The sequence below is a fragment of the Nothoprocta perdicaria genome, unplaced genomic scaffold, assembly GCF_003342845.1.
Source record: "Nothoprocta perdicaria isolate Ctin4 unplaced genomic scaffold, notPer1 scaffold_0, whole genome shotgun sequence".
Lineage (NCBI taxonomy): Eukaryota > Metazoa > Chordata > Aves > Tinamiformes > Tinamidae > Nothoprocta > Nothoprocta perdicaria.
The window spans coordinates 18,781,918-18,925,563 of NW_020454092.1; the positions used below are offsets into that span (position 1 = coordinate 18,781,918).

General features: G+C 44.4%; 5 protein-coding genes across 5 annotated transcripts in view; 2 read left to right on the top strand and 3 right to left on the bottom strand.

The window, feature by feature from the left end:
• Positions 1–12,403: 12,403 nt before the first annotated feature.
• PRKAA2 (protein kinase AMP-activated catalytic subunit alpha 2) lies at positions 12,404–24,057 on the top strand. The gene is made up of 9 exons (XM_026034643.1): positions 12,404–12,512; positions 16,666–16,807; positions 18,429–18,522; positions 19,026–19,170; positions 19,862–19,949; positions 21,344–21,568; positions 21,978–22,482; positions 23,589–23,715; positions 23,828–24,057. Exons 1-9 carry the CDS (start codon positions 12,419–12,421, stop codon positions 24,055–24,057), a joined length of 1,650 nt encoding a protein of 549 aa, XP_025890428.1. The 5' UTR covers positions 12,404–12,418.
• A 6,806-nt stretch (positions 24,058–30,863) lies between these two features.
• On the bottom strand, positions 30,864–46,630 carry FYB2 (FYN binding protein 2). The gene is made up of 20 exons (XM_026054571.1): positions 46,625–46,630; positions 45,484–46,294; positions 44,534–44,731; positions 43,387–43,420; positions 41,039–41,157; positions 40,677–40,708; positions 38,752–38,954; positions 38,478–38,559; positions 38,005–38,161; positions 36,556–36,682; positions 36,430–36,473; positions 36,054–36,120; positions 34,508–34,591; positions 33,596–33,624; positions 33,422–33,479; positions 32,758–32,850; positions 32,078–32,162; positions 31,563–31,719; positions 31,353–31,411; positions 30,864–30,988 (listed from the first exon to the last, which is right to left on the bottom strand). The coding sequence occupies exons 1-19, from the start codon at positions 46,628–46,630 to the stop codon at positions 31,374–31,376; spliced, it is 2,424 nt and encodes an 807-aa protein (XP_025910356.1). The 3' UTR covers positions 30,864–30,988; positions 31,353–31,373.
• A 5,117-nt stretch (positions 46,631–51,747) lies between these two features.
• On the top strand, positions 51,748–67,455 carry C8A (complement C8 alpha chain). The gene is made up of 11 exons (XM_026034655.1): positions 51,748–51,950; positions 53,743–53,839; positions 54,697–54,841; positions 54,982–55,132; positions 56,633–56,822; positions 57,750–57,944; positions 59,298–59,538; positions 63,126–63,254; positions 63,796–63,953; positions 65,372–65,601; positions 67,099–67,455. Exons 1-11 carry the CDS (start codon positions 51,838–51,840, stop codon positions 67,235–67,237), a joined length of 1,788 nt encoding a protein of 595 aa, XP_025890440.1. The 5' UTR covers positions 51,748–51,837; the 3' UTR covers positions 67,238–67,455.
• A 4,286-nt stretch (positions 67,456–71,741) lies between these two features.
• On the bottom strand, positions 71,742–90,654 carry C8B (complement C8 beta chain). The gene is made up of 12 exons (XM_026034667.1): positions 90,523–90,654; positions 88,835–88,988; positions 87,589–87,730; positions 86,686–86,827; positions 85,092–85,224; positions 84,007–84,201; positions 81,523–81,763; positions 80,308–80,436; positions 79,049–79,212; positions 76,639–76,792; positions 75,666–75,734; positions 71,742–74,044 (listed from the first exon to the last, which is right to left on the bottom strand). Exons 1-12 carry the CDS (start codon positions 90,612–90,614, stop codon positions 73,893–73,895), a joined length of 1,767 nt encoding a protein of 588 aa, XP_025890452.1. The 5' UTR covers positions 90,615–90,654; the 3' UTR covers positions 71,742–73,892.
• Positions 90,655–108,053: 17,399 nt separating this feature from the next.
• The window catches only part of DAB1 (DAB1, reelin adaptor protein), a 224,081-nt gene continuing 188,488 nt past the window's right edge, over positions 108,054–143,646 (bottom strand). The window contains exons 6-16 of the mRNA XM_026034677.1: positions 134,218–134,349; positions 133,483–133,602; positions 132,876–132,914; positions 131,479–131,544; positions 127,387–127,446; positions 115,830–115,886; positions 113,261–113,323; positions 112,283–112,391; positions 109,936–110,484; positions 109,101–109,228; positions 108,054–108,152 (exon numbers count right to left, since the gene is read on the bottom strand). Coding sequence (XP_025890462.1) covers positions 108,069–108,152; positions 109,101–109,228; positions 109,936–110,484; positions 112,283–112,391; positions 113,261–113,323; positions 115,830–115,886; positions 127,387–127,446; positions 131,479–131,544; positions 132,876–132,914; positions 133,483–133,602; positions 134,218–134,349 — 1,407 coding nt within the window. The 3' untranslated portion in view covers positions 108,054–108,068. The remainder of the gene's footprint in view (positions 108,153–109,100; positions 109,229–109,935; positions 110,485–112,282; positions 112,392–113,260; positions 113,324–115,829; positions 115,887–127,386; positions 127,447–131,478; positions 131,545–132,875; positions 132,915–133,482; positions 133,603–134,217; positions 134,350–143,646) is intronic.

Genomic DNA, 143,646 nt, shown 5'->3' on the forward strand with positions numbered 1-143,646 from the left:
ATGAGCCACGAGGGTCGGGCTGTGTATTTGTATACAATAGTGATGTCCCTGGGCTTATCTGCACCATGGTTTCTATGTCGATCATTCATTGTCAGCAAGTTTGGGGGATTTAACGTGTTTGCAAGGGGCTAACCTGCACCCTGTCTCAATAGCTGCGCCTCAAGCCGGCCTTGGTGCCGTCCCCCCGGTGCTGCATCCAGCAYCAAGTCCTATAGAGGCGTCGCATGCAAAAAACTCACAGATAATCTTCAAAGCCTGCACTTCTCKGCCATTTATCTTATCTTGCATGCTGCTCAAGTATGGATTTGCATAATACAGACCTAATAGAGTTGTGTTCCTATTCACTGACAGCATCTTGRCACGGCTTTCTTTGAAAGCATGGCCAGAAACTATCAGGCTTCTTACAAAAGAAGAAGATGGTTTTATASATCTGGAAATCTCCACCCTTGATTCGCCTCCTGAATACTGTCATACAGGCTGCTTGATGCTGTCATCAGAGCTGGGCCTGGAAACTGAGGAGCAGAGGGAGCTGCATTTGGGGCTGGTAGCACATTAGTCAGCTAGAGCACATGGATCCATCAGGTCTGGTTATGATGCATTTTGTCTATGTACAACATTTTCCCAAATATCTTGCATTAGAGCCCTTTTTGCAGCTGGCAAGYGCTCCTGTTGGTCACCTGCATTTGCAGGCACAGTTAAATGCTTTTTATTCCAAGTGCACCGTGTCTCTTGCAACTCTAGACGTTGCTTGGGACATTGGGCTCTGCAAGGCTGAAGGCATGTCTATGGCTTTGCTTGGAAAACCTAAAGGAATGCTTGCTTGAGCAGAGGTCTTCTTGTAGCCATAGGCGTGCAAGGCAAAACGAGAAGCAAATTATCCATTTTATTTGAAATAAGGGATAATGATCACATCTTAGGATGCACTGTTGGGTTCATGGTTGATCTTCCCACCTTCACAGGGGGCCTGGATGCTATTCTGGAGGAAGTGCTGAAGCCAAGTGCCAGGTACCGGGTTGGTGAAGGGGAAGAGGAATGACTGTGGAGCTAGTGGCCTCTTTTGCTTGTCCCAATCTGCAAATTCTCTCTGATCCAGGGGTTACGAAATAACTACCAGCAAATCTCTTTAAAATTGCCAGTAAAAGTCAGGAAATACACTTTAAACACACARAGACATGGATTCTTTGACAGCTGTTGCACAACAGATTGCAAACCCTTCCTGTGCCCTGTCACGGGCCACTTTAAGTCCTTTGTGCAGACCTGCCAATGCCAAATTCAGACCCCTTCCTTTCTTGCAAAATCACAGGGCTGTTTTGCAATGCTTGAGATGCCAAAAGGAAAGAAAAAGTCCCTCCATAAGTAATGCCTTTGGAATTCTCTTTAATCACTCCTCCGATGCCCAGCTTCTCCAATATTTTCCTGTTTCTGCATCCTGGGAAAGTTTTCTCCACTCGGAGAACCTGGCTAGTGCAGCAGCAGCCAAAGGACTATTATTACTGTGCCTTCTTGTGCAGATATGATCTAAAGAAAAACACACATCTAGGCCTAATAATAATAAATAATCCAGCTATTCATGCAGCTCACTGCTTACATAGCGGCAATTTCCCCATAATTGCAGGTAAAAACAGTGGACACACAAGCAGCAGTCTGTAGTGACTGCACATTACCCAATGCTGGTGTTGAAGCTGGTTCTTATAGGTAACTTATATTCTTGGTACGAAAACTATTTCTAGCTCTAGCAGGGCCTTGATAAAGCTCTCCTGAGTCACCGCCTGCAAATGTGTTTGCGCCAGTGGAAAGGGGGGAAAAAAATAAAGTGTTTGAGCACAAAGGCGTTTCGGAAGGAAAATGATGTTCAGGAGGGTCCACGAGAAGGCTTAAGCCATTGAACTTCCCGGGATGTCCCTGGCGTAGTGCAGGGTGCACGGTTAACGACAGCATGACTACAGGGGCTGCCAAAATCGCCCTCCTTGTCCCTCTTTTCCCAGCGCTTGCCACCCTGGATGGCATTCCCAAGTGGCAGCTCTGGGCTGGGGTGCCATCTAGTGCTCAGTGCTCACATTGGAGGAGCCTTCGCTAGCAGCAGGAGCTGCTCAGGATCACCCCAGGCTTCGTTTTTCCAAGACCTCGCTGGAATTTATAAGTGCATTGGGTTGATAGAGTCACTTCTTACTGTTCTCGTCCCTTCATTTTTGGTGCTTAATACTGCGTAACTTGAAAACTAGGTGCCACCAGGAGGCAAGGGCTGAAGAAGGATCCAAAAACTAGAGTTCCAGGCACTTTGCAACATCTTCCAGACGAGGTCTCTGTATTGCTCTCTCCAGCAGCTCCTTCTACATGGAAATTCTCTTTTCTCGCTGTTTGTCCTCAAACATACGGAACTTGGAGCATCAGCACAAACTGTGTTCCCAGCAGCTTTGCTCAAGAGCATCCGCAGGACAGTGTTGGGGTCCCCGGAGCCCCGTCTCTGTGGCAGCTGGAGAAGGCACCCATTCAACTGGTCCTACTCAGATCGGGCACATCCCATCTTTCCATATTTAAGAAATCCCTGCATCCATTACACATTTGGTCTGGGAAAAGACCTCAAAGGTTGTAAAAAGGTCAAGGTTGAGGTTGAAAACCCCCAGGTACCACTCGCTCCGCTGCAAACGCAGTTGGATATCACCTCCCAGAGCTGGATTCCAGTTTTCCTGCCTTTATACATGAGCCTTCCTAGTGGTGCTGCAGTTTTAAAACCTGCTCAGACCATCAGTTTTGTGAGTTTGCCAGGCCCTGCCTCTGCTGCATGGCAGTTCATGAATCACTGGGAATCAGGAGCAAAACAGCATCTGAAAGGAAGTGAAGCTTTTTCTCATAGACTTCCTCCATCAATCCTCATATCCACAAAAAGGGGCTCTTGATTTTCCTTCTTTCATGTCATCCAGCAAGCAGAAGCACTCGGAGGACAGAGTCTCTCGTCCTATTAGAAACCATAAGCACTTCTACTGTGCTCAGTCATTTGATTTTTGTGTTTCTAATGAAAAAAAAAATGCAGGCTCACTTTAACAAATCAATAGTTCCTTGCTCTGGGGAGCAAGGAACCTCTTCACGTTGGATGTCTCCTCATCTAATCTTTCRAACGCCAACAATTCTCCATTTAAAACGTTGATAATTAAAAATGCAGATTTTTAATTGCATCCAGGGGATGCACACAAGAGAAGATTARACCATCTCAGCAAAATAATTGTGGTAGCAACAGCATTACATTACAGGGAAACATGTGTCTGCACTTCCTACAACCTACCTGCATTGCAGTAGTGCTTAGGGATGCCAAGCAGCAGGTCACGACTCGGCTGTGTTAGACTATGTAGAAACACGGCCCATTCAAATGTCTTACCAGCTCCCCACAGGATGGAGAAGACAACACAGCAGATATCTTCATTTCCATCTTGAATTCAAAAGGTGAATGATATACAGCTAGGAAAAAATGAAAAAAATAAAAAAAAAAGAGAGAATTTTGCAGCTCTATTTTTGAAATTGTTCTGTATTTTATAAAGAGTGCCTCAGAAGATGATACATCACTTAAAAATAACTATGAATTATCAGGCAAACCTAAGATTTGGATGTCTTAAATACTGGAATACCTTCCCAGGGGCTGAGTCCAGTGCTTGCCACTGGAAATGACACTCGTCAGTGATGTGTTCTGCTTTGTAAAAGTTCACTGTGGAAAGCTGTCTTCATAGATGTTGCTCTGTCTTTATCTTAGAGAAGACAGGACAAAGATCTGTGTTTTGCGGTTGGAGCAGACTGTGATTTGAGGTTTTTGCTGGAAGTTGGTTCTTGTGTTTTTTCTTGTTTTGTTTCTGTTTGTTTATTTGTTTGATTGTTTTTTTTTTTTTTCCTTCCTAAAAAAGCCCCATAGCAAAGCTGCAACCACCATCCTTATTCTTGAAGAAAATAGGAAAATGAGAACTGGAGTCCACACAGAAAACAAGCACCCATGGCCTGGGACTCCTTTTGGCCAGGGACACCTCGCTAGGACTTAAGAAGCACCAAAACTGCCTCCAGAGTAAAAATTACTTGTAGTTTACCAAGAGAACTAACAACATCCTGCACCATGGTCCTGTGAAAAGTGTTGGTTCCTGTGGACCAACAGAGAGAAGGAATTTGAAGCACTAGCTGGATATCACAGCAACGCTACGAGAGCAGGGAAATGGGCAATATGCGTGTGGTTCAGTATAAAAATCTGGCCATCTGGTGTTATTGCATTGCACAGTTAAGCATGAGATGAATCTGAATTTTATTTCTTCCTTCTCGGCAAGAGCCCTGCAAAGTCAGCTCACTTAAACCACTGGAGGTGAATCGCTTCACAACAGCTGTGAGGGGTCTTAAAATTCCTAAAACAGCCCTTAGCCGGTAACACCCTGATCCTATATGCTCTTTTTCACCCATATTCTCAGATCCCTTTACATCCCTTTCCTCCTTAGTGGCGGAAAGCAGCTGTACCCACCAGGAGCACTCATGGAGAGGGCAGAGGTGGAACAAATACAGGCATCAGCCTCAAGAAGAGGATTCTGAGATGCAAACTGCTTTCCCAGCCAACCAAAAAATCACAGTAGTGTAGTTTCAAATCTAAAAAGAGCCCTAACTCAACAATGAACATATATGCTTCCCATGCAGGAATAAGATGAGGAAGAGTGTGCTTGTCCAGCACCCTAGAAGCTTTCACCAAGACTCAAATGMATTTTTCCTTGTTCTGTTCTACCCTGTCCCCAACACAGCTTTGAGGCACATGTGGTCACAGTATCCACCGTCATCCTCTCCAAAAGAGGTTCAGCAGCAGCAGGGAAGAACATCTCAACTGAATGAAGCCAACTGGCATTCTGGAAAGTCCAATTGACCCTCTAGAAAGAAGATGGAGAATAAAAAGTCGTTGTTAGGAGAGTTAGACAAAGGAGAATAGACCTGGAAGTCAGAGGACCAGAGTGGAACAAAAAGTGAGGAATTTAACAAATAAAATAAAGAAACCCTCAGCATTAGTGTTCTCTGGAGCCAAGTGTTTTCAAGACACGGAAGGTCTTGAAGCCTSGTGTGCTTCTGCTGCCATGAGCCAACTCACTGGGTGCAAAGCCACCAACTGTGTCCYCGTTGCTAGAAGTGCCTCGGTCCCATGGACAGGCAACCCCAGGGGACCAGCCAGACCTCCTGCTGCTGCTGCTGGAGCCCTGGGGCCTCTGAGTTCTGCGGCTCAGCACTGGGACCTGCTGGGAAAGTTCAAGAGATGTCACCTCCTGCCGCCCATTCCTGTCTTTTTCCTCCTGACACAGCAAAATCTGCAAAAACATTTGGGTTTCTGTTGAAGCAGATGGCAAAAAACTCACGCTCTCATCTCAGTGCATGGTTTCCAAAGCCTTCTGAAGAGGATATTAGTGCTGCTCTGATGGCCTCAAGCAGGCACCCTGGGAGCAGAAGGGCTCCACAGGCTGCAGTAGAGTGGTTTAAAACACTATGCCTGGGTCACCAAAATGATAAAAACAGATTAAGAGAGCTAATCTCTCGGGAAAAGAAAAAAAAATGGATGGGAAGATCAGCTGGGAAGATCGTTTTCATCTACACAGTGCACAAGAATGAGCCAAAAATGCTGCTGCAGGACAAAGTTCTTCATTACACGAGTTAGTATATTTTAATAATCCTCTGTCTTGAATCCCTCAATAAACTCCTGATACAACACACTGGAGTCAATGGGAAAAAGCTCTTGCTTTCTTGCAAAACACACTTTGGAACCAACAGTAAAATTACATGAACAGACAAACTTGCAATAAGTAAAATGATATYCCTGCTTATATAATAGTCACATGAAGCAGACTGCAAAATTACGCGGATGCACTGAAATGCAACAGAGCCCAAAGCAAAAATTATATCCCTAGGCGTACAGGAACATTGCTGCATACTTTTAGTGGTCACAATTAGGGTGTTAGAAGGCAGTTGCTTAGGCACACAAAATACAGCCAAACGATAGCTATTTCTCATGAGAGGGGTTTCCRTTTGTTTGTTTTAAGCATGGATGCTCCAATTTAGGCTTCCTGACACAATATGCCACCAAGTTATTAAAGAAAGCATTGTCAAGAGGCTAACTCCGAAGCCTGGGAATGGGGAAAACACCCTTTATTTAGTGTGAACTGTGGTTCACCTTCCGACCAGCAAAATATGAGCAGCGTCCCTTTGATGAGACCGAACTGCCTCAGTTTCCCAATTCACTCAGATTTTTACACAGCATTAAGGCACACAGGCTGGAGAGGGAAAAGCCTTWAAAGTCCCGTTAAGTTGGAGAGTTTGCATGTGCTCAACGTTCATTGGAGCTGCTGAGCACTGGGAACTTGCTGCACAAAGGCAACTTGTTCCCGTGCCGAGGCCGCCAGCAATTATTTCTCGGGAAGCTTGTTGATAATGAAGCCCTCTCTCCAAATGAGTGCGGTGATTCCCTCYAGCTTCCCATTCCTGGTTACAATCGGTGACCTAAAAACATGTGAGTGCCCTGCAATTATCCTGGACCCTTGGTTCTGTGGTAGCTTTGGTAGTGCTGAGGCTGGCAGCGAGTGGATCATCCTCCCAGCAAGTCCCACTGGCCACCTGCATCCCTTGCATGCAGCAAGAGAAGATGCTTGGGAGGGTCCCAGTGTACATGAGAGTCAGTTCTGGGTATCCTGCAGTTTCTGGCTGCTCTCCCACAAAGATTTTTGCAATTGTGGGGAAAAAAAATGCAAGAAGCAGAATTCAAGCTCTGTCAGACCTGATTGTCTGAAATTCCTGCAGTTTGGACCCTCATCTTGGTCCAGCGTATGTGAAGGAGCACTGGAGCCAGGCCAAGCCCCTGCCCTGTGCCTGCCTTGGGGACGAGCTGTGGAGGATCCCCCAATGCAAACTGCAGAAGCACCTTTTAACAACATTACCATGGTTTCCTGCTGCTCATTCCTCTATGTACCATTAGATGCTTTCCTAAAAAGCTATTAAAAAGTCCTCTGCATGTTCTGCAATCCGCATCGTATCTTGTTGCTGGTCATTGATTGAAAATGCATGATCCACGCTGTGCCTGTTTCTCAAAAACGCTCAGCGTTTCTTAAGAATGGGCTGTTTAGATGAAGATGTCAGCGATAGGATTTCACAGCAACGATCGCTAAGGAAACATCAAATCTGGGGACAAAATCATATCTACTCCCTGATGCTTGTGGTGCGGGAGATTATTTCAGGCATACATCTTTTGGAATTTCTTTCAATTTAATAATATTTGAAAGAAGCCACTCAGACCTCTCAGACCAAGATTTTTGAGGCAAGAACGCCATACCACAGACCCCAAAAATAGCAGAGTTATGAGCGCTAAAAGTGTCTAGCAAGGCTTTTATTTTAATTCATATTTGAGCAAGGTTTCTAGCAGCTGGAGAAAGTAAAAGCTGTATTCATAAAGCCCTTGGCTATCTGCCACACAAACGCTGCTTTTATGGAGCAGGCAGAGAAGGCGGAATGTGCCTATTCCGCATCGGGAATGTGTTTTGCCAATTCATAAATCCTCCCCTTCTCCCCCAGCTGACTGAAGAGAACCTTTTTCACTTCACCACGGAGCTGAGAGGGCAGGGACGATTCCTGGCCCCCAAAAGAGGCATTTCTCCGAAAACAGCAAGCTTATTAAAACCAGCACGCCAGCAGTGCTGCCCGTTGCAGCAGCACCAGGAGCACAGGGACCCTGGGGATGAGCTCTTGCAGATGCAGAAAACCTGCTAAAATGCAATGCCCGGCAATAAATGCATCAACCCAGAAGGGATCTGGATTTACTTTAAAATAGCTGATTGAAGGTAATGCATGAGAACATGCATCAGAGCTCTTGCTGTTCTCAAGCTCAGTGGCTCCTAGGGCCCTGGGTACCACACAAGGGACAAGGATGCTCTGCAGGACACATCCCACACGGTGGCTGGGAATCCCTCTGGCTTTGTCACTTGGCAGCTCAGCACTGCCAAAAATGGAGCTTTTGGGTTAAAAACAGAGATCTGACTTTTGGCAGATTCCCAGCTAGGGAGCTTGAAGTTAAAAAAAAANAAAAAAAAAAAAAAAAAAAAAAAAAAGCACCTAAACCTCAGGAGCTGGCAGCAGCAGAGGTGAAGGTTTGACTTTTTAGCCTGATTTTTAGCCTGCAGCAACTGAGCTCTTCTCTCCTGTTTTAGGCATGCTCATGGTGCAAGCTGCATGGTGCAGGGAAGCAGTGTGGCTACTCGGAGGGCCTCTTGGCCAGCAAGCTCTGATCCCATTAGGCAMAGCCAAGGGAAGGGCTGCCAGGGCTCGCAGATTATGCCCTACAAGAAAGGGCACTTGGCAAGCCGCTAAAAAATGCACTAAGCTGCTCACATAGTCAGTGCTTTCCCCTCACAGGGGTTATTTGTCGGGGCTCGCAGCCGTGCCGGGCTGCAGGAGCTGCAGAAAACGGAGCATCAGGCAGCATGGAAACAAGAGTCCTCCCTTGCAACTCTCCCCAGATCCATATCATGCTGCAGACTTGGGGCTATAGCCTGAAAGATCAATTCTGTGGCTGCAGAAAAGGGATTAGTAGATATATCTGCTCTTAAAAATGGCCARGAGAAAACAAGATAAATGCCCCTCCAAAAAACAGAAATTCATCACCGTTGACTTTTAATGGGTTGAAGTATCTAGTTACTCTTTCGTGCCCTTAAAAATCCAATTCAGAGGTTTCATTCCCCTGTCAAAGGAGTAAATCACTGAGAAAATTTGTCTCTCTGATTGCTTGTAGAGCGTGTCTGTATATAGTGCTTGCACATGCAAGCAGTATCCTTCCAGCAATCTCCTCATTAACTAAATGTTTAGCACATTGCATATACTTTGAGTGTTTTATTTTCAATGTAAGAAATAGAACTCTCATTATTTCTCCTTTCCCACCCTGGCTGAGGGAGGATTTTCTATACACATTCCCACCAGAGCATCATATTTTGCCATACAGTCCAAATTTGCACTTAATGCTGAAAAGAGAGCGTAATAGGCTCTGAGCCCRTATGCATGACATTTTTTGGAATTCATACTTCCACATTGGACGTTGCTATATTACATCACGSCCAGCTCATCACTAGCTTGTTTTGGAATAACTAACCCCAGAAAAGTTTATTTCCAAAGCTATAACATAGCGGTTCAGCATCTGCTCTTGGCCAGTACCTGGGGTTTGATAAATAACACCAGTTACATAATATAAATGGAAATTGCTTGGTTACAAATCTGATGTGCATAAGCCTCTGATGCATGTAGTTTCTGAAACATTCAGAAAACATTTCACATGCCTCAGTGCACCCACTGCTGCGTTATCTCATTAACTATCTCCTCCAAACAGACAGTGACATCAAATCCCTCTGAAAATCCACAGATTTAGGGCACTTAGAAAGGCTGGACTGCACGCTCCAGAACCTGCGCTTTTGTGCAAACAGATGCACGACATCCCTGGTCCTTTTTGGTTCCAACTGCTCCTACGCTGAGCTGGGAGTCTGCGTGAGAAATGCTAGCATCCAAGCGCATTGCTAAGAGAGCCCCTTGCCCGTGGTGTCTGGTGCTCAAGAGCAGGTTGAACAGACACCAAATGTGCTCCGGGATGGTGTTTTCCTCCGCTGGAGCTGCCAGGACGTCCCTGTTTCCATCTGTGGAAGGCAGAGAGCCCCTGCAAGTGCCTCGCATCCCAACAGTGCCGTCTAATCGCTCCCCACGGCTGCAGGTTCCTCTCTGGCCGCGCTGGGACTTACCCAGGAGCTCGGCCCGCCAGGACCCGTTGCACCCACACTCAGCGCCACGGAACAGGGGCAGAGAGCAAGAGCGRGAAAAAGTAGGCAGATTGCAGAGCGATTGCACCCCAGGCACGGTGTTCAGCCRGGATGCTCCTAGGAGACACGGTTACATTAGCATTTAATTAATAGCACCCAGCTTGCATCTGATTTCTATTTTAAACAAGCTGCAACACTCCCGGGCGCTGGCAGCTCCTGCGCCGAGACGGGCGCAAGCCGAGGCAAGAGATTTCCATCCCGCTCCCCAGGCGAATGCCATTTCGTGTGATCTACACCAAAAATAAAGGCGCCGCTTCGCCAGACACCGGAGTCGGCATCTCCTAGCAACACTTCTCCCTCCTCGCACGTCTTGCGTGAGCCCCTCGGGCTCGTGCTGGTCGCCGTGCTGCTGGCAACGCACCTCCCTTCCTTCCCACGGGACACTCGGTATCTCCACGGACACGTGCACAAATACAACCTAGCACCCACCAAGTGCACCCTGTGAATTACAAATATTGATTGCACTGCTTTAATTCTCCATTTCTATTAACTCCTGCATGCATAATGGCTTGGGGAGGAATGCAGTAAAGGAGTAGCTGGTGTGCGCCAAGAAAGCTCTTCTCCTCTGGGCTTTGAGGTGGTTGTACTAGGCTGGGCTTTAATAAAGCGCAATCCGAAGCAGTATAAGAAACACCAAGGAAGGTTTAAGGTGCACATGAGCGTGTTATACATGCAAACGACCCTGCAAAAGTGAGGACGGAGCTGTGTGAACTGCACGTCTGCGTTCATTTGCATGTGGCTTGCAGATGAACTCGTGCTGCTGCAGCCCGCAGGGCCATTTAGGTACTGGCCTTAGGAGGTCAAGAAATCCTGGGTGAGATCCCACCTATTTGTGGTGGGGCAAAGCCAGGCTTGCCGAAACTGGATGCAAACAGCTCCGACAAGCCCCTTGCAAAGGCACGGAGAGCCACAGAATGCACGATTGCACAGACCAGCACCCACTCCAGCGCCCTGGGAAGACACCGTTTTCATGGGCTCTGCAGGAGGCTGCAGCGAGGTTTAGACAAGGAGATATTGCTATTGGTAAGTACTGTTTCTCTTGTGTTTTGTCATATGTTGGTCGTTTTCAGAGTGGTTTCCTCGCCCTCCATGTGGTTTGGCATTACAGCAGCCGTCTCGTTCCTGCTCCGATGTGGTTACTCGTATTAATGGCTCTCCCAATATCTCCTGCAGGGCAGGCTGCCTTTGTGCCGGCCTTGTGCTCTTTGGTATTGGGGAAATCGGAATCAGCGCTATTAAAATACGGCAGAACGCTCCTCAAACACGTCCAAAAGAGCAGTGTTCAAAGAACCAGCTTATATTAACAGAGCTGGGGATCAACCTGTCAGAAAGCCCCTGTGACTGCTTGGCCACCCCTAAGCCCGATGTCTCGCCCTGGTGCAGCAGGTCCTGCTGTCATCTGTCTGCTCCAACATGGCATTTTGCTGGTCTGTCTGGTCCTGCCACCATCCTGTCCCCATCCCAAACCACCCCTGTGGAGGGGAACACGTTCCGGTCCAAAGGATGTCCCAGGGCACGTGCACCTTGAGGAGGGTGTCACTCCAAGGATGGTGTCACCTGAAGCAGGTGCACCCCAAGGAGGGTGTCACCCTCAGGGGGATCCCTCCAAGGACAGCGTCATCCTCAGGGTGGGCATCACTCCCAGCAGGTGCACCCCKAAGGAGGGTATCACCCTTAGGGAAGGCATCACTCCATGGAAGGGGGAGGACCCCCCGGCAGGTGTCACCCCTGGTAGGTACCACTCCCAGGAGGGTGTCACCTTCAGAGAAATGTCACCCCCGGGCTGGTGTCTCCAGAGCTGGCTCCCCCTACCCTTCCYGAGCTAGGGGCACCATAAGGAGGAGGACATCACCCCAGGCAGGTGTCACCCAGAGCTGCTGTCACCACAGGCGGGGAACCCCCAGAAGGTGTCACCAGGGCTGGTGTCACCTGGGGCAGGGAACCCCCCACATGGCAGGTGTCACCAGGGCTSGTGTCAYCTGGCGCTGGTGTCACCCCAGGAGAGACCTCACCCCACGAGGCAAGTGTCCCCCGGCCAGACCCTCCCACTCCCAGCAGGTGCCACCATGGCCGGTGTCACCCATGGCTAATGTCCCCCCCAGGCAGGTGCCACCATGACCAGTGTCACCCATGGCCACTGTCCCCCCCCGGCAGGTGCCACCATGGCTGGTGTCACCCATGGCCACTGTCCCCCCCCGGCAGTGCCACCATGGCCCGTGTCCCCCATGGCCAGTGTCCCCCCCCCAGGCAGGTGCCACCATGACCGGTGTCCCCCACGGCCCGTGTCCCCGCCCCAGGCAGGTGCCACCATGACCAGTGTCACCCATGGCCAGTGTGCCCCCCCGGCAGGTGCCACCATGGTTGGTGTCACCCATGGCCACTGTCCCCCCCCGGCAGGTGCCACCATGACCGGTGTCCCCCACGGCCCGTGTCCCCCACGGCCGCTGTGCCCCGGCCGGGCCCCCCCGCGGCCGGCCCCCCGCCCCCCCCCCCCCCCCCCCCGCCGCCGCCCGCCCCGCCGCCCGGCGCCGGGCGTCCCTTCCTCCCTGTGCATTGTGGTCCGGCGGCGGGGGGCGAACATGGCCGAGAAGCAGCGGCACGACGGGCGCGTCAAGATCGGCCACTACGTGCTGGGCGACACGCTGGGCGTCGGCACCTTCGGCAAAGTCAAGAGCTGAGTAGCGCGGCGGGAGGCGGCGGCTCCCGCGCGGGGCCGCCCCGGCCGCCGCCCGGGCCCGCGCGGCCTGCGGGACCCGCGACCCCCTTCCCGCCCCCGCGAGCCGAGCGCGGGGCCAGGGGGGACCCCCGAGCCCCCCGGGGGGCGGCGTGGGAAGGGGCCCTGGGAGCGCGGGATGGAGCGGTCGCGGGGGAGCCATGGATGGGGCTTCGCGCGCCGGGATAGGGAGGCAGCCGGGAGGCAGCACCTCGCTTCGCCCTGTGCAGCTTTCGCAGAGATTTACTCATCTTTCGCAGACATTTACTCGTTTTTTGCAGAGATTTACTCATATTTTGCAGAGATTTACTCATGTTTTGCAGAGATGTACTCATCTTTTTGCAGAAATTTACCTTTTTTTTTTTCCCCCTGCCTTTTTTCCTTTTTTTTTTTTCTTTCCCTTTGCTATTCCATGCAACGCTTCTCTTGGAGTCCGGCTGCGAAAACCAGGGAGACTTCACAAACCGGGTGCCCGAGCGCGAGGCAGAGCCGCGACCCGCGGTCTGGGGCACGGCCGCCCCGAGGGGCGATCACAAACCCGGCCCCAAACCCGGAGGGGCGATCACAAACCCGGCCCCAAACCCCCGAGGGGTGATCACAAACCCGGCCCCAAACCCACGGCCGGGCCGGGAGGGAAAATCCTCCCCAGCCTGGAGCCACATCCCCCTGCAGCACTCTCCAGGCCCCTAAAATATAACATATAGTGTCCTTTTCAACCCCAAATCATAGACCTAGAGAATTACCAGATCAAGGATTTCTGAGGGTAAGGAGCGCCCGAATCACCTGTATGTATCAGCAGAGCGSCAAAAGCTTTTTTAAGCCTTTTCTGTTAGTAGTAGCTAGCAGGAGCACCACACACATTGCATACAGCTGGTTTTTTTAATATAAAAAATGACAGATTCCAATGAGGTATTTAAAATAAAAGAGATTTCCTAACTCAKAATCAATTATGGCTAAGCTGTACCCTATATGCATATATATATATATACACACACATATATATAGGGATATATTTCCCCCAGTATGTTCACTGGAACATTGGTCTGCCTTTGACAGATGAAATTTGGACTGGGGATGGGAAACTTAGCTGAAGAAACCAGATCTGTTGTTTACACAGAGTTATAGCATCCAAATCAGAAGAGCATCCGGATAGCCTGAATTCACCATGGTTAGCAGGAAATGCAGAAAAACAACAACAACAAAAAAAGAGATTCTGTCTGATTGATTTTTTAGCTCTGAAGGGAAAGATGCCATCAGTTGCATTTCTTTATTGCTGCTGTTTTCAAACTCTAGCTTGCACGAGGCTGTGTCAGAAGCGATGTTTCCAGCCTCTCCAAAGTTAAGAAATCACCAATTTGATTACAGTCATTAAGGAAAAAGCTAATGGCCCTGAGAGGGTGGGCAGGGAAGGGTTTTGTGATGAGACGCTGCTTCCCACAGCTTGGATTTGTGGCTGAGGAGTCACTTGAAGCCACGAGAAACCAGAGCTGCTGCAGAAAAAGCCTCTTGCAGTGAGTGACCACGCGAGTGCTGGCGCCAGGAAGGAGAGGAGCTAAGAGACTGAGAGACGAGAGCAGGAGATTAGTTTGCAGAAAACAAAATTAAAATAGAAAACGTGATAAAACAATGATAAGAGCTGGAACATGCAGCACGTAGGCTTGCTGCTGCTCCCTAAAACTTTGACRTTCCTCCTGAGGCATTTGCAGAGGTCCTAAGTGCTTGCTCTGCCAGTGCAGGAGGTAGCGCTCATCGGGGTCTGCTGCTAAAGGTCCCAGGGCATCGTGCCTCCTGGTTTCTGTTAGAAATAATTAAATTAGAGGGTCTTCTTTGAGAAACTGATATTGTTAGACCTCCTCCTCCCCATAGCAGCCACTGGTGCCTAAGTTCTTGTGTATATGGGTGGTAGTACAGCTTGCCRGGATGCTCGTCCTGGAAAAACAAGGCAGATGCTCCAATCCCCTTCTTATTGCTATCGCTCAGCCCATCCTGCTCCCTGCAGGCCCTTAATCCAGGGGTTAGGGCGAAATAAGCCCCACTTCCCCAGGGCTTTTGGCAGCCGCAGCGGCAGAAGGATGCAGGATGAGAAGGACCTTTGGACCAGAGATCCCCTTGGAGACCTGCTCACCTGCCCAGGGGGTCRAAAATTGTCCTTGCTGCCACCTGCAAGGATCCCTGCACCCACCAGGTGCAACTCGAGCAGCCCGCAAGGCTCCCACCGTGGGGCACGTTGTGTTGCTGCTCTCTGGCTCCRGCTCTGGAGACACCCGAGCGGGTGTAACAAGCCCCTGGGGACTGCAACAACCGCCTCTCTCGAGCTAATGCTCACCGAAAGCAAAAGGTGGAGCACCAAATAGGATGTTCATTTTTAATTATTCATGTGCCTGAACTAGAAACACTTCATGGGAAGAAGATGAACTGTTCAGCAGCGGTATTAAAAACAGTAATTACTCATTCCAGGCATGGCTTTTTTTTTTTTCTTTTTTTTTTTTTCTTTTCTCCTTTGGCTTCCCAAGTTATATCAAAAACCTTTCCACGCTGCCGTAATAACCCGGACAAGTTACTTGCTTCCCTTTCACGCAGTGCTTTAATTGTGGCCGGGGATGGAAAGGGTCGCTTCAAGCGGCACTTTTAATTTCCAAAGGGTGGCAAAGTGTTTTATTTTTAGGATGCTCTTACCAAGGAAAGCATCCCGGGGCAGGTCTTATCTCTCCCAGCTAATTATAACCTCCTCCGTCACCCCGTCCCGKCTGCGCCTGCTCACACAGGTGGCTTCCAACCTCCATCTCCTCCAAAACTGCAGATTGCTGCTAAGGCACTAAGTTTGCTCTGTATTAACCCCTTCTGCTTTGTAGCATTSTTGAGGCTCACTGGGAATATTACATTTAAGATCAGTGAGTTTTCTCTCTATCTCACCATTTTTAATATGACATGAGAAAACCCTGATAAAACGTAACTCAAGAGAGATGTTTTACGGCTGAACACCCAGTTATCAGGTTTCTTCTGATGTTAGCTTCCATTTAAGGTTTGCCTTCCTACACCCAGAGCAATTTTTTTTGGCATGGGCTGCTAATTGATAGCAAATGAATCAAATTCTGAGTTTATTTGACCCTGCTCTTAACTCAGTGCAGCCCCACCAGCCACAGGGGAATTATCCCTAGTGTAAATCACTTGTGGTTGCTGGTTTTCCCAATATACATGGGTGGTGAGTGTTTTTACCATGTTTAAAATCAGATACTAAAGTTTGTATCCTTTCTAAAACTAGAATTCATTAGAGCTCTAGCAGTACAGTATGGTCTTCCTAAAGCTTGTGATCAAGCCAAGAAACATGCTTGAGGAAATATAAATAGAAATTCATTTTAGTAATGCAAATCTTGCAGGCCTATTTTGGGCAGGGAAAATCCCTTTTTTTTTTTTCCCTTTAAAGAAGCCTGATGGTCCAGATTTAAGGCTGGCTTATTGGGGATTTACTCCACTCGTGTGTTACGGTGGTGATTCTCCCCTGCCATTTGAATATATCTGTTTCTGACCGATGTAACCTTTATGTGCTATAAATCCTTGCAAATTAGCTTTGGGACTGACCTTCCCTAGGAACTCACTCTGCCATATTTACTCGAGTATTTTTTTGCAGATAAGTCCCCTCTGTCCAGTCTTTCCAAAGTCCACTAGGGAAATAATATACAGGAGAGCTATAAGCCAGCTTTAATACAGTTTGCTGTTCTTTATCTGAACGGTCATATTGGAGGGGTCCAGCAGGATTTGCCTCTTGCCAGTGTGTCTAATTTGGCTTGGAAATCATTGGCACATTGTGGTGCTGCATTGCACAGCTTTGGTTTTTGCACTGCAGAAAAAAAAGTGCATTTCCTTTGGCTTGTTTTAAATCGGTCTCTTTCCAGTGTGTTTAATTCTCCCTAGAATAGGGATGAAGAAATATGGAAAGAGTAGGTGAGGGAAAGGCAGTCTTAGTATCAAGGTCTTAGTGTCCAGACCGTGTCCAGAATATCCCAATTTGCTTCATTTTTTCCTTTCAACAGTTACTTTTCTGCTTAGAAACCCCTACCTGGCTGTGCCAATGCAGTGCTATAGTAACTTTGCAATGCTCTTTTCTCCTGGCAGTTGGAGAACACCAGCTGACGGGCCACAAAGTAGCTGTAAAAATCCTCAACCGGCAGAAAATACGGAGCCTGGACGTGGTTGGGAAAATCAAACGCGAAATTCAGAACCTGAAACTCTTCCGGCACCCCCATATTATCAAGCTGTGAGTACCCCTTGCTCGGATGCTCGCGCTCCTCTGGCCACCAAGTCTTTGCAGGAGAGAGGACTTGCAGCAGTACCTAATGCAAACCCTGCAGTCATGTTTTTGCACATTTTTTTGCACGTGCAAAAGCCAAATCTGGCTTTTCTAGAGTCTTCCCACTCACTTGCACGGGAACACGATCCACTCCTCCAGAAACGCTGGGAGACMTTTCTATTTTTCATTGGGAGTTTGGGGTGTATTATAAGCCACGCTGCAAATTTTGCCAGAGAAATTACAGCTTGGTTTGGCCCCTACACCGAAGCCTTGGCCTTAAGTCAGTAGGATTTCTGTTTTAATGGCCTGATTATCCAGAGCTTAAAGGAACAATTTTGTTTATTATTCAGACATGAGTTTTCAGAATTGCCACTCTGATGAACCTGAATTTCAGCCGTAAATCAGCACCTGCACGCCGGCTGCTGGGATTCCTTCTCAATCCCCAGTTTGTGCAGCTAGTCCACATTAATGAGGCACTCGATAATATCTTTGGCATTTCTATAAAAGAAAGCTSTTGAATGGTAACTGGACGGATAAGTTGACATTTAGGTCAGCCTTAAAGCTGGCATGAGATATAGCAAATACCTGGGCCTTAGAGGCATGGGAAAACAAATTCTTCCTACAGTTAAATAACTAACTATAGAGCCACTGTTGACTTTAGAGTAACTTCACAGCTCTGTGGATTTATTGGAGAACAGATTGGCATTATTTCATGAACACGCCAGTGAGAGGTCTCAGCTGGGCATCCAGCATCCCCCGAGCTAAGTCCTGTTCACACATTTGTCAAACAAACTATTAAAGCCAAAGAATTAAACCCAGTTTAAGAATGCCAGTATGGGCGCCCTAAATAGTACAGTCATGAAATAGTGTGTTAAAGGAAAGGGGTAAGGTGAGACCATATAGGACATATGGCTCTTATTTCAGTTGCTTGTGGCATCTCCCCCTGTGCATATGTTTGTATGTATATATATATATAAAATATATATTTATGTAGGCAGAGGAAAAAAACATTGAGGCAAAAGTGATACTCTTTCTTGCATACTCATTTCTAATTTTAGAATTTAAAGAATTTTAATATTTGATTAATATTTAAGTTTTGGGTCATGTGAGGTGCTTTTCTGTGTTGTCATAAAGCGTTTCTATACCTTTGCAAACGCAGCACCCTCTAGTGTTTAGAGCTTTTTTGTCTTTTCTCAATATGAGGGAAAATAAGTAGCCCTGCTCCCTTTTCCGTGGATGCCTTTCTTGCTAAAAAGACATTGTTACAGATCTTATCCAAAATGGCATTTTGAAAGTCAGGACAGTCCTAAACGCGGTASATTTTTCTGGCAGAGATTTCAGAGGATTATGTAAAAGCTCAAAGAAAAAAAAAAGTCCATAAAAGAGATCCTTTCAGTAGACAAGGGAAAGATTATTCTTATTCACCCTGTGAAATGAGAGAGGGCTCTTCAGAAATGGAAAGCAATTATAAATCCAAGATCTGAACAAATCCTTATTTTCAGGGTTGAAGTGAAGCTAATAATCTGTTTAAAAGCCCTTCCCTGTCCTTACTGACTAATCATTTCTAAACACGCTTGGGCTTTTCCAGGTACCAAGTCATCAGCACGCCCACCGACTTCTTCATGGTGATGGAGTACGTGTCTGGCGGGGAGTTATTTGACTACATCTGCAAGCACGGCCGGGTAAGTGGCGACACCRCATCCCCCGGAACAGCGGCGTGGGAAGAGCAGGAGGCCGAGACGGAAAACGACTTCTGGAGGGACCATGGTGAAGGTTAAGGCCAAAATTAGAGTTGCCTCCTCAGGTTGTTTAGAAACTGTCTAAGGATGCGGTTTATCAGGACATGCGTTTTCAAGGGCCACTATTCCCAAAGGAATATGAAGCTTGCATGGAAAATCATTAGCATCTGTCTCTACGGGCATCCCCATAGGTAGGGAGCTTTCGTGGGGCAAGGAGATATAAACAGGTTAAAACTAAGCTCTCCTTAGGAGTCAGTCTACACCCAGCTTTTTCCTTTCACCGTGGTACCCCCTGGCTRGGGGCTGCATCCCTTGGAAACAGCAGCTCGTTATAAAGTGCATGGGGGAGAGTTGCTGCATTTGGCGTGGTGGGTTGGTGTAGTTCATCTCCTTCGCAGCCAAACCTCCCTCCGAGCTGCTCCAACCCTTTCCCCTCATGCCCACAGGTCGAGGAGGCAGAGGCGAGGCGCCTCTTCCAGCAGATCCTCTCCGCCGTGGATTACTGCCACAGGCACATGGTGGTGCACAGAGACCTGAAGCCRGAGAACGTGCTGCTGGATGCGCACATGAATGCAAAGATAGCTGATTTCGGTAGGTGACCCTGGCAAGGGACCAGAAAATTCAGGGATTATTTCTTGCAGGCTTCCCCTGTGCTTGCATTAGTAGTGGAGGAACAAGGTAGTTTGCGAATGTTCGCTGTGTTGTCGTGCAGTTGTCTCATATAAGGATTTAGTTAATTTATTTTTAATTCAGACTCCATGCAGCTAATTCCAGGGTGACCTGSCTGTATATAGTTATTTTCATGCACGTTCTCCTTAAGTATGACTGTGTGCTCTTTGCCTTACTTCATTTTACAAATGAATGGTGGCAGGAGCCTTAAAGTGGCATCACTGGTTGAAATCCAACTGAAAAAAAATGGTTACCAGCTCAGTCCTGGCAAGTCCCTTATAGTCCCCTTTATAATGGTAAATCCTTTTGAAGATTTACACATTTCAGAAGACCAAACCATTCCTGCACGAAGTGTGTACTTGGAAGGGGATTGCTTCTGTTTTTCCCCTCTGTGCTCTGAGTTCTGCAACTCAGAAAAGCACAAGAGCCCGGAATGAATATTCCTCCTTCAGATGTGAAAAAATAATAAGAATTGTCATGCACGAAACAGCTCAAAGGCATCTACCTACGTTATACCAGCAGTTCTGTGCCTGGTTTACCAGCTCAGCTTGCCRTTCCTTTCCAGGGTCTTCTCTGACGCGAGAGATCTAATATCTAACCATGTCATTTTTAGGCTTGTCCAACATGATGTCAGATGGTGAATTTCTACGCACCAGTTGTGGCTCTCCAAATTATGCAGCCCCCGAAGTCATTTCTGGAAGGTAGGACGTATCACCCTTAATCCAAGTATGTTTGAGGCCATGGTCTTTCCATTTGCTCTTGTGATTGGAAACAGCTTTGCCCTTCTAGGAAAAGCAGCTGAATCCTTCCAGCCTATGTTCTCCATTTGAGTGACTCTGGTGCCAAAATCTTGAGGCTTTCTTGGTTGCCTCATTTCTTAATGCTAGTTGTAATAACCCCTAAAAATACTTACTATGGAGGAGTAATTAATAACAGGTGTTTACTRTTTGTGTAGCCAATTAAAGAGGGTGAAAAATAATTTTTGGGCACCACTACTGAGGCAAGGTGGATGTGTTTGCCCAGACGTTTGTGAGGCAGACCAGTGTGGGAGAGCTGGTGCAGGGCTTGTGCTGCCCGGGCTGGCTAGAGCATAAACGTATCAGAGAGWAAAGGCTCAGGTTTCAGGGCAAAAAAGCAGCTTATTTGGGCCTAAGAGTCAAATCAACTGCTCAAACAACATGGACAGCAGCAAAACAATTCGGGTTCGTATCTGGTGAGACTGGGCATCAGGCAGGGCTAGAGGGACATTGAGCTCATGGTCCCTGTTTGCAAATGTCCTTTCTTCACTGCTCCCACTGGCCTCTGCAGAGAATTTCTCACTCTCAGAAGGAAAGCTGGCTTTAGGTGTTTTGGTAGCGTTCMGCATGGCCTCGTTCTGCTTTCTCCACTTTTTGTAGGTTTTTTGTAGGTCATGTTTGAGGCTATGCTTTTCAGGAGCAGCAAGTGCAGGTTAATCTGGCTTCATGAGGAGACTTTTGTACTTCCATTCAACCTCCTCATTTTAATGCAGTTTTAGAGCCCCAAAAATCTTCTCCAAAAAAATCAGTTGTGAAAAAGATGCAAATGAACAAAACAAGCAAGCAAACAAGCAGAAGTCAAGCCCGTCTATAATGGGTGTGCAGACTTGGAGATGCCAGGCAGGACATTGCAGCTTGTGGGAAGCAGGAACGCTTGCATACCAGCACGCAAGCTTCAACTGAAAATAGCCCCTCGGAGATATAATATCTGCCTGCCATTTAATCTGCCCCAATGAATGAAGAGAAAGTGTTGGCTGAGTCCCACAGCCCCAGCCTGGCAGAGATCTTGATGGGCCTGAAAACTGGGCATCTCACCAGTCCTCACACTKTGGCTGGTCCTAAAGAGCATGATCAGCCAACACCAGCTAGGAGGGTTATTTACCCTAATTCTTAAGCATTTTATTTGACTTAATTGGGTTTGGTTGCATTCATATGAGGAGGTTAATGATGAAGAGGCAGCATGGGGGAGCTGGAGGAGGTAAAGAGTGGACATCTACCCTGCAGGACTTGTCATGGGGAGAAGCTGGGGAGCAGGAGGAAAAGCGAGGGGTGACGGCTCTTCCATTGCCTCGGTGCAGGTTGTACGCGGGGCCGGAGGTGGACATCTGGAGCTGCGGCGTTATCCTCTACGCGCTGCTCTGCGGCACGCTGCCCTTCGACGACGAGCACGTGCCCACCCTCTTCAAGAAGATCCGGGGCGGCGTCTTCTACATCCCCGAATACCTCAACCGCTCCGTCGCCACGCTGCTCATGCACATGCTGCAGGTGGACCCGCTCAAACGAGCTACCATCAAGGACATCAGGTAATGCCACCCGTGGTGGGGAGCTGTGCTTGGGGTGGCCGTGGTCCTCTTCTGGACCTCAGCCTACTGGGGGCAGAGGATGCTGCCCACCCTGGGCATCTCTCTTGGCATAGGGATCACTAACTTAGTAGTAAAATAACCCCTGTAGTTAAAATGTGTCTTAAGGTGAGCAAATGGTTCACCTTTAAAAGCAGTGTGGTTTTCCAGTCAAGTGAATGAATGTGATACCTGTGAACATTTCATGAAAATTACAGTAATCAGCACATCCACATGCTGCTCAAAGCACAGTCCTTAATGTTAAGGAGACTTGCAGGAGTCCCTTGCTTCTTAATGCATTTGCAAATGATGACTTTCTGGTACCCCTTCAGGTAAGGGGTACCCCTTTCCATCCATATGCCTTTCCCCCCAGGGAGCACGAGTGGTTTAAAGAAGAGCTGCCCAGTTACCTCTTCCCGGAGGACCCTTCCTACGACGCCACCGTCATCGACGACGACGCGGTCCGGGAGGTCTGCGAGAAGTTTGAGTGCACCGAGTCGGAGGTGATGAACAGCCTGTACAGCGGCGACCCGCAGGACCAGCTGGCCGTCGCCTACCACCTCATCATCGACAACCGGCGGATCATGAACCAGGCCAGCGAGTTCTACCTGGCCTCCAGCCCTCCCACGGGCTCCTTCATGGACGACAGCGCCCTGCACATCCCGCCGGGCGTGAAGCCGCATCCYGAGCGCATGCCGCCCCTCGTCGCGGACAGCCCCAAGGCCCGCTGCCCCTTGGATGCCCTCAATACTACCAAGCCAAAGCCGTTGACTGTCAAAAAGGCCAAGTGGCACCTGGGGATCCGCAGCCAGAGCAAACCCTACGACATTATGGCTGAAGTGTACCGCGCCATGAAGCAGCTGGATTTTGAGTGGAAGGTAGGAGAAACTCGTGCTTGGTGGCTGTTTTCATGGATTGTTTTCTGATGATCCCCTCTGAAGTGGTCACTGGTGTTTTTGCACAGCCTCACCCATTTCTAAGCAAATGTTCTTTTTCCAATACTCTAAAACCTCTGCCTGGGAAGATGATTTTTGCTTGTTTAGCTGCAGTGCTTGTTTAGCTGGTAGCATTTCTAATTTTAGTGGCTAATTCCTTGCTAGGTCAGCTTGGGTACTCCTAAGAAAAGTAGCTTTTCTTATTTCTGCTTGGGTCATAGCTTTCATGTGTCCTGCAATGGCCTGATATGTTTTTCCTTAATCCTTCTTAAATGACCTATAGATTAGGAGGCTGGGATATTCTGAGTGCAGAAGTGCTGTAACCGCAGCGTTGGTGTCATCAGCGTGGTGGATGTCCATGGAGGTGAACCCTATTTTGAGGCCGAGCTTCTGGGGGCTGAGTGTAAACCCAGCTGACATTTTCCCTGGTAGTACTTGCTTTAGATGTTTCTTCAGAGCTACATGGCTGTTGRCCCTTATCTTTTTCAAGCTGAGACCAGCAAATCCCTGCCATGGAGTTTGTCCTTAATGTTGCTGCTGGCCCTGTTTCCCYGAAACTGCCGTCGCTTATGTGCACCCGCCTAACTTTACACCACTTTGTGTCAGAATCAGTAAGAAGATGAGAATTTAGGCCCATATCTTTATCATCATGTAACAGGGTGGTAGATACCATCCTTGTTCCAGGTGGGAAGGGTTTTGCAGGGTGAATGCTGCTGTGCTGCTTTGGAAACACTGAGCGTTGCACATGGGGAAACACTGAGCGTTGCACATGGGCAGTGTCATTCCCGTGGGATCATCTTTGTCCTAATGGTCTGAACATCCCATTCATGGGAGATGCTGGCCCTGGCTTCCTGCCTGGATCCCAGCAGCCCAGAGAGGCCAAGCCAGGCTCAAAAGGTGCAGAAAACACCAATTTTCATGTTTCTCTAAAACACCTTTTAGGAGGAAATAGGATATGAAGCCATTTACTTAACGTAAAAGGACTTGTTCTTGAAATGTTCTTCCTGCTGCCTCGAATCCCGTTCCTCAAAGCCAGCTCCCTGTTGCAGGTGGTGAACTCCTACCACCTTCGGGTGCGCCGGAGGAACCCGGTGACGGGCAACTACGTGAAAATGAGCTTGCAGCTCTACCAGGTGGACAACCGCAGCTACCTTCTGGACTTCAAGAGCATYGACGGTAAGTCGCAGGAGCGCCGTTTGGGTTGGAAAGCCCCCGAAAAGGGGCCGTGTGCCCTTGGCGGGCAGGGGCGGCTCCGCGGGCGCCCCTGAGCCGCCGCCTCTCCTTGCAGACGACGTGTCGGAGCCGCGGTCGGGCTCGTCCACGCCGCAGCGCTCGTGCTCGGCCGCCGGCCTGCACCGCCCGCGGCTCAGCCTCGACGGCGAGGGCGCCGCGCTGCTCGCGGGCTCGCTGAGCGGCTCCGCGCTGGGCAGCCTGCCCGCCGCGCCGCCCCGCCACGGCAGCCACACCATGGACTTCTTCGAGATGTGCGCCAGCCTCATCATGGCCCTGGCTCGCTGACAYCCTGCTGCGTCGGCCTCCCGCTTCGCCCTCCTCCTCCTCGCCCTCTGCGACGCACACCCACGTCCTCCTTGAAAACACCCCCAAAAAGCGACTCAGAGGATGCAGTCCTCTCTAAAGGCATCAAAGAAATTAGGAACAGCTGCATTTCGCTCCTCATGGGTGAAATGTGTACAGCCCACTTTTTTCTCTTCTTTTTTGTGGCTGTGAAGTAGTAAAGTTTAAGTTTTTAAACTTCAGTTTTGGGCAAGCGCCGCTCCCCCAGTTGGCTGGGGTTTGCAAGGCCGAGTGCCGCTGCCCCTGCCTGGTGCTTGGCCAAGGCCACGGGGCTCCTCAAAGTGGGCAGGGGCCGGGGGTCACAAACCAGGTCTGTGGCTGCGACGCTTCTGCCGTAGTGGCAGATGCCAACGCTGCGACCCTCATCCCCAAAGACGGGCATGGGGACCCCAACCTCACGCCCGCACTAGGAAAGCACTGACCCGCTCCCCGCTTGTGCAGGCAAAGGGTGTTATTTGCCTTGGTTGTTTGTTTGCTTTTTTTTTTATAATCATTCTGTTTTTTAATTATGAGTTACCTCAGGCCAGCCACTGTCTCACATCGGCGGGGCTCACGCCGCCCGCCACAGGCGCTCCCTGTCCCCAAGGAGGTCCCAGTGCCACGTTGCCTCCTCGCCCCAGCTTTTCCGAAGGCCWCCGGCTGCGGCACCGCAGGAAAATCCCCATGGGAGAATCCGCAGGCCGAGGGACCCTCACGCACCCTGGACGCCTTGGGGACCGGGACCTTCCCGGCTCCACGGATAAGGCAGGGATCTCCACAGGGTTTTACTGTTTCTTGTACTACTGGCTATCTAAAGGATAGGATTTTATTTTTTAATACAGGTTACAGGGATTTTTAAGGTGAAATTCTTGTAGTCGAGGGTAAATGCTAGTGCACGTGTGACTTTTTTGTTTTTTTTCCCTTTTTTATTTTTTTTTGTTTAAAAGACCCATTACTGCTAATTGCTTACGCTTGTCGTGGTGGGTAGCACTGACGTAGGCTTGGCTTTGCTATGGTATTGAAATCCACTTACTTGATTGCAAAGGAACATAGTGGTCTCATCAAGGAGCAAACGCTTTAGGAAAACTTTGCCAAAAAAAATCCTGGGTGTTTCTATTTATTATTTATTTATTTCCCTTTGGTTTTGCTTGTTTGTTTGYTTTGTTTAAGAACCAAAGGAGAAAGGAGAGCTTTAGCAAGGCTGCTGAACCCAGGTATGCACTCGTCCAACCTTGGAAAATGTAACCCCTCTGTTTCATGTCAKCTTAGGACCCACAGAGGGTTTTTTTTTTTATGCTGGGAAATGTGTTGTTTTTTTTTTTTTCATATGGTTGCACTTTAATTTTAATTTATATTTTCTGCAAGTTTCTACAAGAAGCAAGGAAGAGGATGGCACACAATGCCTTTTGTACTAAGCATTTTAGGTACCGATAACAAATACAGGATATTTTTTGCCATCTACTGGCAATGAAGTGGACATTTTCAGCTAGAAGTCCCTTTTTTTAAAGAAACCCCAAACTGCCTTACTTTTGTTACAGATGATTCTCGCTTATGTGACTTTACAGCTCCTTTTTTTTCCAGAAGCCGCACAAAGTTTAAAAAAAACTTCCAAATGGAAAAAAAAAAGAAAAGAAAAAAAAGGAAAGTTTTTGCTCTTAAGCTCTCAAATGATAAATGCATCACGGCGCTGTTTGGATTACAAACCCCACAACAGAACGGTTTTGTTTTTAGAAGAAACACTGGAAATATTTGTAGTACTCGTAGGTTTTGTAACCAGCTTTTACGCTCTGGTTGCTATGAAATAAATACTCTGGGGTGGAGAAGGGCTTCGACGCGGTGCCTGGCGGGGAGCATCTCCATCTCCTTCACTCTGCCGTTGCTGGGTCACACTGGGCTTGAACGGAGACTCTGGCCTTGCTCTTTTAAAAAAGATGGGGCAAAATGTGGCTGGTTTCAGGCTTCTGGGTGTCGGTATCAGCGTGAACGGTGCAACTTTGCAGCACGCCCACCTGCACGATTCTCCACTGCCCTGCTCTAAAATACATCTGAGAAGTAAAAGGCTGTTAAAAATCATACAGCATACGGTTCCTATCGCATCCTTGGATCACACTGCAGCATCCTGCCAAGTCGCCYGTCCTGGAAACGCCTGTGCTTGGGCTAATTCCAGGTGCCAAAGAGCTCGTGCATCGGATACGATCTGCAGCTCGGGCACACTTAGCACTACGGACGTCTTGCCTTAAAATCGCCCTTGTCCTCTGGGCTTTCCTGCCTCCCAGAACAAACAGCACTAAATATCAGGAAATGCCTGTAGGAAGAAGCATTTGCTTCCTGGCGGCGGATGGGATTCCTCGATTGCAGGACAAGACGTGGTGGCACTTTGCATCTTCTAGGACGCGGTTTTTGCCTCTTCTCATTCCTCCAGCACTCTGCTCAATSCACGCCGGCTCATCTGGATCAGCAGGTAGATGTATTTGTGCCAAACAGACTTGAATTCCTCCAAGTGCAATTCCAGCAGCAAGGACGGCCGTGCAGATTTACCCAAACGCCTCGGTCATGGGGAGAAGGAGGCAGAATGTGCAGGGCAGAGCTCTGCTTGGTCCAGCCTTATCCGCCGGGCCCTGCACGAGCCAATTCCCGACTAATCTGCATTGCACTGGTTGGCATATAAACACTTATGCATGTATAGCTGTATGTACACATGCACATTAATATATGTGTGTGTATGTGCACACATATGGATGTATAAGCTCAGTTTGCCTCACTTGCACGTACCCAGCGGTAGGTCCATGCCACGGTGCCTACCGTAGAGCCACTCTGACCCCGGCCCTGAGCAAAGGCAGGATATTTTTATCCCTTTTCCCAGGTAAAGCCAGTCAGTAGCTTACCTGAGCAGCCAGCCCCGTGCCATGGGGCTGCAGAGGCCGTTCCGGAGGCGCAGGCCCGTGCGGAGCTGACATGGCTGGGCTGCAGGGATGCACATGCAGCTCACGCATTGGCACGAGCATTTCCCGAGGGGTGACAGGGCACGAGGACGTGGGCAGCGCTACAAGAAAGGAAGCTGCTGCTTTGCACAGTTTGCACCGGTTCTGCAGCACCGGTGCCGGTTCCGAGCTGCGCTCACCCAGSATGACCATCGTCTTCATCACGAGTGTTTGGTCCACGCTGGAGGAGACCACGCTCCGAGCAGAACCGTGCCTTCAAACACGCCATGGCAGGTGCCCACGCCAGCGAGAGCTGCGTGCAGGCTTTGAGATACTTGAAGCACCAGTCGCTGTGCAATTACTCGGCTTCCCCTTCCTCTTAGCCCAGAGGAGAAGAGGGAGAAGGGTCTCGCCTCCCTCCCACTGCAGATGAGCCAAAAACCCCACTCCTGTTTCTGTTTTTCCTGGCAAGTTTTAGGCTCCATTTTTGGTTCAAAGGTATGAGCTGGCTCCTGCAGCCCCCTTTCCAGAGGGCTCAGTTCTGGTGCAGGTTTTCAGCTGGCTTCCTTACACCTCCCTTTATACATTTATTTGCATCGTTCACTCCCTGTAGTTCTSAATTTCCAGCCGCCTTCTTGGACCTCGATGTAACACTGCTGTAAAAACAAGGAGAGACCCCGCTCTCCCACAGGCAGGCTTGGAAGCTCGGCCTATTTTTCCAGTTCCCGCATTGTCCATATTGACCAAACACTGGCTTTGGCCTTTAAAGGCATTTAATGCACATATCTTTGCCATTTTCAATGATGGGAATTAGGAGAACTGGTTGGTAAATCTAAGAACTAGGTGCAAAGCACGACACATCTCTGACCGATTTTAGTCTGTTTTTTAACAAAAGCCTTGAAATTCCTGCTGAAGCTGCCTTAATTCAAAAATCAAAGTTTATTTATAAGTCTCACCTCTGTTTTCTGAGTTTTGGAAGATTTTATTTATCCTCCTCTCACCGAGCTGTGAAGTAGGTGCTGTAGACATGGTAATATTTATTCTTGTTGCTGAAAGCATGTTGCTGTGTTCTGTATCACGTTATATTTATGTGGTTTGTACCTCAGTGCTTATTTTTTTGTTGTTTTTTTCCCCTCCTTTTAMAGTGCAAAGCAAAACTGAACCTCGGGATAAGCGCAGTGCCCATGAGCCCCTATCTTTGGGCAGGTAATCCTAAACTCTGAGAGACTACCAACCAGACTAGTCCATTGCAATTTCTTATTTTTTTCCTATAAAGAATAGCTGTTTATGATCTTTCTCATGTTAAAACACTGAACTTCAGAAAGCTCTGAGTATCTCTTCAAAAACGTCACTCATGTGAAGTTCAGAAAACAAATGTTGACGTCTGACCGTGCTTCCCGGCTCTTGGCATCTCCTGTCTTGCCACCTGCTGGGCCACCACGGCTTGTGGCACCAAATCAACGTCACCCGTGGTGGCGGGCGCAGCGTCTGGGTTCAGTTTTGTGCCCTGCACCTCGTGCTGTGGGGTGGAGAGCAGTGTGGGGCGCCCCGCGCCGCGTGCGGCCGCTCTCCCCGTGGCCGACGTTTGCACTTTAATAAACTCAGAGATGACAAATCCTTAAAATCTGGCTGTGCAAACGCGTGGCGGGGAGCGTTTTGTAGGTGTTTTGCAAGGATATTTTCTTGCAGGAGCTTTGCAAGGGTAWTTTCTTGCAGGAGCAGGACCTCGGGGGTCTGTCCGTGGAGGTCTGCAAAGGTGGTTAAAGCCTCTCCGCTGCGGCGAGCGCCCATAGGAGMTCCCATCCTGTCCCCATCCCCAGGCCCCTTTCTGCAGCACTTCTGGGGCTCAGAGACCCTGGTGCACCCTCTGCTTCAGCAGGTTGGAGCRGGTGGCTCCGGAGGGAATGTGGAGGATCAGGGGTAGAAATCCCCTCAGATGTAGTGCGAACTTTGAGGTGCTCAGGATGTACAATTGGGCAAGGCTATTGAAAAAATTAAAACTAAAATTATATTAAAAAAAAGGGATTAAAATTAGTTAATTTTCATTACTTCTGACCTGAACGTAGCTAACCCATAGTTCAACTGGGGAGCTTCATCCAAGTTGCAACACGTGAAGCGTTTCTGTCTACAATACTGCACTACTGAGTATTGCTTCAAAGACACCATTAATGTGAAATTCAGAAAAAATGCTGAGGTCTAGACATGCTGCAGGTCAGCCCGTCCCGTTCCAGGTGTTGTCCTTATGACCACATGTCGGATCCTGCCCATGACGATGAGTATTTTTAAGTGCACAACGAGGCTGCTGGGGCTGCAGGAGCCACACGAGGGTTTGGGCATCCCTGGGTTCAGCAGGGGCAGTTACCCGGGGCCAGGACCCGGGGCCACCTCCTTACCCTTATGACTTAGATTGCACTCACTCGGGGAGAGATAAACGCATTTAAATTGAAAGGATCTTTTTTTAGGACCTTTTTAAATATTTTTAATGACTTTTTGGCAGTCTCAGTGACCTTGCAATGGAAGGATTTTTCCTAGGACAACTTAACAAGATCCCAAACYAATTCATTAAATAACCCCTTTAAGACAGAAAATAAAAAGCATATGCAGCTAATAGAAGATGGACCTGCAGTGTTTACCAAGTACATCATTAACAGACCTCAGGACATTAGATGCAGAAGAAAAAGAGGATGGAGATGAGGAAGAAGGAGCATAAGTCCTGGTCACCAAACAAGCATTTTAGCTCCCCAAATAGCCCATCTCGCCTGCAGAAGCCTAAATATTTGGGCTGGCAAGCTTGCAAAGCTGTGCATGCTTAAGGGCTTTTTTTTTTTCCCCCTTTTCTCTCTTCTCACAAGCATGGATAGAGGCCAACGCACTTAATAGTAACCACATGGCAAAATAAATAAGAATGTCGGTATAGACTTTAAAGCAAATGTTCAATATTTGCCCTGTTTTTCTGATGTCTTCTCTGCCAGCTTTGAAACGGCCCCGTGGCAAACAGCGTTTTTGTTTTCTTAAGCCTGGAACATTTAATAATTTCTAATTAAACCCTCTACATTTTTTTTTTTCTTAGATTATTTATGAGCAAACCAATAGAGGCTCTTAAAAAAGCGCTGGGGAGGGGTAAGGACTACACAGCACGGTCACGCTTAAGTTTTTTCTTCCAAAGTCATGTCAAAACACTACCAAAAAAGAAAAAAAACCACTTCTTTCTTTTGAAAAAGGGGATTCATGGGATGCACCCAAGACAAACCCTTCACGACTTGTGTTTCCCTTCCCGCTTTGAGGAGCCTTTTCCTTAAAATAAGCAGCGTGGCGGGAGCAGCTCGGACACAGCAGCGCCTGCTGGGCTGCTCCGGGAAGCCCCCGCATAGCTGGGATGCCTGCGTCGATGTGCGAAAATAAAGTGCATTTTGAATGAATGCKCTATTTATTCGCTCTCTTCTCGCACTTTTGGAAAAGGAACAGTCAACCTTTCCACCCGCTCAAGGTATTTAAGGTACYGAGCGTGGTGTTAAATATTTGTTGTCCTCATACCCAGTGTCCCAATTTGCTGCCCCAAAATCAAATTTAGACCTTTGAATTTTCAAAGAGCCTCCAAATTATTTGGAGGGGGGATACGGCAATTCCAGCACTTGAGCAGAGAGCAGYGAGACAGGCACTGAGCAGCCCCACGGGTGAGTTTTGCCCAAATGAGGGTTTTTCCCCTGCAAATGCAGAAGTGTCATTGCTGTGTCACTGCAATGAGGCACCCGCCACCGTCCCACACACCTTCCCACCTTGCCAGAAAGGGAGAAACCCTCAAAAGAACTAATGGCAAGAAAAAAGGCAGCATCTCTTGCAYGTTTAATGGCATAAGTGCAAAAATAAACCTTTATTTGCATTCCCAGGMGCTTTCCTGTTGGCACACAGGCTCCAGGCTGCTCTCCAGGGATGCTCCACAGGAGGATACAGTCACTTAGGGCAATCAGCAGGGTCTGTTGCAAGGAGAGGGACCAATGACCATGCAAAAAAATAACATTGCAATAACAAATTACACYCCTCAACTCCTTAACAGGATGCACCCATCATGAACTACTCTTGCAGGAGATCTAAATAGGACAGACTTGAACGCAATCAAGCTTCTCCACTCTGTACAACTCATGGCTGGACAGAGTTGGCTTTTTTCTAGCCCATAATCAGAATTCTGCTATCACTGTAACACCCTACTAAACCCAGAAATACTTATTTAATATTTAATACTGGCTGTTTACATTAACTTCCCCCTAGCTTTGGATGTTTTAAGGARATTTCTGTAGCTCTCCAATATCCATATATAGAGCAAGCCAAATAAATACGCACCAAAATAAATAAAATCTGAGTTTACCTGAAGGTCAAGTGCTTCACTAGAACATACCCATCTAAGAGAAAGATTTAAAAAAAAAATAATCAGCAATCTCTCCAGCAAATAAAGTTGGAGCAGGCAGGCACAAAGAGCGCCCTGTTGCTTGCTCCGGACACAACCTGCTCCTSCAAAAGGGAGGGGAAAACAGGGAATTTCTGCCAACTCACATTTGCCCTCTGCATTGCGGCAAATCACGGTGCTGCCTCGCGTGGTATCGATCACGTCCAGCTGCTCCCCGGCTGTGACGGGCAGATCGAGTGGCCGCTCGCTCGGCACCGAGCGCTGCGCCACGGCGCTGCTGAGGACCCTGATCTCCTTGTCGTACTGCGGAAAAGCAGTTACTTTATATAATATATACTTTTTATAGTTTATCTTATTTATTATGTTTATGTATAGTCATTTATATTATTTATTTATATAATATATAAAAATATGTGTGTTTTTATTATACATATATTTTATATATATAAACCTAGAAAATATATAAATACATTTTTTTGCAAAGGCAAAAGGGGGCTCCTTAGTGCACCCCAGAAGATCCCAGACGAGGAGAGAGCCTGCCCTGCCCCCTGGACCTCTCTCCAGCTATAACCAATAACTTCCCTCAGGTATTTTGGGGTTTGATACAGAGCTGGTCTCTCCCCCTGCCACAGCAAACCCTGCTCTGCGGAGGGGCACGTACCATAAACGTTTCCCTGAACAGCTTTTCTTCTTTTGCCATCTTCTTGCTCTTTTCTGCACTGTGCTTGTTGACTTGGAAGATATTTCTGCATGGAGAGAACATGCACACGTCTCAGCTGTCCTGGAGAAACCTCATGCAGCCTTGTTTTAAACACAGGGTCCTGACGCAGAGCTACAGACATTTACATTGCACCATAAAATGAAAAGCAAGGTCTTAAAATGGACTTAAGCGGTGGCCTTTCATGCTGAGGTCTGGAGGTGCCGCTCTTGTGGCTGGTGCACGAGCTTGCAGCTGTGGCATTAGCTTGAAGGTTACGGCAGGAAATAAATAAATAAACAAATAAATAAAAAGACCCTGCAATACATTGTTCACTTTTGGCTAACTTTTATCCAGCCACAACTCGTCATAGCAGGAAAGGGACCAAGCACAAGGAAAGCAGCAATATCCTTGTGTCTCAGCTCAGCAGGAAGGTGCAATGCAACTTCAGGATGAGGCTTTCAACGTTATCTCCCATTTTTATGCCTGCCTCCCCAATGCAAGATTGTTTTATTTCCAGCCCAGGTGAAGCTGCAGAAAGGCCAGCTTAGCCGAGGCAACCCTGTGCAAATGGGAATTGCAGTCAGTAGTTTCACCCTGTACAAGGTTAGACGACGTGAAAAACACAGCATGGAAATAGAGACCTCTCCACCTCATCGCTGCTCTTCCTTCGCTCCTTATCCTCTTTTGACATCAGAAACCTGGGCTTCCAGTTTCTGTATCTGTCCTCCTTCTCTCTGCAAGGTGGGGGAGAAGAACCACATGAAAATGAGCRTTTTCCAGCACAATTTCCCCCTCCCCCAGGACCCCACAAACCCGGGATGAACAAAGTCATGTTTTTTCTCTCCATCTGCCCCCGCGACCACCACTGAAATGCAAACACGGGCTGCGATTGAGGCCAGCACACAGGGCTGCCGCAGTCATCTGGCAGCAGGACACCCARCCATGCTGTTCCCATTAGGTGTAATTTATCCGACGAGGAGCTTGCCAGAACCACGCTGAGCACCGGCGCTGAGAGCTGAAGTTTGGCTTCCTTGTGAAAAATGAATTTTCAGGCATTTCGGGGAGCAGCTCTCTCTGCATCTCATCCGGTACCAGCCAGGTAGGATCTAAGGAGCATCTTGGGATGCTGCTTGACAGATTAAACTCACATGCAGAGGCCTCTGGAGGAGCTAAGGGTCCAGGTCAGACCTCATCCCACGGGGCTCTGGAGCTGCCAGAGGTCTCCAGGTTATCCTGGAGGCCCACGAGCCCAAAACAGACCCATGTCACCGTCCCATGGCACTGCAAGCCAGGCTCCCTCCTCACCTCAGCCCTGTCTGCCCAGCCTCGACATCGTCGTACGTGTCCTCCTGCGAGACGGTGGCTGCCACCCCAACATCCAGCACRGCGATGGGTTTGAAAAGACAGTTCTGAGTGGTGCAGTCAGAGCAATTTATTGGGAAAGAAGATGGGATGGGTAGAGGCAYGTCTAGCGCTTACCTAAATTTGGTACCGAGCTGGAAAGCAATCTGAGGACAGAAAAGATGCTTTTAGAAACACAGTTATGCATTGATATCACCAAAGAAGAGYTGCAAAGATGCGACAAGGCAGCAGCACACAGCACAAGCTTGCTACACCACTGGTCAATGGGAGCAGCTAGCTTCTTTTAAAGCCAAATTCCAAACTTTGCAGGTTTTCTCCAAAGAAACACAGATAAGCAGCACTTGCCAGGCTCAAGGGTGAGGGTCACGCTGGTGAGGGTGAGCCTGCAGCTGGCTGCTACATGTGCAGAGGAAAAGGCAGCTAGAAAGGAGTTTTTCATAGCATGTGCTCTGTCAGCTTCTGGAGCCTAAACCAGCGTGTTGAATATGAAGCTGAGGACCCCAAAGGTGCTACGGGAGGTTAAATAATATTCCCTCTTTGGCTCGCTTCTCACTTGCTGGACCAAAGGCTTCAAATTCTAGCACATGCTGCTGCCAGCCTGCCTGTGAACGACACTTAGAATAAAAAATTCAGCCCTGCAGAGCCACATCAGCCTTTGCCTAATGCTGGCCTCCACGTGCATGGTCTCCAGGCCTCCATGTTCCCTGGTGCTCCTGCATCACACCGAGGTCTCAGAGAGGCACAAGGGACAGCAGAAACCCTCTGAGCACCAGCAGCTGCTGCTGCAGGCTTCAGGGAGCAGGCATTTTGGAGCTGCTGAAAGCCCAAAGCTGCCCAAAACAGGACACGGGCACACATGGACAGTGCCCAGGTCTGCCATAGCAGGTCCTAATGTGAGGAGAGAAGCAATTTTGGAGTGATTTTCCAAATAAAGCTGGGTTCTTTRCCCTTAGACATCCTGCTCTCAAACTGTTGCAAATACAGAAGCTCAGATTTGGAGGGGGAAGGGCTTATAGRACCTATTCTTACCTTAAGTTTTCCTTGAACCTGGTATTCTTCAGTTTAAATTTTTCAATCTTCAATATATTTCCAAACCTCTTCTGCTTTTCTGCCCTGTTCAAAATAAGAAAGGGGCTTTAATTTTAAGAGGAACTAGGCCCTGAAATTTGAGACCTGTGGAACCCCAGGGATCCTAAACAACCAGCAGACCTCAGAGCTTGGTTTGGAAAGAGGCTTCAAGCCCTAACAGCACCACGCAGATGAGTGATGGGTTCAACGTGATGGGCACAGGCAGAGGATAAATCCTTAGCTATAAAAGTTGAGCTCAAATCTTTTGCTTAGCTTTAAAATTTGCTCTGTTAACTAAAGCTGGAATTGCCTCCATCATAGCAGAATTCCCTTCTCTGCAACGCAAATACAGAATGATCCGGGTCTATTTGGACATATCCACGTTCCCGGGCAGCATTCAGTGCACACGAAAGCAGCAGCAGCTTCATGAGACTTCATTTCTGGGCCACCCTTCGTCACACGTTCCTGCCACGTGGGCCCTCGAGCAGGACGTTCCCTCCCTGTGTGTCCCTCGGAGGCTTCRGAAGGGGCTACAAGGTCTCAGGGATTGCACGTTAAAGGATCCGTAAGGAAGCACGATCCCCATATGGGAGACATTACACAGGCTCACGCACTATTAAAAATACTTGATGTGCACGAGCACAGCTAATCCTGCACATGGGCCTGATAGAAAGCTTATGTCAAGAGGGCCCGAGGGATTAAGATTCTCTATGGGGGACTTGGAGAATATGGTTCCAGCCCAGCTTTGCCATGAACCTCCCTCTCAGACGACACCACGAAAYCCTCTTCTTCTATTTTCCTGTGAATTAGCAATAAAGTTTAATTTCCGCCACTGCCCAAGGCAGTGTATTGCTGCAGAGGAGGCGCAGGATGGATAAAGAGTGTGGTCTTACGGCAGCACACAGCAACAAATAGACAGGAAAGCACAGTAAAACGGAAAAGATGGACAGGTTTGGGTGCTGGACACGCTCTAACATGTGTTTGCATGTGTGAGTTTGACCTGAACCTGTGTCCATAAGGGGACAGGAGATGTGCAGAAACACGGGGCTGCCCCTTCGAAAGCAGGATCAGCATCTCCAGCCCTGTTCCCTAAAATGTGGGCATTTAGCATAAGCATCACCCCTTTTGGCACACATCAGCCCCAAGAAAAAAAGCCGTTTTTAAGTACAGTTGAAAACTGCTTTAGCTCAAGAGAAGCATTAATTGCAAAACTTTCCTGGGCAGTTGATGCAAGCAGAGGTGGCTTGCTGGTAAGAAGAGCATTTCCGAGGAGGGAGAGGGCTACAGGCTCCCATGGGAAGCCTTCAGAGTTAGTCACAGCTAACTACTTTTTGTTCCTTAAGTGTCAGTCAATAGAGGAAAGGGGCAGAGAGGAAAAGAAAGCCATCCATGTAGTATCTTCTTTACAGTTGCATTAGAAATACAAGCTTCCAGTCAGTACCTGGCATATGGGATCAAGGAAGTATGGCCAGGATTTTCAAATAGAGGCCAATAAACAGCAACTTACTCCACTTTCCTTGGAATCTCACTCACTGCCTCAATATCTTCATATGTTTCTTCRTAGTCTCCTGAAACTCAAAGCCAAGGAATGCCGTTAGCACAAACCCTGTTCAGTAGCAATGGGTCAAGTCCTGCGGGACAAATTGCATCCAGGCCATGCTACTTTCCCCTGGCAGAGCCTTCCAAGGCAGCCAAATTAATTCCAGGCTAGACATGTGCATGGTTCCCCACCAGTTATAACAAGGATTTAGAGCARCCAGGCTAGCAGGAGACACTAGAAATGCTGCATGTCATATGAAGAGTCCATCTCACCTAACAGGCACCTGCCCAAATGCAAAGCAGCCCCCAGGTCAAGCTTCCCAAAGCCAGGGAACTGCACGTACCACTGTCTGGAGCCAACGAACTTGAGGTCTCTGAAGGGTGATTGCTACGAGACAAGAGAGAGGATCTGCTTCAGTATCTGTGGAGGCTTCCAAAAGTCATCGTGCAGGGTCCTGGTGCATACTCACAGTCTGCTTTGCAATGCCTCCACATCGTCATACACGTCCTCCGATGGCTGCAGACTCTGCTCAGTGTCCTGGCTCAATTCTGTTCTTCTTTCAGGTAGTTTTGGAGCACCTACGTGCACGTATGGCACTAGAAAGGAGAAAGCCTTTGCTTTAGAAGCCTTTCTGAGCAATATTTTATACATAGGTCAGGATTCCTTGACCATATATAAGACCCTTTAGACAATTTTCTAATTCCAGGGGAGTCTTTGTTCTGAGGCACTTTGAGAAAGGAAAGCAAAAAGAGTTAAAACCGTTTTTAGAAGCTTTAAAATTGTACTTGAAAACATTCATCAATAATTTCACCTAATGAGATTGCACCTAATGAATTGCACCTAATGAGATTAGAAGATTATTATTGGAAGACTCTGTTAAACCGGCAATAGTAAATCATTATTCAAGGCTTCTTTTAAGTTTGTTAGTGTAAAAATGTAGTCACACAAATAAAAACAGAAGCTGTTTCTAGGCAAGCACAGGCTTGCTCATCTCCTGCTGGTCTCACCATGAGCATGTGACACCAGAAGGTGCTGTAGCTCATGACCAGTATCTGCAGCATGCTCCTGGAACACAAGTCAGTGGAAAAGGGAAGGATAGTGGGGAAAAAAAGCAGTTCTCAGAATCAGCCTGTCTAGTCTCTCTTGGTAAAGCAATAGCAAGTCAATCTGGAAAGCTTCTAAAAACAATCCTACCAGAAATTACCTCCAGTCTTCACCTGGCCATCAAGCTYACAAAAATTTGCTTACAAAAAGAGACACCAAGCAAACAGAAAATTTCTATGAAGTGATTTWAAAAAAAAATCCCAAGGACCAAATCAATATCAGCAGTCCCAGCCACAATCAATTTAGAAGCTGCAGAATCGTGTTCAGCGGGAGGAAATATGACTGGTTTTAACTGTGCCAGCCCCTGGACTCTATCTCAGAGCATCCTGACAGGGAAGCCTAAGGTCAGACACTGTAGCAGTAAAAAAGCAGCTCATTGGAGTCACTAAGAAGACGGAGCAAGGAGCCATCCATCTTAATAAGGGGCAGGGGCACAGGGGAGACGTCAGGCTCTTGTCCTGCCCACGTGTGTTTCTACCACAAGCCGCAGCCAAACACGCTTCTGAGATCCCATAAATTACCAGAAGCAGAGGAGATGGGTTTCAGCTCCCTCGGATAAGGGCAATCTGCTAGAAAAACAAACAGCCCGGTCTGAGTTATGCAGATGGTTAACCAACTTAGGAAGCTATTTGCAAAGCCAAAATAAATGAGTCAGACCGGAATACAAATGGGCACGCAACCTTTTGCCCTGGTTTAACTACATCGGCTCAAGAGTTGCATCCAAAGTTAACATCTTTTCCATACGGAAGAGACATTTGGGCAACAGATGGGACCAAAGGGTGAGGAGACCCTCAAGAAAGCCCCAGACACTCACAGCGATCTGCTCCACCTCTCAGCAGCCCTTGCAGGGTAGGATGGTTCAGAGCCTGGGCACTGGGCGCATCTCCGTGCTTCACTTGCGGCACCGTCTTCCCACCTCGACCATCTTGCTTGGGTCGGGCGATGGGAGTCACGTAGTCGTTTCCACCTATCTGGGATCAGGCAGGTGGTTCAGGTGAGGCAGTATTTAGGAACAGACTTCTAGAATACAAGTTGCTCTCGCTCTCAGGCTAGAACAGCTTCACACCCTTTCCCAATGGGGGTTTTTAATAGGTGTAGATGTTGCTTGGCAACATTAGGTGTCTTTTAGGCAGTTTCAGCTATACAATAGGCAGGTAAAAGAGAAGATAGGAAAAGGAGATGATTAAGGACTCTAAACATTTGCATTTCTTTCTTGAAGATATGAAGAGCAGAAGGGGAAGGAGCAAATTGCATTAACTATTAAAAGGAATCTCAGGGGCATGATACCTTGAATGTTATCTTCGCTTGCTGTTTCTCTCTTTCAAGTCTTCTTGTTTCTTCATTTTCATCCTTGACAGCTCTTCCAGGACTGCAAATTTAGGTAATGACAATGAACTCAGGACAGAGACACTCCAGCAAGGTCACAAACAGATTTTGTATGACTGCATCTAAACAAGAATTCATTTTCCTTTTGACTAAAGTTGGAGTTGCCACAAAAAACCAATGCCAGAAGCCAGGGCAAAGCCTAATCTGAAGGACACTGGTTACTTGGGGTGGTCACCTTTTGGTGAGACAAACCGTGACCATTGTATTTTCCAGGAGCAGGAACATACAACTGTTTGCCCATGGTYGTATCTGTCTCATGGGCCATGCAATTTTGCTATCAAGGAAAGAAAATGCAGCAATAGGATGAAAAACAGAGTAGGTTTTCTCAGAAATCACATCACATATCAGGCAGGTGTCTAGAAGCCCTTTTATCACTTGCTTCTTCAATCACTATTGGAAAAAAACAGCAAGTGCTTTTAATTACTGTTAATTACAGTAATTAAATGCTGTGAGGAGTTASAAGCGTCATTTCTATTTGACACAAGTGAGGTGAAATTTGGTGCTGTCCTTGTCTTACTGCACTGCTTTGGACTTGAGACCAGCTCTCCCAGTATCTTTCTTATGCTGAAAAAGCTCAGGTTTCAATAAGAAAAGATAATTTATTTTTTGTGCCAAAGGAAAGAAAAAGAATTACTTCAATACCTATGCTTTGGACTGAAATCAATTTTTGAGACTTGCATGCCAATGCAGAGCACTATGATCCTCTCCAGTGGTCAAATCCAGGTCATGAATGATTTTAGGAGTGTTACAGTATTTTTACCCTAATGGAGTTTAGTCTTAGGATGGGAAGAGAGAAAGGGAGAGAAAGGATGGGAAATTACCTGGATTTGGCAAAGAGAGCACTCTTCTGCTTCTAGGAGAAAGAAGAGGAAAGCCTTCAGCCTCCACGCTTTTTGCAACAGAGCTAAACTTTTAAACAAGGCCTCTCCTGTCACCTGGTATTTAAAGAAGTATTTCTCTAGAATTTTCTTTAGAAAGCCCAGAAGTGTGTTACAGTTGGAATAGTCATCAGACAAGGATATTTTCCCTATCTGTGAGGGCAGGGGATAGATATACTGATCAACTCTATAGGGATAATATGAAAGCACAAGGGATGGGTCTGGTGAAGCTCCTCATCAGCATGAAAGCAATTTCAGGCTGAGGGCTTACAGAAGAGGAGGAAGGGKTTTTTTTTATTACCTTAMAATATTTTTTTCCAACCTTCCATAAAACAAGAGTACAGAGAAGCCAGAGCACCTCTCTGCAAATCATGCATAGATAAGTGCATTTGGAAACCAGGGCTGTTTCCTGGACAACTTGATCGCTTTGCAAGCCAGCACCTGAGTGTGGAATTTGACATTTTTCCAAAGAGCAGCTTTCCGCATCCTTCACCAGAGCCAGGACCCAGGCCYAGTGGGGATGGCCACATAGTTTCCTGGCATGAAGTGCCTTGTTCTCCGCCCCCAGCCATCCGTCACTAACTGTGGCTCTTCCTGAGGCTCATCTTTGGAGACCTTCCCTTGAGCAGCAGGGAACCCTCAGCTACTTGCCACTCTACCAAGGTCCATGGTCATGTTTTCACTAGGGAAAAACCAAGATGAGCAAGGACATACCCTGCAGCAGAAACATCCTTACAGAAAGGGGCAATTCCCTCTCTGATATTCCCTGCAAAAATCGTCCTCACTCATGAAACGAAGCTTGAAGCAAGGAAGCTCCCAGAACTTTGGTGTCGAAGGATTACCAACAACAACCTGCCTTTGACAGGAGGCTCCAGAACAACCCGGTGCTGTTTTCCTTAAAGAATGGATAATCTCCTTGATAGGAATGCTTGGCATGCGTTTGGTCTACCACCCACATTCAGACAACATTACTCCTTTCTTACGTGTTTGCAGGGGAAGTCCAGGCAACTGACTCTCTTCCATGAGTGCATTTGGAAAACTTCATCAATTCTTATGCCCCCCTCTCCAATTTCTAATTTATTCTTTCAGAGTCTTTACGGACAAAAATCATAAAAGTCATATGGACAAAAGTCATACCTGGCAGATGCAAATATTAAAAGTTTCTAAGGAGGCAAAGCATATTCAGGTCTCAAATATCAAGACAGGCTGGGAGGAGACCTACCTTGTCGTGCTCTGGAGGCTCTTGCTCAGGTTCTAGGAGAGAGATATTAGAACAGATAATACTTTTTAGCTTGCTTTAAGATCACTGAACTTTAGGGTGCACAACCCAGCCTTGCCACATACTCAACAGCTGGACACATGGGTAGTATCTCATCACTCTTCCATACTGCAGTTTCGCTATAAGCCTCACCTCAGCACCAAAACAATAACTTCTGTGTCCCAAAGTCCTCATAGCCTGCCGGTGCTTGGAGGGGAAGGTGGGGATAGTCACCTATGATCACACAGACTGATGCACTGCTGTGTTTCTGAGCTTGAGGGAATTATATTACTTCTTTTAAGGGCTCTATCTGAGACAGCACATGCTCAGCCTGGAAGACTTGCCTTGGAAAGCACCTTGACTGGCACGTGAGCTCGTGGAGTCCCCAGGCTGATTCAGATACAATGCCGTGTCTTCATAATCATGCTGCTCTTCAAGTTCAGCACTGAGGGAGCAAGAGGAAACAGAGATAAGGTGCTTTTTTTTTTTTTTTTTTTTTTGACTTCATAGAAATCAGACAAAATAATGCATTTTGAGGACAAGAAATCCAAGTCCTTTGATACAGCACTTACTAGAAATAGTGGGATTGGAAATTTCTACGAGAGGTAAAGCAGGTCCCTTGGTGACCCCCAGCCACTGCTTGTCCTTCAAGAGGACAAATGAGGTCTGCAGGGCTCAAAGGGAGCCCCGGGACCTCGTTCTGGGTCTGTTGTCCTTCACCCTGCAGGCAGGGGCAGGCTGACACATATAGGGACAGGCTATTGCATATGTAATATGCAAACATATATATTATATATGTCTGGGCTTTCCCAGCCTCCCTGCAGCCCCAGAGCCAGTCAGCCTGTGTTGGGGCCACAGGATAAAGCTCAGTATCTAAAGGGTGCCAGGGATGCAATAGCTGCATTGCTCATTTTGAGGCTACTCCCTGGGAATTTTGGCCCACAAAACCCAACCATTCCACTTCTACCTGGAATTCTCATTCCGCTTTTACCTGGAATTTTTATACCACTTCCCCCAGTTATCACGTGGCTAATATTTAACAAGTGAACTACCGTAAAGACCGTATCACAAGTATTAGGGTAAGATAACTAAGCTTGCAGCAATGTATTACTAGGACAGCTTCCTTGTGGGGCATGACAGTTACACTGCCAACACACAGCACAACCCAGAGAAAATCTCCTTCCACTCCCCTTGCAAAAGAAAACTCAGTTAATTTATAAGCTTACAGAACACCTATATTTTCGCCAGGTATCTTCTGAGAAGTGGAGGTTAAAAGCTAAACAAAACACTATCCAACACTGCCATGAACATGTGGAAAATGCAATGTATTGTGGTGTTAGCAGGAAGAGTTCATTTTGCACAGACAGGGTGTTAAGAATTTGGCCTTTTTTTGTTGTTTTAATTTGGTCATTCTGCCTCCTGCTTTCACATATATATAGTCTCACATCCAAGACAAAATACATACAGGAATACTTCTCTTCAAACCAAAGCTGTCCACTTTCTGTTTGCTGAGTGAAGGACCAGGAACATCATATAACTCCTTATGACAAGGCCGAGACATTCCAGAAAAAACTGTGATCCCCTTGTGTACACACACTATATCACGCTTATAGGATTTTTGAGCAGTTTCAGATATTTGCTGTATAAGAAGCAGAACTGAGCAGCTCAGTGGTCCAGTGAATTTGGCAAACTCTTCTCCCATTTCCATGCTAAAATCCCCTCTAGCTGTTCTGATCCGATTCCTTCGCTGGCATCTCAGCCAGGTCCTCATCCATGCTTTGCTTTTATGCTGCTGAAGGGCCATTACCAAAAGAATATCAGTAAGATACTGGCTGGAACATGCATTTAAATACACCAGGAAATCATAGATTCCCTAATCAAGGCCCTTGCATGCAGCAGCCCTGCTTCAGAGATGTTCATCACCGTGTCCTCTTCCAAGCTCAACCTCGGAGTGACAGGCATGGGGACATGCAGGTGAGGGCTCTGCTTGCTGCATAAACACGTGCAAGAGGAAAAGCCTTTTCTGCTGCCTGCTGGCACCTGCTGATCACAATCAGGCTTTGTTTCAGCAACAGGTCTCAAAAGCATCTCTTTTCTACAAACACCAGCCTTGAGTACATGGAAAACAGGAAGGGGGAAACGCACAATGTGTGGGTTGCGAATGATCTTTGAAACCACACTCTAAGCAGACAGAAAAGGCACGGTGTTTTCCTTGCCACCAGCTAAATGAGACCTAATGACACAAGTAACCCAGCGGGCAGGCCCCTCAGCACTGCCTTGGGAGGTTGGAGGAGGGGAAAACAGGGACAGAACTTGGTGTTTTAGAGAAAGGCCATCTCAGCAAGCTTCAAGCAGGCTCTGAAGTCACAGCAAGAAGCACAACAGCCAGGTCCTGGGCAGACACAAGTGGTTATTTTTCAACAGACCTCTGAAATGGGGCTCCAGGCTCTACCTTAAATAGGAGGCACCAGCCCTCTGCAGACGTGAGAACGAAATGCCACCATGAATTATAGCAGTGGAGGAGGACATCACTTAGAGACTCCCAAAACACACTTCACAGATCATGCAGCCACTATGGATACATGGATGCATGGATCTTCCACCAGAAGACGGATGCTTCTTCCAGCATCCATCAAGAGATGGAGATGCTTCTGCTGCTATGAGTCCAACTTACCTTCCAGGAGTTGAGGCATTCTCCTCCACAGCAGCTGCACACAAATACAGCAGAGAAGAGGGTTAGTTTTTGGAGCGCTTTCCACAGCTCTCTTCTACAGAGAACAGGGCTGGGGGACAAGGATGTGTGACAAGGAGGACTCATCCTTGAGGCAAAGGCTGGCGTGACACAAGATGCCCAGCACCATCAGTGACGTTGTTTCATGTGCCCTTCTAGGAGATCAACAACTGAGCAACATTGCAAGGACAGGGAGAAGATGACACAGGAACCTAACTGGTTTCCTTTGTCACATTAAAATATGGATATAAGGCAATTATACCCAAAAAGAGTTTCAGCAACATGTTTGCTCTTTCACCATTACCCTGGGTAGACCAGGAAGCCAGCAAAGCCAACAAGATTTTAGCCAAGCATCTTCTTAAATGTGCATGTATTTCTTTTTGACTTCAGCAAACGCTCTCCTTAAATATCTGGGGATAATTAAGCCTGTATCTACAAAGACACAACATTTGGCAGCTTAATAGCTCACCCAGAATATTCTATTATGCAACATCAGTAAGCTTTTATTAGGGGGAACTGAGATTTTGGCGTTTTTTGATGTTGGAAGACTTAAAGATGTTGCTCTCTGACTGTATTTAAAGCATAAAGGGGGGAATTAGCAGAGCAGTTTCTGCTCGTTTTATTGGGGCTTCCCCAGTTGCATTCTTGGCAGTGCAGGAATTTCACATGGAAGCAGAGTGATAAAGATCAGCTCGAGGCCCAAGCAGCTGCTCTTGCTTTGCAGCCAACTACAAATTGCTCAGAACACACGGGTGCTGCAATCCATAGGGAATGGGGTTTTCTGTATTGTGGATGAGATCCAACGTGGAAAAAATATATATTTCTTTTCCAAATTAATAACTATAACTATATATATATATATATAGACGCACACACACATATATATGTATATGTATACGTAGTTTCACTGAAGCTGCTGGGTTCTTTATCAGGTTTAAAGAAGATATTAGAGCCACCCAACAGTGCACCACCTTTGCAAGAGAGCTCATGGTCACAGCCATGGAGAGGTGGATAAACGGCACAAATTTGTATTCGTTTTGTGTAAAGCAACTTTTGCAGAAAAACAAAAACAAAAAACAAAGTCTCTTACTTGCTCCCTTTTGTGTGTGGGCAGCAGGCGTCGCGCTGCGGAAAGCGGCCAGATCCACTCTCGGGGGTCTCGCGGGCTTGGCAGGGGCAGGACCAAGGGACTCGATGGGAGGAAGAGGTTTCATTTTTGGTGGGCTCCTCTGTGGAGCTTCGGGTGCTTTTCCCACCCCAGGTTCAAAGCAGGGCGGCTCCAGCTCTGCTTCAAAGCACCATAAGGCAGTTGTCACCCCCGGGGAAGTAGCCCTCCCCATGGAGCATCTTTCATTACTTCTTGTCCATGTTCTCCGGTGAAACAAACCCTCCAAGGAGGCTGCGTGCCCCTGGTTTGCACAGGGTTATCCTCCCTAAGAGCAAAACCCTTGTAGACCCTTGTAGGTCTACATGAGACCAAGCCCCACGGCATGAGCACATTCATCTGCTCTTTCCTGCTTACCGCCAAAGACCAAAGCAAACCAAAACTCAAGACACTCCTCACTCGTCCCACCCAGCTCCTGGAATTTGAGTAATTCCTTTGGAATTCCAAATTTAATTTGGAATTAAGTTCCTCAAAGAGTGTTTTGTTCCATCACTGCTTGCTCCACCAAACAGTGGGGACGGGACCCTCACTTTATCCAAGTTTGGGGCCTTTTGGGGCTGATTTCCCGTCTTCAGGCTCAGTCCCATGGTCTAACTTGACCCCTTGTTTTGAGGGTCCTGACTCATGGCAATTTTTCACCCCAACCTCAAACTGTATCTGCAGTCACAGAGCACCACCAGAAAGCAGAGCTTCTACAAGGATGCTCCTTGATGCCACCAGCAGCATTCCCAGACAGAGCCCAGCTCACCTCAAGCCACCTCCCCGAGCTGGAAGAGAGCACTGCACTGGGCCACGTAAGATATGCATATATATATTTATAGATTTAAATATTCATGTGTTTGCATGCTTAGTGTTAAGAATTTAGCTCACTATACCTTCCTGGTGTTGAGGGAGCTCTCTCGGTGCCTCCACATTGCAGCCTGGCTGGCAGGAGCCGCTTGCAGAAGTGCTTTCAGCAGCCAGTTGGTCACAGCTCCTGCATCTCCTGGGTACACGGGGCAGAGCTGGAGCTGGGGAAGCAGCCGTCCCGCTGCCACGTGGAGCATCCTTCTGGCATGTAGGCAAGTCCAGGGCTTGCTCGCTCCGAGCCGTCCTCATCCTGGTGCCATCCACTGTGGCTGCAGTGCCCACCGCGCGCGGCGTCGGGCGAGGCTGCACGTAGATGTTTGCTCCTCTTTGGGTTGGGAGCGTTGCACTGGCTTTTTCACTCCAGGACAAAGTGTTTTCCCACATCTGCAGGGCATGGTGGAAGGACTTCGGGCATGGAGCAGCCTCCGGATCTTGCTGCTCGGTGCAGTAGGGTGGTCGAGGCTTTTGTGAGCTTCCCTTGGAGTGGTTCATCCCTTCCTCCAAGATGTTGCCTTTCTGCTCTTCATTCTTCCCCCTCAGAGCCACATTAACACGCCTGCCCCTTGCCTGCACCAAAGGTTTGCCCCGGACTAGTCTCGAGGGTTGAGGAGTCCCTCGGGGCTGAGGAGGGAAAGGTTCGTTCTTGCCTTTTAATATTATCATCTCTCTCCCATCCAAGGACTGAGGACTGGCGGCGTGGCCAGCCTTGGAGCCCGGCGTTCGCGTGGCTTCCACGGGGGCTGGCACCAGCTTCTCATGCGACTGCAGGAGCTGCCTGGAGAAGTTGGCGTCACTCTGAAACTTGGCGCGGAGGGCCCTGAAGTCCGTGCCGCCTTCCTAGGGGGGAGAAGAGCACAAAAACACCTATGGTCAGCTGGAAATGGGCAAGTGATGGGGGCCTTTCAGAGGGCAAGCGCATCCCACCACCGAGGGCATGCAGAACACGGTGCAGATAGGAAAGCAGAAGAAGGGTTAGATGCCATCTGCTCAAAACACCCCTGGGAACGTCAGCAGAAGCCTCTTCCCTGGCTCTCATGGGCAGCTTCAGGGCCATGGAGCAGGAAAAGTGGGAGCCAGGAGGGGCTGGCACCTGACAGGACACTGGGACACCCCAGGAACAGCATCCACAAGGACACCCACCACAACATATTGATGAAGGCTTCTCACCTCCATCCTCTCATTGGGACCCCAACTCACCTGCGACACCCTACTTTAAAAGCATACTTAACCTCATTTCCCCCTTTTTTTCCCCCCAGGCTGTCTTGCACTGAAAAAATCCTGCCTGCAAAACCAGGGCTTAAATTCAGCCCTCAACAGAACTGAGAAGAAAATATGAAGAAAAAAATTGATGAGCTACTTAAGTCCTCACACTGCTCTATAACTTTTTATATGCTGTGATTACATTAGGTGCACTATCCGGCAGCTGAGTTCGGCGCGGAGAGCTGTAAGAGCTGCGCAAGAATCTGTCTAATGAGGAAATTGGAAAAAATTATCTAGGACAGAACTTCGTTATTCCGAAAAAAGCCCCAGCCCTAAGTGTTAAGGCAGAACAGATGAATAGCATACTGAGGTTTTATTGCGTTTAATTGCACAATTTATTAAACACTGACAATTTCTCTTGAATAACCCCTTTCACTAACTTTATTACATTCACAGGGTAGTGCATGATGTAAAGAAACAGCCCCTGGAGGAGAGGTTTGAATTGCTCTAATTATATTTCATATTAGTGGTCAACAGCGGGATGCAGGGTAAGCTGCCCAGACAGCATAATCTAGAAGGGAGCCTATGGGGAATGGGAGTTTCAGGAGCATACAGAGGATGAATCAGATTTGGAAAATAAAATAAAGTAAAGTAAAGTAAAGTAAAATAAAATAAAATAAAATAAAATAAAATAAAATAAAATAAAATAAAATAAAATAAAATAAAATAAAGTAAAATAAAATAATAAAGTAAAGTAAAGTAAAGTAAAGTAAAGTAAAATAAAATAAAATAAAATAAAATAAAATAAAATAAAATAAAATAAAATAAAATAAAATAAAATAAAATAAAATAAAAATTCCCACATTTTGTTATGGGAATAGATTTTTATTTATGCCAGGGCACTGCTCAGCCAGGAGCAAGGTGCCCCGATGCTGTTGCAAAATGCCCGAGTGCCGCGACTGGGGAGTTCGGTATCGTTTCCTTCTCCTTGCTGCTTTTTGTTGGTAATCCCTTCTCAAGGAAACCTTGGCAAAGGAGCCAGGTTTCGGACAAGCCTTTCCTGGCGGCTCGCAGGGCAGAGCCGTCCGTGGCCGCGCTTTGGCACGGCCCTGCCTGCGTTTAACCAGCGACGGGTGTGAGCCTCCCTTCCTCGCCTGCTTGCTTTGCTATTCCTATTGTTGGAAAAGGCTGTTTTTTTAAAGCATTTTCCATGATTACGTGGGAGGTAACCCAGAGCCCTCGGCTAAAATGCCTCCAAATGCATTTCCAAATCAATCCCTGCAAATAACACTTGCATTTGGCAAAAGGAGGGAGAAGGGAGCCCTGGACAAGAGGACTCGAGCTCTCCCGAGCTTTCTGCAAACACCAAACCCCCGACCCACTCCCCAGCCCGGCCGGTTTGCTGTGCTCGACCCCAGCTTTTGCGAGGCCGCAGCTCTGGGTCAATGTTTAAGCCCGTGACACCTGCCGACCGCCCGGATAACCGGCCGCTTTCCCTGGAAAACTGCACGTCCGCTGCCGGTGCGGTGAGAGGGGCCAGCGCAGCTCGTTGCACAGCCCGGGGAGAAATGAGGCCCATTTTTGCTCCCGTTCCGGCACAGAAAAGCCGCAAGACCCGCCGCTAGCCGAGCAGCATCCCACCCTACCCCGAGCCCATGGGCACAGACACCCGCCGGCGCCGCGAGGCAGAGCACGGAGCGAGGAAGGCCCCGTGGGGAAGGGGGAGACGCGCCGTTACCGCGGCCATGGCTGCGCCTCCGTGTGCCGAGTGGCGGCCCGGCGAGGCGGAGCGGCCCGGCCCGCTCACCTGGGCCAAAGGCCAGGCCGGCCTCCGCCTGGGCAGGGCCTCCGCCCCGCCTGCCCTGCGAACACACACACACACGCGCACATACATGCAGGAACACGTATACACGCCTAGACATACACATACGTGCAGACGCATGCATGCATATACCCATGCACGCACACATGCGTACATATAATACGTTTTTCTATGGGCACACATGCACACATTTATATATATATATATAAAAACATATATAAATGTATAAATGTCTATAAATATATATAAATATAAATAAATATAAATAAATATAAATAAATATAAGTATAAGTATAAGTATAAGTATAAGTATAAGTATAAGTATACGTATACATATATGTATATATATAATTTTATATATTTCATATTTCATATATAATATATAATATATATTTTATATATATTTCATATATTTTATATATTGTATATGATTTTATATATTTAGTTTTTCGTATAAAAATAAGACATGGCCACGGGGTGGATCCTTCCACACAGTCTCTAAAAAGGCAAAGAGAGAGATATGGGAAGTGCTGCCCCAGCACTGGAGTTCCCAGAAACATCCTTGACTCCATAAACCCCAATGTTATATACAACATATAACATATAACATATAACATATAACATATAACATATAGACATATAGACATATAGACATATAGACATATAGACATATAAATATAAACATGGCATCATATAATAATATAATAATACAATAATATAATATGATATTTGGTATATGATATATGATATATGATATGATATATGACATATGATATATGATATATAATATATATTAATTTGTCCTATAGCGTAGCATGTATTTCTTCCCCTGGCTTTCACCACGCTCCCATGACTAACCAGAGACCACAGCAGATGCTGGGAACTTTGCTCACTCCCGTCTTTCCATCTCTTGGAAAGGGGCTCAGCCCTTGATGACTTGGGAAGTTTTAGGGCAATTCATCTTCTTCTGAATTTTTTACTGTATTTAGGTGCCACCTGGGACCTCGTTGCTGACAACAGCAGTTAGTCAGTGACCTGTTGGTGATGAGAGGGACCCTGTTGTGGCTGAAAGGCAGGTCCATATATCCTCCAAAACAAAGCAAAGGGCACAAGATGCATCCCCAGGAAAGCAGCAAGGCCTGTTCCTGCCCGGCACGCAGCCATATCCCGGGTTTCCAGCAGAGGGAGGGATAGGATCACTTGTTCACTTGCAGTCTCCTCTGCTCAGAAGTCCTGGAATTAACGAGAAAGTTAAGAAAATGCAAAATTACTGATACCACTATAATGCTTGCACTAGGCATGACCGAGCACTGCTTAGGAGGGGGCTGAACTAGCTCTTGGGGAAGCCCAAGTTTTAATACTCACCAAAGCACTATAGGAGTCAAGAAGAATTTAAAACCCTCAGGATGCTGCAGGACATTTTTTTTTTTTAATCCATCCAGTTTTCAGCATCGTCTCTGCTCTACAGCCCTGGCCCCATATGCACACTAGGTCTTGCTTCTTTAGAGACATTACACCCAGCACAAATGCTCACGTTTTTAAACATTTCCTTTAGTCCAGTGAGTACTACGGCTACAATTTGGTACTTGTCTTTATCGGCAAGGAGGGAACCGAGCACTGGGAAGCAGCTTTGCAATGTGTGCACTGACCATCGAAACCCCTTGGGCTGGACCCGAGAGCAGCCGGGACCGCGGGGGACCAGGACTGGTCACGCTGAGCTCATTTGCCCCTGGTCTTGGGCCAAACCCTGGCTGGCGCCGCCGGGTTCGGGTTTAATACCAGCTTTTAAAGAAAAGCCTGCTTGAGCTCTCACTGTTTGGGCAAAAGAAAGATTTTTTTAACCTCGTTTAAAATGGGCTGGGAGATTATGTTGAAACCTCCTCCAAGGTCACAAAAAAAGGCAGTTTTTGTTTCATTTCACTGCAAAATTTACTCACGTGGTCCCATTCTTCTTGTTTTGCTAAGACAAGCCCCCGGGTCATTCTGAACTTAAGTTATGTTCAAATAACACAGTAAGAGCTCCTTAGATTTTGATAATTTACAATAGCAGCTACTGAAACGAGCACGGTGATTCATTTGGGGAATAAACAAAGTGACACTTCCATCCCAGCCTTCTCCAAGCAGGGGACAATTCTCTTTTTGTTTAACAGCAGCAATAGCTCAGGACCAAATTCGCCACCAATAATTACACTTTCCCTGGGATTTAACGAGGTTCAGGCCTCCAGTGGCCCCTGGGAACCTGCTGGTTATGCAGGAGCCCCCCTGGCCCACTTAGGCAGAAGAAAAGCCAGAGCTGCAGACCCCTGCAATGCAGAGCAAGTGTCCATAGGTAACTAACTTATTAATTTATTTATTAATCTTACTAGGATGTAGGCACAGTATAGGTTTTTTTTTGTGCCCAGGAGCCCACTGAGGGGACTTCACAGTGACATGCAAGCCCATGGAAACAGGAGTGAGGTGTCTTGGGCTGAGCATGACCGGGTGCCTTTCCAATGATGACTTTCTCTCTTCCATCAGCTAACAATGAAATATATTCTTGCATTTTGTCTAATATCTTCATAACCTGCGGTGTTGTTCCTCTGGTTGGCATCATTCTCCTGTCTTTATGCACGTGGGTGCTACGACGGCTGTGTTGAGATGCCAACTGCCTTGAAGCATTAGAGCCACCCCAGGCAGATGGGCTCACGCAGCACGTGGGAGAGGACACAAGCTCAGATTTAGGGGGCATCTTATGCTAGACTTCCTTAGGAAAAAAAGATTTAGATTCTCATGTGGCAGTGATCATACAGGGTCATTTGGGTTAGGGTCATTCCATGCTATAGCTCACATCACCTTCGGATATGGGAAGCTATAAGGATGGCAATAGGGGAAAGAAAATGAAAAAACATTTGACTATCTGGATGACATGTGGCCTTTTCTGCTCCTCATAGCAGAATTCTTCACCAACCACCAGTGCTGGAAAGCTCTTCCTGGTCAAGCACCAAGCAAAGCCCAGAACCACACAGAGGTTGCAGTGGGAAATCACCTGAGCTTCCTTCTCATTCCGACTGGATGGAGAGTCCCAGGCTGGACTAGAAACACCAGTCACACAGCAGGACTCATTTGCCTTCCCCAGGGAAACGGTTGCACAGGTTGATATATCCCCTTGCCAGAAAACTGGAAATTTGTCCCCAAAGGTCAAAGGCCTTCAGGACGTGTCCTCATTTCCTGAGATTCGATCCGAGCCCTTGTCAATGATTTACTACAGCACTTGAGAGGCTGGTGGGCTAGATACATCTTCCAGTAGGACTGATACCAAGGGGCCCGAAAGCTTTTGGTTGCAGCTATTTGAGAGCAAACTTCTCCATACGGAACAGCAATGTGGTGGAGCCCAGGCTTCCTTCCTGCTTTGGTTCTCTCTATCTGCTCTTTAATGTCACATCAGGCTACGTCTACCATAGACAGCGCGCTCACGGCCTTGCCTTCCCACAGGTAAGTCTCCTTCCACCTAACTTTACATACAGATACTATAGAGATACTAATTCCTTCCACCTACCTTTACATAGAAACCTCCTCAGTCAGCCCATCAATTTTGCCGTCACTTGAGGCATGTGCACACAATGTTCTCTGTAAACAGCCACCAGGAAAGAAAAAATATTGGCAGCTACCCAGATCTGAGTGTGGGCATTGCAGTTCCTTCTTATATGAACCCTCTGCACTTCAGTTTTTGTTTTAAGAATGCATAGTAAGCCTGCTTACATTTCCTTATGAGAATTAGTGTGCCATTTTCAGGAACTTGGAATTAATTCCTTATGAAAATTACTTTATCAAATTTAGTTTAAAATCTTTTTATTACAATTATTTAGCATTTAGCAAGTTAAAGCTCACACTGTTGCTCATAGAAGAGAAGTGCATGCACATAACCCAATTTCTAAGCCCAGCCAGATCTGTATATCTTTTTTTTTTCCCTGAACTATCTTATTAAGCTGTCTGAGTGGCATTTTGGCTTTGAAGGGAAGGAATAAACAAGTTACTCTTTCTAAAGCTATGGTGTCATGATAGGAAAATGGTTAGATTTCTTCTGCAGCTGTTAATTTCAGGCTTGTTCTAAAGGCAAATATGATTTAGAAGGATCAAAAAAAGGTATCAGTGATAATTGGAACATGGAGACAAGGAGAAGGCGTAAAGAAAAAAAACCACGGTAGTGATACACTTAATTATGAAGGCTTACTCCGATAATCCCTTTTGAAAATGAACAAAGAAGAGATATTTGATGTTTGATGAACTTATCAAACGCGGCAGAATAATGAAGAGGTAAATGTGAAATCCAATCGAAGGTGAGCCAATTAAGCACTTTGCAGAGGGCTGAAGGATCCAGGCTGCAAATCCGCCTGTCAGGCGGAAAAACGTATCAATACCCACATGTCCCCCGGCCCTGCACCCATCTGCCTGTATCCCCAGCGGGTATTCCTTCCCCACTTACCAATATTTCTCCTTGGTCTGAAGCCTCCTGAGCCAAACAGGCTGCTCATGAGTTAAACACCAAAACCACCACCATCATCATCATCATCCATCATCATCATCATCATCATATTTTGGCTTTCAATAACCCTGCAATCTATTTGGGAAGCTGAGGAGTGGTGCTGGCATGGTACATGTTGCTTCTCAGCACAGAGAGAGACGTTGTGGAAATATGGATCAGAAAACTTGGGATTGAGACACTGGGAACACGATGACCTGGCAGGCAGGATGGGGGTTTTACTGCTGCTGTGTACGGATATTCCGTGCCTGTATGGAAATCCTGATCCAAGGGAGCTTGAAGCAAAGTACTCCCTTTACTTATAGCCTTCCTTTATGTTTTTTTTTTTTTTTTGCCTTCTTTGCAGTACTTGTGTATTTCCCTCAGGCAATTCACCACATACCTGCATGCTTTGCTGTTGCAGCTCGCTGCTATGGTCATTCCCAGCTTCTCCACCCCATCCAGGAGAATCAAGCCCTGGTTGCAGACCAATCCGGAGAAACACCTAGCAGGAGTCCAGAACCATACAGAAAAAGGAAAGCCAAAAAAAACCATTTCAGAATAAGCCCAAGACAGACCTGGGGTGGGTCAAGCAACGCAGCTACTGCTGCTGAGGGCCTGACCCAAATCTCACCAGCCTCTAATTTCCTACAAAATAGGTTCTTGTTGGAGATACACATACAGATCGTTTCTTGCTGTTTGCCTCTGGGCCTTCTTAAAATACGACTTCAAAGACCTTAGCCTGCTGTCTCTTGCTCTCCTCAGAAGAACCAGCAGAGATGTTAATTCTCCGGCTCCTGTTGACTGTCAGCTAAGCCAGTGGTCCGAGTGGACTGACTGCTTTTTTTGCCAAGAGAAAAAAGTAAGGCGCGACCGTAATGTATTCATTTATCTTCAGATGTGTCTGTGATGAGGATGTACACACATTAATTATAAATATTATACATATTCATCACTCTGAAGCATGCACTAAACTCATCCGAATATGATGGAGATGCTCTTGCTCTAGAGAGGCTCTTACTTAGCCTGGTGTAAACTAGGAATAAATTCACGTAAAACAGCAGAGCTGCAAAACACAGAATGAAGGCAAATGGGGGAAGAATCAGGCTGGAATATTTGCCCAAGACTTTCTCCCTTTTCCGCTTTAAATTTAATTAAGTATCCCCTGATTCTTAATGCAAATGAAGAATGAATTCACAAATGAAAAGAAATTAAAAGCAGCCTTCATTCATTAGCTCCCGTTCTCAATTTTTGTTATCATCTCACATATGTCTTCATAACTCAAGAGGTTATTTCAAGTAGCCAGCGTAATTTTGCTTTTTACTGAGTTTACAACCCCGTATTTTTTGTTCCTGCAATATAGTCAGCAAATTTATTTGCCTCCTCTCTCTCTCTTTCTCTCTTGCTTTTTTTCTTTTTTCCTCCTGCTCAAGGAACAGCAGTTCTCATTAATAATCCATCAGAAACGTTATGTTGCTTTCAGGATCAGTGCTGTAATTAGTTGCTGTGTCCATTGGATCCCATTACATTCCGGGGCAAAAACATACCACACTGGTAAAATTTCATATGCCTGTCAACGTACAAAAAAAAAAAAGGCACAAATTCACAAAAATAGTCATCCACCCCCTGAATTTAGGACTGCATCTGTGAGCTGGTGGAAGCAGCATCCTGGAGGGGCGAGATATGCATTGGTGGGGTTTTCTCTGTCCTCTGCTCCAGTATCGGCACCGGACCCTGCTGCAGCCCGCCCAGTTTGGGGGACGGCCGTGCTCGGGGCACCTGTGGGACGAGGAGCACTGCGGCACTGGTGGGAGCTGTGCCAGGAGCACCCACTGCGGAAAGGACTTCCAGTGCCCGGAGAGCGGTGAGTGGAACGGCCACAAGCTCCTGCCACCAGGTCCCAGTCAGGGTGGCACCCCTTGAGGATGTGCTGTGCTCAGATGCATCATTTCAACGCCGTGTGGTTTCTGGGGTGGGTAAGAACACCTCTCCCCTGCTCTTCAGGCCGCTGCCTTAAACGTCACCTCGTATGCAACGGAGAGGCGGACTGCAGGGATGGGTCTGATGAGGAGAACTGTGAGGAGGAGGACGATGATAACGAAAGCTACTGTGGAAATCTGTTCCCAATCCCAGGGGCTGAAAAAGCTTCCCTAGGGTGAGTAATGGATCAATACCCACCTTTCTCACAATTAAGGCTTCATATTACTCTTTCCAAGTAATATCAGCATTCGGAGGGAGGATGTATCAGGTTCCACAAACCCCTATTGTGCAAAACTCAAAGGCAGCTCCAGGAGTTGGACAACAACAGGCACCACCATGAGTAAGAGCTGTGGAGGCAGCAAGGATCGTCCCAGCTTTAATTTCATGCTATGCCTCACATTTACTGGCTGACCTTGGCCTTCATCAGCCATCCTCTACCTCTGTCTGAGCTCTTCATACTCAGTAAAAATATATCCCATCTTTCTGGGACTGGCTATTGGGCAACTTTCTCCACTTAATGAGAGCCATATATTGAGTGAAACTGTACGCTTTGGAGAGGTAGTATCCTAGAGGCTCCCAGCTTTATGGAGAAATTTCCGGTCCAGGATTTAGGATGTCAAACCATAGATTCAAGGCAGAAGATTTGAGCTCCACATGAATATATGGAGAAGTAGTTATTTCTAAGCATGTAAAAGTTTTGCTCCAGCCAGCACTAAATATCAGTTAGGTAATACATGGAAAAGAGCAACTTGGATAAATTAAAGGCAAATCATCTGTGACAAATTGTGACATTTCTGTTTTAAATATTGTGTTTTAACCAAGACAATGCTTCATTTCATTTAAAGAATGTGGGCGACAATATGAAAATGCAGTTGGCTCTCTCATAACTTTCCTTTTGGTTTGACCCAAAGCTCTCTGGATTCAATGAGATAGATGGATCTCTGGCCCAGGACTTGGCAGGATCTATCAAAAGTTTATCGAGTCATAAATTTATTTTTGCTGCGCACTGCATTTAATGATTCACTCTGATTTGGTTTGTGCTGCAAAACACACAGCAGCTTTTAAGCTTTAAATACAATTCCTTGTTGTGGGGGGCTATGCTTCTATCTTGTTTGAATAATTCTTGTATTTTAGGCCACCAAATTATAGGGAATACGAAGGAAGAACCACGATTTCAGAGAGTAACAGCTCTGATGTAGCAGGGAGAGTAGCAGCCTGCAAGCCTAAGGAGGGCTCTAACTCCACGGAGAAATGGGAACATTTTTAAGGCAGGAGATGACATTGAGATATTAGAGTGAATGGCAGGAAATGCTTTATGACAGAGGGATGCACTCGACTGCCAAATACTCCCGCAGGACCCAGAGGAATCCCTGTGTGCTGGGGCTTTTATAGCTCTACTCAAGCATGGGCACGGACTGAAGGATTTAACTGATTTTTTTCCCATCTCCAGCATCTGAGTGCAAACCAGTATCATGGGGACAGTGTGACTGTGTGTGTCCTGTTTGCTTTGGTCAGGACATAGCAGTCAGAGAACAGCCTCCAACCTTAGGTTTAACTCAAAGCCCAAGAGCTGGGGTAGACCATGTGCAGAGTCAGAACAGAATTAGTAAAGGTGGCTGGTGGCAAAAGGAACTAGGAGTTATAGGTAACTGTCTGAATGCTATTTCTTCCCAAGATACAATATCCTAACGCAGGAAGACAGGCTGCACGTATATGATCCCCATTTTTTTGGAGGCCAGTGTGAGTATGTTTACAACGGCGAGTGGCGGGAGCTGAAGTACGACCCGGCGTGTGAACGTCTCTACTACGGAGACGACGAGAAGTATTTCCGCAAACCTTACAACTTCCACGTGTATCAGTTCCTAGTAAGTACTCCAGATATTCAAATTGGGCAGTATTTTCCTAGCGAAACCCTAAGATTTCTCTGAAGATATTATGGACGTTTTATTGGGAGAGAATTCAGTACATATCGGCTTTCAACTTACTTTTCTCCAGCTGTCCCCAAGACAGCAGTTAATTGATAATATAAATGCAGGTGTATGGCACACCGGGGAACTAACATGCTCTATCACCCAGGCATCCGCACTGCTTACTCTGGCCTAGTCAGAGGCAAAAGAAATAGGTTTTTCTCTAAATTCTGCTATTACTGAGATGAAGAACTCGGACAAGCCACTTGTCTCTCTAGGGGTTAAGATGGTCATTTGTAAAATGGGAGCAATTCAACAAGTTCAATTTTTGAAAGCACCTCAAATCTATGACAGGACTTCAAAGGGGCACAAAACTGGATTGAAAGAGACCAAGTTCCTGACAGCTCTCATGGTGCCTCACAGCACCATCGGTTCCACCTCATGGGGATGCTGGAGATGGAAGTTTAAGCCCTGTTTGGTCCAAGCAGAGCAATGATTTAACTTGGGTGCCCCCCACACGTAAGCAGATGGCCTGGCCACCATTGACAAACAAATCTATCATGCATCTCACAAGGCCATCCCTCTAAAACACAGGCAAAGCAACACTTATCTTCTCAAGTTGCCATTGTAAGTGCAACATTTGAATATATCCTAAATAAATTAATCCTGAAGCAAGCTGGAGTGAAAAAAACAATCCAAACAGTTAAGATGTGGCAGAGTTGTAAGGGACCAGAAAGAGGGTTTATAATGGGAAGTGTCAAGCTAGCTTAATAGTAATTGCTTTACTGTTGCAATGGCATTGCTTGGAGATGCTAAACAAGTAGAAATAGACTGAAATAGGAAAGAAGATATTTAAAAAACTGATGTCCACTCCTTTCACTTCAGGCTCATGCTGATTCTGGATTCTCTACGGAGTTTTACAATGATTCGAAGGACCTGCTTGATGCCCTCAAAACTGATAGATCTGAAACAAATGGCTTTACTTTTGGAATTGGACCTCAGTTTCTCAAGTTTGAGCTTGGTTTCACTTTATCGCACCAGAAAGGGTCCCTGAAGAATTTCACACAGTATGATGCAAAGGTAAATAGATATATATACACACACACATATATATATTCCAGTCATGCACAATCTTGTTGCAACTTACATTGTTTTTTTTTTCTTATTTGCACCCCACCCCCATTTTCTTACACATACTAATTATACCTTAATTTGTTCACGAAATTGCAAATGTAGGATCATTAGTAATCCTGTTTGTTGTTCTCATTACATTTTAGCAAGGAGGGAGTGGGAATAAAATTGAATTATGAAGACCCCAGCATGCATGTCATCTCACCCCATCCTGTTTCCCGGCCACATTAAGCACATAAATAAAAAAATGCTTAAAGTCTTGATGAGGGAGGAGGAAATATCAAGATGTTGATCAAACCAGCTATCCTGAGGGAATGATCTCCAGGAGCAAATATATCATGTTCAAATTAATACAAGCTGCCATACGCCAGGGCAATATGCTACTTGTAATAAGAGGTTAAAATAACATGCTGGCAAAAGAGTAGCAGATAATAGGGTTTATATCTCACAGTAAGTTTGCTAGCTGTGATGACCTCTTTCCACTCTAATAATATGAATGCTAGTGTTTCCCCCATGTAGAGTGCCCTGTCTCCACTTCTCTCTTGATGGCTGGCAGGAAACAATAAAGAAGAATTACCTTGATGGTGTTCTGAGCAGAAATGCCCTTAAAAGCTGTTTGAAATTGTCACCATCATAGTATTTACTGTGTCCTTGTCTAGACTCGCACACTATTTGCAGCTAAAGGATGATCAGTTATTGGCAGAATCATTTGAGGGGCTGTTCTTGGTGTGCTGGAGTCCAAGACAATGAGCGATGCAGAAGTGGTGGATTTGATGATATATCCAGGAAATTCTCACCTGATTCTGAGTGTATTCACACACCACCAGCACCATAGCATCTAAAACCCTGGCTCTGCCCTGCGCCTTATATACTACACGTAGGACAAGCACTCCCAAAAAAAGGACAACTGCTGATTTCATTTAAACTTGTGCTGTTTTCAAGCCTTTAACATACACCAGCAGTTACACAGAGAGTCTTTCCTTTGTGCACATAAGGACCAGAAAAGTCTTTAAAAAAATGCTGAGGTATTGCAGATGTGATGCTATAGCTGTGGGAGGGGACAATATTGCTTGCTGAGGCATTGACTCACCTGCTGTCTTCAGTGGAGATGCTCCTGCCAAACACACAGCAGGGCAATCTAAATGAATGTTCAGCATTATTATTATCCCTGGCAACCTCTCCCTCCAGCATCAGATAACCCAAGGGTTAGCCCGGTGCCATGCCAAGCAACTGCACCGGGCGGGGGACCCTTTTCTGCTCATTAAGGGTTTCAATGGCAACTCTTGTTTTGCTGACCTGCAGGAGGTTGGCTTCATCAGGGGTGTCACCAAGGTGCAGACTGCCCGCTTCAAGATGAGAAAGGAGAACATCGTTCTGGATGAAGACATCTTGCTCTCCTTGGAGGAGCTTCCAGACGATTATGACTACGGGATGTATGCCAAGTTCATCAATGACTATGGCACCCACTTCATGACATCCGGGACAATGGGAGGTGTCTTTGAGTACATCCTCGTTGTTAACAAAGAAGAAATGAGAAGAAGAGGTTAGAATCACATGAGAAATTCTCTGCTCATACTTTTATTCTCTAAACCTTTCCTTTCCATTTGGAGGACCATTCTGGTACAGCCCACCAGAATAACTCTTGTAGCTTCAGGCTGCTCCCCAAGACCATCTTTAGCCAGCCATGTGGCGGGAGGGAGGCTGCCCATCAGCCCCTCATAGCTGGGCTGACTGGTACATGCCATCATGTGTTAGACTTTCCGAAGAACTTGGGGAAGTTTTCTGTAGAAATCTGAATTTATTTTCCTACCTTTTCTCAGGGTTGCTTCCTAGACTTCCAAGACTTCCTTGTCGTATTTCTTAGAGGCTTTGGCCTGGCCATTCTTGTGATCGCTTGGGAACAAAATGCCTGCAAACTCATCCAGAGTAAAGAACGATAGCTCGCTTTAGATTTAGCTTCCTAGTAGGGAAGGTTTCCATTCTCTATAACTGGAAATAATGCATTGCACTTGGCAATACCTTTGGCACTTTACTCTGGTTAGTGTCAGATCTGAAGATTAACAGAGTTCTGCTAGCTCCACTTCTCAACAAATTAGAGAGTATAAGGCTGGAGAACTATACCGCTAAATCTTGCTTATAAAATATCTACCACAGATGTCCAGACTGCAAGAATATCCATTACTGGAGAGGCAAAGAACAAGGTTTCTTCTAATCACAACATAAGATGTGAGAGAAAGTTAATATGGCACTAACCAGATTGTCAACTTTTGCAAAAATATCTACAATGCAATAGATCCCACTTCCCATAAAAAAAAAAAAAAGCATAGTTTTCCATTACTCTGTTTTTGTTCTGCAAAAGATTCAGCTTTGATAATTCCAGGTTGGGTAACGGCCCTTGTGGCAGTGGACAGCTGGTGCAAACTGCTTCGGTTCCATCCATTTCCATGGGGCAGACCCAAGTTCTGCTGGACAGTCTTGGTTCTGAAATGGTTTGGTCCCCTCTGGAATAGCTAACCGTGCACTCCACATTCAGTGTTAACCATGCCAGCTATTCCACAAGAAACAACTACCACTTGAGCGAATTTTCACCAAATTCCTAAACTACTAATGTTTGGAAACGTGATGCTTCTTCAAATCATTTATTCAGTTTGAAGACTGAGTGATGTAGAAGTGAATGAGAACTTGGCAAGCAATTCTCCAGAGAATAGACTGCCAAGTAAAGAGGAAGAATGATTCAAGAGCATGCAGAGGGAGGCTATTATTTTACTTTATCTTGTGCTTACGATATATCAGAGGAGGAGATTTACTGCTGCATGATGCCCTGTTTTAGGAAAGAAGAATGTTGAAGTTCAGCAAAAATAAAAATGTGCCCAGTAGAGATGCCATTTTCATTCTAATCTAATATGCTTGCATAATTTTAATCTAAATATGACACTGTTAGAAAGACCATGTTTATCAAGTCAGCAGTGCTCTACATGATGCTGCACACATCCAGAAGGAACCAGCTATGTTGGTTGGTGGTCTAAATGGTCTATGTTGGTGCTTCTAGTCTAAAAACTCTGAATAAGAACCAATTCCTTAACGGTGAGCCCTGGACATGCTTAAAGGCTGTGTCTGCAAAAGCATTTAGGCACCTTCCCTATGGGACAGTCAGGACAGAAGAGCTCAAGTCTCGAGCATCCAGGTAGGCAAAAGCATGAGGTGACTTCAAGTATCCAGAAAACCTGAGCTTTGAAAATGGAGGCAACGACTGAATTTGGACATCGGGAACAGACCTCAACTCAACAGCGCAGTTTCAGACTGCAGTTCAGCAGCCAGATTGTTTCTAACTTGCAGGCTGCAAGGGCTCATTTGGATGTGGTCATGAGTGAAATAAATGTAGATGTCAAAACAAGGTCCCTGTTGCTCTGCCATCAATATTTTTCATTACTTGTTTTAAAAATAGATTATTATGGTTCTCTTATTTAGCTGAAAATGGTATAATGCGTTCGCACATTACAAGAACATTTATGGGAGAATCGTTATGCACCGAGTAAATTAGGAAGAGTCTTCACATATTCTGATTAATTCAAAATGCAGCAGTAAATCTTACCATTTGAACACATTTAACTATCCCAAATTACATCATAAAAAACTGTCAGACTCTCCTCTCGATTGCCGATATTTCCTATGACCACTCTTTTGCAATGATAGCCACTTTTCATTTATCAAGACCGGGTCTTGCTGCAACCAATAGCAAATTGTATTGACAGAGCCTTGCTGAACATAATTACTCCACAGGAACCACGGTGAATCAATTAATCAGGGTGTTGCTCAAGTTTAATTTTATGGCACTCTGACACCAAGATAAGCAATCACTCATGTTGCTTTGGGTGAATGAACTTTACCCACTGTGTTTACAACTGTTGAGCAGTTTAGTACGAGTAATTGAGTGCTGCACATTTAATTTTTCTCAGGGGCCCAGTTTTGCAGTGGGATGTAATTCCCCCTGAAGTCTCGAGCATGCTTCAGCTCTCACCACTTTGAATTCAGGCTATGTAGCACCTTTCTCAGGCCGCTGCTAAGGACCAGCCAAGGCGACAAGCAGATCCTAGTCCCCACTCCAGTGTGTCTCCCATGAGTTATTCCTGCAGGACATGCAGAAGAGGGGAAAAAACCATCAAGCCACAGGCATTTTAGTGCCATGTTAAACACAACCAAGACTGAGAGCCCCTCCTGCAGCTGCAGCCTGGTCCAGCGCTCCGGCCAGAGACTCGGTTTTGATCATTAGCCCATCAAGCCGTGACGCACAAACCCCTCTGACCTCCGGCCTCCCTTTCAATACTGTGGTATCGATTGCCCGGCTGCTTTGTAAAATACTTGAAGATCTACTGACAAAAAAAAAAAAAAAAAAAAAAAAAAAAAAAAAGCTATATAAAAGTTACCCATTCCTTACCCTTATTCTGCCTTTATTGTAATCAATGGATTTTTTAACTATCGCAGAAGACAGCCCTATATTTGCAGTCTGTTGAAGTGGGTACGTAAAGCGAGGCTGGATGAAATACAGCATGGCTTTCTTTGGTGAAACCACCTCGTTAGTTCATTTCTGCGAGCTTCATGAGTCTCCTGTTACATATTTGTATGATGGATGTGGCAGTGGGGCTGGCAGCAATGCAGCAGGGAGGGTTTTGCAGCTTGCAGCTGACTGGTCTTTTGCAAGGTGCTGCTGAAGATGCTGCTTAAGCCACTGATGGAAGAATCAGCTACTCGTTTATGAAAATTAGCACAGACCTATCTAATTCAATTGCTGTTTCAAAATTCATTCTAGTTATGAGTTAATTTGTGTGTGTGGGAAAAGACAGGTACGCCTAGGCCAAAGCAGGAAATAAGTGCTTGTGTTAAGACCTTCATTTATTGCTAATACTGTTTGAGGAAACAATTTTACCGTAAGGACTTTTCCCTCCTGAGCTATGCTGTGACAGGCTCACCAAAACGTTGGCATTGCCACTGTAAGAGAAAGAGCTGGCCTCTGCCCTGGGTCCCAGAACAAGCTGTGCAATTAACTGAATATAAAATATCTAATTAGGAAAGCGGGGGTCTTTCTGGTCAATAGGAGCCATGGACTCGACGGGCTCTGTGCTTGTTTTGCAGACATGAGCTCTGAAGACGTAGCCTCCTGCTTTGGTGCATCGCTGGGCATTGTGGCTGTCAAGTCCGAACTAAATCTGAAAGCCTCCTTGTCAACCTCTGAATGCAAAAATAAGGGATTTTTTAGAAATGGTAAGATAAGCTGATTCCCTCAGTCTCAACCCTCACTGGTTGTCTATGGCTCCCTGGTGGCTCCAGACCTCCTCTCTGAGCCCATGCAGAAGCTGCTGTCCACCCCAAGCTTCCCATCTCTAGCACATGGCATTTTTGCTGCCAGGGATGAGGCAGATATGAACCAGGCACAAAACACATCATCCACAAATCCCTCCCCTTCTATCCCGTTCCAGATTCCTCAGGGCTCTGGTCTGTCCCACAGATTTCCTATGCGCCGTCAATGCTGAGCCAGATGTTGAGCAGGGATCCAGCTGCTAGTGATGGGATAGATTCCAGCCTGAAGCTGGAGAGGGCTACAGAGAGACTATTAGGAATCCAAACTAGCAATTAAGAGGCTAAGATAACCCAAATTCACAAAGCACTTTAAAAATTACAGACACAGTGTGCACGCGTTCACTAGACATCTGGAGCCTGGCAATTCCTTTAAGACTTACTGTCTTGGAGCACTCTCAGTGCTCATCTCCTGGCAGAACATCTTCTAACAGGGTAAACTTTTCAGATGGTTGGAGCAACAGTGCCATTGTGGAAGACATTATTCCCCGGATTAGAGGTGGAGATACCAGCTACAGCGGCGGCCTCTTGAACACCCTGGACTCCAACACGTACCGGCGCTGGGGAAGGTCATTAAAATATAATCCTGCTGTTATTGATTTTGAGGTAAGTCTTTCTGCCGCCGCAGAAACTCTGCCACGAGCAGGAATGAAAGCGTAGCCGAGCAGATCATTTCGTATTTTCATTGTGATCCCATCGCAGAACAAGATTAAATGCAACGGGCCACTGATCTGGCAACCCCTTATTCATTTCACAACGGGGAGAGCATCGCAGGGCCACAGCAGCAGCGGGGAGGAGGCGAGAGGCTTAATGCAAGATTAGCGACAAGTTGTGTTTCTGATGTGTCCCCAAACGGCTTCCCGATGAGCATCCATCGCTGTCACTCTCCCTGCCACCTTCCAGGCACTCGCATGTGGCCGTCCCTCCCTTTGGACTCACAGTGGGTCTGCGTAGCCTCCCCTGTGCGTATCCTTCCATGACTCCCTGGAGCTCCTGGCCCACCTTGCCTGTGGATCCTTCTCTCTCCAGCAGCCTGAGCAGGTCCAAGAGGGTCGGTGGCCCCAAAAAGCAGGTCCCGCTGCTGCATCTCTATTCCTTGGATGCCACAGGGCAGAGATGATTGAGGGTCCCACGGGGTTTCAGAGTTGGAGATGAGATGGGTGCGAGCAGAGACGGGTGCGAGCAGAGAAGGGAAGAGACAAGAGCGACCCTAAGGTGCTCTTGCTTGAGGTGGGAGAAGAGGGAACGGAAGGTGGAATCAGGAATTCTGAGCAATAGTATCAGATCAAGTGGGAATTTGCAAGTTTTTCGGCGCAGCAGCACAGTGACGGAGGGGCCTGCTGAGTTAGAAGCTCTTCCAGTTGCAGCTGGACACACACTGCAGATTATTCACCTTTCTGCACAGGTTCCCATCAATTCTGGGCAAAATGCACTGCATTTTCCAGTAAACCACTCGCTGGCGTCTCTGCTGGCTGCTTTAGGAGCTCAGAAATCGCCGTGGCTTTGGGCTGCTGATAAGCACCTGTGTCCACTTTATCTCTTATCTCCAGCTTCCCCCCCGCCGCGGATAAACAAGCTTGTGCAAATTTGCCCAAAGCTGTTCCCAAAGCAACGGGGAGATCCCAGCACTGCTCCGGGCGGCATTGCCAGTGATACCCAGTGAAACTGTGCCAGTGCACTGTGCAACTTCTGCCACCGGTGAGACTAGAAGGGCTGGGATTTTAGGGGAACCACTTTATAAATACGACCTACAACCCCCAGTAAGGCTCTCGGGCTGCTTTGGCAGACCGGACACGGCCATCCTTTAAGCTGGTCCTTTGGTATAAGGCTAAATGCAGAAGGCAGGTTAGAACTAGCCACCCACATCCAGCTCTTTTTGCTGAATGCTCTACGAGAGCAGCACCTCGCTATGCAAACACTCGGAGCTCATCACATATTTAACTCCCTAGACGGCACTGCATGATTTTGCAGCCTCCTCCTAGGTTAAACCCAGCAGGCTGAGCCGGCGTCTTTGTGCCTTGCAGCTGCAGCCCATAGACGAGATCCTGCGCGGGAGCGATGCCGCGGGCGCCAAGCGGCAGCACCTGCGGCGCGCGCTCCACGGCTACGTGTCCGAGTTCAGCGCCTGCCGCTGCGGGCCCTGCCACAACGACGGGGAGCCCGTGCTGGCCGGGGACACCTGCGTCTGCCACTGCCTGCCCGGCTACGGCGGCCCGGCCTGCGCCCAGAGCCGGCGCCCAGGTGGGTCCCGGTCGCCTTGGACTAACGGGTTGGTCCATTGCTCTACACAGATGGAAATAAGGGGGTGTTTGCTAGCTGGGGGCTTGGGGATGCTGTGCAAGGAGAGGTGAGATGGGAGCAGCAGCTCCAGCTGCAGCTGGACCATCCGTGGCCTTGTCCATGCTGCAGGAAGCCTGGATCAACGTGTGAGCCAGGCTTCCAAGGTGTGATCAACAAGAGCCTAAACATGGTGGTGCAACGGGGACAAGGGTGGACCTGTGTGCACAGAGAGGAGTCACGATGTCCCTGGTAGGAGGGTTCCCAAGCGCTGGTGTCATCCACTGAACGGGTGAAAGGGCAAATCCCGATGGACTGAGGGGGAAGGGAGACCCAAAGCTTCAGGCTGATCCATCAAAACGATCTCTCTGAAAGTGGTGCTGAGGCAATGCTCTGCCAAAAGGGCTGTTTTGATGAAAACAAACAAAAGAAGCATTCCAAACCACAGCGCTGCAGCTGGCAGAAAATCCATCTTTGGACTGGTTCTTCTAAGCAGAGCTCCAGGCATGCAAGAATGTGGTTGTAACTAGCGTCCCACCATTGGAAAACCAAAGCCTTGACAAGATGATGAATAAGAGCAGCGTTGGGCTAATGTTTTACGTATTCCTCTTCAAAAGGGCTGGCTCAGTGACTCAGAGCGGGGTTTTAATAAAACCTGGTCCTTAGAACTGTCTCCTAAGTTACAGATGAGCAGCATGGAAGGCTGAAGACTTACCCTGAAGGTCACCTAACAAATGGATGTGCCCGTGGCCAAAGACTGTGGGAGCTGCTTGGTGCTATGGCCAGCCTGGTGACAGCCCAAGCGTGGGCATTTCACCCAGCAGCTCCAGGTCATGGTCACTCCCAGCTCAAGGGAAATTCCAAGGCTCATTCTTCTTTTAAAGAATGATCCTTCAGTGCACCAGAAACCCAGCCTTCCAGGCAGCACATAGAGCACAGAGATCCATTTTGCTGTCTGGACTAATACAGTGTGTGAGCCAGGAATGAAGGCCAGCTGAGTAAATAAAAGAGGACAGTAAATGACAGACATCAAGTATTCCCATCAATAAGTGCAGCCATAATCTATAGTATTGGATGCACCTGACAAATCTTCCTGTCTTATAAGGTAAAGGGCTCGATGTGACCCTTTTCTGAAGGATGCACTTTGCAGGAGGACACTATGCAGGGCCATGCTAAGACCTTCAAGGCACTGATGGGTTTGGAGTGGGGAGACTGCTACACAGAGACCCATCACCGGCCCTTTGGGGGAGAAAAGCCAGTTTTGAAGGATCAGAAAAGAGCTACCGGTGTCTGAGGAATCTGATGCTGCTCCATCAACTGTGCCTTCAGGGTTCCTGCAAACCTTGATGTCAACAGTGGTTTGGGTGCCAAGCAGGGACCGGGTTGGCCATGGGGACCCACATCCGAGCAGAAGCGCAGAACTAAATAACCCTTTTTCCTTTCTTTTTAATGGCTTTACAGCCCGGGCAACGAGCGGGCGCTGGAGCTGCTGGTCGCCTTGGTCTCCGTGCCAGGCTGGACGGCGGAGGCGCAGCCGGCAGTGCAACAACCCGGCGCCGGGGCCCGGCGGGGCGGCGTGCGCGGGGCCGAGCGCGCGCACCGAGCCCTGCTGACCCCTCAGCACGGCCCTGCGAGCACACGGGCTCCCTGCCGGGCTCCAGACACCGCCGGCGGAATTCCGCACGGGAATTACTGCGGACAATTAATCGTGAGACATTGCATTTACCTACTTATGAAGATGAGGTAAAGAGATAGAAAACCTGATTCAATTTGATTCAATACCTGCCTGCTCTGTTTTTGGCTTCCCCCCAATTTCAGCGCACCCCTCGCAGCGCAGGGACCCCCGTGTGAGGCAGGAGACGGTGCAGAAGCAGCGTGGCGGGGACGGGGCTGCGCGAGCGCGAGGTTATAAGCAGCCAGGAGACACATTTACTAAAACTGTTTACATAAGTAAGCTGCGCTCGCAGAAATCTTTATATTTGCCTTTGGAAAACAGATTAGAAGCTCGCGAGCCTTGCATTTTCATGCAGTTGGTATTGACATATGCACCATGAAACTTTTATAAGTTGGCACTGTCAGATTTGAAAGTGTAGCATATTGGGCAGGGCCGCACGTGCTGCAAAGCCATATGCTGAGCTGTATGGGAGGAAGCTAAAGCCCAAAGCCACTGAAAAGTGCTGGGGAAAACGGGAATCCAAATTGATGAGAATCATAAATAAATAAGCAAATAATACACAGACGCACCAAACAAAACCATTCTACAGAGGATGCTCCTGCACAAGTGATGGCTATTCCTCCTTGGGATCTGTGATGAATTGACTATTAGAACAGAGGCATTTTATCTCCAAGGCACCCCGAGCTGGAGAAGATGCTAACGGGCTGCTTGATTTAAGGGCCTTTTTTTGCATGTGAGACGTAAATCTCGGCACAAAAATACACACAGTATTGAACAGTATCCAGGGAGTGCAGCAAGAGCCCCAGCTCGGGGCTCTTAATGAACTGCCGCAAAAACCTGGGGTGGACAGAAAGCAAATGGCACTTCATTTTACTGCGCTTTTCATTACAAAGGGGAGAAGGGGGAAAAAAAAGCCCCGAGAAGGAATCTGACATTATGAAAAGCAACAACAGCGACAAAACCTCAGTGCACAAAGGAGCACTTTCTATACATGTGAAGGGAAGAAGGAGCGGAAAGGGATCGTGGTTTAGTGAAAGAAATTGCTTAGCTCTAGCTCTGATTCTTGGAAATGCTTGTTTTTCCAACAGCATGTCAGTGGTGATTTAGAGCCTGACACTTAGCTGATGTAAATCAGCCTGGCTCCTTCGGTGCAGCTGATTTATGCTACCTGAAGATCTGGCCCCATATTTTCTTTTGTGTGTGCGCTTGCCAAAAGACTGCTTTTTTCACCATTTCTTCCCCTCTTGCTTGAAGAAAAAACTACAGACTTTTCTTATAAAAAAAAAAAAAAACAACCAACCATGTTGTCTTGAACACTGAGACGTGCTTTTTTTCTACGGCAAGTTGCTAAGGCATGGGCAAACGGGTGATAAAATTATGCCCTATGGGCCCACCTTGCATTTTCAGGCAAACGTTGTATTCACCCAGAGAAGAAGCTGCTCTCAAGAGCTCGATTCTGACATCCTCCACATTAGGGAAAAAGTGCCATGAAGCACCACGGAAATCTGGACAACTTCAACATCCAAAACGAAAGTGAAATGAAGGAACAAAGAACAGTTTTCCCAGCAAATGGTATCGTCAGAGCGGCTTGGCACGGGGCCAGCACGCTGGGTTAAAAACATGAGCCGGTGCCGTTCCGCCAGGGATTGATTCGGCTCTCGGGCTATTTCCACTTCTACATACACTGCTTAAGACTGAAGAAATTGCCCGCCAGTAAATGAGTAAAAAGTTATCTTAGTCAGAAAACAACGTATGCCTCGCTTGTGACCAGGGGGAAGAAATTAATGAACATACAGATTCGGTGCCTTAAAGCCTGGGGAGGGAGGGGGCCTGCAGAAAGGCAACCTGCATCCCCACCTTGTGAGTCGTCTCTAGAAGCACCCATCACAGGCTGGGGAATCACTAAAAGAGAATAAATCCAAGTCATTAAAGAAACGGAACATGAAATGCCACTGCAAAGCATCTATAAATAAGCAAGGGCAAAATGCTGGGATTTGCCTGGCCTTTTTCATTTCCCACTTGGAATGTGCAGTTTTGGAGTATGGACATCAAAGCCGGGATACTTTCAGGGCAGATCTCATCAGGCACATTGAACCCAAGGGCAATGAAACGCAAATGGCAGAGGTTTGGTTCAAACACCAAAGCAAAACCCCCTGCTATGAGCCCCCCACTTCCCGCTCCATCCAACCCTGCGCTTCATCCCGGTCTCCGCTCTATCCCCTTGGTGAAACTCAGCAGCAGGGAAGCGGAAGCTGAAAGGCTGGAAGAAGCTGCCTGCAAGGTCTGTAAAAAGAAGAAAAGAGAAAGATTATGAGCAATTACACATTTACAATGCTAGTCAACAGAGTTAATATATCTCATGCTGAAGTGGCCAGCGTGAGAGTTGTGCTAGGCGAGATAAGTAGCAAGAAGTAGGTTTCTTTCTTAAACTAAAAGCTCAGAGGCAACAATAAAACAGTGTAGTTCCACCCTGGTTTTAATGAATGGGTTTTTCCCCCCTTGCATGCTGACACACATTTGATATAGTTATTTATCCTATATATTTCTCGCGGCATATTTCCCAGGAGACCTTGTTTATCTCTCTCATAAGTACATGATGGATGTATGGTGCTTTGGATAAATGGTATCACAATCAGATATTTTTATGGATATAGGCAAACCGGGTTATTAACAAAGGAAGGGCAGAGAGGAAGCAGGATGCGAAAGAAAAGAGCAAATGATGGATGACAATACACCTGAGGTTGCAAGGTGCAGGCTCCAGATAACCGGCGAACAGGGGAGTAGATAAGGGCAGTGCTTGAGACGGAGCCGCTTCCTACCGCGGGGTCAATGTCATGCCGACTACCTGGACGCCCCAGTCCCTCCAGGCTGGGATTTTCGAGCAAGCAAGGATTCCTCAGCAGAAGTAGATCTGAAATCACTGCCTTTCTTTTTGTATGTATACAGTGCAATGCAGGCATACATGGAAAAATGAAACGTTCAGTCTTAGCAATAAAAAAAAAGTAAACAAATGGAAACAAAAGCTAGATTCTTTAGAGTTTGGGGAGGGACTGTTTTTTGTTGGGATGTTGTATCATGCCCAACGCAGTGCGATAGCACACACTGCACTACAAGTAACAGAAGAAACAAGTGTTCATTATGGCTGATTATACCATATTTGATAAACGTTCACCAAATGTGGTACACATTCAATAAACGTATATCACATTGATAAATGTTCATCAAATGTTCATCACCTCTAGCCCTGCTGATTTACCTGAGCAAGGGAACATTAAGAGAGGAAGAAAATCTGAAGATATAATTTGACCAGAAAGTAGAAGTTTCATTGGATGCTCCCTGGGGTCTCTATTGAAAGAAGAGGAACAAGGAGATGGGAGTTTGGGTCATGTTTGGCCCTCTACTTGGACTTGCCTATCAGTTTTCAAGAAAACCTCTCAGTCTCTGAGCCTCTTACTTTTTCTGTAAACCAGATTTCTGTTCTACATTTACTCACAGGCCTGGATGGCAGCAGAGTACAGCAGGAGAACCTCCCGTGCATCTTATAAATCCTGTAATTTATAAACACTGCAGCCACAAGCTGGAGTTTGCAAATCCTGAGTTGCAGCTTAGATGATGTCCCAGCCTTAAAGACAAATATAAAATGTCTACACAGCATGAAAAAACAGAGAGAAAAATGAAACCAAGTTGGAGACCAATCTCATCTTCCCATCCTAAGACGTGACAATTACAACTTACCAAAATTACTATTTTGGCAGCTCCCAAAGCCTTATTTACAGGATCCAGCACACATCACAGCAGCAGTGTCTTCGAGAAGAAAGATGGAGAAAAAACAGTTTCTTCACTGGATTTACTGACATTATTTTTCACAAGTAAACTGCATATCCATGGGCAACTACAGAATCAGAGCAGTGCTGGGGCACAGGTGACAAAGCTGATGCAGAACTACTACACATTTAAAGATGCCCATTTCTCTGGGTTAGTAAAGGTATTAAGATGACACACTAGGTCTAGGCTAGGGATAAAGCATAGGATGTAAGAAGCCCATCAAAATAGCAGTCTTAAGCCTGGAAATGGCCTACAGAAATGCCACCACTGCAGAGCATGCAAACTTCTCGTCTGCAGCCTTCTCCTGTTTTTGTACGTGGGTTTTTAATCTAAACCTCCAAAGAAGCGAGAGACACCATTAAAAGGTGGTAGCAAAATTTAACACGTACCAAAATGAAACATTAAAAGCTTCAGCATTGTATTTTTTATTACTCTCCAGGTCATAATAAATCACTCGTTAGTTAAAACAAAGCATAAAATCACAAGGACAAAATAAAGTTATGTCCTTTGTGGGAGGCTTGTAGGGTCTATGAGCTCAGTATTAACCCATGATGGAAATCACTCTTCAGTCAAACTCTCCTGCTGATCCTCATCCTGCCACTTCAAAAAATCTTGACTTTTCTGGTCAGGGGACAGTTCCAATTCAGGTCACTACATGTGTCCATGCTTGCAGAAGTAAGGGAGAGACACACTAGGGTGGTGCATCTGGTCATCATTTGGACTGATCATTGACATCAATCACAGACTGATTCCCACAGCTTGCTGAGCAGCAGAGGTGATCCAATTTACAAAAGACAATTTGCCCACCAGAAAACAAGTTCCTTAGATCACATCGACGCTTCTCAATAAGGGCAGGCAACTGCAATACAGGACATGCTTTCCTAGATATGCTTTCCACGAGCTGTTCAAAATTGGTGACCAGTGTTCCCTGTTACAGAGCCTTCATAGCCCAGCCAAAAACCACTAAGGAACACTATATTTAGCATAAGTAGTGACCTCTTTGACCATGACTCCATGAGCCTGTTGGCAAATCTCCATCACACAAAAGCGATAATAGTTACACAGCGCAAAACGGAAATGTTTTGGGCTGGCAGGTCAATTATGTAGCCCATTATGAGTACAGAGCACTCTGCTTTTACATATGCAATGTGCTCTTCCTTTCTTAAAGCTGTCACAGAAACCTTGTCAATAAGTGTGGAGGCGGCCTGCGAACGAAAACTAAATGAATGTTTCATTGTTCAAATGTCAGAGAGGCTGAGTTGCTCTTGCAAGAATTACATTAAGACAATGTCAGCCTGAAAGAAGAGAAACTGGTGATACCAACCCATCATCATCAACGGCACTGCTAAAAACCCTTGGAAGACTGCTTGACCTTGTAAAAGCTAGAAAACAGAAAACACTCATGAAAACCTTTGTACTGACTATATCCTTCTCCTGGAGTAAAGTTATCACTAGTTATTTTAGAGCATGCCCACAACGAATGTCTCTGCAAAAATCACAAACCAAAAAAGCATTGAGAAAGAAGTCCCTGGACAAAGCCACCCAGGTTGGCCTTTCGCACAGTTCTCCAAGTTCCTCTTCTCTTCAAGACGGATTTTGATCCATGACTTCAGACCAAACGAAGGGCAGGCCATTCATTTGGCTTTGGCTTGCTTCACAGAGAACTCTCTCTGTCTCAGATGCCTTAACCTGACTACAAGAGCAACATATCTGCTGAAATACAGCAGGTTTTCCTGGAATCAACAGGTGAACCAGAGCCAGCTTTGGGCAGAGGTAGTTGAACCAGAGCCAGCTTTGGGCAGAAGCAGTTGCAAAGGGTGGAAAACTTGAGCGGTGCATAATTATCTTTGTTCCAAAATGTCCTATGTATTCTGCTTGTGCCAAAGAGCTACATAAAAGCTTGCTGCTTATCCTGCTTCTACGGAAGGTCCTGACTCCTGGGGTGACAGCTGCTGGTCATGGTTCATGAGGTACAACCCTTCCTGCCCCTCCTACCCTCAATATTCCCAAACAGCAGCTGCTTTCCAATCCACCCCCCCTCTCCCCTTCCCTCCTCTTTCCAAGAACCAACTACATCAATGTACCTGAGATATTTGCTCTGCCTCAGAAATCCACAGATTGAAGCTCATCTCTGTGCTAAGAACACAACTGATCTATAGGCCAATACCTTGGTTTCTCCAGAATATTCTTCACAACTCAGTTTCTGCTCCTTCAAGGCAATCGCAAACATGACAGACACTATGTTAAATAAAAAAGTAGGAAACTGGGGTAGTGAGGTAGAGCTGCTTTAAATGTCACATTAGATACTGTTGTGCTCATCGAGATTCAGACTTTAATGTGCTGTATTTTGCTCCACATGTCACAGCTGTCTTCAGAGAAGCCGTGTATTAGCCCACATTCTGGTGCATGTTAGATCAAACAGTCTTTTCTTATCTCAAAGAGCCTTCAGAAACAAAAGATTAAAACTTGTAATCATACAGCTACGAAACAATGCAGGAGATGAAGCTTGTCTCAATTAACCCATTGCAATAAAGTCAAAATGGTAAGAAGGGTAAGCACATTCAATCCCATTGGAAATCATGTCCAGCAGACAGGGTCTATAACGCACACCCAGGTCCCAAGGCCTTCTGATTTTTTTCTGACTTCAATGCACCTAAAATGAGACCCACAAGCGGAGCTAAGCTAGCTTAATAAGCCAGTGAGCTAACGTCTTTCCACTCAATTAGTAACCCGCTCATGTCTTGCGTGTGCGTTCTTTATAGCTCCTTCTAGCAAGTGGCCGTCTCAACATCTGGCCCCGAGCACGAGGAGCCACCGTTGAGCGGTGCCGGGTTGTCGCACTGTCGCCTTCTCGATCGCTGACCTCCAGAGCAGGCCGACCAGCTCGCCCAGCAGCCCCAGTTCCCGCTAACAGCAGCATCTAGGGGAAAAAACATAATTCAGAAAGGATGGTCAGAATAAAGCATTTCCTTCCACAGGAAAGAGCTGTCAGCTTCCATGAATCAGATTTAAACACAAACAGATATGCCCCTGTCCATACCACTAAGAATATACTTGAGTCATTAGCAGCAAACGATCATTTTAAAGATACATTTTATGGCTGAACATTTCTGGTGCGTGTTCAAACTATATACAGCAGGGACAAGGGGAAAAAAATATCAATTAGCTTTAGATTTGCAACTCGCGTCAACCACCCTTTGAGGTGCTAGGGGAAATGTTAGCATGTTCTTGTTCAATGAACAACAGCTTGAATATTCAGCTTTCTACCCATTGCTTTTCCTATTACACTGTTTTCTTCTGGCCCCTGAGCATGTGAGTGACAGAAATTCAAAGTCCTGAGAATCACAGAGGCAAATGTGGAGGCTCTGCACAGAAGGAGGAAGCGGGAGCGAAGAAGGAAGTCCTGGCTTGACAAGTGGATGGATGCGAGTCTTTGGGAGGGCTGCATGTGATAACACGTGTGGGAAGCAGAGTGGAACAAGGTGTAAGCGACTCCGTAGTTTAAGACTTCACGGCCTTGCTTAGAAACACCCATGAAATTGACCCTCTGCTCTGTGAAATCTTGTCTTAGAAATGTATTTCAGCCAGCTCTGGATAGGACACAGTCATGCAGAATGAAACAGGTAAACAAAGGGTGATGATAAATGTACTGCATCTAACTGGGGGATGGTGTCAGAGCTCTGGATGCCCGAGAACTGGTCATATTTAGCATGTGAATTAATGACCTGTATGAAGTAAACAGCAGAATGATTAAATTCACGGGTCATTCTAAACCAGAAGGAGTTAAGAACATCACTCAGAAGAGAGAAACAATGCAAAGGGGCCAGAAAACATTAGTAAATGATGCAAAACAATGTAATAAGATTTTAAGATTAAAATGCATGGTGGAGTATCTGAAAAAAAAACCATTTTGCAACATAATGGCTGCATCAAAGAGACAAACTAAAGAGACTGACTTGTTGGAGGAGACCTGGGGCTTGCCCTGGTCTGTAAACTAGATATACTTTCAAGGAAGGCTTACAGAGCTGAAAGTCACCTCCTTTCGAGTACAAGAGAGGATTAGACTTTGCTGCTAAATTCCATTTCCACTGCATTACGAGCTGTAGGTCATAATCAACTAGCTCATGGCTATGCTGTCAGTTCTGAGTCGATCAGACCGGCTCCTCTCGCTGTCTGCCCATAGCCTTTCCCTCACCACCAGCCTCCGCTGGAGTTTCCTGGCCAAAGCCCATTTGCCAGTTTGCAGGAGCACAACCACATGCATGGGGCTGAGCAGACTGAGAAGGGCCAACCCTGGGCATGGTTCTCCCCCTGCATCAGCGACATCTCCAGTCAGCTCCCCCAGCATCATTCCCACATCCAGCTGGCACTATCCGGACCCAAGTTAGAGCTGGCTGCACAGATGAAGACCATATGGTGGTTTCTTGTGCTCTCTTGGCAATGCAGACAGGAGATATGGGCACATAGCACTGGCCTTCTCCTTGTCCCTCTTACCAGGGCCACTCTGCCCCTCCTTTCCTCGGTCTTCAGATCCTTCTTACCTTCCCTCCTGGTGACCTCACAGGCAGTGCCACTATAGCCAAGGGGACACAAGCATTCGCACTTGGTTCCTAGAAGCAAGCAGAGATGTGGGATTACAGACTTCACTTCAAGCCTCATTTCCCCACAGACAACCATTTCTTTTCAGTGTTTCATCCGTGAGGAAGGAGCAGACTGCTATGGGTTTCCAGGACTGGTGTGTGCTTCCCACAGCTTGACCCCAGAGCAGAGCTTCCACTTGCTAACAATAAAGGTCATGTAAAGCCTCTTGTTGAGAAGGCCCTAAATGAAATGCTAACACAACTCAAATCCTGAAGAAGTTACTTAAACAAGGGTAATCATGAGCGGAATCCTCCAAGTGCTACAATCAACTAGCTGGTACCTGAAGCAATCGTTTCTGCATTAGATTCATTTAGATGATAATGACTCTCATCAGGACTTGTGCAGATGCAGATAGGAATTAGGCACTTGAAAAAATGGTCCTTTTGTTACAAGCTCTCATCACATCATGCATCTCTGTTTAGGCAGTGTGGTTTTGATTCAATTTAATTATTTTTCTCCTTCATTTTTAAATCACAGTCTGCTTCCAAAGGAGGGCAGCTTTAGAGATGGGGGAGGTGACAGTGATAACAGTGCCTGGCACTTAGATGGTGCTTTTCATCTTCGAAACACTTTTACAAACACTAATTAATGTTGAGACAGTAGGTTCTGCTCTAGGAAGATGGAAGCAATCTTAAAAGCAAAGGAGGAGACACAAAGACATCAACTTTTTAATGCATAATTGAGACGGGAACAAATTTCTCCACAAAACTGAGAGAGATGATCACTCCTACAGTCCTTGACTTTAGTGTCTTTGGTAAAGAGTGGCCAAAAAGAGCTACTTACATTTTTGTCATTATTCAAAACAGGAATAATAAGAGAACCCAAGGGCACATTACTAGCCAAGCTTCCTTCCAAGATGGAAAAATCTTTCACCTTTCAGGATAGGGATGCCATTGCCACGACATGGAGCACAGCGGCAGGAACTGCTCTCCAGCGCGAACTCCTCCAGAGCACGTTGCAAATTTGCTTTTATGGCCATTGCATTAGCGAAGTCAGTTGGAGTCACCAGCTGATACAGAGGCTGTGCCTAACAGGAGGAAAGAAACCACATTTATTTCCAAATTCAACACGGTGTGCGTGTTGTGCAGGTTTCTCATCAGTGGCTGTGCAAAGCAAGTAAACAACAAGGCAGCAGCATCAGAAATACAGGGTCCCTTCTTCTGTTTTCTAATACCAGATACAGTTCAAATGCATAATGAAGAACGACAGCTATAGAGGTAGTTGCAAAACAGGGCAAGGCCTCACATGTTTTCCCATCCATTTCCTTAACTTGGACATTTTAAAGCAGATTTGATCAAACATACTTTCAGTGAGTGCTCCCTTACTACGACTTAAAAAGGATCTCCAAAATCCACCCACAAACCTGTTCCTTCGGTCCTCAGGTGGCTGTTTTGAAGGGCCACACGTTTATGGTATTCACGGGCATTTTTATTTCCCCTTTTAACTTAACCACTTCTGTACTTCAAGGCCGATCGTCTGTTTTTTGAAGCAAAGAAAGGATTTCCACTGCCTTCAAAAGGGAGTGTACTGTGAACTTCATCTACGAACACCACAGACAGGCTCAGTGGTCTTTGCATTAGTTGATAAATAAGGGGATGCACCATGCAGTGAACATCATACAGTAGAAAAAAGAGAGACTTTGGCTGCTTATTTTTTTTTTCCAAAAAACTTGAGTGTGGCCTATAATTGGCACACATCCACTAATGCTGGTGAGAAAACATTGGCCCACATTATTACAGGATCCATCCCAAGTTCCCATCCTTGCTATACAGCTACTTACATAACAGATCTGCTACACAGGCCCCTGGAATACAGTAAGCATGAAAGATAACAGCATTGCTTTGACAGGCTCAAGCTACTAGAAATAGAAGAGTATTTTAAGAAAAAAACATCTTTTCCTGTTCCTCTACATTCACTCTTCATCAATTACCCGTGATCCATACTTTGGCTTTGTGAATTCAGATCATACAAATAAGGAAATGCTTTAAGATTGACCTGCCAAGTCCCTTCAGCGGATGATTTATGAACTGATTTGCTTTAGTTTTCCCTAACTAAGCATTCTTGGTCTGACATTTAGTCACACTCGGCTGGTGTTTTTGATCTTCAAGCCCCACAGGGATATCAGTATGGAAATGAAAGATTATAGATAGTAAATCCAGACTGCATCAGGCTGTGGTTTTCACTGGACAGTGTGGTCATGGATGTCAGGCTAGATACCAAAGGGCAAGACCAGAGGAACATCGCAATTTATTGTGTGAGGATTTTCTTTAAGTGGGATCTTGCGTGGAAGATTTCCCTTCTGTTTCCTCCTGCTGAGAGACCTCACTGTACATTTTAGGAATATCTATCCACAGTTCACCAGGACCTTTGGAAAATCACATCGAAACAAGTGGCAGATGGGCACTGGCAGAATTTCCAAATTGCTGATTTTTGCTTTTCTTGAAATTTCCTGGAATTGAGCTCTTATTTTTTAATGAAATAAAGAAATTTCAAGGAGAAGCAAACATCTTTTACAACTACACTTTTGCACAAAATTTTATTTTATTATAAAAACAACTGCATAATAATAAAACCGATTTCTACCACTATCAGTCCAATTTCTGGTTTTGAAAGCACATTCTCTTGGACTTTATACACTCAAACTTAGAGTGAATTTACTCTGACATTGAACGTGCAGAGGTAGAACTGCAGCATACTTCCATTCACATTTTACTTTTATACTCCTTTATATTTCTAAATCTGCTCAGGATCAAAAAACATTGGCTCTTCGAAGCCAGTGTCTTATTTTTTAAGGTTTAGTTAAGCTGCACAGCATCCAGGCACTTAGGGTGAACTTCTAGACATCCTGAATCAAACACAATTATTGCTAAATAGTCCCTGGTAATCAGGGAAGACAGGAGAAATTTGAAGAAAAGGAGGCCTTCATATTAAACTCTATTGCTTAGGCTAACAGCTATCTTTCTGATAAGCAATATGTTGATAAAGAAGAAAAGAGGATAGTCTGTTGCTTCATAGGCAGCAGGGGATCATAACCACACAGTCAGATTAGAAAGAGGAAAAATTCTGTTTGCTTTACGTGCTTTCAACTACACCACGCTTTTTATTACAACAAAACTGAGATCCTCCAAATATCTGTTCTCAGAGGCACTATGTTACACAATACAGTTCTAATAACTGCCTTAGAAATTGCCCTGTCTTTTTTTTTTAAATCCCATTTATGTGAACACACACTTCTCCAAGGCACTTTGCTAAGTGAGGCTGAGTGAACTGATAGACACAGTACCTTGAGCTTTATGATTTCGGGGTTGTACTGCACAGCATCTCCCCATTCCTGCATTAGTGCAGCGGTCGGCAGGTCTTTGTGAGCCAGCGTGGTGATGTGCTCACTTGCTCCTCCACGCACAAGGGCGATGAAGTCTTCCACATACTGCTTTCTGTAGGTGCTGTCTGCAAACACACGGCCAGAAAATGGGTCAATTCTTCACAGATGTTTCTTTGTGGATTGCAAATAAGATATCAACAGCAAAACACCCCTGTGAATGACCCATTCAATGGAGAGGAGAAAGGCCAGACGTGTGCCAAATACTTGTGGCCAAATCAATTGCCACCTTCAAGTGAATTTTTCCCCATCTTCCTGAACAAGCAGGGCTCAATCCTATGGGAGTCTGCCTGGAAGAAGGGCTGTGCTATTCAGACTGTGGCTTTTCTGTCTTTCTTTTATAATGATGTCAAAAGAAACATTAAGCAGATTAACTCAAAGCCTGGAAGATCACCATAAGGTAATTAGATCATGAGCTAATGGATCAGGATCTTTCTGTGTGGGTACACTCAAAAAGCACTTAAAAAATCCAGGTTGTGACACCCGGAGGGAGGACTGTGTCTGCTCCCGCTGCAGGCAGGAGTCAAAGTCCTGCTTACTTTAGTCGGGTGAGATCAAATTCCACTAATACATGAAGCTCATTTTATGAGTACAGACTTATTTCATTTGAGAAACGGAAGGTAAAATGTCATAATATAAAGTTCAGATTGCTCTTACAAGCCACAGAACCCCTGACGCCTGCTCTCCTTGCTCCCTTGCAACAATGACCCCATCCTCCTCTCATGTACCCTTTCTCATTCCACTGATTTCTTGCCACCTACAATGCTGAAGGTCCTTCCACAGCACAAAGCTCCTCACCACCATTAAAATTACCAGTTTTCCTCCACCTATCTTCAGCTGTATCCTCTTGCAGTGAAGAAAGTGTAGCAAGTAGCACACTGGTGTGTGCATTGGTCACTCAACCCCATAAAGGTTGATCTGCCCCCGTTTTTCCCTAGGAAGAAGGGGGCACTGAGAAGATCTTTCTTCTCCGTTCAACAAAGAAATTATTGCAAGAAAACAAGAGCTTTGAGATGTCTACTTCTCTATTAAACTTGGCTGAGGTTGGCCAACAGATTCAGAGCAGGGCATGGGGAGGTGCTTCAGGTGGGCAAGATCATTAAACCTTCTTTTCATTATGAAAAAGACTAAAAATTAACCCCCAAAAAGCATCTCATGCTTACCTCCAATTTCTCTTAAAAGGGAATTACAGGTGCCATCAGTCACTCCCAAACCAACAAAGACTTTTTTGATAGTTGCACCAACGTTAAAGCCATGTTGAGCGCATTTCTGGACGTCGCTCAGAGAATAACCTTAAAAGCACACCAAAACATTGCAGTGTTATAAATAAAACCATTCTACTTGCTGAATCTTCTACTATTTTTTATTTCACCATCCCCTTATTCTATCTAAGCTATCAAATGGCTGCAAGAACTTAGAAATCATCCCAAAACTGGGGAGGGCTGGAAATACTGAGGATCCTGATTCAGGTCAGCATTCACTTTTGGACAGCATTTAACACAAACAAAAATGCACATTATTTCATGTGCACAACTGAATATTGCTTGTGATGGGCCCTGGTAATGTCTGAGAAATTGGACATAGTAGCATGCTAATATTTTGAATGTATCTGAAAGGCAAATTTAAATTCTGTCCCTCTGGGCTGTATCTGACTATAGCATAACCTAGTAACTTCGTAGACAGAAGAAAAGCAAACGGATTGAGTGCAGCACAGCAGAGTCCACTAAATGCTTTTGCAAACAGAGCGCAAAGGCAGTTCCTCAGTCTCCCATGCCAATGAATAAATAAAAGAGTGCAGCTATTGATTAATGTCACACCATGTTCTATCCCACACAGCGATCATCATTTCTTGAGAAAAAGGAAGCTAGAGTCAAAGAGCAAGAGCAATGTCAGACAAAAGAGTCACCCAGCAAATTATTTACTGTTTCCTACATTCTGGAAAAGCTCTGAGGCTAAAGGTGTTTCAAAACTGTCATCTGAAAGGCATCATAAAAAGAACTTGGTTGAAGGTTTGCAAAGTTAACAAAAGAGTTAGGCTACATGGCTCATTCATCTACACATCTTGTCAGCTTCCAAGAAGCATTGTAGAAAATATTCACTCCAGGAGCCTTTTCCTAGCTCACAGTATGCACAGCTTGAGAGCCAGATGAAGCCACGATGCTGTGCATGCTTTGGAAACCAAGCTCTTTTTGCAGCAGCCATAAAACAGTTTCCTCCTTTATCTCCTGCAGGCTTTCTTTGAAACGTTGTTGACTTCTTCCACCTTCTCTTTTCTGTCCTTAAATGTGAATCATCATTGGGTGCCTAGAGCAGGGTGTTCACACAGAAAGGCTGGATCTGGCCCCAAGCCTTTTTTCACAAGAATCACATGCACATACCTGCCTTCTGGAGGCTGTCACTGTTGAGGACTAACGTATACTCGTAGATGCCACCGACGGTGGCCTCAGTGATGTAGTGGGTCCCGTAGTCCCTGTAGAGCTCTCTGTACTGGCCGTAGCTGTAGTCGGAGGGCAGCTGCTGGAGCCGCTGCATGAACTCGTAATGCAGCATCAGCGCCCGGGGCTTCAGCTTATAAACAGCAACATCCAGCTCGCAGCGGGCGTGGATGAATTTGCTGGACTGCACGAGATGCAGGCACAAAAGAGAATGCAAAGGAAATGAGGGATGTGATTCTCTTGACAAAGTGGGATTCGTTGCCATTAAACACTTGCACTGGTCAGGATTTATCAGTTTAACAATTGGATTTTTTTTTTTAACCTCGCAACTTCTCCCCAAAACTTTTATTAGTTTCTGAGATGAGGATAGAGATGCAGTCTATTAGAGAGAAGGGAGAGGGAGAGACACCCAGTACAGATTAGGTGATAGCTCAGGCATTCAACTAGGTAGGACATGGGGACACCCATTTGCAAGACTCTGCTGATAGACTGAAGGTGCAAGGAAAAAAGCTGCATCCCAGGAGAGCACTCTACCCCTAACACTTTCAACCAGTCCTTCACATTTTGAAGTTTGGAGTCATATTGATTTATCTGTGAAACTGTCATTTTCTGGTTGACTCAGATTAACACCTATACTCCACTGAACCTGCCAAAATGCAAGGAAAAGAGGAAAACACACTTCTGTGCATGCACACACACACACACACACACTCTTTTGTGCATCCACACAGACATGTGTGTATACACATATATATATATCTTTATGTTTCCTCTTTCTAGCATAAAAATTAGGAACAGAAAATGTCTTTTGCCATGTCTCAAGGAATGTAGTGTCCAGTTATTTGGGTCAGCAGGATAAGCACATTAATAGGGTTTTAATGTAAAACTCTGCATCTTTAAATAATAAAATTAAGATTTAGCACTGAGTTTCTTCCTGCATATTTATTAAAAATGCTTCTCATATACTTCAGATATCATCACGGATAGTGTCTCTAGTAGACTCCCTGGAATAGTGCCCAACTGCTGGAAGCAAATGCAAATTTAACAGCAACAAGGAACACTCCCATTCCTGTATACTGAGAGGAGAGACACAGATGAGTGCTACTATTTAGCCATTGACAAGAGCTCAGTTTGTTTACAGCAGTAACAGATGGAAAGACGAAATCAAATGATGATGTCCACAAGCCCAAAACTAATCTCATAAAACAGCCCTAGGAGTTATAGATTAAAATGTCTCTAGCCAGCTTAAATTGTGCATCAGATAACAGCTACGACCAAATCTCTGATTGTGCCATCCATATTTTGTGTTGTGCCTGTCCCCCCTTGATAAATGACGCATGCAGCAGATATATCACAACAACCAAAGTAAAATGGCATGTGTTGGTCTATAATTAAACCTGCGGACGGCCTGCTAGCAATTTCATTCTACATTTTTGTCAAGGCTGCCCTACAGTTGAATGGTTTAGCCTCTTTGTTTGCATTATCATTTACTAAAGTGACAGCTCCTGTCTTGCTGAGCCCACCTAAAAGAGGAATGACTCTTCCTATGCGAGATGGGACCCTGCAGTGATTGCAAAGGCAACGGCCATCCACGCTGCAGACTGCCTTTTGGACTGTGTTTACAGGCACAGAAATTCCAGAACCTCCAAATGTCCCATTTGCTCTTCTTTCACCCTGAACTCCAAATGCCCCAGTGAAGCTCACCCTGTAGGCACTGGGAATGCTGGACTCCCAGGTTCATCAGCTCAAATAAACATTACCATTGTGGCTTCCCTTTAAGCAGCATCTGCCTAGTGCAACGAACGTCCTGTTTTATGTTCTTTGATGAGAGAACAGTGCCCAACTGGGGGAGTCACTTCTGAAGCCCTGGGGCTGGTATGAACCTTCTGATGGCTGGCACCTCAATGTGCACCACATCCTGTTGCTGGTGTGCAGCACGGAGACCTGATCAGAAGTGCAGCTTGTACATCTCCTACTAGCACTTTTGCCGCATGGAGGGGAGGCCATTTAAAAGCATTTCTTTGTTTCATTTTCTTAAATGACTTTACTAGCCAGGCTCACGTGTTCTTTCCCTCTTTCCAGACATCTGCTGCTCATCACTAAGGGAGATGAAATCCCTTGGTCTGATCTGGTGCATTCTCTTATCTTAACCATGGATGCCCAACAACTCACTGGACGGACTGCACTCAATCTCAACTGATTTTAGAGCAGCCTGGTCCCTGTCAATGGAAAAGCTCCCGGGTTCTATAAACACAAGCTAAGGAGCTGTGGCCAAGCCCTTCACCAATACAGACTGCAAAATCCCATCAGGAGGAAAGACTTCATTTATCCTAGTCACGGCTGCTGACCTGATGAGGGGGATCAAATTGATATACACACAAGCAGCTGAGAACGTGGTGGTAGGGAATTAAGTGGAATGGTACTTACAGTTGAAGAAAATCTTTTCATCCTTTGAAAGAACTTCTTGAACCTCCTGTCATTAGAACTGTAACCAAGTTCAAAGAAATACAGATTTATACCAAAGCTGAAGCTAGACTGTGAAGCTTTTGCCTTCAGGACACTACTTTCATAATTTGAGTAGGAGTCATATTCAGTCAGTGTGAATTCGTATTTGCCTTTGGTCTAAACAGAAAGCAAAAACAACACAATTTGTTTCCTGCACAGTGATTGTATACCTGAAGCATGGGGAGGGAGTACAAACACAAATATACTTGTGAATTAAAACTTGCACTTTGAAGATGAGAAGCCTTTTATAATTGCAAAGCACCATTATTGTTAACACTAGGACTTCAAGAATGCTTCATTTACAGCAGCAGGAAAGCTACTATCTCCTCCACACTGCAGGGACCTGAGGCTTACTCTAAGTCAATCTTATGCAAAGAAACAGAAATCTTAAGCATAGGCATCACTGAAAGTTTAAACAAGTTTAAAATTTGAAGAGAAAGCGCTTTCCTGATGGGCAACATTCACAAATATCTTGCTAAGTCAATGAGGCCAAATATATGACATGCTTGAAGTAGGTCTTTGATACCCAATGCAGGCAGTTAAGCTCTACAGAAAATATGAAGGTGTCTAGGCTCTCACACAATGCATACAGTGTGCTTTCTATACTAAGCTGATGCATGTTCATAGCTTGAGAGCTTTTTCATAGTGGGTTTCTCCGGGTACTTTACAATTCTGTTGAAATTTAATGCCACAACTCTCACTGGATTATTTCATCTGGTATAGATGGAAGAGGGGTGATTACGCTCAGCTTTTGTGATCAGAAGGCCAAGGGAATGTGTCCATCTATTTCAGTTCACACAGATCATTTAAGGGAACTTGTCCCAGTTCATACAGAATGTGGCACGATGACATTCTAGACGTAAGACTAAATCCAGTCTTATTCCACCTGATCTTGCACATTTTATAATGTTTATAAAATGATTTAGGAATGAAGCTTCAATGGCAGTATGCACTAAATTCTTGGTGAATAGGTAGGTTTATTTACAGAAGAAGAATCTGACACTTACCTCTGGGGTGTATCTTTCTACATTGTACGGCTTTCTAAATCTCGTGTCCTCAATATAATGGGGAGAACATCCCCCCGCATAGTACCTGTGATCAAGAACGGATCCTTCCAACTCATTTGTGAAAATATTCAACCTGCATAAGAATCACAGCAGCAAAACATGAAGTTTAGCATGGATTTAGGGCTGCAGAACAAATAACATGGCTGAGAAAAGAGCAAAAGGATGTTTGCTTGGCTGAGGCTTCCTTGCCACACAAGCCATGCTACTAATCTTCACAAACTCATACTCAAATAATAAGAAGAGGTATTAGCAAAAAATTCACAAAAACACTGCTAACAGTTCATTTCTTGCACTGTTAGTTTCTCAGGTCTCTGCTAGATCTGCCCCTCCTTGTTCTGGAGAGAGAGACTTGCATGATAATGTCTCTGAAGCTGTAAAATATTAATTCTAATTTTAGAACAAAATGAAAAGCAGGGGAGTCCACTAAAAGCATATTACAGAGCAATTGTAGCTTCAAAGCGATGCGAAGCATGTTTCTATAATTGTCTGACATTATTTTTAATTTTGATTAAACTCAGAAGTACAAAGCTTCAGCAACGACAAGCACAGCAGCCACGGCTCCCAAGATAGAGAGAGAAATTATCATTATTTCTTTGCTATGTTATTTTTTCTTCCTTTTTGAAGTAAAAAATAGTGTTTCTCACTGAATGAGAGATGATGACTCTTCACCCAGTCGAATCTTACAGAAAGTTGCCATAAACTGGGTCTGTGCAAGCTGGATATCCACACAGATATGGATTTAAATCCCCACAGAGCTGGTGCTTATGCATATATGGGTTAAATCCTGCCCCATTCAAGCAAAGGCCAAAAATTCTACCATCTTCCAATAATGTTAGAAGCTTCTCCAGGAAATTTTGGCTGTGTCAAGACTAACACAGTGCAAAATACAAATCCATAGTTAAGTTCAGAGTTTAGGCAAATCAAGATGTTGAAGAATGATATAACTGTCTGCGCAGATATTAATATACCCTCCTTTGTGTTTTATTTCAAAGCCACAATTTTAAGTGGTCTCTTGATTCCTAAAGGCACTGAGGACATTCCCGCTCCTCACACATTGAATTAGGCCTCAGGCTAATTATATCTTTGCAAAATAATTGGAATATAGAATCCATCTCGCCAATTAATTTCTGAAGTGTAGGGCAACGCACATACCTGTAGATATTTTAGAAGTGTCTGACACTTGTGCTTCTGTCTTCTCTCACCTCACAAGTTTTGGCAATATAAAGCCCATGCACAGGCACTTCCAGGATCTATTTGCACCCATGTTTGAATCCTATGAAATACTATTTTGTAGGATTTGCTGTGTACCCCACACACTTGGGTGCTCCGGTTTTTCACTCACCATGTCTCTTTCTAAAATACTGATTGAGTCAGTAGGAATTTTCCCCCTGGGCTTTGGAGGACGGTCCAAGGACTATTGGATCACAATCCCTGGATAGTGACAGCCTTTCCTGGGTCAATATTTATGTTTGAGGCCTCATAAAATGTGTTGTATCCTTAAAAAAGATGATTCTTGTTAAGGTCATCGACTTACCCTTTTGCCAGATTCTCTATTCCCCAGTATTGCTCCATCTTCTGGTCACATTTTCTAAACACTTTTTTGCAGTTTTTTTCGTCTGATTGGTCCCCACAGTCATCATCCCCATTACAAAGCAGCCTCCGCGTAATGCATCTTCCTAGGATGCAATGTGCAAATTACTCATGAAATAATCTCCTACTATTCTTGGCAATAACACTGCAAAATCACAGTCCTTCACTCTAAAAGTTTAGAAGCACAATAAGAGACTGCTGCAATGTGTTGTTCACAACTACCTGGAAGATAATTCTTATCAGCGATTTTCCATATGCATACTTAATACCCAAACCCCAACAGCTCAGTTTTGCTCCAAAATTATTTTTTTTTGTTGTTTAGTCGGCACAGACGTGATGGCAGTCGCAGAGGTGAGAAGACGAGCAGCGACGAGGACGCCCATTACTGGCAGGAGAAGAGCTTTAGTCTCAGCAGCCCAAGCTGTTCAGCACCCAAGGGTGCTGGCTGGGGACCCATCATCACCAGACAGGCACCAACAAGGCAGTAAAGAGTGCTCCACACACTGGATGTGTCTTCATTGTAGCACCAGATTTTCCAGCTGCATCCTACCAACCTGCTGCTCTGGGTGTTTCCCCACTTTGTGGTTCCATGGACAACTTCTCCTGGACTCTTTCACTCTTAGGGATCATTAGAGCAAGTTTTGGACTGACACTGGCTAACAGAGTCACTCCAAAGCAGTGATACAAACACAGCACAAGCATGAATGGACTTGGGTCAACTTCTAAAGTATCTTTAGCCAGGCAAAAACTCTTGTAAAAGCACTAAATTCAGGGTGTTGTGACTTGTGTGACTTGTTATCACACAAGTCAACTGAGCAGCATCATTTCTCACTCAGAAAGTGCTTACCTGTAATTGCACATTCAAACCCTTCACATCTAACTTTATTTCTGCAAGGACTATTTGTAACACAGTCTTCAGTTTCTTTATCAAATTGATCACATGGATCTCCATTGAACTGAGAAGGTTGTTCCAGGCGAGCAAACCTGTACTGTGAAGAAATAAAAGATATTGACCCATGTGTATAGAAATCCCAAATTTTATGGTTCCCCAGTTAATAAAAATCTGCACTGGGGAGATCTGATCCAAGAGTAGTGCCATAAGAAAAAGCAAGGGGTAGGGTTGAGAAATGAGATGCTGTTAATGTATCTCATTTGGATGGTTTCTAATCTGGGAGAGTATTAATTTTACTAGGCAAGGATTGAAAAGGATGAAGGCAAGTTTGCTTTTATTTGACAGCTTGTTTAAATGAGCCTGACAGGACAGTGTTGTTTTTTGAAAGAGTAAGGAAGGATTCAGTTCTATTTCCTCCCAGTAAATTAACAGTGGTAACGACATCCCTTGTTATTTTCTGTCTGGGTATCACTTGGTGTTCTGTACTGCTAGGGATTTTTTTTCCACTCACAACACTGCTGTGAAATAGTCAATTACTCTATCCAAGATGTTATCCCTCCTTCCTTTTTCCAGCTACTAGGATTAACAATTTGATAGGAAGCTTCACTTTGCCCAGCTCCCAGAACTGATTATTCTGGCTGAGGCCAGAGGACAGCTCTTCCAGCTTGTTAGCAAAGCTCCTTCCAGCCAGCCTGGCATGGTAGGGAGCTAAGGATGCTTTGCCCGTTCTGCTGCTATCATCACTACCTCAGTGTGATGGGGTTCTTTGGGCAGAAAAAGCTCACTGAACGATAAGGAAAAACATTTTACTCCTCAAAGACACTGGGGGTCTCCAGGTCAACCAAGGTCCATTAGAAGAGAGGATGCCTCACATTAGCAGGACTCCTGGAAGAAAATGCTTGTACTGGATGGAGTGGCCCTCCGATGGGCTCTGCTTCCCTCCTTTTTCCAAAGAGCCTGGGTTCAGACCTTCCTAGGACAGCAGTGGGATGTTAATAGGTGGGTGAAGAGCTGGAGAGAGCTAAAAGCCACCTGAAAGCCAATGCTTGCAACCTTCCCTGCATCAGCACTTGCAGAACAGAGTGCTTTCCTCGGTGGCTCCCAGCTGTTTCTCCAACCCCATGGACAAACTAAGACAAAGTCTGGAGAAGGTCTTGCCTCACATTTCCTCAGCCTTCCTGCTTGGATCACAAACACTCACCCTTTTCTTTTGACAGGGATCGCACTTGCTCCACGAGGACCAACTGGAGAGCACACAGTCGATGGGCTGCGGCAGACTGCTCACGGATCGGACCCACCTGCCTCTGGCCAGGCTCGCGTTGGTGCCACTCAATTCAAGGGGCTCCTTTTCACCACTACATTCAACAACACACGACAGCTTCAACGTGTGAAATCACTGAGGTGTGAGGACAGAACAGCTTCACCTAGACATGTGGAATTCTACATGCCAAAAATAATTAATTCTTGTTAGACTTCACTGATTCTTCAATGCAATCTCTAGATTTCAGTGTTGACCACACACTGGTTTTAATTCTGTATGGAACCTGTCCACTCTTCAATGTCCAAGAGTAGATCCAGCTCTGTACAGCACTATGAGCCTGAGGGCAGCACGTGCAGATCACTCAGGAGGGCGGTTGCAGCTTGATTTAGCCAGCTTGGGTGGAAATGCCAACAACCAGGGCTTCATCTCAAGCTGCACAAGCCCTGCAAAATAACCTGGCAAAGTGGCCTGCAAAGAAATCTGCACCATCAATTCCTGTCCTTCTCCCCACTTACCTGCTGCTTGCTGTACAGGCAGTATTTCCGTGCCTTGCTGTCAGGCATGATGAACAACTCCAAGGTCAAAGACCTCCGTGACAGACACTAACCGCAATATAAACAACCCAAATAGACCGAGCATTTTTGAAAACCAGACTTAAGTATCTTTGTGGCAAGCAGGGTATTTTTTCTCAAGCTGGGCAGACACATTAGACTTCGACTCTATTCTGAGTTCACATGAAGAGTCACTAACTCATCAATCTCATTCATCTCAGTAATGAACTTACATGCTCTTCACCCCAACCACTCTCTCGCCAAGTCACGGGACAACTGGCTTCAAGGCTTCCATGATGCCACAGCTAAACCACTGCCTGGTCTTTCAGGGATCCAGTATTTCTGGTTAAATCCTCATCCCAAACAAATACTTTACTTGTAGCACCTATTATTCCCTGTAAGCAATAAAACTAAAGTAAAACAATTACTTTCCTTTCATACCTCACTGGTGTCCCCAATTCCTTCACCAAGATAAGAAATAGCATCAGCTAAAGCTTTAAATATGATCTAATGCCTGGCAAGGGGCTCCTATTACTGCATCCTTAAAATTGCATGGAATAAAGGAATTAGAAAAACTCATCAGCCTACTGATGCGTGAAATCAGAGCTCAAAGTTCAGAGAACAGTGGAAAAATGTAGTTAGATCAGAAACATTACAGTCACTGATTAACCACAGTCCTCTGAAAGACCAAATTGCATTAAGCTAATAGAGACTGAAACAACTATTAGTCAAGTTCTTTCCACGTCTGTGCCCCCCAAAACCTGGAACCTCTTCTTTCCAATGCTTTAGGGCAGCGAGCACGTTAAGTGATTGTGCATAGCAAACGAATTTCCACCACGTTACAATGCAATCTCAGTGCTCTATGATATCAAGCTTAACAAACAGGATTACTTTTTAAAATTAGATACATCTGCACTACGCTAAATTTTAAACAGTGTCTTTTGCTATTCACTAGAAGTACAGAAATAGCTTAAGATCGCAACTATTCACTATAAAGTGTAAATGCAGACAATCGTTATTGAATTTTAGCATTTATCATATCCCTGCACGGATATTTCTTTAGAAACGCTCACTTACCTAAGGCAATGATCATTTAGGAAGCCCAGGACTGCAGAAAATAGGAACAGTTTGATTGTGTACAAAATCACTGCTGAATGGGATGTTCTCATGACTCCCGGGTACCACCCGCACTTAGAAATCGCCTCGGCTCTGCCTCAGTCTGCCAGGGGATTTGAAAACGGTTCAAGTAGAAAAGGATAAATTACTAGGTCGTTTTTCTGCACAGTAAACAACAGATGACCCACCACCTGGCAAATTCACAAGGTAAACTCAGTAATTGTTAGCACACAGCTTTCTGCTGGGAAGGAGGAATAAAATGAAGATCACCTCGGAAGCAATTTACAATTTCATTTGTAATGCTCCTTTCAAGACACTGAAAAAAAAAGAAGAATATTACAACAATTGAAATAAAATACTCAAGTCTTTGTAAAGGAAACGGTCAGGAGGATGGTGACAAGTAAATTAAATATAGCTTTCTAGAAACAGGTAAGAGCATAAAATCATTTCTGGATTTAATGTCTATTTGTCTTTCAGAGGAAACTACTAGGATTAGACATCCAAATTAGATGATCTAGTGGTCCATGCAGCTTTAAAACCAAAGCAACAGGTATTAAAGGGAGCAAACTCCATACTTAGAAATTCATGAGCAAAGGGAGGGCTGGGAAGAGATTGTTTCTCCTATTTAGAGGGTTTTGATTTGGTTTCTTTTCTCCAGGCTGTCTGTTCTCTGCCTTCTCTCCTACCGAATGATCTAATTTATGCCTTTCTTCTTGGTGCTTTCTACCGAATGATCTTATTTATACCTTTCTTCTTGGTGCTTTCTTTTATTTTTGAGCCAGGAAACAGAGCCAGGTATGCCTGATGCCTTGAGACCATGGAAGCAAGTTAAAGGTCTGGGTGGTTGCTACCTACTGTCACAATGGTTATTCTCTCTCATGATCCAATAGACCTAAGGAGAAAAAAACAGTAAGTCTTACTCTATACTGAATCTCTGAAAGAGAGAAAAGTCCTTTGAAGAAGATAGCTCACATTTCTGACTGGACAAAACAGTGTGCAAATATGGCTTTTAATATCACAGAGTTCTTGCCTGTCCTGGGCAAAAAGCATCCAGTTGCTTGCGTGATACAGAGGCTCCACTTTAATTTGCTCCTATGGGAATGGGAAATGCTGAAGACAAAATAGCCCATATTCTCTAAAATGCAGTAAAACGGACAACCTCAGTGTAGCTACCTGGCTAAATGTTATACTTCTTAATGTGTCATATTTATCTTATACTACACTATTCTGACTATGCAGCGGTGTCTCTGAAAAAGAAGTGATTGACTTAGGCGTCTTTGGAGTTAAGCACCTCGAGAACAGCAATACAACACAGAGGAGCCCATTAATTGACTCCTCGTGGGACCTGCTCAGAAAAAAAAGCACTGTTGTTCAGACAGTTTCTCTGAACACACAGTCAGTGATTAACTGCCCTGTCCTCTCTTCACAAGGAGGACAAACTATTAGGAAAGATGGCTTGGAATGCGCAAAGCTTGTTTGCCTTTTGGGTTTTTTTTTTTGCTTCTTTTTGTTTCAGAAGACTCTGCAGACTATAACCAAGCTGTGCCTATTTGCTACAGCTTGCTCAACCTCTGACACGATTGATTTAGCTGTTAATCATTAGTGCGCAGCTAACTCCATTTACAGGAAAGCTCCTTCCATCCACGTTACCTTTGTTGGCTGGGAAATGTTGCACACATCCAGCATCGTGCGAGCGGTAAGAGAGCAGCGGAGACGCCAGGCACAGCACATTCGCTAGCAATTACGCAGCGCAGTGACAGGGCCACGGTGTTTAAAGACCCCAAGGGAAGCTTCTCCTGCACCGGCCGTGCTGCTCATCCGCTTTGCACCGCTCATCACGCACACGCACCTGAGTGGCCACCAAATTAACAGAAGGGAGTCACGGTAGCTGCAGTAGAGAGGCTGGAGATGGTGAATGTACTTTCCACAGGGAACTGCAAAACAAAACCAAGCATTCCACATTAACACATAAGCTGCATTAATCAGAGGCAGGTCTAACATGCAACATTCAGAACTACAACCATGATGCTTTCCAGCTCCTTAACATGCATGTGGATCAGTGGGAACGCTGCCTTGTATCAGTGCTGCCTTCTATTCCTAGTTTTGTTCCTTCTTCATTGCTGAGGGCAATAGCTGTGGTTGTCTGCTGAGCTGCTTCTTACCAAAGCACTCAGCCTTAAGAGCACTGTAAGTCACTGAAAGTGAATTTTAATACATTTGAAAATGAAGATTCACTAAGTGCCCACTATGCCCAGTGAGCTTTCACCAACACATTCTTTTAGAGTTGATAACACAACCATACGTTCCTAACTCCTTGATCCCTCTAAATAAAACCTACACAGTTTCACCAAAGCTGACTTTTTAATGGCAGTTTCCTGCCCCAAAATACTTTGTGCAGCTTATTATTGACAAAAAGCCCTTGCTCAGAAAGGCTAGGCAGGCATCAGCAAGAGCTTGCTTATAGAACGCTTAATACTTTTTCTTTTTTCTTTTTGCAACTGTTTTTCATTCCCTGCTTCATCACTCATTACATATGTCCTTCTGCAGAAGAACACAGCTAAAGCTCTCCCATCAGTTTCAATGTGAAGAACTTAAGGTTGCAAATATGATGTCATCAGACCTTATATATCATCAGACATACGCTATTCAAACGTCTATCTTGAAATGGTGCCCAGGGAGCACAAGGGTCTCTTCAGCTGCATCAAAACCATAATTACCTTTAGAACATTTACCCAGTCTTGGAGAATGAGCTACTAGTATGATACACGGATACAATTTACAACTAAAACACCAAAGGACCCTTAAGAAAAACCCCAAAGTTACAAACTCCATTCCATCATCCCTTTTGTTACTAATACAGTGATCTTCTGGTGGTGGAACCGCTGCCTGAAAAACCCTTTGACATAAAGAATGCACCTTGTTGAGGTTATTCTCCTTTCTGCCTTTCCATTCACTGAAAACATGAAGGCCTCATAGTAACTTTGTCCAAATGAGGCAGAGGTTCAGCTACTTTGGAGTTCTAAGGTCCTGCAAAAAGACAGTAAGAGAGCAGTGATAATTATGGGTGACTCATGTCCCTTGGGTCCATCTCACGTTCACTAATTTCAACGTAACAAATGTACACATTTGCGAATTCTTCCATTTTTAAAAGAAAAACGGAGATTCTCCTAGTATCAATACGGCAAATACTGCTAAATTTAGACTAACTTGCAAGAGCTTATAGCATTCTAACTCCTTTCTGCTTATTTTTCATACATCAGGCTTCTACACTGAAGGCTTTTTCGAACCCCCTAATAACTCTCTATTGTTAAGGAAGACAAAGATAGCCCAAAAAAGTCTTCGTACTGCTACTACCTGGCAATAATTCTTTATAAGCCTTTATTTTCACAGATGTCTGAGGCTGAATGGACATTGATTTGCTGCCTGTTAACCTATTTTTCTTTTAATCTACTATAATTTCCTTTCTTGGCTGGTTAGAAGTATTTATATAAGTGGTGCTGCGGGAGCTATGAAATGGGATAGAAAAGCTAGCAAATAATATCAGATCTTTAAAGACTTCTTTAAAAATAAATTCTCTCTCTGAAAGCCACTTGGATGGATAATGTTTGAGGCTATTCTTCTTATTGAGATTTTTCAGGTGCTGATAAAACATTTTAAGGGGTGATAGATGAGCCACAGGGCAAACACTTCCACTGAGATAAGACTATTTAAAGCTCTAAAAACTAATAGCTGGACAGTCGTTTCACTAATAGACCTGATATTTCCTGCCTCCAGTAGGATAATTTTAGAAAGAGACAGGCGATGTTACAGGTAATCAGGAAATCGTATCTGGATATCTCCCCATATTCCTCACTGTCAGGCTCAAATGTATAATTCAGTTTCCATACACTCTCAGACAGCAAGTGAAACAAGAAAGAGGAAAACCTGCATTCTTCTCCATGACAGTGCTCTGCTTTATCTTGAGTATTAAAGAAAAAAAAAGATATTTAATGGGACTAATCCTACGTAATATATCAATATGAGAAGACCAACTTGTAGACGTCCTACTCACAGAAGACACTGCAGGAGCAGCATCATGACCGGTAAACACAGCAGTGAGGTCAGGAACACCAATGATCTCCACGTACGTGTTCATGTAGATGACCCATTCTTCCCAAACCTGCATTTCCTGGTTGCTATATGAACTTGTACGTGCTCCTTTACCACTGCATGTACCACAACCTGATTCCCAGGTTGGTTTAATGTGACAACTGCAGATAATGGCTTCAAATTTCCATAGAAAATGATAACAGACATCCTCGTTCACTCCTTTGAGATGATATTCTTCTGAATGATTATGACATTTGTCACAGAACTAATAAATACAAACCTGATAGGACACGAGTTGTTCAGGAAGAAAAGAGAAAAAAAAGAATTGTGAGTGAAAACATCTACCACAACCTAGAAAAAGAAAGCAAGAGGTTAGCTTATCTGTTGCAGCGATTGCCATTCTGGAGTGATTAAAGCACATAAAACATTGCCTTAAATCATAGCATAAAGTACGCAAGTTAAAACCGCAGATTCACGGTTAACAAAATCAATTTTTTTCTTACAAGTCACTGATATAGAGATCTGCTGGAGTGCTGCCCATTTATGCACAAAGGTATGTTGATCCTGAAAATAATAAGTATAAATAAATTATAAAATAAATAAATATAAATATAATCATAAATAATTTCTCATTACTACAAGAGATCATGGCTGTAACCATTATTAGCTAAATTGTTACTATTTTTTGGAGAAGCTGTATTCCCATTGGATACTCTACTACAAAAACAACAGATACCTAATGCATCCAAATTACATTAATATGACTGTAATACGGTACGTTGAAGCACTGTGGTAAGAATTAGGGCTTTCTGTTTCCCTCCCTGCCCCTTCCAAGCAATTCCTGCTTTCTGACCCTTCTCTGCTCTCGGACACGATCTCATATTGGCTGCCCATCTAAACTGAATCTGCATAACGTCTGCACAGCATGAGCTCAATTTCTGTTTTTTCAAAGAAAAACAGCTTCACTGTGGAGGTGCAGGTTATAAACAAGACTAGATTTGGCCAACTCTGTAAAAATAGGTATCAATTTAAAACTGAGCTGAACTGTCCTTTTTTCACTTTAAATTTTAACGGGTCATTGAAAAAAAGGCTCAGGTGCTTCCTAGTTTTAGAGGAAACTTGACTATAGTTAGCCATATATGTAGTCATAAGGACATTAATTCTAGCATGCTTTCACAATATCAGAATGACATTTATTTCTGGCTTGACCAAAGCATCTCAATATTCCGTAACAAAGGTAACTGATATTTCACCACGACCTGCTAGACACTTTTGGTGGATGAAGAAGAAACGGGACAGCAATATCCTGTGCATTTGCACTACATATTATGACATTAAAGACATTACATTAGGACATTACATTAAAGAAAGTTACTATTTCTCAGCTTGGCTGAAAAGTCCAGGACTCACTACCTCTGATTATCAAAGTTTCATTTTTGCTCACACCAGCAAAACACATGAACACACCCAAGGCAGATCTCTTTGGAAGCTTTGGTCTCAATTCTGCATGAGTAACTAGAAAATCCGGAGATTTTGCTACTAACACCAAAACTGGCACGTTCAAATAGGCGTATTTCACTTCAAATCCTACCTCAAGAGGAAAATTTGAGCAAGAAGTGGCAACTTCTCATGCCATGAACCTCTCCAACCTTGTAGCATCACATAGTGTGGTCATTTACAGGACATCAAGTGACCAAGATGGCTTTTGTGACGCTAATCCCAGAACAACCCAAAAGAGATCAAAAGAATGGGGAGCCAGCACCTAGAAAAAAATAAGTTATGCATCCATATATCTAGATTTAGATACAGGTTGAGGTATCCCCCCAAAATGAGGCACTTCTTTCCCAGATCTTCATTTGCTGTGCAAAATTCTGGCTACCACCAACTCGCACCTTGTGTCACAAGAATGGCACAATAGTCACAGAAGATCAAAAGCTATGAAACAAACTGAAATGACACCTTTTTAATGTTTTTATTCATAACAGTATTACATGGTGTGTTACAGAAATTAATGGAAAATTTTCTAAAAATTTGTTGGTATTTTTGCTGTTGAATGCATTATACATAAAGTTAAAAATAATGTGTCCGTATATGTTAACAAATGGTCATTATCTGAGGTAAAGTTAAAGCAGGTTTAGAAATGTACTGCAACAGTCATTTTATCTTTCTCATCTTTATTAAAAAAATATGTGTCAGAATGCAGAAATAAAAATGAATGAAAACCACGGAGTAAACATTTTTGCAAAGAAGGTGCCCAGTAAGTTATTAGATGAAAGGTTTCATCAGACACTTGGATGACTACGATCTATCAAAATACCTTTTCATGACAGGTAAAGATCAAGAATCTACGGGGGATGACAACAGGATGGTTGGTGGGATTCCCTGGTTTTTAAATTTAAAGTGACGAATTTAGTGCTAGTGAGAGATGAGGGATTAAACAATTGCACAAGCTGGATATTTAAATTATCTACAATACTGGTACAGTGGCAGAGGCCTTACATTCCTCTCATATCAGCATCTCAACCGTGACAAGGACTATGTCATCGTAGGACACGAGAATTTGGAATTCATTCTTATTTTTGAACGTTGGTAAGAAAATGGTCCTTTGTGGAACCCTCTCAAATCCCAGCCTCATTCCCTCTGCACTTATTCGCTGCAAGGACGACAAAAATGATCTGCATCCTACAAATACGATGGCAATGGATCCTCTGAGACGTAACCCTCTTTTCCTTCAGCCTTTTACCCCATAACTGGACATGTGGGGACTACACTACACCTTGAATGCTTATGATGAAGTTCTTTCCTGGTTCTATATTGCAAGGACAAAACCAAGAAGAATCACACTGAGGAAAAAAAAGTGCAAATTAGGAACGTATTCCTACAGAAATGCCCTTCATACGTGGTTGTATTTTTAATCCCAAAACACTCAATCCGCCAGGTTCTAATTCATCTGATTGGAAACTCATCTTCCTTCTGCTGGGAATCTAAGATTTGCTATTGAAGTGTTTGCACGTCACTGAGGAATAAGCATCAAATGATCGTGGATGGGGATAAAAGTCCTCTTCTCTGCAGGTTCCTTAGGTCTATTCACAGCTAATGTTTCATTCACATACATTCTGCAACGCACATTTCTCTAATTTCACTAGTTCAAAATAAAAGACTGGAACCGTGTCGTGAGATTTGGTTGCACATATTAACAATCACCACCCCAGTTGTTCTCTCTTCTAAACCATTTTTAGCTTATAATAGAGATGAAAGAAAGGAAAACATTTATAACTCCAGGCCTATTTGAATCATGACAAAAATGTAAATCCTAATGTGTCAATTTAAAAACAAAATCTGCACAATAACCCTAAAAACTGATTAAATCATTTCTTTAACCTTTTTTCTTTTTTTTTTACTTTTTTTTTCTATTTTTTTCTTTTTTTTTTTTTCTTTTTAGTGTTAAACCACTAAATTCAATATACTGTAACTGCATAGGAACATCAGGAAAACACATTTGACCTGTATAACAATTCTCTGTAGGGCAAAAATATATAGTTTCTTTATGAAAATCATGTGCTAAACATATGAACCCAAACACTGCACTTCTGTTTCATCAATGTAAAAAAAGGAAGTTCTAAATTCTTCTGTTCTGCCTGTAAACAGTTTGATGACTTCTATGCAGAGGTTCTGGAATCAGAAGGAGATGGCAATGGAAGGTGATTTCTTTATACGTGAGCATGTTTCTGTGAAAAAGCTAGACCATAAAATCATGTGTTCCCATTAATTTCACTAGGCGCTGGCAAGCTGGCCAATGCACTTGAGCTTCAGCCCATCACTGTAAGCACGTGGAAAAACCTTGTGTGATGCGAGAGCCACCAGCGGGGCTGGTCCCCCTCCCAAGCACTGCAGTCTGCTACCTTCTCTACCGTGTAATGGCATCATTAAAAGAATTTTCATAACATTTATATTTACAAAAAGACTGGCAATTTTTTTTCATTCGAACTCCTTAAAGCCATTTCCCCTTTAACATTTAAAGAGTTTAACAGTAAGATTCTTTTTTTTTTTTTCCAAGTTATAAAATAAAAATCCCATTTGAATTTTCTGATGTACAAAAAGTGATAAAGATGAACAATTGGATCATGGAATCAGTTTGTTATTCCAAAATTCATGCCATCCGCTGTCCCATTTGTACAGTCCGTTTCATCCAAATTCATGAACCATAATTGTACCAGTATTATTTGGCAAATGACTTTTTTTTTCATCAAAAATGGCACACAGAGAAGAAAACACTTGTCTGCATAGCATCACAGCAGCAAGATATCGAAGAAATAAAAATATTCCTTTTCTGTACTTTGTTTAGCGTTTCCTAGGAAATAAAGACTCTTTCGTCTTGTTCATCAGTGAGACTTGACGCCCTTTCTCTACCCACAATGTGGGTATTCAAACCAAAAAGCAGCATTTCTTCCTCACGATGCGCTATAACTTAAAGATCCATTTGGCAACGTTTTTCAGTCAGGATGGATAAACAACGGAGTTTTATTCTGTGGTTTCAAGTTAAGAATCACTTCCACAGGAGGCATCTTGCTGTTAGATCTGTCACTCATACAAAACTACAGAATAAGAAATACAAAAAAAAAAAAATGACACTGCCAGTATATTTTGTTTGTTTAAATATGCCTACACAGGGAAAAAAAATGTCAGGATCAGCCCAATGCAAATGATGATGAAAAACATGTCACCATGACATAAAAAGTGCCGACTTGTGCCCAAAAGGCTGCTGAATGATAATGCCACTGCTACATACAGATCCTGCATCTTGCTTAAAAAGAAGAAGAACGGTGAATACTTCATAAATCTCAAATGCTCGTTATTTATATGTGGCATACAGAAGACAACACACGTTGAAATGAAGACCGAGGAGTACGATGTCCTTGTCTGGATGCCCACGACTTGCAGGGACAGGGCTGGACTCTTGGTATATGACAAGCAGGGACTGTTTTCACTTTGTGCTGCCATCACAATCTGCCATTGGTTGCCAAAAAATTATCAGGAGCGCTCGTAGAATCGATCCAGGAGGGTAATCATCTATCTTGTCAGACAAAATCAATCGGAAAAAAAGCATGAAAGCCAAAGGCCTGCCAGGTTCTTGGGTTTCGTTTGAGTCTTGGAGCACCACAAGCCTGTACCAATGCTATTTCTTAGGTCTGGTGATCTGGGCGTAGAGAGGTTCTGCTTCCTGAGGAGAATAAAAAGAAAATAAGCGGCATCGTCCCCAGACACGTTCAGAGCATTTTCAGAACATCTGCTTGAGAACAGCAATACCTCTTGAGTTCAGACCCAAAGGACACGTTTGCTCGGTGCTGCTTTGAATGCTCCCCACACCCCAGCTGAATTGGGAAGAAAACGTGACAGCAGAAAACGAATGTTTATAATCAATTCCCTTCTCCAGCACTGGCTGTGCACAGGTCCTCAGGAGGTATTGCTGGGCAGAGACACGTGAAGAAATGAAATGATATTTGTATGACTGGACGTTTTGGAGTTTACAGGCCAGAAATGTGGCTGGCGTTAAGGTGCTGATGCTCAGCCCTGGCTGCGAATCCCAGCCTGGCCTTGCAAGACCAGAACAAAGCCAGGCACCTCCACGAGCCTCATCGAAAACCCGTCTGAAAACATAAACCGCTGTGCAGAGCTGAAATAATGAAGCTGCGATGGGATTAAAAATAACAATATTTTCATACAGATGTGGTATGAGTTGCCTATGAGAAATGAGGAAAAGTAGCTGTGCGCAGTTGGATCAGGAGCCCTGATAACGGTGAACACAGGCATTAGGAATGGGAGGAACACATGCTGACTTGCTAACAGGTATTTTATTGTGAATTTGTTCAAGATAGGGTGGAAAAGACACTGCTGGGGCTTCAGCAGAGGCTCTGTGTTTTCTTAATACTATATTCATCGTGGCTGCAATGTGAAGCAAACCATGCATCCACCCTACAGCCCATTCTACTTCATTTCCAGAAAGTAATTTATTAAACTCAGAATGACATCTGAAAAAAGAACAAGACAGGCAGAAAGGCTAATTAACGCCATACTGCATTAACTCTCCACAGCGTGATAAATACTCAAATACCACGGCACGACGTTGAATTTAACCAAGTTCGAATGAAACTCATGTTACAGCAGGATCAGCAAAAGCTGACTCTAAGTAAGAAAGCGCCAAGGATGGCCACGGAGGAGCACAGAGCAGCATCTGACAGGAGGTGGCACTGGGTTTTAATCACTTTAATCTTTAAACTAACCTTTTAATCAAGGACTCTGCTGCTCATCAGCAAACCAGCCTAAAGCTGTGTCCACAGGTTCATGTTTACTTTGGGACTCTCTGGAGTGACTCTCCAAAATACGACCTGCTCCCTGTTTGCCAGGGAAGCTTCTCTCTGTCTCTCTTATTCTTCAAAATGACTATTTCTGCAGTTTGCAAAGACTTTAGTTCCTTACCTCCTTCCTACCCAAAGCCCTGAGCACACTGCAAAAGCATTAAGGGAAGATGAGCAAAATCCCCTCTGAATGACTAAATAAAAGCTCTCAAAATTATCCGCAGAAAGAAGCAAATACATTTTGTGACCTTGAAAAAAGGAAGGGAATCAGAAGAGATGCCTGAGAGTAAATAACTGTGTTTTACACCCTGTGAGCTAAGTCTAGGTGTGCCAGTATCCTTGTATGGAGGATGTGCAAGTGGCAGCCTGGTCTATCACCGCTGGTCCAGCAGAAATCTGTGCTAATTAATGGGGGAGCTGAGCCCCAGCAGGCTGCTCCTCAGGCATTTGCTGCACCTGAGGTGACTGCAGAGCAGAGCAAAAAGGAAGAAAAAGAAAAGGGGAGGTGGGACGGATGGAGAGGACCCTTTTGGAACAAAAGGTACCAGTTTTGCAAACGTCCTTGGGAAAAAAAAAATATCATATGTGCTTGCTAGAGCAATCCTCTAATATCTTTAAGTCCTAAGTATCTTTAAGTGCAGATGCGCTTAACAGTAACAGGTGCCCTAAGGCGTCCCAGAATTTGAATTTTTCGGAAGAGATGCAGCCCCAATGCCAGAAGAAATTCATCTGCTCATCAGACATTTCCACAACTCATCTGGCAGACCTGGGAGTTAGAAATTTCTTATTCCTATCCAATATTTATACTGAGCATACATCTCATGTGGCAAAGGCCTGCACTTCATACCGATTAGAAAATTTTTCCTTCTAGAACAGAGCATTTTGAAACCAAGTTGTTCTTCCTTTTAGCAGATTTTTCCTTTCAGATGGCTGAAGGAGAGACTAATTGCCATACTTGCATGAGAGCTTCTCAGTCAGAACTCCTCTCTTCTTTTTTGGGTCACTGGCTGGAACTTGTTATCTAATATTATTTTGACATAATTCAAACCATGCATCTTGACTATGGCCTGACACTGAAAATGGCACCTGCAAAGAACAGATAATGATGCTCGAGAGAGCAGAAAGGGACAGAAAAGAGGCAAAAGGGGGTCAAGCACTCTGAGCTGCACAGCACAGGCCCCTTCACAAAGCCAGGCAGAAGGGCTCTGGCCACCATGGTCAGGAGGGGCTTGGAAGCAGAAACAACCTCCCTTCTTTTAATGTATCCCACTCAAAAGTCATTGGAAGTGTTATTAAAAGGCAAGTGAACCTAATTGTCCTCACAGCACTATAATCATCTCACCCTGATTTTCTGCTCCTACTTCTACCACTCTTGTTAGGATCCAGACGGAAAGAAGTGAAAGAAAGGGTCTTTGTCAGGATGAAAAAAAAAAAGGAATAAAATAGTGTACAAAGCTTCCCCTTCACATGAACGCCCTGCATCTCGGTGTTTTCTGCTTTTTAGGACTGTCTCAGAAGCACTTCCAATGTGCTTGCATTAGCCTACAGTGAATAACCAAGAAAACAAATGGGGAACATCTTGAATTCTCCTAAATTCATCTCCTAAATTCTACTTGAAGGATACTCTGATCTTTAGGGATATACAATTCCTCTTAAATGTTTGAAAAATAAACATTTTCCCATTTGTTTAGAATCTGCTCTGAACCTGGTGTTCGGCCACATCCTCATACCCACACCTATCAATGCAGTTATTTATACCTTACAGGGCTTCCAAATAAAATGTGCTACAGATTGGGTATCTGACAAAAGTGAGAGGTTGCAGTAGGGGACCAAAGACTTAGATATATGCCTTAAGTTAGACATCTAAATATTTAGGAAGCTGCAAGTATATTGTATAAGTGCTCAGAGTTCTGTTCATTGCAAAAACCGCAAAAGAGAATTTTGCCCTAGCAAGCTCCACAGATTTATTTTAAAGCTACTTCATGCTTAAAATTTGTCTATTTTGCCCATTTTAACAAATGCCTTCTGTAGCACCTGACGTGGTTGCAAACAGCTCACATCATGAGCACAGCACACACTACTGCCTGAGACAACGAGGTTGCTAGTGCTTCTGAACAGCCTTATGTAAATACTCCACGGGAATTTGCATCCAATTTTAAGGCATTTATATCTGCTCCCCAACTGGGCTAGTCATTGCAAAACATTTCTGGAAGAATCAGCGTCCAGTTGGGCTTGTTTGGATGAGATCACTCACCGAACAGCATAGACTGGGCTTGGTTAGGAAGAAACTCTTTTTGCTTTGGCAGTCCTTTCATCATTGATTCCGGGCACCCTGCTATGCGCAAAGCTACAGACAAGATGTACTGAATTATAGAGGTGAGGCCCTCATAGATTTGTTTGCCCTTTACAATAGATTCTCAGCACAGGGTTTACTCCTGGCTGACTGATCAGAAAGGGCAGGCTCAAACGATAGAGTTTCATGAAATAAGTGCGCTGGAACGGCAGCCAAAATGAAAATCTTGTGCTGAGGATGCAAGTGAAGGGAAATGGGAGTGCAATGCATCTTCTCTATTGCATGCTGGTTCCATGAAATAGGACATAAAATCGGCAAGCAGTATTCAAAGTACAATCTTCAGTGATAATTCCCCTTCATTCATTAACAGCCAGTGGCTTATCTCTGTAATTTTCATTACAGCCAGCTTCTATTAGCTGCATAAATATGCCAACTGTCTAGTTAGGGATTATGACTGGAAAGCTCCTCTATTCTTTCAGCAAATCTACCTGGAAGCATTTTCGAGTCTCATATAGCTAGCTTAATTATCAATATTTTAGAAGTTTTTGTCAGTTTAGTACAAAGGTGGATGCTATACAGCCATAAATTGAAAACTAAAACACAACAAAAACTATGTAGAAATATCAATCCAGCTCTGCCTTTGTCCTTTGTCAATATAGTGAACTGCAAACAGAGCTAACCGAACAGGAACCATCCAGTTGCACTGTCCTTTTATGTATCTGACAGTTGCTCTTAATAATTTTTGAACTCCATTATCAACTCGAAGCCAACTGTTCAGAAGCCTCCAAGCTCCTAAATTACCACACGCGTCATGAGACTCGGGCGTCGGGCAGAATATGGAGAACATTGAATGTTCTCACTGCAGAGAAAGCCATGGGAGCTCAGCCCTGAACCGCTGGGTCTGGCATTGCTGGATGGCCATTAAACAAGTAGATGGCTCTAAGTGAGCTTCATAACAGGCTGTGTCTTGCTCCCAGAAATAAGGAGAAGTGGAAGGGCATCTGGGTACTTCAGGAGGGCCTGGAGGTACTGAAGGATGTGAGACACCTTTGTATAAACTTGTCAGGTTATACTGAGGAGTTCACAGGGAGAAGGAGCAGCAAAAAGGAGAAGAAAGCTGTAGGACGTCTATTCACAAAACAACCTGGATTTCTCTGGATCTTACGCCTTCAGATTCCCTGGAAAATATGCTAGGCAAATGTGCACGAGAACAGGGCCTTATATGACTTCAGGAATGAAGTCTCTTTCATCTCTTCCAGATTTATAATTCTCCTCGGTGGTGTCTCTTGAGTTTGAGAATGAAAGATCTAGGAGTTACTGTAAAACTAGGTCACTTACAATCATCATGACATTTCTCTTCAGACTCCATATGCAGTTCCTATTGAGCTAGATGAATGGGGTAACAGGTCCTGCAAATATGGGTACAAGCCCTGCAAATGCGGGGTGCATATTTGGAGTCCATTCAGGTTCCTAGTGCAACACAAAGTGCACACAAAAAGCTGCAGAATCAGCTTCATATACATTCCTGTGGCTCACTGAGTAGGCAGATAAGACACTATTTTGTCCATAAATTGCTATTTTCTGTCAAGTTTCTAGTAACAGCTGAGATAAGAGTTCCAGTTGTCCATCCTGGAGCTGACTAATGCGTTAAGAACATTTATCACTAAGAACGGCACGTGCTCAAAGATGGAATATGGCACTGGGCCATCAAAGTACGGCTCAAAGCTGACAGACAAATACTCAAAGGAACTGTTGTTCTCGTGACATTGCTGATAGCATCATGAAGGCTGTGACATGTTTTGAGGGCTTATAATTGTCTGCACACATTTAACGGAACAACTAAACAACGTTTTGAGGAAGATACGCTCTAGCCACAAATGTTTTGAAGGTTTCCTGAGAATCTCTCATGAACAATTGCCAGTGCTAGTCTTGAAGTGGGCAGAGTATCAATAGAGCTGTGTTTCTTCCAGCTTTTTAAACCATTTCTTATTGAAATTATTGTGCCATCAAACAATCCATTATTCTCTTTCTGGTTTTTTACCCTGTGGTTAGTTTTCCTTTGAGAATCAGTTTGCATGGTCCATACAGAATCAGACAGCACTGGTAATATTAATTTCCAGTTTTCAGGTCTTATTTATTCTTTCCACAAGCAGCATGTTTGGGACAAGATGCCAAACAACATCACCACGGGTCTCCCAAGCACCCTGGTATCAGAATGTCAAAGTTCACTCCTGTCCTTTCCCTTTCTGCACCAAGACCCCCTTTCACCCCAGTGAACCTCCATGCAAGCTGGAGAGAGACATAAGGACTACACTGAATAAAAATATAGGTCAGCTGAAGAAAGGAAGCTTATTCAATGTTCTCCTTCTCTTTCTGGGCAGCCACTGCTCATGCGGCTTCTTATCCCCGAACATAATGGTGCAAAAATGTAACTTATCCATAAAATTTTGTATTTACCTACTATCCATTTCTGAAAAGGTAACTTCCAGCAGCTGTTACTGGTAGGATATGGTTTTGAGAGGTTAAGTGGAAGATCACCAAAGGCAAGGACAAAAGGAGAATTTAAGGAGCTGAAAGAATTACTTCTAATGAGGACATGGAGCTTCAGAAGGAAGCAAGAGAACAAATTGCTAAGATGCACTGAAAGATCTGAAAGATACCAGGCAGGTGAGAATTCTGGATACAGCAAGAGAGGATAAACACAGATATTGCAGGTGCACTGACTTCACCGAGCTGCTACGAGTATTTGACGTTTCTGAACGCAATCCTGGGTCGTGCTGCTGAAAGGTCCATTCATTGGAGCTGTATACTCTGCTGTTCTTGGTGTGAAGAACGATGTTCTGGAAGAGCTAAGTAATCGCCATCTAACACACAAAAAAGGCTTTTATGCAGACTGGGATGAATTCTTTTGTACTACATGTTTCTCTCCATTAAGTTTCTCTCAAAACGCTGGGCTCGGTACACAACACAGCAGTAAGACTTGAACTGATAATTTTCCATGGAGATTAGACTTTCCATTGCTCTGGTGATACCATGTTTCAGAATTAGCTGGGCTGGTTTTAGCAAGTGGATTTCCTACGGGCTGCAGCTCTATGGCGCTGCATTGAGGCACAAGGATGTGAGTCCTGCAGCTTCAACGCAGAGAGACTTTCTTTTTGTTCACATCCTGCTCCTCCCTACGGCTTTTAGGAATTGCTATAACAATCATAATAATCACTAACGTTATTTTACAATTCCCATTATACATATCTGAGAATTATATGTATTTTAAATAAGACTGTACAAAAATTAACAGAAAATACCTATGCAGTCAGTGGTCATACACTACTCTTGAAGCTCCTAGCAACCCCTTCCAGCTAAAAGACTATATTTTATTAAGAGAAATATAGAACCAGAAAAAAAAGTCTCCCACTTGACATTACATAGTAATAGCAAGGAAATGTATTAAATTGTTTCAAGTTCCTGAACTCCTGATAGGCAAAATGCGTGATGCTGATTTACAGAAGATGCTAACTACCCCTAACAATCAGAAAATTAGAGAGTTTACTACTATTCTCCCTTAGATGAATTTCAGAATAATCTCAACTTTGAAAAACAGTAATAAACAAATGTGCAGACTGTTTACAGCTTTGCAGAGTGCATGATTTTTGATAAGGAAAATTCCTCTTCCTTCCATTAAGGGAGTTGACTCCTAAGGAAACTATACATTTTGACTGGAACCCGAACTGTTTAGGCTCAGGATGGGTAAGTCACTCGTAAACACAGTGCAGTGTCTAGACAAAAAGAAAAAAGGTTCTGCCGTTGTTATGGATTTGCTCCAGGAGCTCCGTGCCGGAGCCCGGAAGCAATATTAGATCATGTGTTTGAGTAATACAAAACACAAATGACAGATACTAAAAAGATAATGAAACATATCCTTCAAACTGTAACACTAGAGAGTATTTGAATGGAATAACAATGCTCAGCACTCATAAAACTTTGCAGCTTTACTGTCTCTTTGGTAAAACGTAAATACGGTATGGAAACAAATCACAGAATATCCACTAGCAACTACATTTTCTAATGGCTTCTGGAGCACAGAAGATGAAAAGATCATCTTTCCTGTCTGTCTCGATTTAAGTGACCCATGCTTGATGAATATTGTTTACAACATCAGTATGTCAATAGTAATATGAATGATAAGCTTCAGATGTTTTTAATTTGCAGTTGGAGATATGTATACACGAGCCCATTTTAATAATTCTTTACATGCAGATAATAAATGCGTTTTTTACTCTACTGATTCTCTCATTGATTTAGGGTAGAGGTGTTCATATATCATTAGGCAATTCTTATTTACTGTTTGTTATGTCTTTGGATAAGATGTCTTGTTCAATTTAATATGGTAGCTCTGAGTAAACGCCAGAAGTAGATTTCATAAAATAAATACTAAAGAGTTCTGCCTAATCCTTTGTCAGGAGTGGCTCAGATTTCCTATTTCCTCCTGGAATTCGAACATAACACAAAGCAAGTCTACATTTCTTTAAAGCATGCAGGCAACTGAAACACATATTTGCGTAAGCTGCAATACTCGGTGACTGGCAAAAGCCATGCAAACCATGGAGCATGAGGAATATGCTGTGGATAATGGAGAGGGAAAAAAAGGAAAAGATGGAAAGGAAAAATATCCATGCATCCATGAAAGCAAGGGTGGGTATTGGTGGAAGAAAAAGTGAGCATCTCAAGGTGTAGAGAAAAAAAGGACAGATACCTACCCAAACCTGCGCTATCTAGCTACCGACCTGTGGACTTATAGTATCACCAGTTGGCTCACCAAATGGATCACTGTTGGATGAGGCCTGAGACCCATCAGGCTAGAATACAAGAACATAACACCTTTTTTTCTCAACAATAGCAAGTGAAAAGTCAACACAAGGTTATTTTCATGCTGTGGGCATAACAAGTACATCCTATCTCGTGAAAAACAGAACGAGACCTCACCGCTGATACATCCTCAAAAGCTTTATTGATTTCCTACAGCTGACACAGGCAGGAAAGGACCACTCTGGTACCTGCTGGAGTCCATGCAAAAGCTGCCACAGACTTCAGAATGTACTGGAGCAGACACAGCAGAATTGCAAAAGGCCCTGAAAGCCAATGAAGCTGCACGAATGAGAAAGAGTCCAAGCTTGGCCATTTTTGTTAATCTTTGGGTCTTTTAATGTACAGATGCCCACTTGTCTTTGGTTCACTTAGGCATCATCTGCCTAAGATACTTAGGTCTTAATTAAGCTACTTGGACAGCATCTCTTGCTTCAGTCTACTGAGTGTTAGAGAAAGAAACCGCATATCGAGGGCCAAGACATTGAGGAATTTAACTAAGCAAGCAACTGGGAGGCAAGAATGTCCAAAACAATCTCAACCATCCATGGTTTTAACACACAGACTTTCAAGTACATCTTGTTCTGCACTCACAGCATGTATGTTGCTTTACCTCAAACTCCCTTACCACCAAAAAGTGAATGTTCAAATGCTAAAAAGGACATCCTATACAACTGGTATATACAACCTCGTAAACAAAGGTCGTTTCCTTGAATGCAATATTAGTGCATATCAACATAAATGTCATACTGATGTTCTTAACTATTGAAATCCAATCTGCAAGTGAATTTTCTCCGCAACTCTTCCTTAAACACTTAATATATCACCCAGTTCTACTAGAAGAGTTACTTTTGACACTATCAAATCATGTTTAAGTAACATCTCCCTTTTTTTCTAGCCAAAAATGTTAATCAATAATTAGAAACCTTCTTGCTACTCACAGCCTCCTGCTCTTCACTTTTGCTTGGGCTTTCAAACCCCTCTTCAAAGACGTCATCTGCAGCAGGGTCACTCGTATGAGATGCTGATGATTTTGATGGAGAACTCTGTCTGGGTGCAGGGGTTGGAGCTAGAAAAAGATTAAGTAACAGCAACAGAATTTCATATATTTGGTTTCATTCAGCACTTTCCAAATTAGTTTCAGGTGCACCTGGCAACAGCTTTAGGAACCTGGGAAACGTCACCACATTACGTTAAGAATGTGTGAGCTGCCTCCTCTATGGCAGGTAAGAGAAATGTAAGGTTTCCTTTCGGCCCCTGGTAAATCTCTGTCTCATGAATTCCCCTTGTCAGTGACTTCTGCAATATCCCCCACCTCCATGGGCATGGGGATCTCCATGGGGATAAGCATATCCCCACAACCAGGATAAGCATATTTTACAGTCCTTCAGTGAATCGTCCCATGTGCAATACATCAAGCTAGAAGAACAAATACTCATCCCTTGATTGCTACCAAGTATCTGTAAGACCATTCATAAGGCTGTTACATGCATTTTCTGACCAGCCTGCATGTCCCTAGCACAGAAGATACATTACTATATTATTAGAAGTTAAATTTCAGACTGTAACCATTGAGGCTGTTGATTTCAATGGTCTCTGAAATTCATCTGTACCATTTTTCTTTAAGGCAGGAATACATTTAATAAGTTAGACCATGCATGAAGGTTCTAAGTCCCTATCTTTGTTCCAATTTATTGTACGAATGAAAAGAGTGAAACGCTGTGAGAAGCAATCACAATTGAGGAATGTTACAGTGTAAAGGGTACGGATACTCACGTGAATTTGTAGATGGTGTCGTGGAAGTCACAGGAGTCAAATTTAACTGAGAGATGTCAAAGTCATCACAATCATCTGCTTCCTGTGCCATCCCAACTTTATTAAAATAACTTGAGAAGGCCTCTGAGGTACAACTGAGGGAAGGCTGATCCGGTTTTCTTGATGGCACTGGTGGAGGCTGAGCCATCTGGAAATCTTTAAACATTTCTTTTCCCATTTTCTGTCTGGGCCTGTCTGTCTGTGGACTTGATCTGTTGGAATCACTTGTGGGTGGGACAGTAGCTATAGGAGCAATGGTACCTTGAAACATGGCTGCTTGTAAAGGCAAAACAGTTTGTGTTGGCATGAAGGCAGTTGGTTGGAACTGACCAGCTACAGATGGCCACGGTTGCTGAGTAGGAGGAAAAATACCAGGTTGGCCCCAAGCTATTGGTTGTCCTCCCTGCATCACCTGAGCGACTGGAGGCTGAGCACCCATGGCCAACTGCTGTTGAACAAGTGGTTGCTGTCCCCAGAAGGAGGGCAGAACAGCTCCCATGGCAACATAACCTTCAAATGATAAAAACAGCAGGAAAGAAAAAAAAAGAGAGAGATTAACATCATGTCAGGAGCACGCAGACTTAGCCACACAACAGCTCATAAACACACCAGGTACAGTAGCGAGGCCAGAGCTTCAGCACACTTGTAAAGAAAACTCTGAGCCATGGCTGAATTTATGTCACTGGATAAGTAGTTGGATACAAAAACAAAGGTGGGTGGAAATTAGCAACAATCCTTCACCTCATCCAAGCCTATAAGCACTTTTCTTCTTCTCAGTGAGTACCCTTGTGCATCTGGGAACACGTGTGGACATGGACCTCCTTGGCATGCCCAAAGCTCAGCTGGCATCAGTTTGGTCCAAGCATTTACCAGAACCACAGCAGCTCCCCTAGACATTTCCTACACGTACCTCGTAGCAGCACAACCCTGGTCCTCACCAGAGAGCTCTGCAGGCTCCTGCTGGAGCTCCTGCCCACTTGCCTACCCTGTCACATGCAGCCCAGGGAGCTGGGAAGAGCGAGTCCAATACCAGCCAACTCCCACAAATCTCTATCCACACTGCAAGTTTCTTGCAAGAGAAGGACCATCTCTAATGTGACCCTCTAGAAGTTACCACAAGTTTGACTGTGTACTAATGAAATGACGTAAAATTTGTTATTTACAACGAAAAGTAAAACACAAATCGAGAACAGTCTGTAACTAAAGCTAAGCTGTAGAAAACCTCCATACAAATTAAACCATGTAATGTCATGCTTCGCTGATACAAGTGTTATGCTTTATAAATATGGTGAGTTTCACATGTAAATTCATGATCTTAATGTACTGCTAATACTTTACAGCATGCAATTGCTCTCCTACCTTTAATGCTGCTGCAGCTTCAAAACCCCTGTTTCTAATCTGAGTGTTTTTTCTGAGCCCTTCTGTTTATATATCTCTTAGTTTTATTTACAGACTCTTTTGGAAAGCTAAATGTAAATAAGTAAATTTTAGAAAATGAACTTCAAAAGACTAATGAGAGGAATGGCAACTCAGACACATGCCTCTTCCAATCAATCGTTATGATGAACACTCCTGATGTTCTCATCTTGCACACACTGCGACCTCATCCAAGCAGTGAGGATTTTCCTCTGACATTATCCCAAGCCCTTCACCATCAATTTAAGTGGCTAATCTGAGAGTGCAACACAGCCCATCAGGGACAGAGTTAACCAATTAGGAAGTCACTCTTGAATGATTCAAGACACTCCTCTTTTTCTTTCTACCTAAATGGATCTGAGAGCTGTCCTTGCAGTGCTCTGAGTATCCCAAGGAGAAATCAGCAGTGAAAACCACATTTCTTTCCTGTTTGTGCAGAACATTACAGGGTTTTTGAGTTCTGAGCACTTTGAGAAACACAGAAAAGTCTAGAGGAAATACCAGGACTTAACTAAGTGGAACGAATACCTTTAAAAAGGAACCAGGTTCTTCACATTTCATTCTCATGTAACTGAAGACAGAAAAGGATATTTGCAGCTACTGCAAACAATCTGGAGCTCAGTGCTTTTTCTCTGCCTTGCTACAGTACCTTGTAGGCATGTTTACTAGGCAGCTGAACTGTGGCTGAACTCCCAGTGACATTTTGGGGTTTTGTTTTAGAAAATGTTAGTAAATTCAGTATAATCTACTCCCTGCTTGCTTAAACATTTGCTTTGCCTTGTCCTTCAGTTCCACCTGACTAAGCTCATGTCCTGAATATTGAAATACAAATCAGTGCTGAGAATTGATCCCCAAGCCTGCATAGAACCCTTATTTTCACTTGGTTTCCTACCTGAGGGTACGGCAGCAGTGCTGAAAGGTACAGAACCAAACATGTCTGTACTAGCAGGAAGTGGCTGGGATGAAGATGGGATAAAGGCATCACCTGGAGTAGCAGGAGTCTGCAATGGAAGACAGGAATAAAACAGCATGATGATGTATCAGCTTCTGCAGCGCATACTGTGCTGTCACATCCTCTGCAACTCCAAAAATGCAGGTGTGAAGAAAGAGAAAGGAAAAGAATGGAATGAGGTAGAAGGAAAGATGAAGTAGGAAGAGTATTAGAATGTGCTATAGACAGAGGACATCAGAGAAAAAGAGAAAAAAATGAGTCTTTGTACCAGAAGAAAAATAAAAATATCATTTGTCTGGATTATATTGCATGAAAAGTAGTGATGTGATTTCTTCCTCCAGAACCTATAGAGTTGTGATTCTAGGTGCTAGGTGACAACACTACAAGCACCAGATCTAGACATTGAAAATGATTCTGCTTTTTTACTAATTAATACAGAAAGACTATCGAGAAAATTTCCTCTTCCCTCAAAATGAATTCTTCCCTCATTCTCTTTATTGTTTTGTCCTTCCTCTGACAGTGGTACCGGGACATGTGCTTGGTGGAACCAAGCAGAGACGATATATAAGGATGAAACTAGATCTTCCTGCACTGCAATGGAGAGACGTGAGCTAAAGACAGTGTAATAGAGCACATAAACACCGTGGCAAGAGATTCGCAGTTCAGGTTGCATCTTATGTGACACCTGGTTCTGTATCAGAAAAACAAAAACTGACTATATTTTTGCACATCAAGAGGTGGTGATTCCACACTCATCTTGATTTATTTTCTCATAGGCTAGAACCACTTTGAAAGTGTCTCTACTGGAATGTGGATGACCTGGATTCTAAATGATCTAAGCATCTAAACAATGCTCAATAAAAATCCGGAAAACAGGACAGAGGATAACGACAGGGTTCAATTTTCCTGTATACTTACTGGGGGAGAGGTTATATCAGGAGGAGTGGACATGTCCCCAAAAAGCTCTAGTTGGGTAACAGCCTGTAAAGAGATGAAAGAAAGCTCTTATGAGGAGAAAAAGAGGCAAGGTAACCAGTAACAACTTTAAAACTAGCAATATTAATCCAGAAAAGGCAACATAAGATTCAAATGACTTGTGCAACTTGGAAGCGGCACATGGGTTTAGCTATGGAGTTTTGGTATAGAGGTCTCTACCCCAAAAAATTATTAAAGCATGAAGAAACCATCCAGAATGGGACTGGCTGTATTACTGCTCTGTCCTTAAAATCAGGAAGCACCAAGGTCAGCCCTTTCCCCTGGTTCTTTTCTAAATCCTTATTTCACGACGTTAAACTCAGTAGTAGACTGTGAAATGTGAAATGAGAAAGGATATAGGAGGGAAGGGTGTTAAAATACTGCTCGCTTTCCCCTTCCTCATGGGAAGGGTGCGACCTGGATACAGGGACTTGAAGGAGGATGCACAACTGGGTTATTCTAAGTTTGGAGCTCTACATTTAATTCATGCTGGAAATATTTTCTCAGGGCATTCTTCAATTTGATCTCAAAATAGGTCACCCATACAGGTCTGACTCAACTGGACCATAAGGGAAAAAAGCACTTTCATAATAAGGAACACCTTGAGTGGTTACACAATTAGAGCTCCTTCACATGTTCTAGACTCAATTTGCTCTCCTTCACCCATTAGGTCACCTGCCAAACTATTGGGATAAAAATCCTTGTATTTTGACTCTAAATTAGGATTAAATTTTAATTAAGTTTAATAAAACAGTGCAAAAGACACAGCTAAGGATGCAGTGCTCAGGGCAGCTCCTATTTCACAGGATCCTTTTCAATACAGCTTGATTTGCTAAACTCTGGTCTTGCAGCCATTATTTTAACAAGCACTTCTGATTGAGGCCCTGAGCGCTTCCAGCACAGGAGCAGTCACCGAGTGTGGCCAATCTTTGCAATTCGAAATCAGCAGCTCATGGCTAAACGACAGGGATGGGAATAACCAGGGAGGCTGTGCATGGGCACATACAAATCCGAGGGGGTGGCAGCAAGGGCAGCAACAGGCCCAGGGACGACGTCCCCCGGCTCTGAGCAGGGTCCAGCTGCAGTCCAGGACCAGGAAAGCACCCCTGGAGCTCCACGGAAAATGTAAAATGCATCTACCTTCCCACTGGGGTGGCTACCAGGGGAAAGCTGTGATGGGCCCTGAACTCTTTCTCCTGTTTATGTGTTTTTCCTTTTCCCCGAAATTGTCGTAAATCATGCCCATCCATATAAGAACAAGGAATGAGATTTGATGCACATTTTAATTCTGCTCATTGCATCTTTGGTCCAACTTTGCAGCCCCCTCAGTGGCACACAGACCTTCTCTGGAGGTCTTCAAAACCCGCCTGGATGCCACCCTGTGCCACATGCTCTAGGTGTGCCTGCTTGAGCGGGAAGGTTGGACTAGATGATCTGTAGAGGTCCCTTCCAACCTTGAATATTCTGTGATATACAGCCCTGAAATTCGGCTGAGTCTTGAAATGCAAATTTAGCCAGCATTTGTTTGGATATATCCAATATTTGGATAATGAATGCACTGGCTGATCAGTCTTTATAAAAGGGGAGGGTAGCCCCATTTCTTTGCCATAAATGATCTTTTAAGAAATAAGACTGTGATTAAAATGATAATAATTTAAAAGGCTTACATACTTTTGCAATCTAGCCTTTGTAGCTGTTTACAAAAGCACTGTTACAGTCACTTAGACCTTAAATTTATCTAGCAGCTTGGATGATTCTCAGCTCTTTGTCTAACAAGGCACCTAGGGATGAATTATTTCACATTTCCAGACATGATGCATTGTATTAAACAGATCACATTGCTCTAGTGATAGGACAATATTTTTTCTTCTTATGGGCCTTATATATCCCAGAGATATGCAAGTATCTCTGCAAATGGAAGAAGGATGCCCGAAGCCACAGCTCCCCTGGCACCTCCTTCCCTCTGCAAGGGAGAAGGGAAGAGCACCAGGATGGATATTCAAGGAAAGGGCACACGTGGTTACATGGACCAACAGCTAATGCCTTTAAAGTTCATTTTTTTAAATGAAAAAAAGGTCATGCAACATTTCATATCCATTCTAAAAATTGATAGTGAATATACTTTTGAACTCAAAATTATATGGCATGTATTTGAAAGGTGGCAAGTCAAATCTCTATGCTTCAGTAACTCTCTAAAATGGGCATAATAATACTTTCCAAAGTGCTTCAAGGTGATGGATCTCTGAAAATCTTTTGCAGATATAATTCCATTAGAGCTCTGGATATAGATGTGCTTTTATTCAGTAGTAATATTTGAGATTCTGGCAACCGTTTATTTTTGTGATCTCACTGTTACTACAGAACTGAATTCACCCATTTCTTAATTATTCACATCTGAAATTAACCACATTCCACTTAAGCGAATCCCAAACCGAACATTTTCAAATTGCACTAAGCTTATAGGTGATTTCATCTACATTTCCTTAAAATAGTTGTAGTGTGATAACCTTACCTGAGTGACTGAAACAAGATTTTCATCAATGTCCAGCAATAAGTTTCCATTCTGCAGCTGTAAAGCATGATTTATGAAATGAAATGAATGATTTATGAAAATGACAGGAATTTCTGCACGTGAAAATGATAACCTCCATAATTATTGACCTCACTATTGAAATGAAAACCCTCTCAATCTTTCAGAAATAGAAAATCCCATAGTGAAAATGGTGAATTTGAATGCTGTTGGGATGGGGCAAACAGGCATTTGGGCTAAATTTAAGCTTCTGGTATATAAAGCAATGTCAACACTTGCATTCTATCAGTTTATTCTCTTAGGTATTTTTGAGTTCAGAACTAAACATTCACAGTAAGGCCGAGTCCTATGCACCTTAATGAAATGGTTCAGTGATTGGCTCAGAAAAAAAGTCCTTAGCATCCTCGGAGGAAAACAAAAATCATGTATTGGAGAAGGAAAGCTCTAAAAGTATCTGCAGGAAAACATATCTTTCACTGTAACATCATTTCAAGTTATATTTCAATCCTTAGATTTAGTTTGTGTGTCTGTGTACATACAGGTGCCTATGAGTACACTGTATTTGCACATGTACACATACCTATACAAAAGTAACAAATTATTACTTAAGAGTTCTCAGGACGTTAAATCTCGGATACCATTTATAAAGTGTACGGGACTGTATTTCTTAAGAAACAAGCACAAATAACAGCAATTATAAGAAAAAAGACAGATCTCAGAGGACTAGCTGAGGAGCTTCATATAAATTTATCAGTCATTAGCCCAATGGCATCTGAAATGAAAAATCTTAAAAAGTCCCAGAAACAGCACAGACTCTTTACTGTCCCCTTCCCGGTTTCATCACATATTTAAAAGGAGAAAGAAATTAAAAGAGAAATGTGGAAAAAGCAAAGTTAGGAGAAGAAATAGCACTGCATGTGAGCAGGAGACCCGTATCCTTTCAGAGGACAGAGCTCTCGCAGCACTTCCCTGGTGCCAGGAATGGGAAATGTGCAAATCAGCCCATCCTTGAGCTCACACCAGAGAGGTTTGAGACCTTCAGGAAGCTTCATTTGGACCAGACATCCCTCGCTGGGAATGCCAATTACCCCGCGGTGCCCGAGCTGCCTCTAGCTCGTGCTCTGCATCACGCACTGCAGAGGAGACACATCCAATGGGTACCATGCCCATGGAGACACATCCAACGGGTACCATGCCCATGGAGATACGTCCTATGGGTACCATGCCCATGTCTGCCGGGGCATGGAGCAGCCTCCCACCCTGGGAATGCACTCGGCCTTCCCTGTGCAAGGCAGCAACGCTCTCCCTAGAGCATCATCTCAAACAACCAGGAGCCTGGATGGATGTTCAGCTGCTCGAGCCTCCTGCAAAATCGTTGCCTGCGGATTCCTCCCCATAGTGGTGTAAAAAACATCTTTCGTTATTCATTATTCAGAAAATTCCTCTTCAGTAGGAAAGCACCCTGGCAGCTCAGCCAGCCAGGAACACACAGGGCGCTTGTGCCCAGCTGCACGGGCGGAAGGCGGAGAAAAGAGCATTAATCCTTGTATGTTGGTGGCATTAACGCGGATAATGAAAGCGCCACGTCTCTACACAGGCATGTGAGCCCCACTGTAAATCTTTTAAGCAGGAAATATGTAAATCTGGCACCTTAAAGCAGCAGGAAGCTGTTTAAACCACTCCGGGCAGTAATGAAATTCCTGGTGACACTTTTCATTACTTAGTAAAGTGAGACAGTTGCAAGAGTTGGAAAAAATCCCCATGGGAAGCACGAAAGTAACAGTAAGATGCAAGTAAACTGCACCATGTATATACCTAAATAGACACAGATTTACCTCCACTACAGGTTTTGCACCAACTGCAAGAGACCACAATAAAATGCCATTTTTTTAACCAGAAGTTGGAGGTTTAAAGGAAAAATCTAAGACTGGCCTATTGCCCTCGTGAGACCACAAAGCACCTTGTTCTTTTCACCGCTGGATGTAACAACGCTCAGTTCTGATGCTCAGTCTGGTTTCAGCAATGGATCTAAGCTGATTCAAACCTGGAGAAATCCTCCTTAATATTCCTATATTTCTGCAAGTGAGATGATAAAGCAGTATCTCACAAAACATGGGAGTGAAATCTCAGGGACTATAGAAAAGCTGGTGCTCAAAAAGAATGTAAAATAACACACGGTAATTATCTTGTACTCGGCTATAAAGCTCGGCGAGTTAGAGTATAGTATGATGATAAATATAGTAATTAAGCGGCAATTAGTAATTAACCTTTGAGTTGGGCGTTACCCAGCCAAGCCTGGGAGGGCAGCAGAGGGAGTTAACCTCGGCCTCTGTGTTCTGGGTGAGCGCCACTAGATAAAAGCAGGACCATCCAGCCCTGCTGCTCCTCTTCATTTGCATTCCCTGTCTCTAACAGGCACCTTCCACTGGAAGTTCAACGACAAGTCAAGAGGTTAATGTGAAAACTAAAGATCTAGCGTTATTTTAGTTGAAAATTCAACTATTTTTGGCTGTGAATTTCCATTTTTTATTTGATGGTTCACTGACTTCAGTGGTTAAACCAAAGCTTCCATTATTTGTACAACCTGATACACAACAAATATTGATATTACTATGAGCTCCGTGAGCTCTAGATGGGTTATTAATTAACTGAAATTCATTAAAAAATTATTAGAACTACAATTACAGAGCAAGCCAGAAGCATGAACAGAATGACGATCAGTTGAACCATATCTAGGAGGTCAAAACACACTGAAAATATTCAATAAACTTTGCTCTCCTCTAAAACTCCTGTTGGTTTAATGGATTAAGAGTTTCTCTTTTTAGTTTCACTGCATAATCTTTAGTTTTAAACAGTAAGGAGCATTCTTCTTCAGGTAGCTTTTTTTTACACATTTTTTCTGTGATGGAAACCCAAGTCCTGACCCGGGTAAGATGCATTAACTATAGTGCAACTCACACTGTCCTATTTCCTTTGCTTTTCCCCTGGATGTGCTGGTAAAAAACGCTGTTGTTAGTCAATACTGTGCAGCTAAAGAGGTGACAATGTAGATAACTGAGAAATGCTTGAGCAAACTGCTTTGCTGTTTCCTTTAAATAAAGGGCATCTTCAGATAATTAAAGCATAGGTGTACTCATTTGTTTTCTCTTTTCATTTGAAAGGAACTTAATTCTGAATTCTCCGTGTGCCTTAGGTATTTACTTTCATAGGGAACAGCAGTTCAAACGTTTCAAGTAGCAGTTTTCCCTGACAGACACCCATCAATCAGACTTCCATAGGGCCGACTGCGGCATGAGGTCCCTAACAACTTCTTTCTCTCTCCGCTTATTCTTCCAGAGTAGGAGGGAAGAAAGTCCAACCCTTGCTGCTTCCCAATCGAGATGCTTAATGCTGGTGCAGAGGTGCTCGGCCTGCAAAGTTTAATAAGTTTAATAACCCCTAAATATTACGTATTAACAGTGGATTAATTCTAATATCTAACCCTCCAGCTTGTTGGAAACCAGATTCTGAATGCAAATCTGTTTTTTTGTATGGATCCTTGTTTGCAAAGCCCTTTCTAATGCAAGGCCAGTTCCTTCCCAGAGGCACAAACTATTACATTTCCACAAATAAATACTGCCTCTCAAGGTTTGCTTTCCCTTCTTAGCAACATACCTGACATTTCCACAAATATTGTCTCTGCTGAATGTAAATATCATTTCCCTGTGGTAATATGCTTACCAATAAAGAAATGTTAACAAATGGTTGAATGAAAAAAAACCATATATTTACGGTATCTAAATCGATCTCCAGAGCACAAAATAAGACAAATATAACTGCAACTGAAAAATATCCCCCCAGAAATAACCCCCTCCACCACTGGATTATGAAAGAAGTTCTCCATGGCATGAATATGCAAGACAAGGAAACTTCCCTGGAAGATCTGCTTTTCACCATAACAACAATTTACTACACCCATCAGGAAAAACATTCAACCATCCTTTGAATAAGATATAGGCAAATGACCTAAATAAGAAGACCTATAGGCAAGTAAGGAGAGATGGCAAGGAAAGAAAGGTCTCTGCGGGAGGTGAGTCGAGACAAGCAACAGGGGGAGGCCTCAGAGGCAGAAAGAGCAGGCAAAAACAAAGTCCAGCCGTGACCGATACCAGTCAATCACATGCATTATACGCCTGCAAAATAAAATGCCAGAAATAATGCGGCATCTGTGGAAACGCACAACTGGTAAAGAAACCGAATTAGTTCTATCAGAGAAAGCTGGTTGCAATTAGTAACAATGTGTTTATAAAACAGCCTTTTCTAGTTTTTTCTATTTGTTAGAGCAACTTTTATTTCTTAGTTTTTATTAAGAATTTTTATTAATGTTATTATTTATTTCTTAATTGTAATTTCTTCTTTTTCAAATGTTATATTTAAATCAAGAAGGCTTATATTTAAGTCAAGAAGAGGTATAACATTTTACTGAAGATTTGGTTGGAATTTGTAATTGTACTCTTTTCAAGGTCTTTGGATAGAGTTTAAGTACTACTGTACAAAATTAAAGGTTTAGCACTAGGAGGGAGACTTCAACAGGAATGTTCTTCACAACGAAGCAAGCAAGAGGCCAATATAGAAGAAGGGCTGTCCCTTCTTGCTTTAATGAGCAGTGTTAATTAATTTAGGGAACTAAAGTCTCGTGAATGGACAGTTTTTTGGACATACATAAAATTTCCTGGAGGGACACAGTGCTCACAGAGGTTCCTTCAGGATTATGCTAGAGCCTCCTGCTAAATCAACCCTTTCTGAGCATTATGTTGCTCCTCCTCTACATAATTCATACATTAATCCTTATACCAGGGTAACAAAGTCAAAAAAAAAACAAAAACCAAAAACAAAATGAGTCTGGCTTCCAGACTTACTTCCAATAAAACCCATTATCTTTCAGTTGTAAGGGTAAGCGGCATGTGAGAGCATCTGCTTCATCCATTATTTGATTAAGAGCTATGCAGTATAAAAGAAATATCAAATTACAAGGAAAATGATAAATACCCAGACACACAACCATTAACAGCAGATGATAACGGAGACAGCAACAGAGCAGAGCTCTTCACTTATTGACTGATGGGCCATTAAAGGAACTGTTCAGGCTTAGCCTTGGAGGGGCCCAGCCTGATTTCTGCAACTGATAAGAGGGGAGAAACAAGATGATCGTCAATATTATGGCATATGTGGGACTGTGTAGATCTCCTGGGATGTTCAGGGGAAGGGTCGAGGAGGGGGAAAGGTCCCCAGATCAGGGTGGATTGTGGAGGAACACTTGGGAAAATACCAAGGAAAGGGGGATAAGAAGGGCCGTTATGGCTACGCAGGCTGCTGGTCTGAGCAAGCCCTGCCCTAATCACCACAGACTATCTGATCTTCTTATTAACCCCTTCTCGTAACTATTTTTACTTTGTAATCTCACTGTCCTACAAGTGCTGCAAGGTCTTGGCGCAAGCAGCTAGAGACGGGGCTGCAGATGACCAGGCCCATGGGTCTCCAAGACCTGGTGATGGAAAAGACCTGCGTGTGCTTCTATTTTTCCTGTAGATTTAATCCTGTTTCACTGAACTTCAAGCTGGACTGGCTGCAAGTACCGCATCCATCAGCCCAGGACTGACAGACGCTCCTTCGGAGAGCACCCGGGAAGGAGAAATCACCAGGTCTCAGGGTCTCTAGACTTGGCAGCTCCCTGAGCATCCTGAGCAACAGTCTGGGGAAATGGAATTAAAAGAAACAGGGGCACAGTGGTTTCAAATGTGGAGAAAAACCATAAACACACTTGGTGTGCACTGGAAAACAGCCTATGTTATTTCCATCAACTCACCCACACAGTGATGTCTTTTTTCTAGTGCTTAACACAGCCAAAGAAAGCAGAACGTCAGTTCTCATCTCTGCTCTCTCCAGGGAACAAAAATAAAACTAGATTCATACAGAGATGTTGGAACAAGGCTTGCTCATATTTACCGACTTACGTACCTTCCAAATATTAAGTCTTAGCACCCAAAAAAAACCAAACCAAAACAAAAAACAAGCGTAGGCCAACTAAGTGTATGTCACATATGTCATACAGAGAGCCACAACAGTGAGCGCAGAATTGCCCCAGCTGTCCCTCCCTAAATGACAAGGACACCTCATTGTCCAAAGAAAACAGGACGGGCTATGCTGACCATTCATTGCTCTTCAGGTGAAAACTGTTAACTTCTATAGACTGGAAAGAGGGTTTTTCTTTTGCAGTTCCCACGGTGGCTCTCTATTTAAGGAAGCTTTGTCTTTATTTTAGCCTTTAGAGAATGAATGGCAACACAGTCTATCTTTACAGAGTGTGTCCTTGGGTGTCTAAAGCAGTTACAGGTAAACAGGGTAATCTGGTATAAAATCACTTTTAGAAGTAAGGTGATCTAAGCACAGATTGAATTTTAGAGATTTATGTAATGTGGATAGTCATAAGGTATAAAAATGATGACTGCTGTTTCAGTGAAGGAGTGTTATTTAAATTTCCCTTAGATCCCAATGGAGTGTAGTGTATTGGAATGTAAAGGGTAACATTTGCACAATAACCATTTCTTCTTCTATATCTCTAACCTGAAAATTACATTTCAGTTGCAGAATATTTTGGAATGGCTCCGATATGTAACAAAAAGTTACTCTGTAAAACATTTTCGGGGATCATTTTTTCAAAAACCTCATAGGTCTGATGTTTTTCAAACTGCTAAAGGATTCAGAAGGGTAAAGGCTGAAGTTGTTTGTTTGCTACCGAGTCTGCCCTCTTAATTTACCCCCAGCGCAGCCAGGAAAGCAGAAGAGTGATCTAGCTGTATACATCACTGCAATGTTAAATTTTCAAGAATTGGTTGAAATATCCCTAACTCTGAGCCTTAGGTGCTAAGCTCTTACAGAAGCCTAATTATACACACAGACACACACATATATACAGACACACACATCTATGTGCAATCCACGTGAAGAAACATGACCACTTTCTGTTACAGATACCAACACCTGGGAAGATCAGGGAGGGGGATCTGCTCTCTGATTGCTGCGCAGTCACAGATTTTGTTAAACAGTAAAACACAAAATATTCCCAGCAAAAAATAATTAAAAAAAAAAACCACAAAAAAACAGAAAAAAACCCTCTACAACAGGCATGGTGCTTACAGCTCTTGATCAGCAAAAGGCCATGCAGCTAAGTCGAGTAATAAGCACGGGAGAGAACCCCCCATACAGGCTTAACCTAAGACTCAAGGGTCGCTGCAGACGCCGCCCGAGCAGGGCCATTCGCACCCGCCCCACGGGGACACGGGGCAGATGACAGGGGTCACACAGCAGCCTGGCCGCCCGCCACCCCGCAGGGGCTGTCACCGAAGAGCTGTGACAGCAACATCACACCCAGACACCTCCTTGGGCAGAGTGAGAAGCGGCTCCGCTCCGAGACAGCAGCCGTGCGAGCCCTAACGCCACTGTGAAATGAAAAGGCAACCTGAAAGCACAGAGGCATTTCCAGGGGGGCCCAAAAGCGCATCCGAAAGCGAAGCTCCAGCTAAGTCTGCCCTGTGGATACTGGTGAGCAGACTTTGCAGACACAGATGGCCACGCTGTGTTTGTGAGAGCTCCTTCTTGTGTTTGAAAACTTGAGTGTCTCAATCCAAAATTGGTTGTGGAGGCTGAAGTCAGCGTCACCAGCCAGTGATGCAAAATGCTTGCTCCAAACTTACTGAAAAGACAAGGTTACAAAGCTTTTCTCCAGACTAAGTGACACAAAAACAACTCACTTTTAAGAAGATGGGCAGAGTTATCCAGAATTGCTCCAGATAACCCTGCTGCTTTTGGGCCTGACTTGGAATGATGTAGCCAGGACCAGGGCTGTCTGTGCCTCCCACATGGCTGCAGGAACATCTCTGACCTGAAGCCTGGAAAAAAGCACTGGCAAATCCCCACCTTCAATCCCAGGCCTAACTAAAACAGAGTTTTCCAGGCTATGGACAGTAGACCAGCATGGGCTCAGGTCCAGCATGGCTTCAAGCAGCGGTTATGGTCCACATCTCCCATGCCTTGACCCAAGACAGCCACTTACTCCTCTTCTTTCCACCCTGATTTGTTAACATTTCCACGCACTCGGTACTCGCCAGCTGCCTGCCCGTGCTCAAAGCATCAGCTATAACACCTTGAATCTTCCTATAGCAGTAAGATGAGTTGTTTGAAAGCCTTCATAAAACTGTAAGCAGCTAGTTTAGACATTTTGATGGGAAGAGTAGGTTTTATTGTGACGTGACTGACAGTCTCGGTGAAGGGTATTTACAGTCTGCCTCTTATTACTAAAAACACCGTGACAGGTAGAACTTGACGTGTATGTATAATGGGGAAGACGATGGGAAATTATAACAAAAAGAGCTCATTAAACATTTTGCTTTGTAAGTTCATACATGGAACTACAATTTCCAAGTACTACTTAACAGAAGCTCTTCGGGATAAAGCTGGCTTTCTTTGTCTAGTCTGAAGCCTAGTGCAAGTGAGGGAGAACACGAGGATTTGCCTGAGAAGGAAGAGAGAAAATGGGAAAATGGGAATTTACACAAACATGCACACATATCACACCTTTGATTTTTACATTTTGATATAATTCATCTACTTAAGCCTATCTAAAAGTTAAGTGATCATTCCAGCATGCTATTTAAACTCCTTCTGCAACCAGCACACATTATCTGGATGTCCATTCACATCAACCTGAGAAGTATGGATCAGACGGGAGGAAATTCCTTGCAAAGGTGGCTATTTCTCTCCACTGACTACAGAGCATCACAGGCAGAAGGCACCAAGATGACTTAGCTCTGTATGCCTCATTTTTATGTGCTGAGACCAGAGATAACTTGCCTGGGAACACACCAGAGAAAAACAATCCCCAGACGGAAAATCAATCTCTATCTAGGGAATGTGAGCAGTTCAGTTTGAGCTCAAGCAACACTGGCTGTGTTTTTATTAACTGTCGTGGTTTTAGTCAGGACAGGGAATTTTTGTTGCCTGGAACCTGCTAGAGGCTAAAAAATTTCTTCTTTCACCTGTTAAGAAATTAATAAAGCAAGATCTCCTTACAGGGGAAGTGTCCTTATATGTTTAAGTCAGGTCGATGAGTTACTTTATTGGCCTCCACATTGAATTTTACAGGTTTATATAGTAAGGACAGCCCTAAATTGAAAATAAAAAAAATTATGGCAAGCATTTCAATGACAGAGTGTTACATGTGGAAGGGTAAGCAATAAATCAGATGGGTAGTGGAATATTAAACTGCTCATTTTAAGAGCTACTGCTGCCTTCCCTTTTTGTACTGCACACTAATAGAAAAAGGTGAAACACTCTTACCTATGTATTGCTCCCTCTTCTCTTTTTTATTTATCCCTTTATAGATTGAACTGCATAACATGTTTGGTGATAAAGATCTGATGATTTTAAACTTAACCAGGAAATAGCAAAAAATAATTCTGTAACCAGCTTCACAGAGATGACATTAAGTGTATTTGATGATTACAGACTAGCTTCAATATCTCAGACTCCTGCTCTGCAACGTGACAGTCCAGCAACACAGTGTCTGCAGAAACAGCAGTACCTCTACTGCCTACACAGTCATGCTGCAAAGGCCTAAATTACAGACTTAAGAATGATTTTGAAGTTACACCGAGGCAATGGCAAAAAAGCCACAAAAAAGATATACAAAAAAGGACACTGAAGGATATGAGAAAGTAGTGAAGAATGTACAGCTACTCCTTGCCCTCAAATACCTTAATAAATAATCATACAATATGAGTTACCTTACTAGATTTTCCTGATCCAAACGATGATGTCTCTTTCCTCCCAGCGGATTATCAGGAAATATTTATGGTAAGATCTGTTTGCTTGCGCAAGCCACAAAAGTGCCACAACCCCGACCTTCAGCGGGTCCCCACCGCATTTATCATTTATTTTAAGTCAGTACCTCTGTGCTCAGCCAGAGGTACGCATTTTTCCACATCCATATGTGAAAAGTGTTTCTCATACAGACATTTTCCCCATGCTTACAGCAGACCGAGGTTCCCGACTTCTCCCTTTCTTTTTCTCCCATTCTCCTAAAAATTCTCAGAATAAATAGTTTCCCATGTAAACATAAAAGAACAATTTCTCAAAGCACTGCTATTTTATAGCACAAATTTATACTCCGCAGTACAACCCTTCCATCAGCAAATGCACAATCCTGTTGCTAAGGCATCCATCATCCTGATTCTTCACCCCTCTGCACTTGCTCCCATTCCTTATACATTCATCGGATAAATGTTTTGCCACTTCATAATGTTAATACATAGAAAGGGAATGGTGCTATTTGGATACAGCAGCATATTACTCCTACTTTATAACACATTCAGCTGTCCATGCAAGGCATAAAACAAAAAGAATTAAGTTTTTATTGGGTTTATTGGCCCTTAGCCCGTTGTATACTTAGCACGCTGCAGAAACAATACATAACAACAGTGGGAGGAAATCTGCCTGTGCTGATTACAGCTTGTAATAGCCAGAAAAGCACTGTAATATGTGCAGCAAATTTGTACACTTCACCGATTTGGTGAGTGAAGGTTTTTTATTCACTTAAGCTTGGAGTAGTTCCTTTTGGAGCTTCCCACAGCTGCTTAAGCCAGTGGCAATCACAAGTATCTCTACTCTACAACTGCACAGCTCTCCTAATATTAAGCCGGCTTAGAAGCTGGTTTATGGGGAAAATAATTGCTTTTCCGTGGTGTATATATTAGGTGCGATTTTGATACAACTTTTTTCTTTCAAATGATAGAAGAATAATTCTAAGGCCAATCCTTGCTGTTTTCTCACATTTCATTTGAAGCTCCTTGTGAAATCTTTACCCACCAGCCCACTGCATTCACTAGGGAGTCTTTTGCAAGGTGCAGATGTTTCAGCTGCAGCAAATCTCCAGAGATGACGACACAGAAGTGTTCCGACACGTCTGCTCCTAATGCTATTCTTCCCTTGACCTCCACTCTATTCTGCCCTCACCTTAACTGTTAGCTCTTCGGCTTAAGCTGAGCCATAAGGAGCACAGGATGTAATGCCCAGGTTTGACAGAGCGCATGGGGAGAGGACGGCGAGCTCTGCACGACCACAGCAGCCGTGGAGGGCTGATAAGCCTTGTAGAGCTACAGGGAATAGGGGAACTTTTCTAACCTAGGCTGCAAAGGTGTTTTTAGCAAAGCATTAGCATGCAGCTGGTGGCCTGCTGGCTCTTAACCACAGAGAGCACATTTATATAAATGGCGAGTTTTAGGAGAATGAATCAAAAAAGACAGGAGGTGATTTAGGTAATGAATGAGACTGAATTCAGCAAAGTTACTCTGGTTGCTGGCTACTCTGAGCTAGCCCTGCCACTGCAGATCAGTGACAAACCAGACATCAGGAGAACCGTGCCAAATGCTACATAAAAATACAAATGTCAAAGAAGTTAAGAAACATACCTTCTTTATCACATAGAAATTGCCAAGATACTTACACTTACAGGTTGACTTTTTGGCACATCATAAACACCTTCTTTCTTTTGGCTGGTAGGAACCTACAACAGCAAATGAAAAACACTGTCATTATCCAAGCAGGCTGACGAAAAACTCAAATGTGCAACTAATATTTAAGTACAGGGTAATCATTTAATGCTGATGATATCAAGGATAACCCTGTTTTCACTCAAGGAGCAACCTTAAATGGAGATCTTACCGAAGTAGTAAAACACAGATCTATTTTTTTTAAAGCCCAAAGTTCAATACTGCTCAGAAATGAGATTTTCATTCTCAGTTAAGATTGGTTGCATGAAGTTATTAAGTTCAGGTGTATTTAAAGCTCTTTCCTACCTTTTTTTTTTCTTTTTAAATTTCCCTTGGGCATTCAAAGATGTCCATGATCAGGTCAACATGTCACCTTTTTTGTAACAGAGATGCAGAGTCAGGCTACCAGTCTATGGGAAGGAGATGCTTGCCCTAGGGCATTATGGCATTTCTTCTTTCCAACTCATTGAATGATGCAAGCCAACTCAAGTCATAACATGCATCCCCACAGTGATGGGGTCTTGTGCCTGCTCTAGGGAATATTTGGTTACAATTCTGCTAATCTTTACTAACTAAGGAATTACCAGCCTGCCGGAGTCTGAGGCAGCAGATACACTCATGGAGCTGATGGACTGGGGATAATACACTGAAATTAACTTTGGGTGGGAGTTTTCAGTTGAGTCAATAGTCACAAGTTATGCCTCAGGCATTTACATCCCACTCACGTAAATTCAGTTGCTTTAAAACACAACTGAGAAGGGAAATGGGATTAGCTTGTCTAAGGACTGTCTACAGATTTATCATTTGTGATTGCATATTTTTTCCTTCCTAAAAGCACTAAGCATACATGTGGCACTAGAAAAAAAGGTAATGAAAAAACACATGCTTTAAATAGACCTATATGTTTTGAGTAAGTCAGTGCCATTCGGCATCAGCATAAGGAGGTTACATGTCAGACATTAATGAAACCTCTCAATTTAATAGGAGAAATAATCCTGCAGATGCAATAAAAGAATGGTTATCTTTTTATTTCCTAAGACTACAAATATCTTAGGAGTTCTGAGATCAGCATCAGTGTTAGGGGAAGCTGAAGGAATGGTTTTTATTGAGATGTAGCATCATTTCTTACTTCGTATAATCTATCAAAAACAATCTCTAAAGTCTCAAACATCCTCATGCCGATATTTTAATGTGAAAGCCTTCAGGGAAATTGGTGCATCTTTATTAACTTAGCACACATGGAAGTTTCTCAAAAGCACTCAAGAGGTACAAGTGCAAAATACTTGCAAAAACAGAATGAGCCCAGTTATTGTAGATGCTTTTTAAAAATTTATACTCCTAGTGCATGATTTGCTCCTAGGATGATTTGCTCAAACCATGTGCTATTGCTCTCCCAAAGTGCTGTCCTATCCCACTAAAAACCACCTATCACACCATATTTGCTAGGAGTGGAACCATTCAAATTAACTGAAACAAAGACCTCTCTCTCTGAAGACTGTTAAATTACAGTGTGAGAGCAGAAATGGAGAACGCTCCAATAACATGTCATTTGAAAGCTTTTTCTTCCTTCAAAGGACAACAAAAGCTACGAGACAAACTAATTCCAAAACTATCCATATAACCACATATACTGTCAGCTCTTTATAGCACAGAGCCCACTTCTCCAAAGAGAGGCACGGATGTGATATAAAAAAGTGACATAAAAACATGTAACAAAATGTCCTCCCCATCTCAATACCACAAAACAACAGGCAAGCAAATAGATGTTTAATTAAAGTATCTGATACTAGGTGAGAGGATTGATACATGTTTGGTGATCTAATCATTGCATAACTGATGCATTCAGAGCAATTTATGCAGGCAGACAATATTAAAAGAGCAAGCAGGCACAGAATGACTTTGGGATAAATGTATCCAAGAAAGGTGAAAGACAAGGAAAGAACGCTTAGAGTGAGGTTGTGACCTCTACTGCATTAAACAGAAATAGAAATAGCCGCATTTCACGTGTATCTTTCATCTTAAATTACTCATTGGACAGGAACGTTTTGCCCCAAGGGAGACCTTTCTGTGGAGAAGCTCTTGGCAGCCAAAAAGAGCAGCCTCAGAAGGAAAGTTTGCCTAGGTTGAAAGGAGGAGCTCCTAGGTTATTGATGAGATGTGTTTCCCATTATGTAGTATGGAGATGGTTTCCTAAATAATAGGAGCTGGAAAAAAAATGCTATCCAACAAAAAACAAAATGAAACCTTTTTCTATCTTCACTTTTAATAGCAGCCTTGGTGGTTCTGAGTTAATCACGAGCTCTTAAGAGAAAACCTCTTTTTTTCCAGTGATGTCAATATGAGCTGTGGGAATTCAGATTTGCAGCAAGGTGAGGAATCATGAAGCACGTGGAAGCCGAGAAGCTTGTGGCCCTGGGCAAATCTAGCAGAGAGATATTCAATATCTGCCAATTGCAATAGATAATGAAATAAGACTCAAAGCTACCTAATCTCAGCAGCTGCTGTATTCAAGGTATTTCCTGCAGTAAATACAGGAGGGACAGTGCTACGCTGCATATACTGAAGTTATTGTATGTATTTATCACAGGTATTTGCTGTTCACTACTTGAGGAGAAAACCCTTCATCACACCCAGATACTGTCAAACGAGGCCTTGAGCAATTCTCTGGTGACTTAGAGAACACTAACAGCACTAGCTCCAGGTGAGTAAAGACCTTGCTAACTGTTTATCACCTTCTATTTCCACTTTAAGGAAAAGCAAATCTCCACAGAGATCCTGCTGCTCTTTAGACAGAGGCCCCATTCCTCCCTTGCTCTCATCAGATGGTGTCCGCAGAGTTTGATAGCCAAACTCTCTACGTTATGTGATAGATCATTCTCAGCCTTAGGTTAGGAAAATACCCTCATCTTGACATCCGTGTCTTACATATCCTGGTCTAAGATATGTGGAAAAATGCATATGCTACCCTGTGTGGCAGAGGTACCAAAAAATCAACAAAACCAGCTTAAATGAACTTGATTTTAATAAACCTATGGTGGTGCTTATCTGAGAGCTATTTTCTAATTCATTTGTATTTCTCTCTTAATACCTTTTCCCCTAGTTTACAGCTTTTCTACCCTGGCCTTTTTTCTCCATTCCCTTTCTCTCTTTCCTCCTTGTTTGAAATAAATTCTCTTCCTATTTCATTATATATTGCACCTGGCTACCTTAGAAAAGCTTTTCCTATTAGCAAATCAACCTCAATACATCTAGATGAAATGCCTAATCACTGCTTGACTCCCCTTCCCCTCCATGCTAAATGACTTCCTCAAATCGCCCGTTTCTTACAGCACACTGAGATTTCTGTCTGTCTCCAGATTTGCCTCTAGTATGCTATATAAAATGAATTACATTACATTTTAATAAACCCTGTACCAACCCCTCGAGGATAAACGGAATGACAAAACATTATTTTATGTTGCTTTCAAAGGGACTTTTTGTCAGCATGAAGAATGCAAGCTTGGGCTATAACATAACACATATATTCTGAAAATATTTTCCCAGTGTAGGGAATATTCACTGAGAGCTCTTAGGTTTGGCTCAGTGTTATTCTCCTTCGTTAGGCAGAAGGAAGAGCAGTCCCATCAAAATGTCCTTTTAAGAGAGGCTTCGATGGTCTCTTTCCAGGACTACCATCCCCAATCTATAGAAATCAATGAGATTTCAGGGCTGGTGTTCAAAAAGTTGTAAAAACTTTTGAAAATTAACAGGAAATAAGCGATTCCCCTATTTATTCCCCCGCCCTATACAGTGCAGTCAGAAGTTTCAGACCTTGTATAAATTGGCAAAGACAAAGTTAATAAATGTCACAAAAGCTGGAAGCACAAACGAATTAATAGAGCAAGCACAACTGAGATTGGGTAGATTATTCATGTAACGTCGTAGGAGTGAAATGTCAGACGTTTTTGTGGTGGATGAAAACTAATAATAATGAATTAAATATGAAACCTATTTCACTAAATGCCCGCATTGGTTGCAATGAAAACACACAAGTAGCGATTTTATACCTGATAAATGTTTTCTTCTGTTTCAGGCTCACGGATTGGCTCATGTCCAGCCTCAAACACAATGTACTATTACACCAGCAGCCAAAGAGGAAAAGTCAAAGATGAAACAGAAGGGAAAAAAAGCGATTTGGAAATCCACATAAAAACACAGGCAGGCATTAAAGAAACAAGCTCAAAGTACAGGTTGGCACCAGGACAACCGGTGTGTTGGAAGCACAGCGTAAGGTTGTTTCATATTTCATAAACCAGCAATGAATAGACCTAAATCTCCACTAATGATCATTAGAGCAACTTCCTAATTCTTTCTCGCTAGGGATCCCGCCTGTGGTCCAATTTTAATTTAGCTGAAGTCAATATGAATTTTGCCTCTTTTACATAATGGCAATTATTTCCACATGTATTTATTACCTATGAATAAAACAAATTAAGCCCGAGCTAGGAGAATAGGCTGATGCTTACATAACAGGTCCCAAGGAGGAAAGGCTGTAGCTTCACTTTTCGTTTTCGGCTCTTACTTTACAGTGCAGAGCACACAAATAAAGCTCTTGACTGACACTACTGGAGGTGGAAACAATTTAGAGCTTCCTAATGTTTATCATCTTGCATGATGCACCTTAGATGGTGCTCTACATTCATTACTGCTTAGACTGGTTTCTCTCAGTGTAATCCCAATTCTTACCTCTAAATGGAAGAGCCCCAAATCACTATCATTAAAAAAAAAAAAAGAAACCCAACAACTATAATGTGTTTTGTAAAAAACCCAGACCAATAATGTATTTTGTTTCAGCAAGAATACTCGGGAATTAAATTACATCTTCTTCACACTCAGTAGGATATTGGACATGAATATATTGGCATATTTCTGATAATCATCTTTGCTCAGGGCCATTTTCCTTGGATGAAATAAGACTTAAATTTCAGCTCCATTATGAAATTGTAACCCAGCTGCTAACAAATGACGGAGTGTGGTAAAACATCAATTCCATTTCATTCTGTGACTTAAAATCTGGCACCATAGAGCCAATAACAAAATATCAATTTATTACTATTAGAACAAGATGTCACCTGCTTTCTTTTCAAAGTAATTCCATTTGCTGCTAGATTTTGTATTCAAAAAAAGATGACAAATCTCAGTGGGAAGCAAACTCTAGACTCACACGCAACATTTCAAAAAGATTTAATCTGCATTTGTATACAGAAATATTCTGTTATTTCTTTGAGCTTTACTTCTAAACCTGCCACTTTCTGTTAAAACCCAACAGGTTTCTCACAAAATCTATCTCAGTTAAATCTCTTTTAACAATATCTTGTTAAAAGTTTTGTCTGTGTCTGAAGATAACACGTATCTATATCTAGTCATTTCTGAAACTCCAAGGCTGTACAGCTTCAGAAATTACCTGGTACACAGGATCTTCTACATCTTCTTCCAAAATTGTCTACAGCAAAGTAAGAGGACAGGCAGTAAAAGCAAAGAACATAAACAGCAGAGATAAAAGAACTGTATTCAGAAATTAAAGGACAGCAAAGAAATAAGCCAAATGTGCAGCTAATATATAAGGTTTTTGCTTTATAATACAGATAAAGTCCCATTATTGTACAAAGTAACTTTATTCAAGTTTCAAAGTCCAACAATTGCGCCTTGAGTTAGTTCAAATACACACATTCAGAAATATATTGAATATCCCCCCAAACTATTAAGACACTTAAAAACCTGACTTACACCACTAACTTCCATTAAAATTTTCACCCTAAATTAGAAGGAACACTACGTGAGAAACAAACAGGCCATTTCAAGCCGCTAGGCATGTTCAGCACATCCATGCCATAGTTTTCAGCACTGTTTAATCCTACTTTTGAGCTCCTGGCAGCAGCTAGGTTCATGTTTGTCCATCATTTGAACACACTGCTGTTAATGAACGCTGAGGATACTCAGTGCAGCTCCCAGGACTTAAGGGGTATCCAAACCACACTTGCCTTGGCAGTAATCTAAGCTTATGCATGTACCTGGTATACCGCTTGTTCGCACTGTTTATCCTTTTGTGCCTTTTTTTCCATTTCTTCCCGTTGTTTCAGTTCATAGATGAGCTGAAACAGGTCTCGCAAGTCCAGGATTACAGGTTCAGCCTACAGAAGAAAAAGCAGCAATGAAGGCGACCATACTCCTACCTCTTTCATCCTGCCAATAGAGCAGCCACATTTACCTCCTCAAAGGCAAAGAACTTCATACTGAATTAGTTTCTACCTTGTTTGGATTGCTTCAGCAAATTGCATTCAGGCTAAGGTTAATTTCTGTAAAGCTAATTATATTTGCAGATTAATGACAGTGATAATTATGAGTATATAAAGGCACTGCTTATATTTATTAGTGGTTTCTAATACAATGAAATTAGAGTAGACTTCATGCAAAGTAGCTGTTTGGCTTCTATCATTTTCTGTTTAAATGAGTATAGGAATATAACCGAATTTATCTGCGTTCAGTCAGTGAATCTCGTTTAATTAGAAATGAAAATAATTACTAATTAGGAAGAATACATCACAAAAAAATGAGAATGTTGAAATACGTTCCTTTTTCTTTCCCCCAAGCTGGTTTCATTAATTTGCCATTTAAGTGCATCTGAGCAGATACTTATGAGAAGTCTGGTGCACTCATGAGCACAGCCCCTTGCAGAGCCTCTTGCAAGTGCAGCTTTTCCACCACGTTCCACGGTGCAAAACTGCAAGGATGGCATGGATACTCACTGCCTGCGCTGTTTTTATTGCCACGAATCGATGATTCCCCTCCTTTCCACACACATATCCAAAGGCTCGGTGGTCTGTGATATCCTTTGCGATGTATGAAATTTCATGAACTGCATGATGGTGCTGTAGAAGCTATTAAAAACAAAACAAAAGCAATACAGTAAAAAATATCCATCAAAACGTTCCATTTAAGCTGTGAAATTTCCCCTTCGCCAGTGTTTTACCTGCAGCTCAATATACCCATGTAATGAAAATAAATGAAAATGATGCCATGCCAAAATCTGTTGAACTTTTTAAGATACATGTCTTTTCAAAATCTGGCCAAACTTGACTTGTTTTAATAATCTGCCTGAACTCTTCACTTGAGTATGTCTATGCTTTGATGAACCATAAGTCAACAAAAGAAGGATGTTTCCTAGTTACTACCTCTCTGTGGGCGTGTGAAACAACAGGCAGCAGCTACCTGTAGGTTTGTACGACTGCGAGGGCAGAGCCCCTGCAGCGAGTGCGGGACGCGATGTGTAAGAGCCAAACTCTCTAGGACCCTGAAGGAGAAGGCTCCGCATGGCTACTACTCAGCTTGAGCTCAATGTCCTCCTTCTGGACAGCATAACAGAAATCCAAGCACTCACTTTTCCCTGAAAACAGTTTTTTCCAGCTTAAAGCAAGGTTAAGTGCAAATCTCATGTTTTACTTGAAACCCTGCTTTGGTTAACAGTGAAGAAACAAAACAATTTTGCTGTAAATGGTAAGACTTGGTCCTCACTAGTCTCCAGAACCAGAGCATGAACCTGAGGTTCCTACGAGCAGGTCTTGGCCAGGAAGCTGCACAGCATGCCAGCACGCTTCCTGCTTTGACCTAATTAGTATTTAATCACTAAAGCAATATTTAAGCACTTCTACTTAGAATAAACCTTTATCTAAAACAGTCTATTAGTTTGAATTTCTACCTTCTGATATATTGGCCTGCTCTTTATAGCTAGTGATAATGTTATTTTTGAGAGCAAGCAAAGGCTCACAAAGAATTCTTTTGAGGTCCGGCCTCCTGCTGCTTCTTGAGAAAAGCACATTTTGAAAATCAGCGTGGTATCCAGGCAATCTCTAAACAACCAGTTATTTCTAGAGTTTAAAAACATTTTAAAATTCAAAACCAGAGAGATTACACATATGTGTAAAAGCAAAAAAGCCGAGTGCGTGCAGGGCAGGTGACAAGTGATGGGACTTCTGCAGAACCCAGGCTGAAATTTAAAAGGAAAGGCCACATGAAAGAGACAGATGACTACATCTAAAATAAAAACACGGACTTTTCTGACTCTGCCCACCATCCAGACTGCTTGATCTTAGGAAAACTGAGGTTTTCCTAAGAAAAACCGGCTTCAGGCTGATCGTGGCTAAGCTGAAGGTGAGGTTCAGCCTTTCCCAGGGAGTTGGCTGTTTAAAATTAATGATGGGATCTTCCTTAGATAATATACAGCTATTGATTTATTAGGGGTTTTTTCTTCACAAGGCAGTCGCACACTATCTGTAACAATGAAATGAAACGTCCCCCTCTCCCTGTTCTGCATATGACAGGGAACGTTATCTCCGGCTCCTATTAAATCAAAGTTCTTTGGCAGAGCTTTATTGATTGCAAGAGAGTGTTGTGTGCTGAAACTAAGCTGTGATCAGGCTCCTTCCTTGCGGAATTTAATTTGAAGATCACTCTACCATAGAAAGATATCACCTACAGTGTAAGACAGCAGATGGAGACATTCCAATTTATTTGGGAACTCTCATTAACTGGTCTAAATTCATTACATTTTTAATGGTTATGATGCCTAATACACTTCAGAAACTGTACCCACTCTATGTATGAATTAAGGGGACTGCAGTGTTATCTTTTTGCATATTTTACTGCACAGAGGGTTTAGCAATATTTTTTAAATTTGTCTAAGGGATATCAAATTGAAAAATGCACAAGAAAAGTAATGCTTTGTACACACATCTGCACTGAAACGTAAATGCACACAGTCCTTTGATCTTGTTCTTTCACAGATCTGGATTCATCCAGCGTGTCCCTTCTACATTTTCCAATAATTTATTCCAAACATCACTTAATGAGCACTTGATTCTTCCATCATCGTAAATCAGAAACCGCTCCTGTCGCAGTCAGGAGAGATTTACCAAGGTAAAATACAGGATCAAAATTGCATCATTTTTCAAAATACCTTTTTTTTTTCCTCCTTTTTAAGGATGCAGCCCGTATAATTCCCAGCGCAGCCCACTGCAGCAGGGAAAGGCTCTGGAGGCCAGGATGACCGGAGGGATGGCACGGTGGGACTGTGCACTCACCTCTTCTCATCCCGCCATCCGACAGCGGCTCGGAATTGAGCCAGTCCATAAATACACGGTCTTTTCATGTTTTGATTAAATTTGCCTTGGGTGCATTCGCATAGATTAATCTGTCCCGTGAAACGTGAGCAGCCACTGGAAGCGTCTTCCTTGTCCAACGAGCCCTGCAGCTGCTCGCACACTGCCGCTCTCTCCACGGGCTGCTCAACAGGCCCAGAAGGACATAAACCAACAGCCAGACCCAACTGCTCGTGCTGGAGCTGCTGGTCACCGCTCAGCACTTAATCTTCACAGTCCTGGCTGCCTCCTCCTCCTCCAGCCTCTTTTCTTTTCCATCCTCAAGGCTTTACCAAGACTTAATTCTACCTTCGCAGCTCAGGAACACATAAAACCCAGTCCTTCGTAACCTCGGGATGTTTATGACATCCCCATTTTATTATGCACACACCCATGGATTTCTTCACATGCTATTTGATGTCTTTACAGCCTCCTTGCTGAGCACTTCTATGAGCCATTTACCAATTCCTAAGTGAAGTATCAAATTGTTTGGAGGGCTGCAGTATGACAGAACAAATTACAGAGAAGACTTAATTTGTATTATGGTTCAATACAGTCAATTAAATATTGCACAGATTAGAAAGTAATTTGTTTTAACATTTAAGCTCGAGTTGCTAAGTCACCATCCATAGTCTCCATATTATTTGAGCTCTCGTGTGGCTTTAGTCCCTGGTGAAAATAGAGGATTTTAAAACACACCTATCCAAGTCGCTCTCCTCCCTTGGCCCCTTCCTGGGAGCTTTCTCCAGGCTCCCTTGTTTGCTCTGATTTCCCCTCCTGCTCGCCAGTCCATCCCCGTTCTCCTCTCCCCCACGTTGCTCCCGGTACATCATGCTGGATTGATTTAGCTACCTCCGAGATCTCCAGCATTTCTAATTTCCCTCAGGCTGCTTGGCACCTATCATAAATTTTTTCACCTCTTTCACCTCATCGTGCCCCTTTATTTCCATGCTGTAGCCTCCAGTTCCACTAAATCAATTAAGTCAATCAATTAAGTACTTGGAGGGCCCAGCAATCATGTCAAGTATGTGAGTTAGATGGCACGGGAAAGTCACTGCTTTACCATCGCTATTTCTCTTTTAATGAGGTTGTCTATTTAGTGGAGCCTGGGGCACTGTGTTAAGAGCCACAACAGGAAATATCTTCCAAGCTGCAAACCTCCTGCAAAATCTGCAGCACCAAAAACAGAGCACGTACCACTTAACAGTGCATCCATAAGGACAAACCGCACAAGGATGTAAGTTACACAACCCTCTTGAATGACTGAAATGAATAAGCTGTGAGCCTGTCTTCAGGTTGGTGGCATCTGCCCCACCGTTATCACCTCCATGCTGCCCATGCCAGGTTGCAGCTGCCACCCACGGCACAAGCATCCTCTGCATTTCTGCTCTTGCTTCCTTACCTCTTTGCCACTCAAATCCATCAGCAACGATGCATCTCACATGTCCTGTGCATAGTGCAAATCCTTTGATTTTAGTCCCCAAAATTACCCAAATTGCAAAGTCCTTACATGCTTCATAAGAAGATAACTTTACAGGCCATGGTTTGAGTGACACTGCTGTCCACCTGCAGGTCTTTCAGAGTCCAACTCAAGCTGTCATCACTCAACAGTACTCAAAGAAAACCTCCAAACAAACCAAAAGCATCTGTCCTGGATGGTTAGTTTGAAGTGTTCAGAATCTAACCTGTAAAATTACAGCAATTTTCATTACGGCAGCGCAATAAATGCAGACAAGGACTTGTAAAACATGCATGATCCTGAGAGCAAGGGAGCCTAGAGCAGAGCTGATGTCCAGCCAGTTCCTCCACTAGGTGCAACAGACCCTCACGCTCCCTCACGGTGCTCAAGGCAGGCGCACGATGGCCTGTTCTGTGAATCACTCCTTCCTGCCACCGCCTTAGCAAATCCTGACTTTTTTAGTGTGAGATTTGCAGGGATCGTGGGGGCTGCAATTGGCCACATGCGTTTCTCTAATTGCCTTCATTTGCGTTAGGCTGACTCTCTGTTGCCTCATTAAAACACACTTAGCAAGGTGATCTGGAGCTGCTCCTATCTCTCTGTCTTAAAAATGCCACCGTGAGCAGTCTCCAAGGGCGCTCTCAAGGAGCAGACATGAAACATGAAAAAATTCTCTGCAGCTACAGATTCAAATCCCAGTTCTGTCTAGTTTTACAACTTCCTGGCATGGACAGATAGCAGTTTGCTCCACGTAGACTCTGAAAAAAAAATAGATACTCAGACATTAGAAGGACTCTCTCATCGGACCACGCTGGCATGCGATTTTCCCTGGTACCCATTAACTTTGCATGGGGATCTGTTAAGCAGTTGTTCATCTTCCAGCTCCCTTTCACCCTGGAGACAACTGCGCTTCCCCGGGAGCTTGCACAGGCACTTTGGGAGAAGCCACTGATCTCAAACGTCAGCAAATAAATCTGCAGGTCACATTTGCACCGCAAACTTCCCTGGGTTGTCTTCTAGAGCTCGGCATTTGGGCGGCAAGGCGAGCGCCTGCCGCGGCTCGCGGGGAGCAGCAGATGGGGGAGGCACAAGCAGGCCCCTCGTTGCTGCAGAAATCCTCCATTTCACGTGAAAAGGCAGAGAGGAGGCAGCTCGGTGCGTCGCAGAGCTCCAGGTCTCACGGCTCCAACGCCCCTGCACACCGCAGCCTGCCCTCGCTGCAGTGCTCCCATCGCAGCCTCTCCGCCGTGCGCGGTGCCGGGGCGGGAATGAGGGGGCAGACCTCGGAGGGAGCTGTCGGAGGCAGCTCCATCTCATCAGCTCCGGCTTTACAAGGAACCCCGGGCTTTGTTCCCCGGGGAATTGGTCGCTGCTTTTGATTTCTCAATTAGCGACAGGCTGCTGCAAAGCGCGATGCTGCTGCGGCCTCTCCTGCTGCGGGACAGATGCTTCCCACTAGCTGTTCTTCTGTTAACTGTGTCCACGTAGCGTGTGGGCTATTCGTCCAAAGATGAACACAAAAGAACGTGTGGATTTCGCTACAGTTGGCTAGAACGGTAAGCAGGGAGCCTCCTCACACTCTACCTGTCATCTCAAGAATGCAGGTAGCATAAACCTCACTAAGCACCCAAATAATTTATAACGTAGGGAGCAGTTCACCCCTTCCAGCAAACTACAAAAACAAAAGGAGACATTTGAGGAAAGAGGGAAAAATACAGGTTACGAGAGAAAAAGGTTCAGAAATTATGTGCCTAAGAAAAGGCAAAATGGGAAACAGATGATATTGTGAATGCAACAGTCCTCTCCTATCAGGAGGAGGACTCCGGCTGCACGTCCGTGGGGAGAGGACAGCCGAACAACACAAAGTAGGCCAGATCACAGCATGCTGCTTAAATACAGTAGTGATTTCTTTGGATAAGTACCTCCACAAGCACAAAGAATCTTGTCCATAAATATTTACTGTGACATGAGGAAAGTTTTATCCAGTTTGATTTGGAAAAGTAGAGCAGTGAACTTTGAGGTGAACAAATTACCAAAATACTATATATTCCTACTAATATTCCGAGCAGTCTTGGAACTAGGTAGCTTGTTGATTCAGCTTTCAAAAATAAGTGGCACTTTTGAAGCCTTGAAATGCAAACCCACAAGGAACTTCTGGTGCTCATTGACATCTCAGTATCTAGTTGCATTTCCAGGCACCAATTAAGATGATGAGTTTTGCACCATCCACAGGCAAATAAAAGGAGTATAAACCGAGCACATTAACATGGAATGAGAAAAGCACATGCAGAACAAGATGCCTGTTTACAGCTATTGCAGCACAGACTGCAGACCTGTCTTGGAAGCAAAGCCGGGCAGGATGAACACGCTCCAACCCTCACGCTGGAGGAATATGAACTATAGGGCTGAAAATGAATGGTCCACCACGGACTCCTGACGTGGCCGTTCCCATAGTTTGGGCTGACAATACGTTGTGCAATTTCCTCCCATGGAAAACAAGAACTGGACAACAAAAGCGTAACCTCTAGGGGCCTGAATGGACCTCTTGGGTGGGAGCCATTAAGGCTGTCACTACAATGAGAAGAACACAAGTCTAATCCCTGCCTTCCCTCCACGCAGGCTGATTTTACAGACAGTAACTAAAGAAAGGCTCTTCCAAATGCCACCTGCCTCTAAAGGACATTTAGCTTCGCACTAAAACACGGCACAAGCCTCCACACTTCCAGATTACATGCAAGCCAAAGCTTGGTCTATGGACCACAAAGGAGCACATAAAATACTGCAATAATACTAAAGAAAAAAGAATCAATAATAGCCACAGATATCACACTCAACCTTTCCAGGGTGCTAGTACTCTGGCTGCGACAATAGCCCAGAGCAGCCCAGTGATGAAATACAGACCTGCGTTTGATCCATTTGACACTGGCTAGAGGCCACACCGTCGCCCTTTTCACCATTTTAATGTGGCGTACAAGAAACAAGACTCCATTGCTAGAGGGTTTTAACTTATGGGGAGAGACAATAAGAGGTCAAACTGCCTCCCAGCACTGCTGGGTCTCCAGCACTGCCACCCAGACGCCGTCTCCCTCTGCCATCCCCTCACGGGGAACAGCAGGTAGATCCACCCAGCCCCCAAGACACCAACATGTCTCTGCTCTTGCACCCACGTCCGTGCAGCCGGAGCTCTCGCGCCTCTGCCCTGGCTCTGAGTCTTCTCCTGCTGCCCTCTGAAGCTCACCAGGCCCGTATGGATTCTGTGCTGAACCGGAGGGAACCCCGCGTGCAGCAGCGCGACAGTCGGCTCATTGCAGCATCACAGAACCTCTCGGCATTTTCATCCCACTCATCTTCACAGACTGTGGGCGTCTTTCAAGAAGCCTTTGCTTCCGTTAGGTGCCTTTGTTCCTGCACACCAATGCCCCTCACCTTCTGCAGTGCGTTTTTATTTACACGAAGAGCAAAAGAAATGCTTGCATGCAACTCCTAGGAACTACGGTGGTGTTTGCTGGCTTTATTTTGCCTCCTTGGGCTGTTAAGTGCTTCAGACTCAGCAGGCATCATGGCCCACCCGCTTCTTGCAGCCAGTGATGTGAAAAGCTCCTCAGTGACAACCAGCCTCAGACTCTCCTGCTCTTTTACACCAACTTTATGAAGGAGAGCTTGCAAAGATCACAAAAAAAGGACTCATATCAGCAGCACTAAAATAAATTCAGGCTGCACTGGATAGCCATTAGAGAGCAACTTTCTTTAACCATAAATCAACACTCATAACATGACAAACGTCTCTGGAGCAGAAAAAACAGAGAAGCTTTATGAACAGTTGGAGTGAAAAAAAAAGACGAGAGGTTTGTTTTTTATATATGTATATAAACGCACATGTACATGCATACACATACGTATACATATATACACACACATATATACGCCAGACACTCATACCGATTTTGTCATCCTTTAAAGAGGGCTGAGGGAAAGCACAACACTCTGCATTCCCAGACTGCATATAGTCAATATGCCGTGTTCAGAAACCAATTAAAAAAGAAAGCAGAAATGTTGAGAGTCACACGACACCATGTCTTGTATCTTCAGAATCTGAAAGTAATCACAGAATCAGAAACAAACCAAAGCACACAGGCAAAAAAAGCCCCAGAAAAGCTCCTCCAAAGAGCAGTGTGTCAGAAGCAGAGCATGGGAGACTGATCTCATGTGGTACAATACAGAAGGCGTCAAAATCGATTCAGCTCCTGGTTTATGTCTAAAGGCTGAATCTTCTATATAAATATACACTGCTGCTTAAAGGAGACATCCTGAATGTTCTCCTGTCACAGTCGCTGGCTTTCGGATGACAGCATTGGAGTTATCTTTTCTACACCACAAATGGTTAAGTTTTGGAGCCTGGGGTGACAGATCATTTTCCTACTTTTCCTGAAATTCACCATCCAGAGACACACTTCTGGTTCGAGCAGAGATGTCTGAGTGGCTGCCTATTCCTCCTACTTCAGATTCCTTGGAAAGGCTGCAGAACAACAACTTGCAGCATTGTAGGATCTCAGGTTTTATCACAACCACATGGTATTACGAGGAGGCCACTGCTTAGCGTGCTCATCAATGGATCAGTGTATGTGTTGGCTTGCAAAAGGTGGGTCAAACTCTAAGATAGGTTTCTGTGCTGTATGATGGGCTCTGAATGTTATATGTAGCATTTGGAGAACAGCACCACTGCTCAGGTCAGAAATACCATACTGTTTAGAGTCTGTCTTCTTATAGGGAAAAAAAAAAAAAAAAAAAGGATGCCTTTTCTCTGAGTTACTACAGAATGTTTTAAAAAAATCTGCAGAAAATGCCCTATGCTGAAATGTGCCACCCATTTTGCCCAGGTCCCACCACACCTTCCCTAGGATGTACCATATCCATAGCAATAAAACAATTGTGTGTGCATTACTTTGGCCCTAAAGGTAAGAATAACTTAAAATGTAAAAGCCAATCTGCAAAAAGGTTTCAGAAAAGAACTTCCATCTAATTCTTGCCTTGATTTTTTTCCCTTCATTTTGCAGAGGTCGGAGTTTCTGGAGCCCTGCTGGGCCAGCCTGTGTCACGTTGCCTCGTCTCCACGTCAAGCAGCCAGGACATGGGGGTTAGGCCTCTCTCCCAAAGGAACCTCGAGGAGTTTCTCTCCCGAAGGCACCTCAACCTCAGCTGCTCCGATGCGGCTGCATGGAGTCTTGGCACAGTGAGCACAGGACCACCTGCTTCCCTCCACCCCTGCCCTGTCCTTGGTCCCTGTGGAGGGCGTCACACAGGACCTGCCCTCAGGAAGGCTCCCACACTGCCCCACCTTCTACTTAAATGCACTTAACTTTGACGCATAGACACTTGTTTCTGCTTTTTTTTTTAAATACTCATCTCTCCGCTGTTCCTCCACTTCAAAATCTCCGTGCACAGCGTGTTTTCCGTGTTTCTTCTCCTAATCAAAACTAAACTTCCCCATTACTTCAGTCCGTGCATGCACAGGTTAAGCTCTCCCAGGTGATCCTTTAGAATACTTTCAGTTTCCTGTATCACTCAAAGGAAGGCATCCTTTT

Bases quoted from the DNA above. Each gene is read 5' to 3' on its own strand.
- C8B (XM_026034667.1), bottom strand. From the start codon at position 90,614: ATGAGAACATCCCATTCAGCAGTGATTTTGTACACAATCAAACTGTTC. The intron at 81,764-84,006 runs GTAAGTACCATT...CATCTCGTGCAG, and splicing joins TGAAAAGATTTTCTTCAACT to TCCAGCAAATTCATCCACGC. The intron at 74,045-75,665 runs GTAAGAAGGATC...TTTTTCCCCTAG, and splicing joins TGAGGTCACCAGGAGGGAAG to ATGCTGCTGTTAGCGGGAAC.
- C8A (XM_026034655.1), top strand. From the start codon at position 51,838: ATGTGGTGGAGCCCAGGCTTCCTTCCTGCTTTGGTTCTCTCTATCTGC. The intron at 54,842-54,981 runs GTGAGTGGAACG...CCTGCTCTTCAG, and splicing joins CTTCCAGTGCCCGGAGAGCG to GCCGCTGCCTTAAACGTCAC. The intron at 63,954-65,371 runs GTAAGTCTTTCT...TGTGCCTTGCAG, and splicing joins CTGCTGTTATTGATTTTGAG to CTGCAGCCCATAGACGAGAT.